Consider the following 144,179-nt stretch of genomic DNA (forward strand, 5'->3'; position numbering starts at 1 on the left):
ATATTGTAGATTTATTAGAATTGAAAAGCCAGAATCTAAGAGAGAAGAGGAATGAAACATAGTCATGGACATGGGGTTTATTAGAAAACATTTATAGTATGGAGAGCAGAACCTGACACAAAGTAGAATGAACAAAAATCCATCTATTTGTGTGAAATTTGAGAGTCAAAACCAACTAAATAAAGCCTCCAGTGCCCCCCTAAAATGAACACAAATTTTTTTCTGCTAAAGCATTAGTAACTTAAAATTCAAATATGTAAAAACATGTATTTACTTAGCCATGTGTCATACCTCGGTTTTGTCTTTATGTGCACGACAGATTATTAGTTGGGAAGAGTGAATCATTAGTTTCTTGTACTATATTAGTGATTTATCTCAACTATAGAATTTACCAGTATTTTACTTGGAATTTAATTCCTCATTCTGCTGCCATTTTCAGGGTGTGAGATCTTAGTTAACTTAGTTTCCTCATCTGTAATCTAAGGTCATGATATCTACTTCATAGAGTAAGAATTCAAAATATAAACCAATTCAAAGGGTTAAGAGACCCAAAGAGACCAACATGTAATGTTCTCTCAGGTGCTAATTCTCACATGCTAATAAAATTATTCATATTCTGAGCTGCCATCTGAATTTTCTTTATCAATTACAATTAAATCCATCAGTTTCTTTCCCTGTTTACCTTGTGTGTACTACCTTACTAGTGCATGACTAGTGCCCTTTCTACTCCCTTTTGTTTTTTTCCAAAATGACAACTGCTTTTCTTCATCATATAAGTGCACATTTACTTTTGGTCCAAGGAAATAATGCTCACTAGAACAACATTTAGTCTGAGTTGTACTTTCAATGAATCTAAGGCATAGCTATCTGTCTGCCACTAAGAAAGTGGATTACTGCAAGGATTTGTATTATTTTAAGAGTCATGTCAGAAGGAGTTATTGATTTATTGTCAACAGAAACAAACTCATGTTGAAAGCACCTGGAAATCAATTTCATCATTCTTAAATACAACTTTTCCAAATGAAATGTGCAACTGATATCAGAGCTCACAAATTAGAAAGTGTGATATATGCATACTAATTTGAGGATACACTCTGTCCTAAATGCTTTCATATTCACCAGTATTATGACACTTGCTTTATAATGTTCTATCCCGTGGATAAAATATAGTGACAAGGAGAATTTTTGGTTCAGCTATATCATGTAATGTGTATACATACACATTCATACACATTTATACGTACATATAAAGATAGACATATATACATGCACAGCCATATGTACTTTATATATATAAAACAAAACTGTATTACTGTATCATATATTACTTCTCTAATTACATTTTGTAAAGTTAGAACCACAAAAATTAAAACAGAGGAATAAATAAATTTTATTACAAAAATAAGGGCTCATCTTCTTTTCTGTTCCCCAGGCCAAGGAATAAGATCTAGCCTAAGTTAAGCTCCCTGTTCTTCAATTTTGCCAATATCATCCAAAAATATATATTTGATTATAATGTAGTCTTTAGAATAATACATTTTACATGTGGCCCTTTGCTTTGGGGAAAATAACATTGGTGAACATGTATGTATTCCCTTCATTTCAAGACTCTCAGAATTAACTGAATCTCTTTTAAGTAAATGTCCTACATTGGCATATGTGTGTTCTTCTCATTATTACAGGTCTTCTGTTATAATTATTTTATGTTATTTTGGGGCACCTGGGTGGCTCAGTGGGTTGAGCCTCTGCCTTCAGCTCAGGTCATGATCCCCGGGTCCTGGGATTGAGCCCCGCATCGGGCTCTCTGCTCAGCGGGGAGCCTGCTTCCCCCTCTCCTTCTCCTGCCTCTCTGCCTACTTGTGATCTCTCTCTCTGTGTCAAATAAATAAATAAAATTTAATATGTATATATATATATAACATAATTATTTTATGTTATTTCATATTTATGTACCTAGAAAGTAATGTAAAAATCCTTATAAATAAATCTAAGTTATAAATCAATACAAAGAACAGATAAGATATATAATTAAGCTCAACTGAGGGTGGTAAATGTTTGCTGATTACCTGGAATAAAGTAATCCCCCAATTCTACTCGCACTCCCCATGAAGTTGTAAGAATTTAAAAAAAAAAAATTTATGAGAAAAAATATTTTAAGCTAAAAATTATTATTAAAATCTCTATTTTGGAGAGCACAATGGCCAACCATACCATTAATATTTTTAGCTACCTTCAAATGATATCTGATGTACCTAACACTCTGTAATTCATTGTGCCATTTATCAAGTTAGGCAAAGTCTCTTCTCTGAAAGAGTACTAAGGTGTAAGCAAGCCTAAAGTATTTAAAATGTAGCTAAGAAGATTTTCATAATTCATAATAAATTTCTTCAACTTCATGCATGTTAGTCACAGTGGATATTGCTAGAATGATCACACTAGCACAGCATGTCCTGTGGGTTTATCTAGCACTAATTACTCAAGTGACCTTCTAGCTCACAAAGTCAAAATGTCACATTAACACTCATATTTCCTTTGATGTGCTTGCCAGACTTAGAAATGCACAGTGCTATAAATTGTGCACAAACGTGCTACACACATACCCCTTTCCCAGTAGCAGAGTGGGGACAATTTTTGGACACATTTGTAAACCTAATAAAAGCATTAACACAAATCTTCCAAATATAAGACAATGAAAGGAAATGAGAACAACACATTTGAAAACATCTCCTTTTCCTAAAGAACAGCTTTTCAGATCATATAACAGAAATAACCCTAAATAGGAGTACAAAGATAAAAAAAAAATGTTAAATCCTAACCCTAGGAAATAAGGGTTGATTTCTGTATAGAGACTGAGACTATAGACTAATGCTTGTTGTGGCACTTTTTTGGGGGGCAAACATGGCTCTGAGCACGGTACCATTTTTAGTGCCAACAGATATCTGCACAGGACATTTTGATGAAAGAACAAAGAATGTATTCTTCAGTTGGAGTGAGTTTGCTATTTCACTCTAATTGTAAGGTGATGACTAAATATATCTCACCCATTACAAGTCAGAATAGCTGAAGAACTCACAGGAAATTTCATTTCAAAGACTTTGTGGAGGCTGGGGAATGGTGAGGTGGGTGAGGAATTTCAGTCATCACGACATTCAAAATGAGACGACATCTCCCTGTGGAACTCTAAGATGTGATGGCTCTAATTTTAATGCAAGTCATTTTAAAGTTAAAGTCTTCATTATTCATTATAACCTTGGAATTTCAAAATGTGAACTTTGTGCTTCTTACTACCCTATTAACCAGAAAAGTACTTGTAGATAGATATTTTTTCCAAATTTAAATCTTTAAAGCTATAAACAGGATACCCCAAATGTTACCCCCAAATATGTGCAGTTCATATTATATAGAGATGATCCAACTATTAAGGCAGGATTTCTTTCTCTTGCTTCTTTTTCTTTTTATTACAGTGGAACAGACTCTATTACCATCAACTATTAGAAAATCACTGCATTAGGGTTTATAAAAGAAAACTGTGGAAAGGTGGAAGAGTCAAAGGGAACAAAGAATCATGTTGAACGCTTTTTTTTTTTTTTTTAAGTGGAATCTCCAGGCCTACCATTTGGCATTCACAGGAAAGATGAGAAATAGTTTTGGGGAAAGAATGACACGTGTCTTTTGGAATTTGGGGGACATATATGACCACAGAGACTGATGCCTGCTTCCTGTATAAAGATTTATGAAAATGGAAGACCAACAAGCAGAGTACCAGGCAGTAAAGCAAATATCATGCACAGCGTAAATGGCCTAGGTCCATGACTATTACAATCTGCCTCATTCTTAAGCTCTAATGCTATTTCAGAAAAATACAGTTTTCTTCAGTCATTCTTATAATCCCATGTGTAGTATCTGAGAAGAGTCAGGGAGCAGATGTAAGACTGATTAGTTGACTGCTGATACTATACATAGTAAGATACCACCCTTCATTTTCCTAAAAGTTCAAATAATAATATTGTATGTGAATGCATATTTTTATAATAAAAGTATGAAATCACCAGCTCTATACATAGTGATTGCCTCTAGGGAGGAAAAGAGAGCTTTGTGAAGAAAAAGTAAGATAGTGATTGCCTCTAGGGAGGAAGAGAGAGCTCTGTGAAGAAAAAGGTAACATACAAGACTTAATGTTTATATCCAATATTTTTATTTTTTAATAAATAGTATCTAGATCAATTACAATACAATGATGGCACTCATTTTGGGTGGTTGCAGAATGAGTGTTTGCAACTTACTCTTGATACATATTGACTTTTAAAAATATAAACTACAGAGTACACTTTCCAGTTATGGAACAAAATGATATAGACTCACATTCCCATTCTTCCACTTGAAATACAAGTTAACACTCTGGGAATAACCCAACAATCACAGAAAACAGAAAGGCAGAAATAATCTAAAAACTAGAAAGAAAATAGTGGACTAACTAGGAATGTTGAGACTTAAAGAATAATACTGTGGCGAGTACCATGAGATTATTAAATCTTCCATATAGAGCGAACTGAGCAGGAGAAGACCTGCAACCATGAATGGTCAACAGGCATAGGCAAAAAAGAGAAAGACAGTGAGAGAAGGAGCAGGAAAGAGTGGGGGTGAGGAAAAAAAGACAGAGAAAGAGAGAGAAGAAAAGAAGAATAGAGGAAGGGGAGAAAAGAGGAAGGGGGCATGAGCAAAGGAACAAATGAAAAGTAAAAGCCACTACTCCTTTCCCAAAATAACAGAGAAGAGGAATTGTGGAGGTGCCTAACTGGAAGATCTACAGCTAGTGTCAGCAGTATCCTGAATCTGCCAGAAGAACAAGGGCTAACATTTTGTCCCAAGATGTTCCCACAACAGTGCAACACTGGAACTGGGCAGAATGACTCAACCCATGCCTCACATTTATAAACAGAAGCCAAGCTTCTCTTATAGAACTGGAGTTGACAGCAGGCCCAGTATCTCCCAGACCTCCACCCACTTGCAAAAAGCAACCTTAAACCAATGTTTCCCTATCCTCTACATTAGAGTAGTGGTCATCCAAACACAGTAATTCCTGTCTTCTACATAGCTGCAAATGATGATTCAGGTCAGGTACAAGAAATCCTCCACTCAATGGTAGAAGGTAATTCTGTCCAGGATCTCCTGAAACTCTACCCAGTAACAGAGAACCACCCAACCCCACAGCTCCTGGTCCTTCACCCAGCGTCAGAAGGCTGTCCAGGTGGGTGATTTCTCCCCAGTACCACTGGCAAAGATAGAGTGGGAAGACCATCGGCACTGGATGGCCAGGGAAAAGGTCAGAGGAAACACTCTCTGTCACAAATTTCTGGACTCTATCAGGACCCTCCTCCAGCCTAAGGACACTATGGACCTCAAAAATACCTTCTTCCCTATAGGTTGCACCAGCAGAAATCTCATCTGAGCTCAAGTGAAACCAGGTGATAATAGCATTGCCAGGGCCCAGTAAGCTAAACTGCCATCGGAACTACAGCTTACAAATTAAGTCAAAACCAATACATTATATAAAAGATTAAAATAGAACTAAGAATTTCCCAATATAATACACAAAATGTCTAAGATACTTGAAAATCACTCATTGCATGAAGAACTGGGAAAATCACAGCACGAATAAGAAAACATAATCAACAAATGTCAACACTAAAATGAATCTGATACTGGAATTAACTAAGAATATTAAAAAAATGCTTCAACAATCATTTGCACATTCTTCTGAAACAAATGAAGGAAAAAAAAAACTCAACAAAGAAAGAAGTTTTTAAAAGATAAATGAATACTATAGGATTGAAAAAAGTACTAATTCAATTTCCAAAACAAAAATACTTTTGGATGGTTTCAATTCTAGAATGGAAATGACAGAAGACTCAAGGAAATTTATGATGATCAATATAAATTACTTAATTTTAGAGAGAGAAAGAAGATAGACTGAAAAGAAAATTAACAGAGGCTCAAGGTTTTACTGAATATAGGAACTAACATTTATACTTTGGTGTCCCAAAAGGAGAGGAGAGACATGAAACTGACAAAAAGTGTGAAGAAACAAGGGCTAAAAATTTCTCAGATTTGATGAAGACCTAAAGACAAAGGCTAGGAGGCTGAGAGAACTACAAACAGGATAAATCTGAAGATGTCTATGCCAATACATCCCTTAATTAAACTTTAGTACTAAAGACAAATAAAAAAATGTTAAAAGCAACCAGAAGGAAATAACACAGTACCCATGGGAACACGTTAACTTAAATGACCTCAGATTTTTCATCTGAAACCAAGCAAACCAGTAGGAAGTGAGACAATATTTTTCAACTGCTGAACAAAGACAATAGCCAGACAAAAATTATTGAAGGTGGCAAAACTATACTTCAGGAGTAAGAGGGAAATAAAGACAATCTCAGAAGGAAAATTAAAATAATTTGTCACTAGCAGTTCTTCCCTTAAAAAAAAAAAAATGGCTTAAGGAATCTGTCTAGTTAGAAAGGTAATGAGAGTTGGAATGGCAAAACACACAAAAAAACTGAAAAGACCAAACAAAAAAACCCCAAACCCAAGCCAAACCAAAACAAACAACCAAAAAAGCAAGCGGAAGATTAGGGACTAGAAGGGTAAATATAATAGGCTATTCCTTTCATGAGTTTCTTAGATCATATTTGATGGTTCTAGCAAATCATTACATATACTGTAGTCTTCAATGTATGTTAAGACAATCTATTGAAACAACTACATTTAAGAAATGGTGAGAGGAAAGGAAACTAAGAGGAAATAAGATTTCAACATTTACTAAAAGTTGGAAAGTGTCAAGAAAAATAGGCTGTGATAAGTTCTGTATTGTATCCCTAGTGCAACCACTAAGGAAACGAAACAAAGTACTCTATTTAGAAATACCATAAGTGTAAAAAGACAGATTCTACAGAAATTCCCAAGTAACCCACAAAAAAGCAAGAAAAGGAAAATAAAATCACGAGAAATAATAAAACAAGCCAAGCAGATAAAAATGTGAGACTTAAATCTAACGTATTTAATAATCACTTTAAATGTAAATGTTCTAAATCTACCAACTAAAAGACAGAAATTGAAAGAGTATATTCAATACTCCACTCAAAGGAATTGATGGAACTACTAGACAAATAATTCACAGTTCTAAGACAGTCACCAAAATCGACCATATTCTGGTTCACAAAACAAATCTCAATGAATTTTTAAAAAATGAAATCACAGAAGGCATGTTACCTAATGACAATTAGATCAATCAGGGAAACAACAGGAAACTTTTGAAGCAATTGGAAATTCACACATCTCTAAACAATCCGTGGATTAAGAAGACTTCTTAAAGATAGTTTAAAAGATACATAGAACTAAGGCCATCTGTGTGACGCAGTTAAGCATCTGCCTTCAGTTCAGGTCGTGATCCCTGGGTCCTGGGATCAAGCCCTAAGTCAGGCTCCCTACTCAGCTGGGAGTCTTCCTCTCTCTCTGCCCCTCCCCTCCCACTGCATGTGCGCTCTCTATGTCACTCAAATAAATAAAATATTTTTTAAAAAGATACATAAAACTAAATATAAACAAAAGTACAGAGAGAGTGCCCAAGAATGCGTGGGGTTGGGGGGCACAGGGAGAGAGAGAATCCCAAGCAGGTGTCCAATCAAGCCTGGAGCCCAACACCTGGCTTGATCTCGGGACTGAGATCATGACCTAAGCTGGTATCGAGAGTCAGATGCTCAACTGACTGAACCACCTAGGTGCCCCTCCTTTTCTTTATCACCTAATCTATTACTAAATTAGCCATTTCTTCCTTTTAAAGATCTCCTAATTAGATTTATTCATTAAAGTTTCCCTGTCTCTTACTCTATTCCTCCTTCAAGTTCAGGTTTTGGTTTTATTACTTTATGTTTGGACTGAATAAAGAAAAATACTAATTATCCTCTTTGATTTCTGCCTTTGTGCTATGCCCCAAAATAGTCATGCAAGTAGCACACTAATCTTAAAATGCTACTCCTCTCCTGTCATTCTACTCAAATGTAAGTAGAGTGCTCCTCCTCTCCCTGGTGATAGTATTAGTTCCAAACCATCCCATCCCATTCCATCACCTAGCATGATCTTATCTCACAAAATACACTTCTTCTGCTCTTTGTATCTGCTCCTCTTGGTACCACATAAGTAGCATTCCTCAACCATTATGCCTTCCCAATTTGCAAATCATAACCAACATTCCCATGAAATTTTCTATTGTATCTTTCATCTATAAAATTATACTTCATATATGAGGTAGTAGTTGGCCTAAAGCTTTCACTTCAGGTCCTTCAGCTTCAAATAGCAGGCTCTCCATTCTATTTAACTACCATTCTCTTAAAAATACAAACTATTATATTACATAACCTTTTGTTCTATGTTAATGCTCTAATCAAAATCTATCTAATTTGGAGGTGCCTAGGTGGCTTAGCCAGCATCTTGCCTTCTGCTCGGGTAATGATCCCAGAGTCCTGGGATTACCCTGCATAGGGATCCCCTGCTTAGTGGGGAATCTGCTTCTCCCTCTCCTTTTGCCCCTCCCCCTGCTTGTGTTTGCTCTCTGTCAAATAAATAAAATCTTTAAAAGAATAAAATCTATCCAATTTTGAAAGTTTGATGTTTCTATTAAAAATTTCTCCCTCTGAATGTGACAGAATACACTCACAGGAATTCAGACTCTCCTACCCTAAACCATTTACTTCTTTTAAGTCTTAGCAAATAGATTAGACATCCATATTTAATGTATTTTTAAATTGCAAAGCCAACACACACACACACACACACACAGAAAATTGACTTTGACAATGATAGACCTATATTGCTTCTTCTAACTTGATAATTTGCTGGGATATAAAGCCCAAAGTACTTAAGCACTTAATTCAAATGTAAAGTGCTTTATGGAATTTCAGCTTACCTCTAGGCAATAATTTCTTTTATATACATCATAGTTTATTAAGAAATGGCTTTTTAAATCAGTACTTTTTCCCCAAATCTAGTGGAATGACAATTTAACTGTTGGTCATTTAAAAATTTTTTAGAAGCAGATTCATAATGTATTTTTATATTTATATTATATTTTTATTGATTTCAGTTAAACTAATTTTTTTCTAATATATGATTCATTTTAATTTCATATAAATGATACTCTATAATCTAGAATGGCTATTTATATTGTCTTACATCTAAAAATATTTTTATACAAGTCAGGATATACATTTATTTTGCCTTGTATAATGCAAAATAGAGTTCTAACTGTTCCATTTTACACAGTATTTTATAAATTCAGTAACATATATAATTCTTACTGCATTTAGCACACCACTTCCAAGCTCATTCTTCTTATGGGTTTTTATTAGAATATTAAAATATTGCTTAGATTAAAGACAGCATTAAAGCTCTGAGCCCTTTTTATGTTTATGAAAAGTTAAAGAACATTTCATAGTGCTAGCAGTTGCCATTTGATTAGAATCTGGCAATTCTATGATCTGATCAAAACCAGAAATATAAAGTAGTAGGTGCTGCCAACCAAACTTAAAATCACACTGTAGATTGTATGGTAAGAACCGTGCTAAGGTGACCTTTTAAAAACTTTATATATTGTCTTGTATTAAATTGATAGGCAAGGTTTTGCCTTTGGTGTAGATTTCCATGTCATTGCATAATGACTAGTAAGAGCTCTAAACCATATTGGATTGTTTTTGTGCCTTGATACTGTCTCCAGCTACGTACATATATAATTACATCATGTTATAAAGTTAAAGGAAATTGTACAGAATTGTGTCATTGCAATATCTTCTATTGCTGAAAGCAAGAATTTTTTTTAAGATTTATTTGAGAGAGAGCATGAGCCAGGGGGTAGGGCACATGGAGAGAGAGAGGCAGACTTCCAGCTGATCAGGGAGGCCCATGCTGGGCTGGATCCCAGGACCTTGAGATCATGACTTGAGCAAAAGGAAGTCATTTAACTGACTGAGTCACCCAGGCGCCCCAAGATTTCTGTTTTTTTTTGTTTTGTTTTGTTTTGTTTTTAATGTAGATCTCAGTCTGGGTGTGACCAAGAAAAAGTTTCATGAAATCAGTCTTCAAAATATAGTTGCTTTGTGTATGTATATATCCATATAAATTTTATCTTAAAAAAAAAAACTATTTCATTACCTTGGTTTCCTATTTTGTAAAACTAGGTGACTAAGCTCATTTTTAAGTATCTTTGTGATTTTATGATTTTATGGTTGTCTGCTTTCGTTGATTTACAGGGCAAAACAAAATGGTTGTTTTTATACTTCAAAGAATGCTTAAGGAATGTTCAGGTATGTTGTAGCTCATGAGCATATTCCAAAACTGGAGGTCCATATACATGCTGATTTATTTAATTACAGTGAAGTTGGAATCTATGTTTCTGTGTTTTTCAACTTATCTTACTAAATCTCTATTTCTCTCATACTACTCCTATTCTTGGAAACTTCTGATCTACAAATTTATATTATCCAATATCTACGTCCCTTGATTGTCTTGACAGAATTATGCTGTGATAGATTTGAGATAGAGTTTTAGAAATGTTATGATAATATAGCCTTTCAGTTCTGAAACTGCCTCTTTTAATAATATCAGCTTAGCTGGGATTAAAGTTTCATAATTTAAATCAATGGTATAATTCAGAATAGACTAAAAGTCAGAGGCATATATGGATTTACTTGATATTCATTGTCATGAATATGTTCTTACAGCTGACTATGCTCTTGTTTTTAAAGAACAAAATGTTGCCTCTAATACTGGTAAGGGCTTGGGGGGGAATCTCAAAACAGGAGGAAGACTAATCTCTCATAATGCTTATAACAAGAAGTCAAAATTTAATTGTTCTATTTTTTTTAAAGATTTTATTTATTTATTTGACAGACAGAGATCACAAGTAGACAGAGAGGCAGGGAGAGAGAGAGGAAGGGAAGCAGGCTCCCTGCTGAGCAGAGAGCTGGATTTTTGGAGGGAGGGGGGCTTGATCCCAGGACTCTGAGATCATGACCTGAGCCAAAAGCAGAGGCTTTAACCCACTGAGCCACCCAGGCATCCCCAAAATTTAATTGTTAAAAGCACTTCCAAGACTGGACATTTCCAATTACTTCAAAGTAAGTAATAAGTTGTAAGTGCTAAGTTTGTGAAAATGACTTTCAGTTTGTTTTACATAATGCAGATTTAGAAGTTACAGTTAAAGTATATGTATCACAAGATGGGTCATCAACACTCTGGGAGTAAGTAAAGAAGAATTCAATAGAGAAATGAACACAAACAAGCACACTTTCTGACCCTAGGCATCTAAAATGTTTACATAATTGTATAAAATTTGTACCAAGTTTGAGAGTTTGCAAAATCATAAAATCATTAGTTAACATTTATCATGCTAACAAATCATATCTCAAAATGAAACTCAGGTTGATAAATTATATGACAAAAAGGAACTAAGTCCTAACTAATTCACTGCTTCTTACCTTTGTGACTCTGAAGACTACTTTTCAGGTAATCCATGTAATTAAATGCTTAAGATAATGCTAAACCAGCAAAACACTCAATTTAAAAAAAAAGTATTGTTCCTTTGATTTTATTTAACATTACAGAATAACTGAATATTTTTGTTAGTAAAGTACAGTGTATGTAAAATACACATCTCATATTCAACTGGATGGATTTTAAAAATTGTGTATGCCCGTATAATCACTAGGCAAACTTGGGGCATAGAACTTTTCCACTACACCCGGTAATTCCCTTCTGCAAGTATCCAGATAATCCAACCTTCACCTAGGGGCAATCACTGTTCTAATTTTGCTCTGAATTCTTTAAAGATTTATTTTTCAGCCCTTTGATTATAATGCACCTAGATTTTTAGTCCTTTGCATTTAATCTTGGAATGTGGTCAATTTGGGATTGTATGTTTTTGTTGTCATTTTTCGGCAGATTTGGAAAGTACTTGCACACCAGTTTTTCAAATATTTTTATGCTACGTTCTATCTTCATTCTGGAAATCCTATGTTTGTTAAATGGTGTGGTAATTTCCAAAACAGTCCCTGATTATGTACTCTTTTTTTGTCAATTTTTTTCTCTCTGTTCCTGAGATTGAGTAATTTCCTTTTAATTATCTTTAATTTGCTGACACTTTTTTCCACCATCTACAATTTACTGTTTTATCCAGTAAGATTTTTCTACTTTATATATTACTCCTTTCACATCTAGAACTTTTTTGACTCTATATGGTTATATTCACCAGTTGAAATTCTTCCTCTGTTTATCCATCATGGCAAATATTTCCTTTAAGTCTTTGAACCTAAGTCTTACAAAGGTTGCTTTAAAATTCTTGCCTGTTATAACTTCCATTGACTGCTTTCTTTTTTCGTTTTCTTTTTTAAGATTTTATTTATTTATTTGACAGAGAGAGAGAATGCACAGCAGGAGGAGCTGCAGGCAGAAGGAGAAGCAGCCTCCCCAGCTGAGCTGGGAGCCCAATGCAGGACTGAGTCAAAAGCAAATGCTTAACCGACTGAGCCACCTAGGCACCCCGCTTTTTTTTTTTTTTTTCTTGACCTGGAATCATATTGTTCCTGTTTCTTCACTTGTCTTGTAATTTTTCATATATACAACACATGGTGATAGATAAACTGTAGACAGTCCAGATTCTGCTATTTTCCTCTGTAAATCTTTTATTTCCATTTTAATAGGTGGTTAATTTGGCTGGATCTAAATTCCTAATTCTGGGTCTTCTGCTCAGAATTTTCCACATTTGAACTATTGCTTTCTATTGTATTTCTTATTATTTTCTTCACTCATGAACAATACAGGGGTCAGCCAAAGTTCTGGATTTAGTTCCTATAAAGATTTTGGGGATACTTCCACTGCAGTATCCTTCCCTAGAGTATCCTCACACCCTTACTTTCCAGACACTCTTAAAATTTTCTACTCTGTTCTCTGACTCCCTAGGTGGACTGAAGCTTTCTCTTTGAATTTCAGATATCGCATACCAAAGAAAGATTATTTTCATACTCCACTGACTTCAGATAGTTGATTTCCTTTTTCTGGTTTTTGCTTTACATATATTTTGTGTAGTGTTACAATTAATATGTGAGGAAAGTTAATATATTTCATAACATGACCTCCCTTACTTTCATTGTTAGATATTTCAATAATCTGGAATTCTGGACTGGTATTTATTTTTCTGTCAGCATTTGAAAAATATGATACCATTGTCTTCTGGCCCCCTTGTTTCTTTCTTTCTTTTTTTTTAAGATTTTATTTATTTATTTGACAGACAGAGATCACAAGTAGGCAGAAAGGCAGGCAGAGAGTGAGAGGGGAAAGCAGGCTCCCCGCTGAGCAGAGAGCCCAATCCCAGGACCCTGGGATCATGACCTGAGCTGAAGGCAGAGGCTTTAACCCACTGAGCCACCCAGGCGCCCCATGGCCCCCTTGTTTCTAATGAAGAAGACAATGATGATACTTATCATGGTTCCTTGGTATGTCATATTTTTCCCATTCTGGCTGCTTTTAATATCATTTTCTTTGTTAGTTTAAGAATTTTGACTTAGTTTAAGAATTTTGACTATGTTTAGGTACATTGAAAAAAGATTGCCGTCAACTGAGAATCCAGCATCTTGGGTTGACAGTGTTAATAAATCTGAAAAATTACTATTATGGGCTAAAATGTATGTCCCCCAAATTCATATTTTATGCCCTAATTCCCAGTACCTCAGATATTATTATATTTGGAGACAGTCATTAGAGAGGGACCTAATCCAATAAGACTGGTACCCCTATAAGAAGACATTAGGACAAATGCACAAAGGAAAAGGCATGGGGAGGCACAAGGAAAGGATGGCCATATTAAAACAAAAGAGAGAAGCCTCAGAAGAAACCAACCCTGCTAACACTTTGATTTTGGACACTTAGTGTCCAGAATTATGACAAAATAAATGTATATTGTTTAAGCAACCCCGTCAGTAGTACTTTGTTAAAGTAGCCCCAGCAAACTAATACAATTACTTTCAAAGATCTGTTTGAAAACCTTGGGTCTATTCTCTTTTCTCTTCTCTGAGGCACAAATTACATACCAGCGTGGTATAATTTGACTGATAGAACATTTACTAAGACTTACTTCTCTGGGCCAGATCTGGACTGTTCCTTCTTTCCTTCCTTCCTTTTCCTTTTTAAAAGCTTGATTTAAATAAATCTACAAATCATATGACTGATTGGGTAAAAGTGTACATTTCAATTTTTTTTTTACTATATTCACAGAGTTGTAAAACCATCACAATAATCTATTTAAAAAATTTTTAAAACCCAAAGAAACCATGCATCCATTTTCAGCTACTCCCCATTACCCTTCTATATCACAACCTCAGGCATCCACAAACATTATTCTCTCTATATATATTCTGGACAGTTTATATAAATAGATTCATAAAATAAGTGGTCTCTTGTGGCTGGCTTCTTCCAATAAGTTTGATGTTTTCAAGACTCATCTATATTGTAGCATTTATTAGTACTTTATTCTTTTTTTTTATTATTTTTAAAAACATTTCATGACTAGGGGCGCCTGGGTGGCTCAGTTAGCTAGCTGAGTGCCCAACTCTTGATTTTGGCTCAGGTCATGATCTCAGGATCTTGGACTGAGCCTAGAGTTGGGCTCTAATAATCCATTATAGCAATACCACTTTATTTTGTATCTATTTATCAGTAATGGACATTGTATTGTTCCACTTTCTGTTATAAATAATACTATGTTGAACTTTCATGTATGAGCTTTTATGTGGACATGTTTTTACTTTTCTTGGGAGGATAATTAAGTGTTAACATGTTGGTTCACATGAAATTCAATGTTTAACCTTTTACGTAACTTCCAAAGACTTTTCTAAAATGGGTATGTAGATGGTTCAGTCAGTTAAGTGTCTGCCTTGGGCTCAGGTGATGATCTCAGGGATCCTGGGATGGAGCCTCATGTCAGGCTCCCTGCACAGTGGGGAGTTGCTTCTCCCTCTGCCCTTCCCCCACTCATGCTCTCTCCCTCCTTTTCTCTCTCTCAAAAAAAATAAATAAAAGATAAATAAAAGTCTCCTATGGTTTATCTCCCTCTCTGTTTTCATCTTATTTTTCCTTCCCTTCCCCTATGTTCATGTTTTATTTCTTAAATTAATCACTTAAATGAATGAAATCATATGGTAATTGTCTTTCTCTTACTTCACATAGCATGTTTTCTTTTTATAACTGAATTTTAAGAGTTCTTCTATGTTCTGGATACAAGTCCTTTATCAGATTTTTGATTTATGAATATTTTTTCCACTTCTGTGGGTTGTTATGATTTTATTGTTAGTATATTTACAGCACAAAATAATTTTGATGATGTCCACTTTTTCTTTTTTCTTTCATTGCTCATCTTTTTGTGTTGTATTTAGAAATGTTTTACTTAATCCCAAATCATAAAAATGTATTCAGCTGCTTTTGTTTAAGTGTTTAATAACTTTAGCTCTTACATTTAGCCCCTTGTTTCATTTTTATTATTATTATTATTATTATTATTATTAATATGTATATGTTTTGGAGGTTCTGCCCTCATTCTTTTACAGGTGTATATCCAGTTGTTCCAATGCCATTTTTATGAATAGAATAAAAAACAACAGCTATTCTTTCCCATTGAATTCCTTGGCATGGGGTTTATTCCTTTTATTGTGGTTTTCATTTCCTGGAATTTTCATTTACATCCTCATTTACATTTGTGTTGATTCCTGCACACACACACATACCCCAATTCTTGCACGGTGTTCTCCTTTTCCAAATAATCCTTTGATATATTTATAATAATTTCTTTAAACATCTGGGCTAATTTGAACATCTGGGCTATCTCCATGTCTGCTCTTACTGTTTGTTTCCTTTGTTAACCATGTGCCAGATATTCTTGCTTCTTCATGTCTCAATACTTTTTATTTATGTTAAATAAAGTGGATAAGTGAACAGCTGAGATCAATGTAAGTAATATTTATTTCCAGAAAATGACCTGCTCCCTCTTGACAGTCTTCAAATAATGGGTGAACAATTAATTTCATTTGTATTTTCTTACTTTGTGCCTTTGTTCATCTTCACATGGATTTATTTTGATATTGGCTTTAGACACGTTGCGAGATTACACATCACTATCCTTTCAGAAGTGTTTGGAAATATGAATACCAACAAGACTCTGGAAATCAGTGTCTCTCTCCTTCTCTCTCTCTCTGCTTTTTGCTTTCTTTTTTAACCCAGTTGACAGCTTTTTGGGTCACAGATGAGTTTTCTTCACTAATCTTATTCCATCTTTTTTACCATAGAACATCCTATCATCTCTTGCTTCTTGTCCCCAGCTATTAGAAACCACTAACTTATGCTTGGTTAGGGACAAAGTTGCAGTGATGGGATTTCTGAGACCTCTACTGCTATGCACACAGCCTTTCCCAGGCCACTGTTTTGGACTTACTCAAGTTTCCACAATTTTCCAATGGTTTCTTTCAGCTCTTCTGCCCAGAACTTTCAGAATATACTCGGGGAATGAATATGGAAGAGTTAGCAGATAGGTGCAGAATTGCTCTGTGATTTGTTGCCTTAGTAAGTAAATGAACTATGATAATGTTCCTTGCCCAGATTCCTTATATGGTTAATAGGTAAAGTCTTTTGCAGCATTATACATCCTAATTAAGTAGAAGTCTAAATAATTCTATATGTTTGAAAGTAAAGGAAGTTTGCTTTCTAATTATACCTTTCAATAAATGCATCTTTTCATTTTTGGTTATCTGTATTTTTAATAAGAATAACTTGTGTATCTTCAGTATGGGTATTAAAATATCAACCAGGGGCACCTGGGTAGCTCAGTGGGTTAAAGCCTCTGCCTTCAGCTCAGGTCGTGATCCCAGGGTCCTGGGATCGAGGCCCTCATCGGGCTCTCTGCTCAGCAGGGAGCCTGCTTCCCCCCTTTCTATCAGCCTGTCTCTCTGCCTACTTGTGATCTGTCTGTCAAATAAATAAATAAATCTTTAAAAAATAAAATAAAAAAATATATCAACCAGTTCACAAGTGAGGGTAATTGGGACCCAAGGATGCTGAGAATATACTTCGCTCTTAATACAGAATTTGTAACAAAGATAGTTTTAAAAATTTAGTTTTTGTCTAAGTTTTGAGATGCCTAAAAAAAGAAAAGCAGGCCTTGGGTAGTGGAGACATTTGGAAATATATTCTAAATCATGATGCAGTTACCCTAAGTGACAAATCATAATAATAAACTTGATTGCAATTGAGTACTTTTCTGAATATTAGAGAAAAATTGAATGACAGACTGTATAGAATCTACATTTTTTACTTCTATAATAGAAACTCATGTTAGTTTAAACATAAATTTTGTTTCCTTCAAAGTTATAGATAACAATTCTAATGTGAATTCAACACTAATACTAAGGAATCCTATTCTACAACCCACTGAATGCTTCAGAATTTGGGGGTAACATAATTGCAGGCATTGTCCTAGTCAAGGTCCCAAAACACCTGAAATAGAAGTGGACTTAACCTGATTATTTGTATTTGTATAAAACTCATTTGACTATTAGCAGACTTTAATTATAGTAGCTAAAGCCATATTATCTTCTTGCCAACAGACAATTTGTTTAAAAAAAAAATGGAGAAAAGCTATTTGAGGAAAATAAGATGTTTTAAAGAATAATTTATCTAAAAAATAATAGAAAATATAAACTATTTTTTCCTATTTTTCTACCTTATCTACTGTCAAAGGGTTCAGAGCAATATCATAAGCATTTGTTCAACTGTTTAAGAATTTTATTCTACCTATTTTTCAGAAATGTTTAGATTCTTATTTTTAATTTTTCCTTATTTTCCATTTTAAAAGACTTTACAAATCTGATATATGACCAGTTTTTCTGTCACAAATTCACAATATTTTAAGCATGTATTTTATCATTATCCATTAATGTAAAGATATGTTTTAACTTATTTTAATGAACATTTTAGCTTTTTAAATTTTTTTAACAAATTCATCTAATTATAATTAAAAGTAAAAGTAAAAAGATAGGTAATACCTTTTTATAAAACTTAAATATCTTCAAAATACAATTTTTTAATTTTTAAAAAAATTTTAAAGTCATTTTAAAAAAAAAGATTTTATTTAATTATTCGTGAGAGACACAGAGAGAGAGAGAGAGAGAGGCAGAGGCAAAGGGAAAAGCAGGTTCCCCAAGGAGCAGGGAGCCTGATGGGGGACTCAATTCCAGGATCCTGGGATCATAACCTGAGCCAATGGCAGATGCTTAATCATCTGAGCCACCCAGGCACCTTCAAATTTTTTTTTTTTAAAGCTTTCCATTTCTATGATGCCAAATAATCAACAATGAAGAAAAATGAACAATGATTAGTTCAACCAAATAGGCAATTCATTATTTAAATTATAAAGTATGTTGTCACTTCCTTTCTATCCAAATTTTTGAAGCTGGCATGAAGTATATACTGAATAAAAATGAAAATGAGGAAAGAAAAAAATGAATATACAACCAAAGACTCAAACTGGGATACACTTTCCCAGAAAACACTAATTCTACTTTAATTATAAAAGTTATGTGCATTAAAGGAGAGTATCATTATTAAGCACAATTAATTAACAAGCTAAACAAAAGAGAGTGGGTAAGAACAGATCTTTGGAAGTGTTTTCTGTCACAAAACTATCTGTGTTTTTCATTGATGTTGAATTGAAACATCTGTCTTGAAAAAGCCTAGTATCTTCTTTCTCATGATTATCATTTGAATTCTCAAAAAGGCCCACTTCTTGAAAATCTTAGAAATAGTATGACTACCAAGAGCAGTTTAGGAGAATATTACAGGATAAATTCCTTACTCTAACATCTACATCCAGGTTTCCAAACACTTTAAAGAGATAAAAGAAGAAATAAAGAAAAATGTCTTTTACATTGTGTATCATTACAAAGTATTCCCATGAAAGTTATTTTTTGTTGCAAATAATGAGTTGGTTTAACCAATGTTTCTAGATCATAATTTAGTCTAACTACAAGGTATATAAGTAAAATGCCTCAATTTTACATACAGTCTCATTTTTCATCTATTTTCTATACTCAGCACAAATAAATTTCATACTGTTAAGTATAAAAAATAGACAAATATGTTCTTGCAAAGTGCTTCATAAATTCATAAATCTTAAATTAGTGCTCAGCTTTTAAAAAGCTCTACTTAGTAAAACAGGCACCTAAGTTTTAAAGTGCTGTTAAGGAATTGATATAAAAACCTGCCTTACAGAATCTTCATCACCAGATTTGTTGACCAAGTAACTGAAGATAATTATTACATAACTGTTTACTTATTTACTGGTAAAACTGGATTCTTCTTAAATACCTGGGGTTGCATACTCAGCTTAGAATGAATATTTGTTCCTTTTGCTTCAGCATTTGAAAATTCAAAATAATCTGAAAGCAGGAAATATCACTCATATTGTATTTAAATGTCTCTAATCATAGTCAGCCCAAACTAAAAAACAAAAACAAACAAAGAACAAAATGGGAATCTAGACAAAGCAGAGCAAATGGGTTGGGAACACAAAAAATGTATTGAAGCTCCAGAATGTACTATTACCCACGTATAATCAACTCTGGAATAAATGAAAAGCAAACCAGAAAGCTACATTTTAGAAACTCCTATCATCCAGATCGCTTTGGCTATCCTAACCCGATCCAAGCCAGTTTCATGAACACCTGACCTATGCACCGCAACAGAAGGACTTGGAAAGGTCCCACATTGCGTTTAAGGCTCTACCTTCACTGTCTTTAAATTCTTAATAACTTAATCTGTGAACTGTGTTTTGTCAGTAAAGGCTGTTGGGACAATGAAACAAGAACATGAACAGAGGAGAAACAGTTAACTGTTGCCACGTGAAAGATAACTTGTAGCTCCTTTTCTCTTCTGTTCTTCCTTAATTCATCAGTGTGCCGGAGGTAGACCGGAGGTAGAGAGTGTTGGTAGAATATACATGAATCAAGTAGTAAAATATAAACTCTTGAGTTAGTTTTATAGAGCATTTCCATGGCTTTGATAAGAAAAAATATATACTTGTATGCATAAGCTATAAAATACAAATTGTGTAATTTGGTTATTCCACATTGTAAGCAAAATGCTCTTATATTTGCATTTAAAATTGGAATTCTACAATAAAAAGATGAAGAGTGAAATTCATGCTAATTATTTAAAATTTCAATTTTACATTACTTTCAATGACTTTAAATAGCAAGTGAAAAGTACCATGATTTTGAAGGATAGAGGCCACAGAAGAAAGGGGAAAAAGCTTCACTTTGTAGTATCATTAACAGTATTTTTCCTGGATTTTAAAACAGGGGGCCCTTATTTTTATTTTGGACTGAGGTCTGCAAATTGTATAGCCAGCCTGTAAAACTTACAGCTTGTGTTGAGAGTTTGGCTAAGTCACTCCATGCTATTACTGTCTCAGTATTCATTTTATTTGGCCAAAAAGCCTGCAGGGAACTTACACTGACACCAGTCCCCTCACTCAAGAGCCTGCCATGTACAGACTGCAAAGTCACAAATGTAAGATTCTGATATGATTCTCTAACAGCTCTTATGATCGACAGTCTCTCCTGCCCCCCCAGGGCCTTTGTCTCTTGCACGCATAAGGAGTTTACCAAAACTCTGCTCTTTCTGGTTTGAAAGGACCAATCCAGCCTTAGCCCAGAAACTCCAGCACTTCACCCACAGACCTCAAATAAGGCATGTGCCCCAGATCCTACCTCTCTGCCTGCAACCTGCCTTGACTTCCCAGAATGGTTCCTCAAAGGGTGTTGTGTACTTCCTCCATGACTTGGGAGTAATAACTTGACTATTTCAGGTTCTCTTCTAGTCTGTTGGGCTGCATTGCTAATTCAACAAAGTCATAACGATTTGTTTTACGGTTTATAATCCACCCCTGTTTATTAATTCATTCTATTTCCAAGGTAAAGCATGTCACCATTCTTTATTTCCATCCTAATGCTATTGTTCTTTAAGAACAATTCCAAGTTTCTATGGATATTTCTGAGCAAGTTTCATTTTACTTCTTTTGGAACTTTTCTCATGGCCCCTGTTCTACTGTACTTAAAAATGTTCCTTTCACCATCCTGGCCTTGTGCTTTCTCTTATTTTTCTAAATATCCTCACAAACTTATTTTCAATTCTCATGACCTCAACTATACTTTGTTCCTCTGTGTATCCTTATCAAACTTATCCTTACTTCAAATTTCTATTCCCTTATTCAACACATTATAGCTTTTCGATTCACATTTAACTCTTTCAGAATCATTATCTCCAATATTTATCTATCTCCTTATTTACCATATTTAAAAAATCCATCTGCATAATGCTATAGGTAACAAAATATTGAAAGTTTAGTTAAATATACTTCCCTCAATAAATACAGATTTATTGAAATTCTTGTCAAAGTACCAGTGGGTATTTTGTGTCAAGATGACTTCAAAATTCATAAGGAAACAAAATGGTCTAAAAGTAGCTAAAGCAATATATTTTTTAAAGATTTATTTTTTATTTGACACAGATAGACGTAGCAAGAGAGGGAACACAAGCAGGGGGAGTGGGAGAGGGAGAGGCAGTCTTCCCACTGAGCAGGGAGCCCGATGCTGCGGGGCTCAATTCCAAGACTCTGGGATCATGACCTAAGCTGAAGGCAGACATTTAACAACTGAGCCACCCAGGTGACCCATAAAGCAATATTGAAAATGGAGAATAGCCATTTGGATGTCTTCATTGGAGAAGTGTCTGTTCATATCTTCTGCCCATTTTTTGATATGATTATCTGTTTTGTGTGTGTTGAGTTTGAGGAGTTCTTTATAGATCCTGGGTATCAACCTTTTGTCTGTACTGTCATTTGCAAATATCTTCTCCCATTCTGTGGGTTGCCTCTTTGTTTTCTTGACTGTTTCCTTTGCTGTGCAGAAGCTTTTGATTTTGATGAAGTCCCAAAAGTTTATTTTCGCTTTTGTTTCCATTGCCTTTGGAGACATATCACTAGCCATCAGGGAGATTCAAATTAAAGCCACATTGAGATATCAACTTACACCAGTTAGAATGGCCCAAATTAGCAAGACAGGAAACAACATGTGTTGGAAGGGATGTGGAGAAAGGGGAACCCTCTTACACTGTTGGTGGGAATGCAAGTTGGTGCAGCCACTTTGGAGAACAGTGTGGAGATTCCTCAAGAAATTAAAAATAGAACTTCCCTATGACCCTGCAATTTCACATCTGGGTATTTACCCCAAAGATACAGATGTAGTGAAAAGAAGGGCCATCTGTACCCCAGTGTTTATAGCAGCAATGGCTACGGTCGCCAAACTGTGGAAAGAACCAAGATGCCCTTCAACGGACAAATGGATAAGGAAGATGTGGTCCATATACACTACAGAGTATTATGCCTCCATCAGAAAGGATGAATACCCAACTTTTGTAGCAACATGGACGGGACTGGAAGAGATTATGCTGAGTGAAATAAGTCAAGCAGAGAGAGTCAATTATCATATGGTTATGATAACATATATATATTGATAGCATAACAAATAGCATGGAGGACAAGGGGAGTTAGAGAGGAGAAGGGAGTTGGGGGAAATTGGAAGTGGAGGTGAACCATGAGAGACTATGGACTCTGAAAAACAATCTGAGGGGTTTGAAGTGGCGGGGGGTGGGAGGTTGGGGGAACCAGGTGGTGGGTATTAGAGAGGGCACAGATTGCATGGAGCACTGGGTGTGGTGCAAAAACAAGGAATACTGTTATGCTGAAAATAAAAATAAATAAATAAATAAATAAGAAAGAAAATGGAGAATAAATCCAAGAAATTTAGACGACCATATATCAAGATTTATCTTAAAGTTAATATAATTAAGACAATGTGAATTTTTGTAAGGATTAACAAAACAGAATATGGAAACTAAATACTTCATTTGTGATAAAAAAATAATAATAATAGCACTGTAATGTCAATATCTTTTCCAAATGGAAAACATTAATTTTGGCCATGAGCTTTACTCCCCACACCACAATTCCAAACTTGATATTAGATCCAAATGAAAACATAATCAATAAAGTTTCTAAAAGAAAGCATTGGAAGACTTACATCATTCTCTTAATTTTCTTACACAAGTGAAACAAGACAATAACCACAAAATGAAGGATACCACTCTATTGAAACTTAGAACATTCAATAAAAGACATCATAAAGAGAGTGAAGATGAGTTTCGATATAACTATATTTGCAATAGAATAAATGACAGAGGACCCTATACTATTTTCTATACTAAAATAGAAACAACTAATACTAATGAAAGAGAGATAGAGAAATAATTTCTCTTTAATGCATGGATGATGGTGGGTGATTCCTTTGACCTACCTCTCACTGCCCCTGTCTTACCTAGTCAGAGTTAAAACTGACACTGACTTAAAAGGAAAGCAGAGAAGGTAGTCACTAGAAATAGATATATGGTAGGAGAGAACTGTAGATAGGTAAATACAGAACAAAAGTAGACAGAGTATATATTGTTAATATTTAGCTATTAATAAAATTGGTAATTATTAATAAATGAAATTATTAATAGTTAAGGCCATTATTTATTCTTATATCATTAATACAGTTTAATTGAAAAAAATAAAATCATTAATAATCTTCAGGTAATTACTTATTCATGTGCATTGCCAAAGTATATCTTTTTTTTTTTTTTTAAGATCTTTGTTTATTTGAGAGAGAGAGTGAGAGAGAGAGCATGAGCAGGAGAGGCAGAGAGAGAGGGAGAAGCAAACATCCCCGTGATTGACTGAATAGGAAACCCGACATGGGACTTGACATTGGGCTTCAAGTGAGGATCCACACAGGGCTCCATACCAGGACCCTGGGATAATGACCTAAGCCAAAGGCAGACACTTAACCAATTGAGCCACCCAGGTGCCCCTGAAGTATATCTTCTAAGAATCAAAAGTTTGAATCTAATTTCTACATGTTAACTAAATCATTTATTGTCTGTTTTTCCAGTCCCCACCTTGTACCTATTTTACTGAATTAGTGGTATTTAATTTCTGATTATAGAATATTGAATATTTATTAGTAAAAACATGTGCATTACTTTTTCTCTTAAACTGAATTTTGAAACTGTCAATATATGAACTATTTTGACACGTTATTCCCAGTGCTTCCTATGTTTACTGAAACAACAACAAAAAAATATTTTAAAGAGAAAATTCATCCAATTACATGCAGTTAAATATCTCGGTATATTCTCTGTATTTTCCATTTTGCAACATTTCCTACTTTCTGCTTCTTTAGTATTTTAATGTCTGATGATTTGATTATTCCTATCCCACTCCATTGGTACTTATTGGTGGATACCAACCACACAACTCTCGACTAAAAATCTTACTGTGCCTTTGTACCTACATTCCTAAAATTAACTGCTTTCATATTATCCTAAGGTCCCTCCAACAACCATCTTTATTTAGAAAGTAATGCATGCAAAGGACTTCACTAGGCATTATTAAAATCTGCATTTAAGTGGCACCTGGGTGTCTCAGTTGTTAGGCATCTGCCTTTGGCTCAAGTCATGATTCCAGGATCCTGGGATCAAGCCCTGTGTCGGGCTCCCTACTCTGCGGGAAGCCTGCTTCTCCCTCCCCTACTCCCCCTGTTTGTGTACCCTCTCTCGCTGTGTCTCTGTCAAATAAATAAATAAAATCTCTAAGGAAAAAAATCTACATTTAGCTGACACTAACCTAGAAGATGACTCATGTTAGTTCACAATAACACAAAGTACTATTCAATTATTTAATTATTTAATATTAAGAGCTTTTCTGGCTGATGTCATAGATTTCATCCATCTCAAATTCCACATTTTGATTTATTCCAGTGAAGAATAATTTTTCCAAATATAACTCCATAGTAATGTACTTTTTGGTCTATTTTCAAGTAGAGACACGTGACTTTAGACTCAACAAAATTCTTTTTTTTTTTTCAACTTTTCATTTCATATACTTTTCAAAAGTTTTTTGGATTATGACTTTTAAAATTGAAATATAATTGACACTTAGCCATTATATTAGTTTCAGGTATACAACATAATGATTTGATATTTGTATGTATTACAAAATGACCACCACAATAAGTTTAGCCAACATCCATCACCACACACAGATTCAATTTTGTTTTTCCTTCCTGTAAGAACTTTTAAAATCGCTCTTAGCAATTTTTAAGTATACAATGGAATATTATTAACTATAGTCACCATGCTGTTCATTATATCCTGGAACTTATTTATTTTACAACTGGAGGTTTTACCTTTGACCTCCTTCACCCATTTCACCAATTCCTCATCCTCTCCTCTGGCACTCACCAAACTGTTCATTATATCTATGAGTTCCTTTTGTTTTGTTTTGCTTCCGTCTGTTTTTGGATTCCACATATAAGCGAGATCATATATTTGCCTTTCTCTTTTTGGATTATTTCACATAGCACAATATCTTCAAGGTACATCCATGATGTCACCTGGCAAGATTTCCTTCTTTTCACAGCTAAATAATATCCCATTGTAGATATATGTCTTTTTTCTTTCTTTTTCTTTCTTTGTTATCTTTTTTTTTTTTTTTAGATTTATTTATTTGTAAGAGAGAGAGAGAGAGAGGGAGGGAGAGAGAGTGCGTACAAGTGGAGGGGGGTGGCAGAGGGAGAGGGAAAAGCAGACTCCCTGCTGAGCAAGGAGCCTGATACAGTACTCCATACCATGACCCAGGCAGATGCTTAACTAAATGAGCCACCCAGAAATCCCTATACCATACTTTCTTTACCCATTCCTTCAATGATGAACATTTAGGATGCTTTCATGTCTTAGGTATTGTAAATAATTCTGTAGTAAATATGGGGGTACAGATATCTTTAATATATGGAACACATTCTTAGGTTTGTCTTTCACTTTACCTACCATCCTGTTTCTTCTGCTTTTTAGGTGATTTTATACTTAGAGAATAATTATTAATAATTAAAAGTTTCTTTAAAAGGAATAAAAATATACAAAGCCTTCTAGGTTCATAAAGAGCATCTTACATGTTACACTTCACTTAATAATCCAGCACGGTTACACAAGTGCAAAACCACTCACCATAAAATTTTATTCTTCCTTAACAATTAATATCAAAATAATGTTTATGGAAAATTGTTCCTTTATTGTCTTCCCTCTGTGCAGTGACTCATCTTTCTGACACTATATTTTACAGTTTTGTTTTTTATAGCCAACAAAAAATTTAGGAGCTTTACAAATCTTCTTAAATTGTAAAAACAAAGGTTATTATGCATATTTATCTATGCAATATACCTTAACACATATGTATATAACATTTATTTAAATCTAATACTTGAATTCATATAAGCTAATAATCTACTATATACTTTACAATTTTATCTAAAATGTTAGTCTAGTGGTCTCTTAAAGAAAATAAAGTTTTCATTGTTTCATTTTGCTGCTAAACTATCTCTTTTATTCTACCATCTGTTACAAATCTCTAGACTATAATGACATTCAATTCTTTAAATTACAAATATTATTTACATGTCCTTCTGGACCTCTTTCTGAGCCTCTTGAGAGCTAGAAAATGAATGTTAGTTGGGTTTTCTTAACTCACAAAACCTCGCACTTAATAAGTCTTCTGCTAAGTTTTGATTAATGAATGAATGAATGCATGAATGGGAATCAGTATCTGTCCTCTGCCTATGGGGTTTATGTAACACTTTTTATGCATTTTAAATTGAAGTAAATTTGTGATAGGGGATTCAAGGAATTATCTTTTAGGAATGGAGTATATATGAAAGTGTAGCAGATACAATGTCGTATTTACCCAGATACATAGCATTCCAGGAATGTTCAACTGATTTTTTATCCTTTAATTCTAGCAAATGTATTCTTGCTCATCTTCTTTTTTTTTTTTTAAACTTAAAATTACATTTCTTTTTTAAATACACAAAAGCAATTCAGGCTATTAGCACTCAACATAGTAGTTATGAGGAGTTGGAGGAGGAGAGTAGCATGAAAGGGATGAGATATAAAGGCATGTTCTGGGATGCCACTAATATTCTGGTTGCTGGTTATAATCATATATTCACTTTGCAAAACAAATCATCATGGAGGAAATACTTATAAACTGGGGAATCTTCTGTAAATACATTTTAATGAAAATTATAACAAAAAATTGTTCACTCTATATCTTTAAAAATACAAATCATTAGATTTTTTTTAAGATTTTATTTATTTATTTGACAGAGATCACAAGTAAGGAGAGAGGCAGGCAGAGAGAGAGGGGGAAGCAGGCTCCCCACAGAGCAGAGAGCCCGACGCAGGGCTCAATCCCAAGACCCTGAGATCATGACCTGAGCTGAAAGCAGAGGCTTAACCCACCGAGCCACCCAGGTGCCCCATTAGATTTTTTTTTTTTAAACTGTTCTCATAATGTTGCTTAGGCATGGAGAAAATGCTACTATACAGAGAAGAACTATTAGTAAATTAACTAATTGACAGTAGTTATTATAATTCCAATTTCTGCCAGAAAAATTTGCTTCCTCAAACTGATGGCTACTGAGCTTATTCCTGATAGCATTTTAAAGATAATGCAATTTCATTTCTCAAGTTGCTCAATCTATAATTAATCCGCAATCAATATTTTCAAATAATTTCAGTTCATTGACAAAAGCTTCCGTTTTTTTTTTTTTATTAATAAATTTTATTTTTTTTTAAACAGGTAATATATTTTTATCCCCAGGGGTAAGGTCTGTGATTCAGGTTTACACATTTCACAGCACTCACCATAGCACATTACCCTCCCCAATGTCCATAACCCCACCGCCCCCTCTGCCAAACCCCCTTCCCCCATCAACCCTCAGTTTGTTTTGTGAGATTAAGAGTCACTTACGGTTTGTCTTCCTCCCAATCCCATCTTGTTTCATTTACTCTTCTCCTACCCCCTTAACCCTCCATGTTGCATCTCCTCTCCCTCATATCAGGGAGATCATATGATAATTGTCTTTCTCTGATTGACTTACTTCGCTAAGCATGATACCCTCAAGTTCCAACCACGTCGTCACAAATGGCAAGATTTCATTTCTTGTGATGGCTGCATAGTATTCCATTGTGTATATATACCACATCTTATTTATCCATTCGTCTGTTGATGGACATCCAGGTTGTTCCATAGTTTGGCTATTGTAGACATTGCTGCTATAAACATTCGGGTGCACGTGCCCCTTCGGATCACTACGTTTGTATCTTTAGGGTAAATACCCAGTAGTGCAATTGCTGGGTCAGAGGGAAGTTCTATTTTCAACATTTTGAGGAACCTCCATGCTGTTTTCCAGAGTGGTTGCACCAGCTTGCATTCCCACCAACAGGGTAGGAGGGTTCCCCTTTCTCCGCATCCTCACCAGCATCTGTCATTTCCTGACTTGTTAATTTTAGCCTTTCTGACTGGTGTGAGGTGGTATCTCATTGTGGTTTTGATTTGTATTTTCCTGATGCCGAGTGATATGGAGCACTTTTTCATGTGTCTGTTGGCCATCTGGATGTCTTCTTTGCAGAAATGTCTATTCATGTCCTCTGCCCATTTCTAGATTGGATTATTTGTTCTTTGGGTGTTGAATTTGCTAAGTTCTTTATAGATTTTGGACACTAGCCCTTTATCTGATATGTCGTTTGCAAATATCTTCTCCCATTCTGGCAGTTGTCTTTTGGTTTTGTTTACTGTTTCTTTTGCTGTGCAAAAGTTTTGATCTTGAAGAAATCCCAATAGTTCATTTTTGCCCTTGCTTCCCTTGCCTTTGGCGATGTTCCTAGAAAGATGTTGCTGCGGCTGAGGTCGAAGAGGTTGCTGCCTGTGTTCTCCTCAAGGATTTTGATGGATTCCTTTCTCACATTGAGGTCCTTCATCCATTTTGAGTCTATTTTCGTGTGTGGTGTAAGGAAATGATCCAATTTCATTTTTCTGCATGTGGCTATCCAATTTTCCCAACACCATTTATTGAAGAGACTGTCTGTTTTCCATTGGACATTCTTTCCTGCTTTGTCAAAGATTAGTTGACCATAGAGTTGAGGGTCTATTTCTGGGCTCTCTATTCTGTTCCATTGATCTATGTGTCTGTTTTTGTGCCAGTACCATGCTGTCTTGGTGATGACAGCTTTGTAATAGAGCTTGAAGTCCGGGATTGTGATGCCACCAACTTTGGCTTTCTTTTTCAATATTCCTTTGGCTATCTGAGGTCTTCTCTGGTTCCATATAAATTTTAGGATTATTTGTTCCATTTCTTTGAAAAAATGGATGGTACTTTGATAGGAATTGCATTAAATGTGTAGATTGCTTTAGGTGGAATAGACATTTTCACAATATTTATTTTTCCAATCCAGGAGCATGGAACATTTTTCCATTTCTTTGTGTCTTCCTCAATTTCTTTCATGAGTACTTTATAGTTTTCTGAGTATAGATTCTTAGCCTCTTTCGTTAGGTTTATTCCTAGGTATCTTATAGTTTTGGGTGCAATTGTAAATGGGATTGACTCCTTAACTTCTCTTTCTTCTGTCTTGTTGTTGATGTACAGAAATGGAACTGATTTCTGTGCATTGATTTTATATCCTGACACTTTACTGAATTCCTGTACAAGTTCAAGCAGTTTTGGAGTGGAGCCTTTTGGGTATTCCACATATCATATCATATCATCTGCAAAGAGTGAGAGTTTGAATTCTTCTTTGCCGATTTGGATGCCTTTAATTTCCTTTTGTTGTCTGATTGCTGAGGCTAGGACTTCTAATACTATGTTGAATAGCAGTGGTGATAATGGACATCCCTGCCGTGTTCCTGATCTTAGCGGAAAAGCTTTCCATTTTTCTCCATTGAGAATGATATTTGCGGTGGGGTTTTCATAGATGGCTTTGATAATATTGAGGTATGTGCCCTCTATCCCTACACTTTGAAGAGTTTTGATCAGGAAGGGATGCTGTACTTTGTCAAATGCTTTTTCAGCATCTATGGAGAGTATCATATGGTTCTTGTTCTTTCTTTTATTAATGTGTTGTATCACATTGATTGATTTGCGGATGTTGAACCAACCTTGCAGCCCTGGAATAAATCCCACTTGGTCGTGGTGAATGATCCTTTTAATGTACTGTTGAATCCTATTGGCTAGTATTTTGGTGAGAATTTTTGCATCTGTGTTCATCAAGGATATTGGCATGTAGTTCTCTTTTTTGATGGGATCCGTGTCCAGTTTTGGGATCAAGGTGATGCTGGCCTCCTAAAATGAGTTTGGAAGTTTTCCTTCCATTTCTACTTTTTGGAACAGTTTCAGGAGAATAGGTATTAATTCTTCTTTAAATGTTTGGTAGAATTCCCCCGGGAAGCCATCTGGCCCTGGGCTTTTGTTTGTTTGGAGGTTTTTGATGACTGTTTCAATATCCTTACTGGTTATGGGTCTGTTCAGGCTTTCTATTTCTTCCTGGTTCAGTTGTGGTAGTTTATATGTCTCTAGGAATGCATCCATTTCTTCCAGATTGTCAAATTTGTTGGCGTAGAGTTGCTCATAGTATGTTCTTATAATTGTCTGTATTTCTTTGGTGTTCGTTGTGATTTCTCCTCTTTCATTTTATTTGGGTCCTTTCTCTTTTCTTTTTGATAAGTCTGGCCAGGGGTTTATTTATCTTATTAATTCTTTCAAAGAACCAGCTCCTAGTTTCGTTGATTTGTTCTATTGTTTTTTTGGTTTCTATTTCACTGATTTCTGCTCTGATCTTTATGATTTCTCTTCTCCTGCTGGGTTTAGGGTTTCTTTCTTGTTCTTTCTCCAGCTCCTTTAGGTGTAGGGTTAGGTTGTGTACCTGAGACCTCTCTTGTTTTTTGAGAAAGGCTTGTACCACTCTATATTTTCCTCTCAGGACTGCCTTTGTTGTGTCCCACAGATTTTGAACCGTTGTGTTTTCATTTTCATTTGTTTCCATGAATTTTTTCAATTCTTCTTTAATTTCCTGGTTGACCCATTCATTCTTTAGAAGGATGCTGTTTAGTCTCCATGTATTTGGGTTCTTTCCAAATTTCCTCTTGTGATTGAGTTCTAGCTTCAGAGCATTGTGGTCTGAAAATATGCAGGGAATGATCCCGATCTTTTGATACAGGTTGAGACCTGATTTAGGACCCAGGATGTGATCTATTCTGGAGAATGTTCCATGGGCACTAGAGAAGAATGTGTATTCTGTTGCTTTGGGATGAAATGTTCTGAATACATCTGTGATGTCCATCTGGTCCAGTGTGTCATTTAAGGCCTTTATTTCCTTGTTGATCTTTTGCTTGGATGATCTGTCCATTTCAGTGAGGGGCGTGTTAAATTCCCCTACTATTATTGTATTATTGTTGATGTGTTTCTTTGATTTTTTTATAATTGTCTTATATAGTTGGCTGCTCCCACGTTAGGGGCATAGATATTTACAATTGTTAGATCTTCTTGTTGGACAGATCCTTTGAGGATGATATAGTGTCCTTCCTCATCTCTTATTATAGTCTTTGGCTTAATATCTAATTGATCTGATATAAGGATTGCCACTCCTGCTTTCTTCTGATGTCCATTAGCATGGTAAATTCTTTTCCACCCCCTCACTTTAAATCTGGAGGTGTCTTCGGGTTTAAAATGAGTTTCTTGTAGGCAACATATAGATGGGTTTTGTTTTTTTATCCATTCTGATACCCTGTGTCTTTTGCTTAGGGCATTTAGCCCATTAACATTCAGGGTAACTATTGAGAGATATGAATTTAGTGCCATTGTATTGCCTGTAATGTGACTGTTAGTGTATATCGTCTCTGCTCCTTTCTGATCTACTACTTTTAGGGTCTCTCTTTGCTTAGAGGACCCCTTTCAATATTTCCTGTAGAGCTGGTTTGGTGTTTGCAAATTCTTTCAGTTTTTGTTTGTCCTGGAAGCTTTTTATCTCTCCTTCTATTTTCAGTGATAGCCTAGCTGGATATAGTATTCTTGGCTGCATGTTTTTCTCGTTTAGTACTCTGAATATATCATGCCAGCTCTTTCTGGCCTGCCAGGTCTCTGGGGATAAGTCCACTGCCAATCTAATATTTTTACCATTGTATGTTACAGACTTCTTTTCCCGGGCTGCTTTCAGGATTTTCTCTTTGTCACTAAGACTTGTAAATTTTACTATTAGGTCGTGGGGTGTGGACCTATTCTTATTGATTTTGAGGGGGGTTCTCTGAATCTCCTGGATTTTGATGCTTGTTCTCTTTGCCATATTGGGGAAATTCTCTCCAATATACCTTCTGCTCCCCTCTCTGTTTCCTCTTCTTCTGGAATCCCAATTATTCTAATGTTGTTTCGTCTTATGTTGTTACTTATCTCTCGAATTCTGCCCTCGTGGTCCAGTAGCTGTTTGTCCCTCTTTTGCTCAGCTTCTTTATTCTCTGTCATTTGGTCTTCTATATCGCTAATTCTCTCTTCTGCCTCATTTATCCTAGCAGTGAGAGCCTCCATTTTTGATTGCACCTCATTAATAGCTTTTTTTATTTCAACTTGGCCTGATTTTAGTTCTTTTATTTCTCCAGAAAGGGCTTTTATATCTCCCGAGAGGGTTTCTCTAATATCTTCCATGCCTTTTTCGAGCCCAGCTAGAACCTTGAGAATCGTCATTCTGAACTCTAGATCTGACATATTACCAATGTCTGTATTGATTAGATTCCTAGCCTTTGGTACTACCTCTTGTTCTTTTTTTTGTGGTGAATTTTTTCACCGTGTCATTTTGTCCAGATAAGAGTATATGAAGGAGCAATTAAAATACTAAAAGGGTGGCAACAACCTCAGGAAAATATGCTTTAACCACATCAGAAGAGTTCCCAAATCGTTGAGGGGGAAGAATGGGGATAAAAAGAGGTTCAGAAAGAAAAAACAAATTAAACAATTAAAAGAAGAAAATGAATAAAGAAAAAATATAAAATATATATATATAAATATTTCCTTTATATGTGTATATATATATATATATATATATTAGAGAAAGTAGATTAAAAATGTTAAAAAAGAAAAGGGTAAAAGTTTTAAAAAATTTAGCAGAAGAAGAGAAAAAAATTGAAAAAGAAAAAAAAAATCAACTGCACGGCTATAGAATCATGGGGAGAAAGCCATGAGTTCCGTGCTTTGCTTTCTCCTCCTCTGGGATTCCGCTGCTCTCCTTGGTATTGAAACTGCACTCCTTGGTAGGTGAACTTCGTCCTGGCTGGATTTCTTGTTGATCTTCTGGAGGAGGGGCCTGTTGTAGCGATTCTCAAGTGTCTTTGCCCCAGGCGGAGTTGCACCGCCCTTACCAGGGGCCGGGCTGAGTAATCCGCTTGGGTTTGCTTTTGGGAGCTTTTGTTCCCTGAGCGCTTTCCGTAGAGTTCCGAAGGATGGGAATGAAGATGGCGGCCTCCCAGTTTCCAGCCAGTGAAGCCGAGAGCCCGGGGCCCCACCCCTCAGTGCACCCTCAGAGAACAGCGCCCAATTACTCCCGTTACCCTGGCCTCTGGCCGCGCTCCGAGCGGACCAAGCCTGCGACCGGTTCAAGGTAACCCCGAGCTGAGAGTCACTCCTCGGCTCTGTCTCTGTAGCCGGCTTCCCCGTTCTAATACCTGTAAGCTCTGCGACACTCAGACACCCCTGATCCTTCTGTGACCCTGCGGGACCTGAGGCCACGCTGACCCCGCTTGGGCTTCACCCCGGTTAAGCCTCTGTAGTGATGTCCCTCAGCAGAACAGACTTTTAAAAGTCCTGATTTTGTGCTCCGTTGCTCTGCCACTTGCCGGGACCCGGCCCCTTCCGGTCGCTTTGGATTCACTTCTCCACCAGTCCTACCTTTCAGAAAGTGGTTGATTTTCTGTTTCTAGAATTGCTGTTCTTCTTCTCTTCGATCTCTCATTGGATTTGTAGGTGTTTGCAATCTTTAGATAAGCTATCTAGCTGATCTCCCGCTACCTGAAGTAGTCTCAGCCTGCTACTTCTCCGCCATCTTGACTCCTCCCCCCCAGCTTCTGTTTTTCTTTAAAATATTTATTTTTTGTTGGTAAGAACACTTAATATTTTACCAAAAATGTACCCTCTTTGCCCTTTTTTTAAATGTACAATGCATTATTGTCGACTATAGGTACAATGCTGTACAGCAGATCTCAAGAGCTTATCTGTCTTAAGCAAGATGTTGTAGTTGTTATAAAAAAAAAACAGCATTGCGGTACCTCAAAAAATTAAAAATAGAGCTACACCACATGATCCATCAATCCTACTTTGGTTATTTACCCAAAAGAATGAAATCAGGATCTTAAAGAGATAAAAGCACTGCCATGTTCACTGTAGCAATATTCATAGTAGCCAAGTAATTAAAGGAACCTAAATGTCCATCAACAGATAAATGGATAAAGTCATATTGACACTGAGTAGAAAAATTTTCCGCCTTAAAATGAAAAAAAATTCTACTTTATGCCACAACATGGATGAACCTTGAAGCTGTTATGCTAAGTGAAATACACTGGTCACAGAAAGACAAGTACTACACAATTCCATTTCAAGAGTATCTAACAGGGCACTGCATGGCTCAGTTGGTCTTGATCTCAGCTCAGATCTTGATCTCAAGGTGGTGAGTTCAAGCCTCACGCTGGGGAACCCACTTCAGAAAAAAAAAAAAAAAAAGAGGTAACTAAAATAGGCAAATTCATAAAATCAAGAGTGGTATGGTCGTTCCCAGAGGGTGGTGGGAAAGGAAAATGGGGTAGTTACAGAGAAATCAGTTTTTAAAAATCTTAATATATTTTACTGTTATTATGTTCTTTATTATTAGTACTAGAATAAATCAAGTTGCTCCTGTTTACTCCCCTTTTAGAAACAATCTAATAATCAATTTTCATTTTGTGTTTCATCATCTTATCAGTAAATGAAAAAATAAATAAAGTTCTAAGTTCTAGTCCTATGTTTGTGTTATTTCAATGATAAATGCATCAGTGTTACTAATTTTAAATGTTCATTTTGGAACTAAACAAGGTAATGCAAACCTAGAGACTATCACTTGTGAAATGAATGTTATTAACAAAGGTTTCTTTGCATAACTATGAACATATAATTGAGAGTATAATTTTACCTATGAAAATTGCTCTCTAAAACTTGTCATAGTTTTACACATATACAGGATAATTACATCATTTCTTTCCAATGAAAGGAGATTGTAAAAATGCAGGAATGAGTTCATTTTGGAAGTTACAATCACTTAAAACAATTTAATCCAAATTATATGGATAAATTTATGCATGAAATGTTCTATGATATGTGAATAAAATGTTTCTTTTGACAGTTCTGGGTACAGATATTGTCCATAAAAGTAAACTCAAACATACACATACACACATAAATACATAACCATAAAGTAAATTCTTTAATGATAGAGAATATATCTAATATTCTAATTTCTTCACATCTTGTTGTACATTGGCTTACCCTACTTTTCTAAAATGACCTTTGATGTCTACAAATTTTCCTTATAGACCCAGTTCCTACCTTTCATTTTCTCAGAATAAATCATCTATTTTTTGGCTTTGCTGCTGTACCTCACACACACTTCTATAATTGTGCAGAAATACAATAATGCCATGTCAAGTGGGACTCATGTATCAGATTCTCCTTGATATTAGAGGCACTAGTAGGAGGTGATAAATCTTACTCTTGCTTATATTTGTAGCACTAAGGACAGAGATTGGCATATACCTGTTCAGCAAGTATTTATTGATTAGATACATGTTCACTCTAATATTTAAAAAATAACATGCAAAAGTTGGTTCTAGTAAAAGTCAAATTCATATCAGGTTATTTTATCAAAACAATGATCTAGTATAAATACCTATACACTAGAATAATACAAATCCAAAGTACACGTGATGCAAATCCTAAGTATGTTATACAAATTTAACCAAATATGGGAAATGGGGTCACCACTCTATTATCACTGATCATCAGTACTGAGAATGGTCAAAATACCACAAAAGGAGAATTCACTCATCTGAAATTAATTTACAAAGTAAGACTCTAAATGCTTATTATGAAACCGCAGAGTTCATTTTCTTTAAATGAAAATAAGTAACTCATTAATTCACCATCTAATTTTTTGTATTCTTTTTTAAAGTAAAAGTAATATATAAGTAACATTTATCCATTGGTAAGAAAGGCACAAAATATAGAAAAGAGTAAAGAACCAATTTTAAAAATCAACTGTATTCCTACAACATAGAGATATACATTGTAATGTAAAAAATTGGTGCATTTCAATTCAAACATTTGTGACTAGGTATATGTGTGTGTTCATGTGTTTTCACAAAAATTGTTGGTATAATGTGAACCCTATGGAAGATAAGTTTTTTGTAGCCTGTTCATTGTGTCTCATTATCAAGTACCTATCTAAAAGTAAAAATAAAAAATAATAATATAAAAATAAAGCTCAATGTAAAATTTTAAAGTATTTAAAAATTCTGTCATTATTAAATTTTAATACCTGCATAATTTATTACATGTATGAACTGTAGTTTAATTAACTGAGTCCTTTAGCTAGATTTAGTGCATACTTTTAAAATATATTTGTTTATAAATTATCCTCTTATTAATAATCTTTGCATTAATCTACACTGAGTTATTTTTTTTTTTTTTTTTAAGATCTTATTTATTTGACAGAGACACAGTGAGAGAGGGAACACAAGCAGGGGGAGTGGGAGAGGGAGAAGCTGGATTCCTCCTGAGCAGGGAGAACAAAGCGAGCTCAATCCCAGGATTCTGGGATCATGACCTGAGCCGAAGGCAGAAGCTTAACAATTGAGCCACCCAGGTGCCCCTCTACCCTGAGATTTCTAAGATAATCTTTTATGTGGCTCAGATTTAAGGCTATTTACATTTTTAAGGATAAGATTTAAGCATATTTACTCCTGCAATTTTAAGAGTCAATGTTTTCACTACACAGATTATGGAAGCTATTGACTAAGAATGTATAGTTATGAGTATCAGAATTCTGCAATGAGATCTGAGTCCAAATATTAAAGAAAAAGTTTTACTGATGTTCCATATATTGTTAATTGGAGACTAAATTAAATATATAGTATGTTTTACAGAGTAACAGTTTGATATTCTTCAGAAGTGCTGGGTATGGGAATTCTTATCAGGCTTCTTTATCACTCAAAAAATAAGATGCAGTTCATTATAGGAAAATCTATTTATTTTTATTTCCTTAAGGCTTAATGTAAATAGTATGAATCACTCTAACAGCAAAAGACATAACAGGAAGTAAGAAAAAATACATTAAATATATAGGAATAGAGCATATTATAGCACTGTGTGAGATACATAATGTTAGTGGGTTTTCTTGTTTGATTTTCTTTTATTTCAGTTTAAGTGCCTCTTTCCTCAGATTTTAGAAACTATTTCCAATAACAGGAAATTGTAAAAACAGAATCTGTAGTTGAAATCTCTCAGTACATAATGACATGAAAAGTACCCTCATTTTGTGATTTCCTGTTAGAGAGATTAACTTTGCTCAAGTTTTCTTAAATCTCAAACTGGCAAATCATAAAATGAATGAGAAAAAGATTTTTGAGGGACTGGTGAGACGTACACTGCTTTTTAATAAAGAAACAGATTGATAATTACATAATTCAGTTGTATCTGTGGTAACTGAAAAACATAACACAGATTACCTATTACTGTGTTCTAAGCATTTTTCATGAGAGATCATAGAACAGAATTTATCTCAGAGGCGTGTCTTTTTATACTACATGCTCACTACACCCATTTCTATATACATATAGAAAACGTGAATGACAAGAGTCCTGACTAACTAAGCACATTGTATGGAAATATAATTATGCTAAAAATGCATTTTTTGTCCAGTTTTAAAATTACTTCTGATATTAAACTATTGGGAAGCAAGGCAAGTAATATAGGTCCAATTGCACAGCTCTTTGACATCATAGAAAATAAGCCTTAAAATTAGATTCCAGCTGAACAAGAACAAGTCACTGGAGTGGAATGAGCATTTTGATGCAAATGGAAAGAGAAAGACTTCCTGTAATAGTGAAAGAAGCAATGAACCTGAGCAAAGAATGACTGACTATGAGAATCCTGTACTCACATATAGAATACACAGCTCCTATCTCTTCTTAGGCTCTGTCCAAACTCATTAGAAAGCTAATTGCAACTGTCTGTTCAAATACTGGAGAACAGCAATTGCTTTTTTCCTCCTTTCCTTCCTATTCCATTCACAGGTAATCTCTCTACTATGTCTGCTTATGATAAGGGAAGAACATGCAAACCTTGAATTCCCTGTAACCACCGGCCTATTCATTGCTAGAATGAACTGGCATCCATTTTAATAAAAGTAGATTTAATTTTTTAAGGCACTGTAATTCTTAGTGGGAGTTAGGGTATATTAACAGTAAAACTGTTAGGAGAGGATTACTTTTCTGTCTGAGAAGCCAAATCAGTGCAAGTCATTTTTAAATAGTCTTGGCATTCACAGAATTAATCCTTTAACATGCTCTATTGTAAAGATTTTTTCTACCTTAGACATTTAAGGGTTATTTTTCACAGAGATTATGACTGGAACTCAATTGTCATCATTATGATAACTGTAGTTTTATTATTAACTTTCTAGCATAATTAACATCATTACCCTACTGAGTTATTTTTTATGTAGCTAAAATATGTGATATGCTAGGTATATTAAACTAACATGTAAACTTAACCTAAATATGTGTTCCTTCATACCAATTAAAAGCGATAGGGTAGAATAATCAATAGTTTTGGAGTTAGAGTCCTGGCTCTGATACCTTCTGTATGATTGCTTGTCAACTTTAAAATGGAAATAAAATGCCAGAAACATAATATTATTTCAAGTTAAATAAGGCATTTCCAACAATGTCAGACACAAAGTGATTTCTTATTTTATATATTTTTATATCTTTACAATTTTGAAGCCTTTTCTCAAACTTCTCTTTCATGTATCAAATTTTTGTTATTTTTACCCCTAGATGACCATGTATATTTATGTTCTCTAGAGAGTTTAGAACACTTTTTGAAGAACTTCTGAAATGTCACCATTCACAGGATTTTTTTCCTACATTAGTTTCCATAATTTATGGTAAACCATATAGAAGGAAAACTACTTTCTCCATTGGACTATAATCTCTGATGGGAATCTTTTAAATAATTTTATCTCCCAAAACAACTCTATATAGATTCCTTGTCATCATGTAGAATATTTTATAACCACCAAAGTTGAAATCAATTGAAAGACTGACATAACCATAAATATGATCTTCAAGGGTTTCTTTAAGTCACTGATCACTTTATAACATTAATTCAGGTTAATAAATAACTTTTCTTATTTACCTACATTTTCATGTACAACTCAATGGTAGTTTGCAAGTTTCAAGACTACTATTATTTACCTTCAACTAATTAGACCATGTTTTGCTTTCTTATTTCTTACTAATCCACAATTATTCAAATAACAAAGGATAAACCAACTTTCAAAGTATATGTTCTAGTCATTTTGTTGTTGCTGTTGTTACAGACATTTTTAAACACCGAATCCTATATTATTTTGGCTTTGCATTAAAAAGGAGACTCCTGATCCTAATCACAAGTCATCTGTATAAAAAAGAAGATTCCTGATCCTGAATATGTCATCATTTCTCAGCTCAACAGAAAATCAAAAATCATCCTAAACACCCCAGAAATTGAACTGAAGACTGAGAGAACAAAGTGCACAACTAAAAGAAGACAAGAGGCCACATCAAAGAAGGTAGGAAGTACAGAGATGTAGTGTAGGGGAGAAATGTATCACCTGTGCTGTGATGGGGAGGGAGCTGTGGTCATGGAGCAGGATGAGAGAGGAGCACACAGAGGAACTCACAAGGAGAACACTTCCCCCATGCCACTGGATTAGAAAATGAGAGGTCCTGAATTTTATGAGTTCTTAAAGGCCAGTGGGCTTGGCTGGGATAAAGCTTAGAGGGCAAGGCACTGCTCCAGAAGAGAAGGCTGGCAAACAAGCCAGGGTCAGACAGCATGGAAACAAAAATCTGAAGAATGTCTGGGGCATAAAGTGGGGAGATTGTTGTTCCTCTTCAGCAGCATCCCTGAGAGGCAGAGCTCATGGAGATACCTTTCCAAGAACAAAGGAGCTGGCCAGTGTCATTTTCCTCTCATACCCCTTAGTGTAAACACAAAGCCATTTACAGAAAGCAACTGAGCACAGACATGGCAGACTAACTTGCTTACACCAAGCCCTACCCCACTGTGCTTTGGTGGGGATGCTCTTCTCAGTTAAGGTTGCTTTAATCACTTTGGGGAATAGGTTAGCCCAGTGATGGGTATTAAGGAGGGGATGTATGGCATGGAGCACTGAGTGCAGATCAGAGCACACATACTTAAAACTTGTCACGTTCAGGCCATGGACCAAACGTTGCCCATGGCAGGCAAGGGGAGCCTCTGCAGATGAGTAACCTGAAGAATAGAGCAGCTAAACACAGCAGCAGAGTGCACGCAGTACACCCCAGAGACACTGCCTGAAGTGCCAAACTCTGGACACTATACAACTTCTTCTTCATAAAGTAATTACTGTCAGGAGCAGAAGACGTAACTGGCCTTTCTGATACAAAGATGAAGGCAGAGATTTAGACAAAATGCCAAGAAGGAGGAATCCTAAATGAAAGAACAAGATAAGGCCACAGCCAGAGATCTATGTGAAACAGACATAAGTAACATGGCTGATGGAGAATTTAAAGCAACAATCATAAGAATACTCACTGGGCTTGAGAAAGGCATAGAAGACATTAGTGAGACCCTTACCACAGAGATAAGAGAGTTTAAAAAGAATCAGTGAAAGATGAAGAATTCAATAAATGAGATTTGAAATGGGCTTGATGCAGTGAACAAGCTGGAAGAAGCAGAGAAACAAATTAGTAACCTAGAAGACAAAATAATGGAAAACAATGACTTTCATTCAAGCTGAGTGAAAGAAAGAAAAATTATGCAACAGAAAAATAGAGTTAGAACAGAACTCCATGACTCTATTGACTGTACGAACATTTAATTATAGGAGTCCCAGGAGATAAAAAGAAAAGGGGGCAGAAATTTTATTTTAAGAAATAATAACAGAAAACTTACCTAATCTGGGGAAGGAAACAGGCATCCATATCCAGGAGGCACAGAGAACTTCCATCAAAATCAACAAGAGCAAGCCAAGACATTTACAATTAAATTTGTAAATTATAGTGATAAAGAAAAAATCTTAAAAGCAGTAAGACAAAAGAAGTCCTTAACTTACAAGGGAATTCCCATATAGCTACCTGGAGATTTCTCAACAGAAACTTGGCAAACCCATGATATATTCAAAATGCTGAATGGGAAGAATCTACAGCCAAGAATACTCTATCCAGCAAGGGTACCATTCAGAATAGAAGGAAAGATAAAAATTTCCAGCCAAAACAAAACAAGACAAAACAAAACAAAACAATAATTAAAGGAGTTTGTGACCATGAAACCAGCCCTATAAGTAATATTAAAGTGGACCCTTTGAGTGCAAAGGAGAGATCAAAGTGACAAAGACAAGAAGAAATCAGAGAAATCTCCAGAAACAATGACAAAACAAATAATAAGATGGCACTAAATACATATCTGTCAATAATTACTTTGAATGTAAGTGGAATGAATGCTCTGACCAAAAGATATAGAATATCAGATTGGATTAAAAAAAACCAACATCCGGGTGCCTAGATGGCTCAGTGGGTTAAGCCTCCGCCTTCAGCTCAGGTCATGATCTCAGGGTCCTGGGATTGAGTCCTGCATTGGGCTCTCTGCTCAGCAGGGAGCCTGCTTCCTTCTCTCTCTCTCTCTTTCTGTCTGCCTACTCATAATCCCTCTCTCTGTCAAATAAATAAAATCTTAAAAAAAAATCCATCTACATGCCGCCTAAAAGAGACTTATTTTATTTTACTTACTTTTAAAGATTTATTTATTTATTTAAGCAACAGAGATACAGAACCCGTGGCAGATGGGCAGAGGAAGAGGGAGAGAGGAAATCCCAAGCAGACTTCCCACTAAGTGCAAAGCCCAGTGTAGGATTTGATCCCATAACCCCAAGATCATGACCTGAGCTGAAACCAAGAGCTGGATGCTCAACAGATAGAGCCACCCAAGCACCCCTAAAAGAGATTCAGTTTAGATATAAAGACACATGAAGATTAAAAGTGAGGGTCCTGGGAAAAAAATTAATAATCTAATTAAAGATGGGCAGAGGACATGAACAGACATTTTTTTCAAAGAAGACATATAGATGGCCAACAGACACATTAAAAGATGTTCAACATCAGTGATCATCAGGGAAATACAAATAAAAAATATGAGAAATCACTTCACATCTGTCAGAATAGCTAAAATCAACAACACAAAAAATAACAGGTTTTGGCAAAGATGTGGAGACAGGGGAACACTCTTGTACTGTTGGTGGGAATGCAAACTGGTGCAGCCACTATGGAAAACAGTACAGAGTATCCTCAAAAGGTTAAAATAGAATTAGTGCTACTATTTTAACTACTAAATGGTTAAAAATAGAATTACTACCCAGCAATTGAACTACAGTTACTCAAAGAATACAAATATACTAATTCAAAGGGATACATGCACCCTGACATTTATAGCAACCTTATCTATAATAGACAAATTATGGAATCACTTCAAGTGTCTGTCAACTTCTGGATGGATAAAGAAGTGAGATATATATATATCTATATCTATATCTATATCTATATCTGATATATATATATCATATATATATATATATATACACATATTGAACTGATTCCATATGTGTATGTATGTATGCATGTATGTATGTATGTATACATATAAATATATATAATGGAATATATATATGTATTTATTTAATGGACTATTACTCAGCTATAATAAAGAATGAAATCTTGTCATTTGCAATGACATGGGTGCAGCTAAAGAGTAGTATGCTAAGCAAAATAAGTTAGAGAAAGACAAATACCATATGATTTCACTCATATGTAGAATTTAAGAAACAAAACATATGAGCAAGAGTAGAGAAAACGAGAGAAAGGTAAGCCAAGAAACATGTTAACTACAGTGAACAAACTAATAGTTACTAGAGGGGAGGTGAATGGGTGAAATAGGTGGTGAGAATTAAGGAGTACACTAGTGATAACCACTGCATGTTGTGTGCAAGTATTGAATCACTATATTGTACATATGAAACTATTATTATACTGTATATCGATGAACTGGATTTAAAGAAAAACTTTAAAAAGTAAATAAAATTAAAAAATCAAAATCCAAAATTTATATTATGTCAGAAAGTGTATTTATAATGATGTTCAATTTTTTAAAAAAAGGTAAAACAGTTAAAAATATACATATTTGATTAATTAGTTAAAAAATAAAATGAACATAGGTTTTAGCAGCAAATAGCACGGTATTGTTCTGGTATCTCAGGGGCCAATCCTGTGACTGTGGCATGCCATAAGCCTCACATAGCATCTTTTCTAACCACTATTGCAGATACAATAGGTTCTGCCTACTTCTATGGGCCAAGCAAGAGCGATGCTTGTACCTTAGCCTGAATGTGCTGTAAAGCCCTTTTCTTCTATAAGCTCCACTCAAGTGGTAATCTTTCATGTTATCCAGTATATGAGTTGAAATAGTATTTAAATATATGGGATATGTTGCCTCCAGAATCTGAAAAAGATTACTGTATATTATATTTACTATACTTCTGTCATCATGGTAGGAAATTCAGGTATAATAAGTTAACTCATACTTTGAAAGGGACATTCTAGTTCATATCTGATCATTGGACCCTTAAAAAATTTTACTGATGCCACAGGCTACTGATTCTTCATAAGGATTATCTTTCACTTCTGAAATATTTATATTGTATCCAGTTCTCCAAGGTGCCAGCCACTTCTTGTTCATCTAACTTAATGAGAATAATATGAAGGAGGTTGAGCAATATAATGTTCTACAGAATATTCAGATAGTTCAGAACTCTTCAGACTACATTATGACATAGAGCTGGATAATTAACATACTTCTGGGATAAAACCATAAATGCACATTTCTGTCCACTCTATGTGATTGCAAAATTTCTCATCCCTTTTTCTGATTTGAATAAAAGAATAATGCATTTGTCAAATCAGTTGTCACATATTATGTGCCTGAGGCACTTTAAATCTACTCTTATCAAGATATGCATCTCACAGGGGCACTTGGGGGGCTCAGTGGGTTAAAGCCTCTGCCTTCGGCTTGGGTCATGATCCCAGAGTCCTGGGATCGAGCCCCACATTGGGCTCTCTGCTCGGTGGCGGGGAGCCGGCTTCCTCCTCTCTCTCTCTCTCTCTGCCTGCTTGTGATCTCTGTCTGTCAAATAAATAAATAAAATCTAAAAACAAAAAAAAGATATGCATCTCACAGAGCAGCTTCAGCTGTGGGGGAGGTGTGGTGAGGGTTTATTTCATTGAGTTTATAGGCTGCTGTCCTACTCCAGTATTCATCTGGTTTTGAAAGACCAAAGTTGTTTATAAAACAAGGACATAATGAGGACACCACCATGCATCATTAGATTTTTAAAGGTGACTCTCATTTCCAGAATCCCCTGAAGATACAGTAATAGTTTTTATTTACTGTAATGACCAGAGGTCGCAGTTTCAGAGGCTTTCACATGCTCTCTTTTAGTATAGTAACTCTTACCTTGCAGGCCATGAATCCAATGTGGGGGGTGGGGGAGTTGTGACAACTACCAAATATGTACATCCCAATTATACTTTTGGGAATGGGTATGTAATCATTGAGTGAATCTGAAGATCTAGTAAATCCAATGTGAACTAGACCTTGTCCAGAACTTCAGATATTAACCAGCTCTAATTTATCCCAACTTTGAGAAGGCCCCTCAGTATCAATGTCGAACCACACCTATGTTTCATAATCCTCAAAACCTTTGGGTACTTTATATTACCCTTGTACAGTTACCTGAGAAATGGTTTAACATCTCTTTAGAAAGGACTGGAAATAATTCTAGCATATACCCACTATGATATTATAAGGTCCTTCTCCTGGGACTCAGTTTCCTTTTGGCCAAATGGGTTTTGAAATTGAAAACTGGCTCAGAACTAGAAACTGGGCAAGGGATCACCATTTCTTATTTTGGGGACTGTTCTAAGGCTTCTGTTTATGCAACCTTGTGTCTTCTGATTACAAAGCTGAATTGTACTTTTTGGGGCTGACTCTCTCTATATATACATATATGTGTGTATATATATATACACACACACATATACACATATATATGTGTGTATATATATGTGTGTGTGTGTATATATATATATATATATATATCTGGTCCCAGGGATTTTCTGATCTTTTAACAATGTCCTTAATGCTTTGCAGTTCTTGATCATTTGACTGTTACTCCATGTCATTTATAGTAATCATATCCATCTGACTTCTTGGGTTAAAAATATGGCCTCTGTAGTGTTAGTGTTTTATCACTGTCATTGCTTTCAGTGAGCCTTGTTTTGTAATGGCCTCTTCCACCTATAATCCTGCCACAGAGAAAAGAACCACAACTAAATTTTTTACCAACATATACTTTATATAATTTGTAAATAAGGAACCCTCTGTGCAATCTGGTGTGTCTTCTAGACTTACATAGTTTATCTATTTCAGAATGGCCACTTCTCAAAGCTTTTAAATTTCTTCATCTACCATCTGCCACAGTGATCCTGGTATTTCAACTTTCCTGACAATGTGCCATCACTTTTTCTATCTTCTAGGATTTATCCAAGCAGCAAGATGAGATTATCTCCTAAATATGGCCAGATATTTCAATCCTGTCTCTTCAGAGAATTATCTCCCCTATTCTACACCTGGGCTCCTTTGATTAAGCAATTTTAGATCCTGCCACACATGTACCCTCCTGCTTCTTCAAGTACATGATGCCAAGGTTTTGTAGCTCCTTTGGAGTATAGTTCCTTTCTTCTGTTATTAGATCCAGTACATTCAAAGCTAGGTTATGCTCCAACTTGACCTTAGTTATAGCCTACGGAATAGTATGGGAAGTAAGAACAAATCCTGGGAGGGACTGAAAAATAATTTTAAAGAAATGCCTAATAAAAATCTATTCTTGATCTCGTTCTTTCCAACACTGGCATAATTAATTTGGCAGAGAATTCATTCTAAAGATATTTGTGAACAAGAAAGGAAAAAGAAAATCATAAATGCTAAAAATAGATTGGATTGCTAAAATAGAAACATTTTCTAAGTTTAGCAAAATGAAAGTTAAGAGGCATCTCATAGCAAAGAAAACAACTAATAGAGGGAAAAGACAACCTATGGCATGGGAAAAAATTTTTATAAACCATATATCTTATAACAGGTGACAAAAACAAAAAACAAACTTAAAAACACACAACTAATAACACAATTAAAAATGGGCTAAAGGACATATCTTCAAAGAAGACATATGAAGGGCCAACAGATATATGAAAAACATATTCAGCAGTAGTAACCATCAGGGAAATGCAAATCAAAACCACAATGCAATATAATCTCCTACCTGACTGGATGTCTATTATTAGAAAAATAAAAAAATAAAAGTAAGTGCTGGTGAGGATGTGGAGAAATTGGAACCCTTGCACATTGTTGACAGAAATTAAAAATCAGTCCATCTTCTACAGAAAATAGTATGAGGAGGTCCCTCAAAAAATTAAAAATAGAACTACCACATGACCCAGTAATCTCACCACTGTGTATTAATCCAAAAGAATTTAAATTAGAATCTGAAAGAAATATTGCCATACCAATGTTCCCTGTAGCGGCATTCACAATAGTCAAGGTACGGAAACAATTTAAATGTCTGTTGGTAGAGGAATAAATAAGGAAAATGTGGTACATGCATACAATGGAATAGTATACAGCCTCAGAAAAGAAGAAAATTCTGCTGTATTCCACTACATAAATAAATCTTAAGGATGGTATACCAAGTAAAATAAGGTGGGTAAAGAAATACTGCATGATTCCATTTATGTAAGGTATTAAATAGTCAAATGTATACAATCAGGGGTAGAATGGTCATTTCTAGGGGGCAGAGAGATGTGAGAAATGATGTTTTTACTCAATGGGCATAAAGTTTCAGTTGAACAAGATAAATAGCTCTAGAGATATGTTACATAACATTGTACCTATGGGCAACAATAATGTGTTTAACATTTGAAAAAAATGAAGAGGATGGATCCCACATTAAGTGTCCTTTCCAAAATAAAATAACAAAAGGAAAGCTAATAGGATCAAGTATTAAATATGAAACTGAATACAAAAAAAACCAGTAAACATGCAAGTGAAATATGGAGGTACATGAATATGTAATAGAGTCAAAATCATACTGTTATTTCCCTATAGAGATACTTATTACATCTGTTATCCAGGAGAACTTGTTTTTCCCTCCTCAGTGAATGGGAAAAATAGATGCCTGATGTTGAAAATGTTGATAAGTCCCCTCCCTTTTAAATTCTGACCTTACCTATTATATGGGAATATTATCTAATATCCTTAAACTCCTAAAATATTAGTTATAAATTGTCACTCAATTACAGCTTCCTGCTCTTGTATAAACTGAATACAGTTTCATTCAAATTACTTACAAGAGAGGACTAAAGTTATATTTCATAACTTATTTATAGCAATAGCTATTGTCTTAGTTTGCTTCAGCTGCTTTAAGAAAATACCTTGGGGGCACTTGGGTGGCTCAGTCAGTTAACCGTCTGCCTTGGGCTCAGGTCATGATCTCAGGGTCTTAAGTTCAAGCCCAGCATTAGGCTCCCTGCCTGCTTAGCAGGGAGTCTGCTTCTCCCTCTCCCTCTGCCCCCCTGCTCATGGACACACACTCTCCCAATAAATCAGTAAATTTTTTAAAGACTTTATTTAAGAGAGAGTGAGTGAGAGACCATGAGTGGGGGAGAAGGGAGAAGAAAGAAGCAGACTCCCCACTGAGCGGGAAACACAACATGGGTCTTGATCCCAGGGCAGGGCTCGATCCCAGGACCCTGGGATCATGACCTGAGTGGAAGACAGACACTTAACCAGCTGAGCCACCAAGGAGCTCCAATAAATAAAATCTTAAAAAAAAAAAGAAAAAAGAAAAAAAAATAAGAGAATATCTTATACTGGGTGACTTAAACAACAGACATTTCTTTTTCACAATTCTGGAGCCTGGGAACAATAAGGTAAAGGTTCTGCCATTTGTGAGGGCCCTCTTTCTGACTCGTAGATGGACACTTTCTCACTGTCTCTCACATGGAAGAAAGAGTGAGCTCTGGTCTCTCTTGGTTTTCTTATAGGGACATAAATCCCATCATGAGCTCTAACCTTACAATCTCTTTAAACCTAATTATCTCTAAGTCCCCACTCTAAATATCATCACATTGAGGATTAAGGGTTGGGGGAACACAGACATTCACAGAGTGACATCAGTATCATGGCTAAATAAGGTATCCATTGTTTGTGTTCTTCATCTTAGCTACAAATAAGTGGCAAGCATCCATAGACAAAAGTGTCCGTGTGAGAGCTGTGGGATTCAGCATCATATGCCAAAGGACCAATCTTGCCCACCTGTATGTCAGATAATAAATACACAGATCTTGGTCCTGGCAGTGGACTCTGTAGTAGCCCAGGAACTGGCCTCAACCCCTCAGTTTAAGACTCCCTGGCAAACACTATCTTAGACAGTTATCCATGGATGAGAGAGCCTTTGTACTAGAAGAGACCCAGAATATCACTGGAGGGAAAAAAAAAAAAAAATAGAAGTTTGTTTGCATTGGAGAGGGCTAAGAAGAATGGTTTGACTTTACCCACATCACCAGTACCCCAAGGTGGCAAAGCTCAGGGCTAAGGATCTCCCTGGCCTGCGATATTTCCTTTGGATGTGTGAGGGAGATTCAGACTTCCCCAACTGTGTGAAATGCTGCCAAAGGGGCTCATTTCTCTCTTATTCCACCAAAAGTACTTAATCACTGGTTATAAGACTGGAGGGCAAGAATGCTAAGACAGTGTCAATTAGGACTTTCAAAAGGTATTAAAGGGATACAGATACTATGAATTGTGTTACAGATTCTATTAAGCATTAGTTAAATCTATACCTATTGATGTTTACTCTCAATGTAAATAGATTGAATTTTCTATTCAAATGGCACAGAGTGGCTGGATATATTAAAAACAAAACAACCACCACCACAAAAAAACAAGACCCAACTATCTGCTGCCTAAAACAGACTCACAACCATTTTAAGGACACACAGTGGGGGTGCCTGGGTGGCCAGTCATTAAGCATCTGCCTTTGGCTCAGGTCATAATCCCAGGGTCCTGGGATCAAGCCCGGCATCAGGCTCCCTGCTTCACAGAAAGCCTCTTTCTCCATCTCCCACTCCACCTGTTTGTATTTCCTCTCTCACTGTGTCTCTCTCTATCAAATAACTAAATAAAATCTTAAGAAAAAAAAAAAAGGACACACATAGGCTCAAAGGTAAGACATGGGAAAATATAATATATCTTAAGCAAGTGGAAGAAAAAAAAAGGAGTAGCTAAACATAACAGGAAAATATTTTTTTTTAAGTTTACTTATTTACTTATTTAAGAGAGAGAGAGCACATGCAGGGGGAGGCACAGAGGGAGAGGGAGAGAGAATATCAAGCAGATTCTGTGCTGAGCAGAGAGCTTGTTTCAGCGCCCAGTCTCATGACACTGAGATCATGACTCCAGAGAAAATCAAGACTTGGATGCTCAACTTGCTGAGGCAATCAGATGCCCCTCAGTAAAAAATAGTTTTTAAGCCAAAAACTGTAGCAAGAGCCTAAGATTTTTTTGTAGAAAGGTAAAGAGGTCAATCCATTAAGGACATGTAATAATATAAATAGGTATCTGGGTAATATCGAAGCACTCAATTATATTAAGCAATACTGACAGATCTGAATGGAGATATACACAACAATATAATAACATTGGGGACTTCAGTACTGCACTTTCAAAAATTGATAGATAATCAAGACAGATAATCAATAAGGAAATGTTGGACTTGAAACATATGTCAGAGTAAATAGGCATAACAGACATATACAGACCATTCCATCTAACAGCAACAGACCACATTCTTCTCAAGTGTACATGGAACATTCCCTCAGGGCAGGTCAAATAATAGGTCACAAAACAAGTCTTAGCAAATATAAAAAACTAAAATCATATCAAGTATCTTTTCTCACCACAATGATATGAAACTAAATATTAATACAGAAGAAAAGAGGGAAAATTCCAAACATGAAAACTGAACAAAGCACTCCTGAAAAACCAATGTATCAAAAAGTAAGTTGAAAAAATATCTTGAAACAAAAATCTAAACAATATACCAAATTCCATGAGATACAGTAAAAGCAGTTCTAGGAGGGAAATTTATAGTAATCAATGACTACTTTAAGAATAAAAGAAATATCTCAAACTAACATTATATCTCAAAAAACTAGAAAAAGAATAAACTAATCCCAAATTTAACAGAAGAAAGGGAATAACAAAGATAAAAGCAAAAATAAATGTAGTTGAGACTAGAGAAAAAAAAGAAAAGATTGATAAAACTATGGGCTTTTTTTTTTTAAAAGATAAACGAAATTGACAAATTTTAACTAGACTAAGAAAAAAAAGAAAGACTTGAATATCATTAGAAATGAAAAAGACGACTTTACAACACAAAAATACAAAAAAAAAATCATAAAAGATTACCATGAACAATAATAGGCTAACAAAATGGATAACCTTAGAAGAAATACTTAAACTGTTGTAAACATATAACTTACCAAGAAATAGATCTGAACAGACAAATAATGAGTAAGAAAATTACTCAATAATCCCAAATCTCCCAACAATGTAAAATCAAGGACTGATTATTTCCTTGGTGAACCCATCCAAATATTTAAAGAATTAACACCAATCCCTCTCAAATTCTTCCAAAGAAAAGAGGAGGAGTGAACTAATAAAAAATTTCAGTAAAGTTGCAAGTTACAAAATCAACATACAGAAAACAGTTGCACATCAACACACAAAAATTAAATATATGTAAAAGAAATAAAGAAAACAATCTCATTTACAGCAGCACCAAAAAATAAAATCCTAAAGATAAATTTAGGCAGGGAGGTAAAAGTTCTATACACTGAAAACTCTAATACCTGGATTAAAGAAATTGAGGAAGACACAAATACATGGAAAGATATTTCATGGACTAGAAGAATTAATCTTTTTAAAATGTCCAAACTACCCAAAGCCATCTATAGATTCAATGTAATCCCTATCAAAACCCACATAGCATTTTTTTACAAAAATAGAATATACAATCTTAAAATTTGTATGGAACAAAAGACTCCAAATAGCCAAAGGAATCCTGAGAAAGAAAAACAAGGCTGGAGGCATCATCCATACTGATATCAATCTGTACCACAAAGCTACAGTAATTAAAACAGTATGATTCTGGCATAAAAATAGACAGAACAGGGACGCCTGGGTGGCTCAGTTGGTTAAGCAGCTGCCTTCGGCTCAGGTCATGATCCCAGCATCCTGGGATCGAGTCCCACATCAGGCTCCTTGCTCTGCAGGGAGCCTGCTTCTCCCTCTGCCTCTGCCTGTGCTCTCTCTCTCTCTCTCTCTCTCATAAATAAATAAAATCTTTAAAAAAAAAATAGAACAGTGGAACAAAAGAGAGCCCAAAATTAAAACCCTATATATACAGTCAACAATTATTTGACAAGGCATCCAAGAATACTCAACAGGGAAATACTAGCCTTTCCAAGAAATGATGCCGGAAAATTTGGATAACCATATGCAGAAAAATGCAACTGGACCCCGATCACAACTTACCCACAAGGCTTAACTTGAAATAGGTTAAAAATGCAAACATAAGAACTAAAACTAGAGAAAAAGCTCCTTGACATTGGTCTCGCTCCAATTTTTTGGATATGACACTAAAAGTACAAGTTAAATAAAAACAAAACAAAACAAAATAAAACAAACAAAACAGATTCAGGGCAAGATGGCAGAAAGACTGAAATATTGTCCAGTCCCAGGAGTTCAGCTAGTTGTCAAACGATGCTGAACAACTATATACTCAACAAGAGATTGAAGAGAAGAAGAGCAGCAATTCTAGGAACAGAAAAGCAACCAATTTCTGGAAGATAGGACCTGCAGATAAATGAATCTGAGGCGATATACAGGAAGAGAGACTGCAGGGGGAGGGACCAGCTCCCAGCAAGGAGTAGAGCAGTGGAGCACAAAATTGGAACTTTAAGAAGTCTATTCCACTGAGGGATGTTGCGCCAGAGGTTAACTAGGGGGTGAAGCCCCAACAGGGACAGTGTGGTCTTAGGACCTGTGGGGTCACAAAAAGACCAGGGGTGTCTGAGTGTGGCAGAGCTCCCAGGTATCAGTGCAGAGAAGCTGGCTGCAGAGATGAGCTGAGGAGGGAGCTTTCAGCTTGGGGTACCTTAAACTGTGATCTGAGGCACAGTTGGGCCACTGTTCTTAGAGCAAGGAACCCAAAAGCAGCAGATCCAGGGATGGTCCCTCCTTCCTCCTCCAGGAGGGGTGGTGCGGAATTGAGTGGAATTGAGCTGCAGGAATCTGCTGGGTTTGGAAACTCCAAATGGGGCTGTGCACCAGAGATAGAAATGCTCAGTGACAGGCTGGGGGAGCTCAGAGTGTGGCCAGAGACCAGGGAAACAGGAGGGATTTACTGCTTTTCTCTGAGGGTGCACTGGGGAGTGGGGCCCCAAGCTCTTGGGTCCTATGGGGCCAAAGATTGAGAGTCTGCCCTTTTAATTCTCTTCCTCCAAAGCTGTACAGAAAGCGTTCAGGGAACAAAAGCTCCAGAGCCATGAACCTAAGCTGATTACTTAGCCTGGCCCCTGGAAAGGGTGGTTCAATTTCACCTTAGGCAAAGACATTTGAGAATCACTGCAACAGGCCCCTCTCCTAGATCAGCAAGAACATCTAGCCGAGACCAAGGTCGTGATCAAGGAGAACTGCAGAACTCCAGAGGTAGGGGAATGCAGCACATAGAATTCATGGCTTTTCTCTCATGATTCTATAGTCTTTCAAAGTTAATTTTTTAAAATTCTATTTCTTAATTTTTCTCTTTCCTATTTTAACCTTCTTTAACTATTTTATATTATCAATATCTTTTAAAAAAATCTTTAAAAATTTTCATTGTTAAAGTCACATTCTATGCCTTTATTATGTTTAACCTTATTTTTTTGTATACATATAGATTTTCTTTCTTTGAAATTTTGGGATATAGTTTCTTCTAAAAGATCCAAATATACTTTAAATCTAGTGCATGGCTTTGTTCTAGCATACAGCCTAATCACATTCTTTCCTCCTTTTCCTTTTTTCAACCAACTTCTTATCTTATCAATTCCTTTTTAGAACTTTTTTAAAATTTTCATCTTACAGTCATATTCCATCCCTTCATTGTGCTTACCCTTATTTTTGTATATATATAAGTTTTCCTTAAAATTTTGGGAGGCAGTTTCTTCTAACAGACAAAAATACACCCAAAATGAAGTGTGTGGCTCTGTTCTATTTATCAGTCTAATATATATATATATGTATATATTTGTATATACATATATATATATATATATATATATATTTGTTTTTGTTTTTGTTTTTTCTCCTTTCTTCTGCTCCCAGTCTCAGGTCTCATCCAATTTGGTTAGTGTATATTTTTCTGGGGTTGTTGCTGCTACCTTTTAGTATTTTGTTCTCTTATTCATCTATTCTTCTCTGGATAAAATGACAAGGTGGAAAAAAACTCATCACAAAAAAAAAAAAAAAAAAAAAAAGAACAAGAGGCAGTACCAATGGCTAGGGACCTAATCAATACAGATATAAGTAAGGTGTCAGAGCTGGAGTTCAGAATGACAATTATTAAGGTGCTAGATGGCTTTAAAAAAGCATGGAAGATAGTAGAGGATCTCTTTCTGGAGAAATAAAATCCATTTCTAGGGAAATAAAAGAACTAAAATCTAACAAAGTTGAAATTTTAAAAAAGTCCATTAATTAGGTGCAATAAAAAATGGAGGTTCTTACTGCTAGCCTAAATAAGGCAAAAGAGAGAATTAGTGGTATAGAAGATCAAATGACAGATCATAAAGAAGCTGAGAAAAAGAGATAAACAACTACTGGACCACGAGTGTTGAATTCGAGAAATAAGTGATATAAAATGAAAAAATATTAGAATAATTGGGAAAGAGAAAAAGAAGAAAGAAGAAGGGGGTGTAGAAGATTGGAGCAAATTAGAGCAGAGATTTTCCCTAATTCGGTGAAGGGAACAAGCAACAAAATCTAGGAAGCACAGAGAAACCCCTCAAAATCAATAAAAATAGGTCAACACCCCATCAGCTAATAGTAAAACTACAAGGATCAGTGACAAAGAGAAAATCCTGAAAGCACCTGGGGACAAGAGGTCTGTAATATTAGAAATATCAGATTGGAATATCTAGATAGAATATCTAGATAAAAATATTAGATTGGCAGCAGACCTATCCACAGAGACCTGGCATGCCAAAAAGGACTAGCACGTTATATTCAGAACACTAAATGAGAAAAATATGCAGCCAAGAATACTATATCCAGCTAGGCTATCATTGAAAATAGAAGGAGAGATAAAAATCTTCCAGGAAAACAAAAACTAAAAGAAATTTCAAACAACAAACCAGCCCTACAGGAAATATTGAAAGGGGTCCTCTAAGTAAAGAGAGCCTGAAAGTAACAAACCAGAAAGGAACAGAGACAATATACAGCAACAGTCACGTTACAGGCAATACAATAGCACTAAATTCATATTTTTCAATAGTTACCCTGAATATAAATGGGCTAAATGCCCCATCAAAAGACACAGGGTATCAGAAAGGATTAAAAGAAAAAAAAAAAAAGACCCATCAATATGTTGTTTGCAACAAATTCATTTGAAACCCAAAGACACCTACAGATCTAAAGTGCAGGGTTGGAAAACAGTTTACCAAGCTAAAGAACATCAAAAGAAAGCTGGGATGGCAATCCTTATATCAAATAAATTAGCTTTTAAGCCAAAGATTATCATAAGAGATGAGGAAGGACATGATATCAGACTTAAAGGGTCTGTCCAACAAGAAGATCTAACAATGTTATATATCTATGCCCACAACATGGGAGCAGCCAATTATATAAAACCTATTAATAATAAAATCAAAGAAACACATCAAAAATAATATGAACACCCCCCTCACTGAAATGGACAGATCATCCAAGCAAAAGATCAACAAGGAAATAAAGGCTTTAAATGACACAGTGGACCAGATGGACTTCACAGATATATCCAGAACATTCTATCCCGGGGCGCCTGGGTGCCTCAGTGGGTTAAAGCCTCTGCCTTTGGCTCAGGTCATGATCCCAGAGTCCTGGGATCAAGCCCCACATAGAGCTCTCTGCTCAGCAGGGGGCCTACTTCCCCCTCTCTCTCTGCCTGCCTCTCTACCTACTTGTGATCTCTGTCAAATAAATAAATAAAACCTTAAAAAAAAAAAAAGAATATTCTATCCCAAAGCAACAGAATACACATTCTCCTCTAATGCTCACAGAATATTCTCCAGAATAGATCACATCCTGGGTCACAAATCAGGTCTTAACCAGTACCAAAAGAATTAGTTCACTCCCTGCATATTTTGAGACCACAATGTTCTAAAGCTAGAACTCAATCACAAGAGGAAATTTGGAAAGAATTCAAATACATGGAGGCTAAAGAGCATCCTGCTAAAGAATGAATGGGTCGGGGCGCCTGGGTGGCTCAGTGGGTTAAGCCACTGCCTTCGGCTCAGGTCATGATCTCAGGTTCCTGGGATCGAGTCCCACATCGGGCTCTCTGCTCAGCAGGGAGCCTGCTTCCCTCTCTCTCTCTCTCTCTCTGCCTCTCTGTCTACTTGTGATCTCTCTCTGTCAAATAAATAAATAAAATCTTAAAAAAAAAAAAAAGAGTGAATGGGTCAACCAAGAAATTTAAGAATTTAAAAAATTGATGGAAACAAATGAAAATGAAAACACAACAACTCAAAATCTTTGGGACTTAGCAAAGGTGGTCCTGAGAGGAAAGTATATAGCAATACAAGCCTTTCTCAAGAAACAAGAAAGATCTCAAGAAAACAACCTTACCCTACACATAAAAAAGACCTAGAGAAAGAACAGCAAAGAAAGCCTAAACCCAGCAGGAGAAGAGAAATAATAAAGATCAGAGAAGAAATCAATGAAATAGAAACCAAAAGAACAGAACACATCAACAAAACTAGGAGATGGTTCTTTGAAAGAATTAATAAGATTGATAAACCCCTGGCCAGACTATCAAAAAGAAAAGAGAAAAGATGCAAATTAATAAAATCATGAATGGAAGAGGAGAGATCACAACCAACACCAAAGAAATACAAACAATTATAAGAACATATTATGACCAAGTACATGCCAGGAAATTGGACAATCTGGAAGAAATGGACGCATTCCTAAGGACATATAAACAACCAAAACTGAACCAAGAAGAAATAGAAAACCTGAACAGACCTATAATCAGTAAGGAGATTGAAAGAGCCATCAAAAATCTCCAAACAAACAAAAGCCCAGAGCCAGAGGGCTTCCCAGGGGAATTCTACCAAACATTTGAAGAAGAATTAATTCCTATTCTCCTGAAACTGTTCCAAAAAATAGAAATGGAAGGAAAACTTCAAAACTCATTTTATGAGGCCAGCATTACCTTGATCCCAAAACGAGACAAAAACCCCATGAAAAAGGAGAATTACAGACCATTATCCTTGATGAACACAGATGTGAAAATTCTCACCAAAATACTAGCCAATAGGCTCCAACAGTACATTAAAAGGATTATTCACCACAACCAAGTGGGATTTATTCCAGGGCTGCAAGGTTGGTTCAACATCCACAAATCAGTCAATGCGATATAATACATTAATAATAGAAAGAACAAGAACCATATGATACTCTCAGTAGATGCTGAAAAAGCATTTGACAAAGTACAGCATCCTTTCTTAATCAAAACTCTTCACAGCGTAGACATAGAGGGTACATAACTCAATATCATTGGAAGCCATCTATAAAAACCCCACAGTGAGTATCATTCTCAATGGGGAAAAACTGAGAGCTTTCCCTAAGGTCTGGAACATGGCAGGGCTGTCTGCTATCACAACTGCTATTCAACATAGTACTAGAAGTCCTAGCCTCAGCAATCAGACAACAAAAGAAATAAAAGGCACCTGAATTGGCAAATAAGTCAAACTCTCACTCTTTGCTGATGATATGATACTTTACGTGGAAAACCCAAAAGACTTCACTCCAAGATTGCTAGAAGTCATACAGGAATTCGGTAAAGTGTCAGGATATAAAATCAATGCACAGAAATCAGTTCCATTTCTATACACCAACAGCAAGACAGAAGAAAGAGAAATTAAGGAGTCAATCCCATTTATAATTGCACCAAAACCATAAGATATCTAGGAATAAAACTAACCAAAGAGGCAAAGAATTTGTACTCAGAAAACTACAGAATATTCTTGAAAGAAATTTAGGAACACACAAGGAAATGGAGAAATTTTCCATGCTCATGGGTTGGAAGAACAAATATTGTGAAAATGTCTATGCTACCTAAAACAATCTACACATTTAGTGCAGTCCCTATTAAAATACCATCAATTTTTTTCAAAGAAATGGAACAAATAACCCTAAAATTTAAATGGAACCAGAAAAGACCCCAAGGAATATTGAAAAAGAAAACCAAAGTTGGTGGCATCACAATTCCAGACTTCAAGCTCTATTACAAAGCTGTAATCTTTAAGACAGTATGGTAGTGGCACAAACACAAACACATAGATCAATGGAACAGAATAAAGAGCCCAGAAATAGACCCTCAACTCTATGGTCAAGTAATCTTCCACAGAGCAGGAAAGAATGTCAGAAGGAAAAAAGTCTCTTCAACAAAGAGAAAATGGAACTGGACCATTTCCCTATAGCACACACAAAAATACTCAAAATGGATGAAAGAATCCATCAAAATCCTTGAGGAGAACACAAGCAGCAACCCCTTCGACCTCAGTCACAGCAACTTCTTCCCAGAAACATCACCAAAGGCAAGGGAAGCCAGGGCAAAAGAGAACTATTGGGACCTCATCAAGATCAAAAGCTTTTCACAGCAAAGGAAACAGTCAGCAAAACCAAAAGACAACTGAAAGAATGGGAGAAGATATTTGCAAACAACATATCAGATAAAGGGCTAGTGTCCAAAAGCTATAAAGAGCTTAGCAAACTCAACACCCAGAGAACAAAGAATCCAATTAAGAAATGGGCATAGGACATGAACAGACATTTCTGCAAAGAAGACACCTAGATGGCCAACAGACACATGGAAAAGTGCACCACATCACTCGGCATCAGAGAAATACAAATTAAAACCACGATGAGATACCACTTCACAACAGTCAGAATGGCTAAATTAACAAATCAGGAAATGACAGATGTTGGAGAGGATGCAGAAAAACGGTAACCCTTGTACACTGTTGGTGGGAATGCAAGGTGATGCAGCCACTGTGAAGAATAGCATGGAGGTTCCTCAAAAAGTTGAAAATAGAGCTACCCTATGACCCAGCAATTGCACTACTGGGTGTTTACCCTAAAGATACAAATGTAGTGATCTGAAGGGGCACATGCACCTGAATGTTTATAGCAGCAATGTTCACATAGCCAAACCATGGAAAGAAACTAGATGTCCATCAACTGACGAATGGATAAAGAAGAGGTGGTATAGAAGATGGCAGAGAAGTAGCAGGCTGAGACTACATGAGGTGGCAGGAGATCAGCTAGATAGCTTATCAATCCATTGTGAACACCTACAAATCCAACAGGAGACCGAAGAGAAAAGCAACAATTCTAGAAACAGAAAATCGACCACTTTCTGAAAGGTGGGACGGTAGAGAAGTGAATCCAAAGCGATGGGGAGATAGACTGCAGGGGGAGGGGCCGTCTCCTGGCAAGCGGTGGAGCAACGGAGCACAAAATCAGGACTTTTAAAAGTCTGCTCCACTGACGGACATCATTCCAAAGGCTAAACTGGGGTGAAGCCCACACAGGGTCAGCATGGCCCCAGGTCTCACAGGGTCACAGAAGAATCGGGGGTGTCTCAGTGTTGCAGAGCTTGCAGGTATTAGACCGGGGAAGCCGGCTACAGAGACAGAGCCGAGGAGTGAGCTCTCAGCTCGAGGTTACCTTGAACTGGTCACAGGCTGGGTGAGCTCGGAGTGCAGCTAGAGGCCAGGGAGATGGGAGTGATTGAGCAATTTTCTCTGAGGGTGCACTGAGGAGTGGGGCCCTGAACTCTCAGCTCCTCCAGGCCGGAGATGGGGAGGCCGCCATTTTCATTCCCATCCTCCGGAACTCTATGGAAAGTGTTCAGGGAACAAAAGCTCCTGAAAGCGAACCGAGCGATTACTTAGCCTGGCTCCTGGTAAGGGCGGTACAATTCCGCTTCTGGCAAAGACACTTTAGAATCACTACAACAGTCCCCTCCCCCAGAGGATCAACAAGAAATCCAGCCAGACCAAGTTCACTTACCAAGGAGAACAGTGGAATTCCAGAGGAGGAGAAAGCAAAGCATGGAATTCATGGCTTTCTCCTCATGATTCTTTAGTCTGGCAGTTAATTTAATTTTTTTTTCTTCTTCTAAATTTCTTTTAACTTTTACCCTTTCCTCTTTTAACATTTTTTAACTAGTTTATCTTAACAATACATTTCAAAAAAAAAAATAATAATAATCTTTTTTGAACCTTCATTATTATAGTCATATTTTATCTGTCATTGTACCTAACTTTATTTTTTTATACACATAGGTTTTTTTCTTCTAAAAAATTTGGGGTACAACTTCTTCTAATAGATCAAAATATACCCTAAATCTAGCTCTGGGTCGGTTCTAGTCTCCAGCCTGAGCAAAATCTCTCCACTTTCTTTTTCTTTATTTTCTCAACCAACTTACTATATCAACTCCTTTTTTAGAAATTAAAATTTTTTTTTTCCTCTTTATAGGCATATTCCATCCCTTCATTTTGTTTACCCATATATATGTTTTTTCATTCTTTAAAATTTTGGGAGGTAGTTTCTTCTAAGAGACCAAAATACTCCCAATATTGAGTGGGTGACCCTGTTCTAGTCACCAGTCTAATATATTTCTTTTCTTTTTTAAATTTTTTAAAATTTGATTTCTTTTTTAATTTTTTTTTTCCTGAACTTCTTTTTGCCCCCTTTCTACCCCCCCATGATTTGGGGTCTCTTCTGATTTGGTTAAAACACATTTTCCTAGGGTCTTTGCGACCCTTTTATTTTATTTTATTTGCTCCTTCATATACTCTTATCTGGACAAAATGACAAGGTGGAAAAACTCACCACAAAAGAAAAAAAAAAAAAGAACAAGAGGAAATACTGACAAATTTGACAATCTGAAAGAAATGGATGCATTCCTAGAGACATATAAACTACTAAAACTGAACCAAGAAGAAAAAGAAAACCTGAACAGACCTATAACCAGTAAGGAGATTGAAAAAGTCATCAAAAATCTCCAAACAAACAAAAGCCCAGGGCCAGACGGCTTCCCGGGGGAATTCTACCAAACATTTAAAGAAGAATTAATACCTATTCTCCTGAAACTGTTCCAAAAAGTAGAAATGGAAGGAAAACTTCCAAACTCATTTTATGAGGCCAGCATCACCTTGATCCCAAAACCAGACAAGGATCCCATCAAAAAAGAGAATTACAGACCAATATCCTTGATGAACACAGATGTGAAAATTCTCACCGAAATACTAGCCAATAGGATCCAACAGTACATTAAAAGGATTATTCACCACAACCAAGTGGGATTTATTCCAGGGCTGCAAGGTTGGTTCAGCATCTGCAAATCAATCAATGTGGTACAATACATTAATAAAGGAAAGAACAAGAACCATATGATACTCTCAATAGATGCTGAAAAAGCATTTGACAAAGTACAGCATCCCTTCCTGATCAAAACTCTTCAAAATGTAGGGATAGAGGACACATACATCAATATTATCAAAGCCATCTATGAAAAACCCACCGTGAATATCATTCTCAATGGAGAAAAACGGAAAGCTTTTCCCCTAAGGTCAGGAACACAGCAGGGATGTCCATTATCACCACTGCTATTCAACATAGTACTAGAAGTCCTAGCCTCAGCAATCACAACAAAAAGAAATTAAAGGCATCCAAATCAGCAAAGAAGAAGTCAAACTATCACTCTTTGCAGATGATGTGATACTATATGTGGAAAACCGAAAAGGCTCCACTCCAAAAGTGCTAGAACTTGTACAGGAATTCAGTAAAGTGTCAGGATATAAAATCAATGCACAGAAATCAGTTCCATTTCTGTACGCCAACAAGACAGAAGAAAGAGAAATTAAGGAGTCAATCCCATTTACAATTGCACCCAAAACCATAAGATACCTAGGAATAAACGTAACCAACGAGGCAAAGAATCTATACTCAGAAAACTATAAAGTACTCATGAAAGAAGTTGAGAAAGACACAAGGAAATGGAAAAATGTTCCATGCTCTTGGATTGCAAAAATAAATATTGTGTAAAAAATGTCTATGCTATCTAAAGCAATCTACACATTTAATGCAATCCCTACTAAAATACCATCAATTTTTTTTCAAAGAAATGGAACAAATAATCCTAAAATTTATATGGAACCAGAAAAGACCTTGAATAGCCAAAGGAATATTGAAAAAGAAAGCCAAAGTTGGTGGCATCACAATCCCGGACTTCAAGCTTTATTACAAAGCTGTCATCATCAAGACAGTATGGTACTGGCACTAAAACAGACACATAGATTGATGGAACAGAATAGAGAGCCCAGAAATAGACCCTCAAATCTATGGCCAACTAATCTTCGACAAAGCAGGAAAGAATGTCCAAAGGAAAAAAGACAGTCTCTTCAACAAATGGTGTTGGGAAAATTGGACATCCACATGCAGGGAAATGAAATTGGACCATTTCCTTACACCACACATGAAAATAGACTCAAAATGGATGAAGGACCTCAATGTGAGAAAGGAATCCATCAAAATCTTTGAGGAGAACACAAGCAGCAACCTCTTTGACCTCAGCCACAGCGACTTCTTCCTGGGAACATCGCCAATGGCAAGGGAAGCCAGGGCAAAAATGAACTATTGGGATTTCTTCAAGATCAAAAGCTTTTGCACAGCAAAGGAAAACAGTTAACAAAACCAAAAGACAACTGACAGAATGGGAGAAGATATTCGCAAACGACATATCAGATAAAGGGCTAGTATCCAAAAGCTATAAAGAGCTTAGCAAACTCAACACCCAGAGAACAAAGAATCCAATCAAGAAATGAGCAGAAGACATGAACAGACATTTCTGCAAAGAAGACATCCAGATGGCCAACAGACACATGAAAAAGTGCTCCACATCACTCGGCATCAGAGAAATACAAATCAAAACCACAATGAGATACCACCTCATACCAGTCAGAATGGCTAAAATTAACAAGTCAGGAAATGATAGATGCTGGCGAGGATGGGGAGAAAGGGGAACCCTCGTACACTGTTGGTGGGAAAGCAATCTGGTGCAACCACTCTGGGAAACAGCATGGAGGCTCCTCAAAAAGTTGAAAATAGATCTAGCTATCTTATGACCCAGCAATTGCACTACTGGGTATTTACCCTAAAGATACAAATGTAGTGATCCGAAGGGGTATGTGCACCCGAATGTTTATAGCAGCAATGTCCACAATAGCCAAACTATGGAAAGAACCTAGATGTCCATCAACAGATGAATGGATAAAGAAGAGGTGGTATATATATACAATGGTATACTATACAGCCATCAAAAGAAATGAAATCTTAGGGGCGCCTGGGTGGCTCAGTGGGTTAAAGCCTCTGCCTTCAGCTCAGGTCATGATCCCAGAGTCCTGGGATCGAGCCCCGGATCGGGCTCTCTGCTTGGCGGGGAGCCTGCTTCCTCCTCTCTCTCTGCCTGCCTCTCTGCCTACTTGTGATCTCTGTCTGTCAAATAAATAAATAAAATCTTTAAAAAAAAAAAAAAAAAAAAGAAATGAAATCTTGTCATTTGCTACAACGTGGATGGAACCCGAGGGTATTATGCTTAGCGAAATAAGTCAATTGGAGAAAGACAACTATCATATGATCTCCCTGATATGAGGAAGTGGAGATGCAACATGGGAGGTTTGGGGGATAGGAAAAGAATAAATAAAACAAGATGGAATTGGGAGGGAGACAAACCATAAGTGACTCTTAATCTCACAAAACAAACTGAGGGTTGCTGGGGGGAGAGGGGTCAGGAGAGGGGGGTGGGGTTATGGACATTGGGGAGGATATGTGCTATGGTGAGTGCTGTGAAGTGTGTAAACCTGGTGATTCACAGACCTGTACCCCTGGGGATAAAAATACATTATATGTTAATTTAAAAATAAATAGAAATAAATTAATTAAAAAAAAGGAAAAGGTGGTATATATGTGTGTGTGTGTGTGTGTGTGTGAATGTGTGTATACATATACACACATATACATACATACAATGGAATACTATGCAGCCATGAGAAACAAAATCTTGTCATTTGCAGGTGACATGGATGGAGCAAGAGGCTATTATGTTAAGCATAATAAGTGAATCAGAGAAAAACAATTATTATATGATCTCTCTCTCTGATATGAGGAATTTGAGAGGCAGGGCGGGGGTTTTTGTGGGGAAGGGAGAGATAAAATGAAACAAAATAGGTCCAGGAGGGAGACAAACCACAGATATTCTTAATCTCAGGAAACAAACAGAGGGTTGCTGGCAAGTGGGGGAAGAGGGATACGGTGGCTGGGTTATGGTCGTTGGGGAGGGTATGTGCTATGGTGAGTGCTGCGAATTGTGTGGGACTCACGCTTCACAGACTTTTACCCCTGAAACAAATAATACATTAGGTCAATAAATAAATAAATAAATAAATAAATTCTACATCAAATTAAAAGGCTCCACATAGCAACAGGCAATCTATGAAATGAAAGACAATACACAGAATGGAAGAAATATTTGCTCATCATTTTCCTGATAAAGGGTTAATATCCAAAATATATAAAGAATTCATATAACTCAATTGCAAAGACAATGATTAAAATAATGTGGAGGGTAAGTGAAGACATTTTTCCAAAGAAGGCATACAAACACCCAACATTTACATGAACAGATACTCAAAATCACTAATCATCAGGGAATTGTAAATCAAAACCACAAAGAGATATCATTTCAGTTAGAATGGCTATCAAAAAAGAACAAAAAAAAGGGGCACCTGGGTGGTTCAGTCGTTCAAGCATCTGCATTCGGCTCAGGTCATGATCCCAGGGTCCTGGGATCAAATACTGCACTAGGCTTCCCGCTCAACAGAGAGCCTGCTTCTTCCTCTCTGTCTGCCACTCCCCTTCCCTCTCTGCTTGTGTGGTCTCCCCATCTCTCTCTGTCAAATAAATAAATAAAACCTTAAAATAGAGAAAAAAAAAAAAAGACAAGGGGTAAGTGTGAGGTAGATGTGAAGAAAAGGGAAACCTTGTGCATTGGTGGGGAGGTGAATTGGTGTAGCCACTATGGAAAATAGTAGGGAGGTTTCTCAAAATAAAAACAGACTACCATATGATCTAGCAGTCCTACTTCTGGGCATATACCCAAAGGACATAAAATCACTATCTCAAAGAGATTTCACATTCCAATGTTTATTGCAGCATTATTCACAATAGCCGATTTATGGAAACAACCAAAGTATTCTACAGATAAATGGATAAAGAAGATGATCTATATATTGACATCATTCAGTCGTAACAGGAAGGAAATCTTGCCATTTGCAACAACACGGATGGAACTTGAGCACATTATGATAAATGAAATAAATCAGACAGAGGACTAATACTGTATAACTCACATATATGTGGAATTCAAAAAGATGAACTCATAGAATGAGAAGGCAGGAATGAGGTTTGCTGGGGTTGGGAGTGGGGGAAATGTTGGTCAAAGGGTATAAATTTCAAGTTATAAGATAGATAGGTTCTGGGACATAATATACAGCATGGTAATTATAGTTAACGATACTGTATTCTATTTATGAAAGTTGTTAAGAGAGGAGATCTTAAATGTTATCACCACAAGAAAGAAATAGTAATTCTATGAGGTCATGGAAATATTAACAAATATTACTCTGGTAATTATCTCACACTATCAAATCAATGTGCTGTACAACTTACACAATATTATATGTGAATTATATATCAATAAATCTGTAAAAAATATTAATGCTACACTGAAATATTAAGGACGCAAATAACAGCTGATGACTAGAGACAATTTCACCATAGTACTATCCATCCAAATATGTTATATCGAAATCCTATGGTATTTTTAATATAAAATTTGCACATTACCATACTGAGGGCTCTAGAATATTTGGAAGGCACACGCTGTATCTAATGCTTTATTGGGATCTTATGTTTTCCATCCTAATTTGTCACAGTTCTGTATTTACTTCAAATCCTAAGAAGAATGCAATATAGCCCATAAAGAGGGCATGCATACACAGGGAATTTTGCGCAAACATCTACTTATCTCCTTAAAATATTCAACTCAGATTAAAAAAAAAAAAAGTAACAAAATGTCAGGACCAAAAGATGCCCTAGGCTGTGGTTCAAACAGAAGAATAAAAGTAGTAGTATGTCCAGATTCCTGCTGAAAGATTTGTTATTTTCTTCCATTGAAACATAATCTGTCCATAAGTCATTGCAGAGGCAAGCTGCAAAACTTTACTCTTCAGTCTTTTTTTTTTTTAAAGCAGGACTTTGCAGAATTGATTTATACTCATATTTTACCTATCACTATGTCAAGACAGTTTAGCAGGAATCTCCATTAGTAACTGGTTATTTTAATGCAACACTGAATATGCTGATATGTATTTTAAATACGCCTTTAAAATGCCTATTCAAGAACTAAAGCCTCTAATATCATTTACTACTTTACTGTTGTGATTTTATTATACAAAATAACATAAAATACAAAAGTATTTCTAACTGCTATATTAGGAGATGAATCTTTTTGGTGTAGGGTTTATTTCTCTCATGTTATTCAATTAAAACAATGCACATTATTTTATCTATCTGCTACATTACACTTTAGAACTCAGAAGATAGTTTTAACAGTCTATTGTGCACATCTGCTGTCCCTGATATTTTGACATTCATATGCAGTGTATTTATTCATATGTCTTTGCTTTGTTGCTCAAAAAATTACTTTTATACTTTAGCGTTCTGCATCATGACTCTCAAGTGGCCTTGGACAAGCATGGGTAAATCACTGCATTGGCACCATCATAAAGATAAGTGTTTTCTACGCTCACAGTGAAAGATCCTATCAAAACAATTACCTACCTGTGTTCTGAAAGAGAGAAAGAAACATGATGATGGAATCTGAGAAGTCGGTGCCATGTTAATCCCTGTCAGTTTTCCTATGGGAGGAATAGGGGTGAGGTGCTCATAGCATTTTTCTTTTTGTCAGACTGTCTCTTCACACACATTTCAGCTTCATCACTTACTAGCTATGTCCTTCTGTAAGTTAATCAATATCCTTGAGTCTCAGATTTTCAATAAAAATACTCTATCACTCCTTTTATCTCATGTTGTCTGGCCAAAATAAATAAATACATACATAAACACATACATACGTAAATAATTTTAAAAAATTATGTGTTTATTATGTGTTTATTTACACTAGGCAGTTTTATACGAGTGGATAAAATTGCATGTCGGAATAGATATGTAGAAGCTAAGTATTCATGATCATTAACCTAGCTTGCCTATAAATTCCACTGTGCTTTTTTGGCCCCTGAATTACAAAATGCAATGGCCATTACACTCTTATTTACCTTTCCTCAAATCTCCATGCATCCATCTGGATCCCCACTATGTGCTTTTCTTACTGGTAGAGGATTATCAAACACTGTATTTTCTATAGATATCTGGAGCTGTTAGACATAAACTCCCTCAATTATCAGACATGTAAGTACAGTGACACCTGCACTAAGATTATCCTATTTGTTTAAACACAGGAGTGTTTATCAGTTAAATAAAGGTTTGTAAATTTTATTATTTTCTGAGTAAGTTTGTTTTCTTAATATACTTACTGTTTCTATTCTCTATTTCATTATATTTTTTGTTTCAATTTTATTATTTCCTTCTTTCCATTTGTTGTGGGTATAGTTTGCTTTTATTTTTCTAGTTTCTTAACGTGGACTTTCAGGTTTTTTGGGTTTTAGTTTTTGTTTTTTCTTTGAGCTGAAAGATAATTAATATATAATATCCTATTAGTTTCAGGTGTGCATTACAATGATTGAATATTATTATACATTGTGACATGATCCCCATGATAATTAAAGTTGCCATCTGTCATCAAAGCTTTTACAATATTATTGACCGTATTCCCTATGTATTATATCACCATCATTTATTTATTTCATAACTGGAAGTTTGTGGCTCCTAATCCCCTTCGCTCATTTTGTCTACCCTTCCGAACCGTTCTCCTCCAGTAACCCAACAGTTTCTACTCTGTGGCTATAAGTCTGTTTCTGTTTTGTTTTTTTGTGGTTTTTTAGATTCCACACATAAGTGAAATCATATTGTATTTGTCTTTCCCTGATTTCATCTGCCATAATACCTTCTAGATTGACCATGTTGTCACAAGTGACAGGACTTTGAAATATTCCATTATTTATATATACCACATGTTCTTTATCTATTCCTTCATCAAGAGATATTAAGATGCTTCCGTATCTTAGCTATTGTATATAGTGCTACAATAAACATAGGGGTGTATATATATCTCTTCATTTTGGTGCTTTTGGTTTTTTTTTTCAGATAAATACTCAGACATGGAAGTATTGGATCATATAATAGTTCATATGACTGTTGTCTTCAACATCTACAAAATTGTGCATTTTTTCAAATTCCTTTCTGTTATTTTCTAACTCCCTTGCACTGAGGTGTAAGAACATACTTTGTATGATTTCAATCATTTTAGACTTGAAATGTGCTTTATATGGTCTATCCTGAAAAAAGTTCCATATATATTTGACAAGAATATTTATCCTGCAGATCTGAGGATTTTCTATAATGTGCATCTGTTATCTCTAATTGTGTTACAGTATTATTGTGTTATTGTGTATACTAAAGGTCACCCGATTCTTTCTTCTGTTAGCTCAAATCTGTTGAGCACTCAGTGAATCTTTTCATTTTAGTTACTGTACTTTCCAACTTGATAATTTCTATTTGGTTTTCTCATAATTTCTGTATCCTTATTGTTATGTTTTATTTGTTGATATCATTCTCATATTTTCTAATGGCTCTTTAGAAATGGTTTCCATAATTCTAAACATATTTAAAATAGGCAACTTAATTTTTTTTTATTAAGTCCAGTATTTGGGCTGACTTTGGAACAGTTTCTACCGACTGCTTCTCTTTGCTGTGTAGAGCCATAATTTGTTTCTTTATATATTACATATCTTTTGTATTTAAAATTTGAAATTTTAAATAATACAATGTGACAAGTCTGGAAATCAGATCCTCCCTTCTCCATATGGTTTGTTGTTATTGCTTTTTATTTAAGTATTTGCTTGCCTGAACTACTTCTGTAAACCCTAAATTCTTTGTTAGCAATAGCTACTGGTCATAGCTCAGTTAGCTTAGTAGTCAGATAATGATTTCAGAGATTACCATAAATATCTCAAATTAATAAGTCTTCTAGCATTTGCCAAGAGACTGCATGTGCACTTTAAGGTATACCTTCATTGTTCAGGAAGGCAGTTTATGGCAGTTTATTATTTTCTTTCTTTCTTTCTTTCTTTCTTTCTTTCTTTCTTTCTTTCTTTCTTTCTTTCTTTCTTTCTTTCTTTCTTCTTTCTTTTTTTCAGATTTCATTTTGACCCCATAAAGACTCAAAGTGAGCTACAGGTGAGAGCCAAGAAAGTCAGCTTTCTTCTGGATACACGCATTTGTGGACATGTACAGTCTTATACATGCATGTAGTTTTCTAGATTCCCAGGAATATGTTGGAGCCTTTCAAAATCTCTTATGGACATCTCCTTCCCTAGTTTTTTCCTTTTGAATGAGCATCAGTCTGACATTTTCCCCAATTTTTTTTTAAGATTTTATTTATTTATTTGACAGACAGAGATTACAAGTAGGCAGGGAGGCAGGCAGAGAGAGAGAGGAGGAAGCAGGCTTCCCGCTGCGCAGAGAGCCCTACGCGGGGCTCGATCCCAGGACTCTGGGATCATGACCTGAGCCGAAAGCAGAGGATTTAACCCACTGAGCCACCCAGGCGCCCCCCCCCCAATTTTTATTACTGTCTGAGGCAGCTGCAACGTTAACCAATTACTGCTGATTGTTTATGAAAATGCATCCAACAAGGTAAAAGCTATTTGTTAGCTCAAGAATGTCTCTGATTGAGATAAAATAAAGACAAGCCTGGTGAGTAGGATTTTTCAGGGAGTTTTATACAGGTCTAGTAATGACTACTCTCTGGACATGGGGCTTTGGAGGAGATTAAATTCTGTTTTGTTATCTCCTAGGCTTCTAGGCTGCTGGTGTACAGCATCATTTCTGGCTGTTGGTTTTCAAAGCTATCCCAGAGCTAAAGAAAAAAGGGCTAAAATAGAAAAAGTTACAATGCCACAAATCCCACCTCTCTTAACGAATTTAACCATTCCTTTGAGTAAAAGCTCCCAGGATTGTTGCAAGTTTTGATTGACTTCCTAAGTTCTGAAAATGTTGGTTATGACAATTTTTGACAATGTATTGAGTGCTTTTATTGAGAATAGGAGTTTTGGAGGTCCTTACTCCATCATGTCCACTAATGTCTGTATGTCCATCTTTTGTACCTTTATATATAGTGTTCACTTAGTTTTTTTGGTTTTGTTTTTAGTTCCATTTTCTTTCTTCTTCAGGGACACAAGTTTTATATTTTAGTTTGTAATCTTCCATATCTATTATCTACACTATAATTATTGTATATGTCTCTCCCATTTAAAGTCTTATAATTTCTTGACTTTATTTGTAGTCTTATTTGCTTTATTATTCCTAATTTCCCATTTAATGCTTAACATTTAAATTTTTGTATAAATACTTATATTTTTGCCTCTGCTTCTTTTAATCTCTGTCTCTTTTTTCAGAATCTCTTTTTGAGGTTATATACTCTTTGAAAAAAAAAACAACCTGGAATTTCTTTGAAATTTTAGAATGAATTATCTTGAACTCTACTCCTATTTCATTGAAAATCATCTTGGGAAAAACATTTTTATTTCCCATTTGCAAGAGTTTGTTCCTGCCTTTTCCCCCACAATATCAATGTATAAGTTTCTTAAAAGTTGTTTTATCATTGTTACTCATTTTTTGAACGGGGAAGTTTTCTGAAAATTATTATGATGAAGAATGAGAGAAAAAATTACAGTTTCATTCACATTTGTTGTACCCAACTATATCTCACCAAATATTATTTCCTTTGCCCTATGAGCTCGCCTTCATTCAATTTTTAGCTTTTAATATTCAGTGTGGTTTTGGAAAAGTTTCTTATAACCAGAAGCAGTTGATGTTATCTGGCCTTTCCTGACTCCTCTACTCTTTCTTGACTTGAAAAATCTGGAAGTCTAAGCCAGAGATTATTAAACATGTTATAATCTCCCATTCATAATCACAAAGTCATATAGATCTAGGTCTCTGCATTGAGGATTGTCCATGCTCCTTGATCTCTTTGTTTTGGTCAATAAGTTTTGGAGATATAAGTCTCTCTCCAGATAGATAAATAGATAGATAGATAGATATTTCTTTCTTTCTTTCCTTTTTTTTTCTCTCTTTCTTTCTCTCTTTTAGTGGAAGAAAGGAGCAGAGGGAGAGAGAGAGAATCTTAAGCAGGCTTCCTGCCCAGTGCAGGGCCCAATATGGGGCTGAATCTCACAACCCTTAGATCAAGACCTGAGTTGAAATCAAGAATCAGACATGTAACCGAATGAGCCACCCAGGGGTCCTGGATATGTATGTTTGGTAACATTTAATTAAATCATAATTGGCTCAGTTGGTTAAGTGTCTGCCTTCGGCTCAGGTCATGATCCTGGGGTCCTGGGACCGAGCCCTGAGTCAGGTCCTTGCTCAGGAAAGGGAGCTTGGTTCTCCTTCTCCCTTCGTCCTTCTCTCCTTTTCATTCTCTCTCCAATAAATAAAATCTCTTTAAAAAAATGACTTTACTGCTTAATATCTGAAAACGTAGTGTTTTATCTCAATATTTCCGTCATTTTTGATCCATCTATTCCAGTATATGGCACATACAAATAACATTTTATGATTATGGATGACAGCTCCTTTCCTCTATATTAAAACATGAAAATATTCCTCTCTCCCTTTCTTCCTATCTCTTTGTTTCCCTCCTTCCTTCCTTCTTTCTTTACTTCATTTATTTGTGGCCAAAGGTAAGTTTCAAATAAGAGGCTTAAGGAAATAATATCAATATTAACTTTTCTTAAACAAGAAGACTTCTTTAATAATAATGAAATAATATTAAAGAAAAGGGAAAAAAATAACTTTCTGTATATCAGTTATCTTTACCAAACTCCTAAAACCTTAATATTAAGACTGCCATTAAATATTGCCACTTCTGTTACTTCTCATCTTCTCACTCTTCAATACACCCCCACACTCAACAGCATCCCACTGAAATAGATCTCCTTAAATTTGATTGTTTTCTATATAAATATGAATATATATACACATATATGTGTGTGTGTGTGTGTGTGTGTGTGTGTATATATATATATATATATATATATACACACACACATAATTTCACTTGACACATCAGCAGCATTAAAAAATTGATTTTTCGGGGCACCTGGGTGGCTCAGTGGGTTGGGCCTCTGCCTTCAGCTCAGGTCATGATCTCAGTGTCCTGGGATTGAGCCCCGCATGGGGCTCTCTGCTCAGAGGGGAGCCTGCTTCCTCCTCTCTCTGCCTGCCTCTCTGCCTACTTGTGATCTCTGTCTGTCAAATAAATAAATAAAACCTAAAAAAAAATTTATTTTTCCTTTCTCTTGAAATGTCATCTTTATTAGACTTCAAGGGAGAATTTTTATAGTTTATTTTTTCTATTTCACTATGCCTTCTTCTCAGTGTTTTTACTTTGTCATATTTCTCTTACTTTAGGTCATCTTAACAATTCAGATCAAGGTCTTTTTCTCTTATTCTAAGCACTTTTCTTAACCAATTTAAACCACATCCATTTTTTAGGAAAATCATTTATATAATGACACATAACATATTTATATCCCCATTTCAAACTTCTCTGAGGTCTACATCTCTGATATCCTGACTACTCACTTCTCCACGGGTACCTCAAGTTTAGTATGACCCAACAAACTCAGTATCTGCCTATTTAGGTGTGTCTGGGTGGCTCAGTCAGTGAGGCAGCTGCCTTTGGCTCAGGTCATGATCCCAGGGTCCTGGGATCGAGTCTCACATTGGGCTCCCTGCTCAGCAGAGACCCAGCTTCTCCCTGTCCCTCTGCCTGCTGCTCTGCCTACTTGTATTCTCTATCTCTCTGTCAAATAAATAAATAAAATCTTTTAAAAAAAGGAAGAAAAATTTATTGTTCCTACTGGTACACTCTGAACGGGTAGTACATTTGTGAACATAATTTCACTAGTGAGAAACCAAGGAAAACAAGAAAGCCTTAAATGTGATATTTTCTTGAGTCTCAATAGACATCCACCCATTAATGTCATTTACCTATAATTCCTATATATTTGAATTTCTAAAAACTGTAGCATATATTTGGAAAAGTGCATAATGAATGTGAGTGGGTTAATATTCCCAAATTGACCAAATTGCTGTTGAATTTTGTCAACTGTTTTTGTGTACATCTATTGAAATGTGTATAAATTTTTTTCTTCATATAATGAAAAACAATTCATTCTTGAATGTTGAATTCATCATGTGTTCCTAGAGTAATCCTGACTGTATCATAATATATGAACCTTCTTATAAATTTCTGGAATTGATTTACTAATACTTAATTAAAGATATTTACATTTATGTTCATGAAGGATACTGGTCTGCAGGTATTTTTTTGCTTATATTTTCATCTCATTTTGGTATCAAGACAACAAACATATAATGATTCATAGAAGTATTCTTTTCTATTGTCTAGAAATTTCTGTGTAGAATTTTTTTTCCTCAAATGCTGGATAGCATACAACAATGAAACAATCTGGGCAGTGGTCTTCTTTATGGAAATGTCTTAAGTTAGATATTTAAATTTAAAAATATATATAGTAGTAAATGTGTTATCAGGTTTTTTCTTTGGTGAGAGGTGTGTCTTTTAAGGAATTTTCCCATATACGTTATCAAATTTACTGGTATAAAGTCATTTATAATATTACTTTTTTTAAATATCTCTATGATTGATAGTTATAAGTCATCTTTATTTTCTGATATTGGAAACTCTTTTTCTTATTTTATAAATTAACAAATTATAACTGCTCCAAGATTTTAAACTTAATTTTTCATAATCTTCTCATATTTTCATGTTTGCTGATTTTTTGTTATTGCTCTGATATTGAAATGATTTGAAATTTATATCTGTGAATACAATGATTCGCTGTTATTCCTTCACCATTCTTAATAAAATAGGTGGCTAAGTTATAAAACATGATGTATTTTTTCATACTCTATCTTCTCTACATTGATTTGAGTAGCGGTACTCATCATATACTACATTTGCACACATTCAAGTGTGTGTTTCAAGATATATGAAGCTAGTTCATTGACCTATGAATCCATTTTTATTTCATTGCCATATGATCTAAATCATTATATTTGAATATATTTCTCTTATTGATATTCCTTCCTTTTTTTCTTATTTTTCTTATTCCTTCAAATTGTCTTTGCATTTCTTTGTCTTTTCTTTTGCTTCCTAAATTAATTTTAGAATTAGATTGTCAATTTTGCACTAGGAAAAATTCCTGTTATGATTCTAACTAGGTTTGAATTGAAAAAAAAAGATTGAGAATTATTGACATTGCTTTAATTAGTTTTTTCATTTTTAAAAATATTTTGTCTATTTAATAAAGAGAGAGAGGTAGCAAGAGAGAGAACAAGCACAGAGGAGAGGGAGAAGTAGTCTCCCCACCGAGCAGGGAGCCAGATGGTGGGCTCAATCCCAGGACCCTGAGATCATGACCTGAGCCAAAGTTAGGCACCTAACCCACTGAGCCACCCAGGAACCCCAAATGATTTTTTTCGGTTAAATCGCTTGGATATCTCTAAAGAATAGTTAGTTTTTCTATATTAGAGGCAGTGTTCTCTCTCATATTCTATTACAGCTTATCTTGCTTTGTATTGATGGGTCTTAATACACTTACTAGGAATAGATCATTATATTTAATAGTAGCAGTTATACTGGTTATAGTTTTCATAATTTTACCAAATATCTTGATTTTTAGATTTGATTCTTAGAAGTCTGATTTTAGATTCCATGCTTTTAACAATACTGGTTGTTGTAAACAATGTTGTGAGGGCAAAATGAATCAGTTATTAAATTACCAAGTGTTGTTTTAAGAAGCAAATTGTACCCTGTAGGATCATCGGGTAGAGTAGCCGGTAACCACATTTGCCTATTGAGCAATTAAAGTATAGTCGCTGTGATGGAGGAACAGAATTATTAATTTTAGTTTACATAAAATAAATTTAAAAACTGAAGAAATATAAATTTTTTATTAATCAAGTAGTTTACTATTTTGCTAGAAATGCATTTCTTTTTAATTGCTGAATCATGTGAGATATCATTGTCCTATTATTGTCGACCTGCATCATTTCCATCATTACATATAAATATATCACAAAATTAGTCAATGTGAACAAGTTCAGTTCACATGATTTTTTTCTATACAATGGTATATCACTCTAATGTGTTGGTTTGAGTATTTTATGAACATAGAGTAAGTTATAATGATACCTTTATAGATTATAATTGGCTATATTACATGGAAATACATATTACATTAGTTACAATATGTTTAAGTTATTTTTTTAACAAAATAGACCAACTGTAGGATGCAGGGCAAGTGCTGCTGATGAAGCTATTAAAACTGTATGAAACTGTAAAAGATAAGAAGAGAAAAAAATGGAAGTAGGCAGTTATGAACTTTGGTACAGATGACAAGTGAAATTGGCTGTAATAGAGCGAAACAAGAGCTTTATGATTATCACTTAAAATTTGTAAATGCCTAACAGAGGGAAAATACTGAGACTTTACCAAATATATAGCAAATTTGATAAAAGCTTACTCCCAACAGATAAAAAGCATTGGCAAACTTATCTAAAATCAAAATTAAATATTCAACACATAATTTTAAACTAATTGTTAACAGGATCTATACCTGCAACTTTTGCCAGCTACAAAATGGTTTGAATTCTTGCATAAAAATGAAAACATTCCTAGATGGTGTATCAGTCATGGTTCAACAAAATAAAGAGGATATATATATATATATATATATATAGAGAGAGAGAGAGAGAGAGAGAGACTATAGATATACAGTGTGCTTGTGTGTATAGACAGATATATACATACATAGATACATAGATACAGAGAGAGAATAAGAATAGAAGACCAAGAGATTGATTGAGAGATAAAAGAAAAAAGGAAAAGAACTTCCTTATGTAACTGTGAGAGCTGTCTGAACAAGTCCAAATCCAAACAGCAGATCAATCAAGAGGGAAAGACCAGCAGACTGGAACTTAGAGACAGTTACTGGTCCAGGTAAAAGCTGATGTCTACAGGTAGAATTTCTTTCTGTCTCTTTATCTGTTCTTCTCTGTCTCTCTTAGGGAAACTTCAAACATTTTTTAAGGTCTTCAAACTAATTGATTCAGGTCCAGAAAGATTAACCAGGATAACTTCCCTTAAAGTTAACTGATCAGTGACATTAATTACATCACATCTGCAAAATGTCTCCACAGCAACAACCAGATTCATGTTTGTTTGAATAGCTGGGGACTTAGCTTACCTAACCTGTGACATATAAAAAGACCATCATCTCTACAAATACAGAGATGGTAAAAAAAAAAAAATGCTATTTCAGTTATGAAAGTTTTGTTAGAAAAGTAGGCTAACTTTTTAAAAGTAAAATATCTTCAATAAGCCACCAAACTATGCTTCACAGAATGAAAGTTTTCTAATAGTTTCAAAATCCAACAAATTCCCAATATGAAAAAGAGTAAGTTTTTTTCCCCCCACAAAAAAAGGCAAATAAAAAACCACAAATTCCCGGGGCGCCTTGGTGGCTCAGTGGGTTAAAGCCTCTACCTTTGGCTCAGGTCATGATCCCAGGGTTCTGGGATCGAGTCCTGCATCCGGCTCTCTGCTCAGCAGGGAGCCTGCTTCCTCCTCTCTCTCTGCCTGCCTCTCTGCCTACTTGTGATCTCTGTCTGTCAAATAAATAAATAAAATCTTTAAAAAAAAAACAACACATTCCCACCCTGAAGAAATTTGTAATCTTGTAAAGAAAGATAAAGAATGAAACACAGACACACAGACACCCAAACACACACAAATTTAAGAGAACTGAAAGTCATGTCTCCTGACAATGAAGTACTCTTTGAAAAGTAGTAACTTAAAAGAAAACCCGATCCCTCACAAATATGCCTTTGTTTTTAAAACTCAGATTTTTTTAAAGAGGTTGGTCTGTTCTCTCAAGAACAGTTTGGTTACAAAACAAACAGCCTAATTAAGCCCTCACTATATGTATGCTTTACTAATGTGGTACCATTTCATAAAAGCAGATGCCTTTCTGAAGAAAGAAAACACAATTAAGGACAGACCTTCTAACTGAAAGGCATAAAACTATGGAGACAATATTGTACTTGCAAAAACAAAATTGTACTTGTAAATACACATGGGGCCATAAAATGAGGTTTTAACACAGTGGGGATTAAGTAGGAGCACAGTATGAATTGGCACTCTCCTTGTTTGTTTCTAAAAATGCCTGCTAGTATGTCAAAATGTCATTAGACGTGATGTTTCAAGGGTTGCATTCTTACAAATGACTGACCCCAAAGATTAAATATAACTCCTCTTTTTAAAATGTCTTACATATTTTAGGAAAAAAATACATTATATATGTAAAGGTTGTATGAAGCCAATGAAGAATTTAAAACAACATATTGACAAAGTGAAAATTTGATAATAAAACACTCCTTTTAATACTCTTAATAACCTCCCTACTCCCTGGGTGTCTGATAATTTCCCCCTTAGTTTTCTTTTTACTTAAATAATTTATGAATGTTTCTCTACATCACATTGTGTAATTTACCTTGTTTTGAACATTTTATGTCAAATCATATTAGACATATTCTTTTTACTCAAATTTATATTTATGAGATTCATTTAATGTTCTCACAGGTAGCTGTTATTTCATTCAGTCTCTTTACTTATAGTATTCCATTGTACAATCACATCACAGTTTATTAATTTTGTCAATGTTGAACATTAAGATTTGCTGATGAATTTCATTGGCATTCCTTGCCACTTCAGTTTAAATACGGTGATTTAATGGTTTTTTAATCTAACTTATTTTTGCTTTCTCTGTATTTCCAGCTATAATTAATAAGGTTATTTTCTCAGACTCATGTTTTTTGTAAATTAATAAATAATTGTACCATATGGCAGTTATAAAAAATGAGATGTGTGGTTCAAAATACGATATACCTAGTAGCTCAGACCCAGTTAACTCATAACTTCTCACTAGGAAAAAAAAATGCTTAAAATAATGCTGAAATCTAGATTCACAAATTAATAGCAAAATCTAGGGGAAACTCCAAAAGCAAGATGGAGAACATTCTATGAATGTTCAATTTTTAAAATACCCTAAATTTGATTCATGAATAAGGTGATCTGGAATAAGAAAATTCATGTTTTCTTAAATTCTTTCCCTCTTAGAGAGAAAGAACAAGTGATTGTATCCATGTAACAATGGAGTGTCCAATATTTGTATCTATGCAAATCTGACCAGTCCAGTGGCTGAAACAATACTTGTTTTTCCTGTTTTGCATACACAGATACTCACATAATGTAGTTCATTTAAAAATTCTATTAAGCATAAATTGCAATATAGTATTAATTAGAAATTAGTGAATTTCTTAAAATTAATTATCTCCACAGATACCTATATCTTATATATATGAAGAGATTTCTTGTCTTTCAAGGTAGTACTGATAACTATCTCCCCAAGGAACAGATAACCTATCACAGAAATGAAAATCTTAAAACACCACCAACAATTGAAATATCAGGTGGTGGAGGATCCACTTCTAGGATGAGGAGGTCCATGGACCCAAATTCTAGTGAAAAAGATGTACTTGGCGCAAAAATTACTTTAAAAAAAAAACAAAATCTAGAAAATTGTCCTAGAGGCAGATAACAAATGAATAAACATTTATTCAAGATAATCTAGTAAATCTTGTTAAGAACAGTGAGATCTGTGGCACTGGAGCTATGAGTTGCCCCCACTTACCCTCTCCCCTACCAACCAGGGGAACAGAAGCTCCATTCCAAGCGAAGATTGCCAAGAAGATGGGCTTACAATCTCCCCAGCAACAATCTGTGCTATGGTAGCTCCCTGGGAGGGACCAGTTTTAACATTTCTCATTACCCTTCATTCTGGGTTACAGAATCTACATTCCAGGTAATTAAAATTTGAGAGGTAGGAATTAGTTCAAAATAGGATATACCAAATAGCTCACACTCAGTTAACTCATAACTTCTCACCAGAAAAAAAAATACTTAAAATAATGCTGAAATCTAGATTTCATCTATCATTCATGCATAATGTGATGCTTTACTTCAGGCATAGAAAGCCAAGAATACTGAGGCCTTGATTGCCCTCAACTTAGTTCATTCATAGGGCAGAGGTCCCAAGTTTTGGAAAAGCAATCTAAGAAGACCAGAGGCTACTACTCACACCAGCATCCTGATTATCAAGTAGAGATGTCTGTATGAGAGAAGCAAACCACCACTGACATACCCAACTCCAGAGCCGTGACTCCAAGAGATTTGGCCCAGGGAGAGAGGCAAACTGACTTCAAGTAGAACAAATTGTAGGAAATCTAAATCTAAAAGTACCTTCAGAAACAATGGAGATGCTGGTGGTTAAGTAATTAATAAGATGCTGTTAGTTCAATGAAAGCAAGGAGCTAAATTAGGCTATCAGTTTACCAGGGAGACTACCCAAACAGATAGCAAAAAGAGCTATACAGAAAATACATACATACATACACACATACATATGTGTGTATGTGTGTATGTATATACATGTGTGCAAAAGTAAATATATATAAAATCACACACACAAAATATTATTCAGCCATATAAAAGAAAGAATTCTGATTTTTTGACAACATGGATGGACTATAGGCACATTATGCTAAGTGAAGTAAGTCAGACAAAGACAAACACTGTATGTTCTCACACTGGGATCTGAAAAAACTAAACCCATGGAAATAAAGTGTAGAAGATGGTTGCCAGAGGCTAGGGATTGGGGAAATGGGAGATATTGGTTAAAAGGTACAAAATTCTAGCTATAAGATGAATAGATTATGGGTATCTAATGTACAGCATAGTGACTATAATTAACAGTACTGTACTACATATTTGAAAGTTGTTGAGAGTAGATCTTAAATGTTATTACCACACACACACACACACACACACAGATGATAATACGTGAAGTGACTAACCTTATTGTGATAATCACGTCCCAGTATATTCATGTATAAAATCATCATAGTGTACGCCTTAAGCTTACATATGTTATGTACCAATATCTCAATAAAAGTGGGAGAGGAAAAAAGAGCTATCCTAAAGTCAGAGACTGGATTCAAAAACTTCCAAGAAATCTGAATTAATTGGTTAAGACTGTTAAAAAAAAAATAAATAAAACGATCGGCTGAATTCAGTGGAATTAAGTAGCTAAGTACCATGCCAATAGAGGCATAGTGTTTAACAGAAAGATAAAGAAAACACATCAAAACTGATAAAATCACTGGAATCCCAGTGACTGTATGTAGGTCAAGCCTGGATCCTCTAAAGACAGACATCGAAAGCCTCAAAATTCCAGGCATGTAGACTTAACATAAAAAGTCCAGCCAAGTCACTAGGCAAATAAATAAGCAAACAATAAAACAACAACAACAAAACACTGGAGTGTGTGTTTCAGTATCCAGAGTTGCCTCAGTACATAATCTTATATGTCCAATTTTCAGAAAAGAAAAATATGAGACATGTAAGGGAACAGGAAGTGATGATCTATATAGGAAAAAACAAAACAGAACAGGAGCAAGAAATGCCTGGAAAAAGGCCCCGATGCTACACATAATAGACAAATACCCAAATCAACTATTCTAAATACATTAAAAAATTATAGGAAAGCATGCTTAAAGAAGGACATAAAGGTATGACAATGACAGTATCTCATAAAATAGTAAATATAAAGAGAGAGACATTATTTTTAAAATGGAAATTAGAAGTTGGAAAAAGTACACTATATAAAATGCAAGTTCAACTAGAGGAGATAAAAGGTTGATTTAAACTGGCAAAAAAAGCAATCAGCAAACCTGATGACAGATCAATAGAGATTACCCAATCCAAGGAGAAAACAGAAAAAGAATGAGGAAAAACAAACAGTGCTCCAGAGAAATGTTTGACATTGTAAATATACCTACATACTGGAAATACCAAAAAGGGAAGGGTAAAAGAAAATGTGTGCAAAAATAATGGTTGAGGGTCACCTGAGTGGCACAATTGATTGAGTGTCTGACTCTTGGTTTCAGCTTTGGTCATAATCTCAGGGTCATTAGCTCAAGCCCCATGCTGGAATCCACACTGAGCAGGGAGTCTCCTTCTACCTCTGACCCTCCTGCTCATACATGCTCTCTCTCTCACTCTCTCTCAAATAAATAAATACTTAAAAAAATAATAATGCCTGAAATCTTCCCCAATTTGATGAAAAATATTAATCTACCCATCAAAGATGGTCAACAAACCCTGAGTAGAATAAATGCCAAGAGATACTTGCTGGGCACACCACAGTAAAAATGTTGAAAATCAAAATCAAAGTGAAAATTGTGAAACTAGCAAGAGGAAAACAACTCTTCTAGCACAAGAGGACCTGAGTAAGATTAAGATCTGACTTCTCTTCAGGAACAACAAAAGTAAGAAAAGCTGCTGAAAATTTTAAAAAACTTGTCATTTATAAACCATGTTCAACAAAACCATCTTTCAAAACTGAAAATAAAGCAAAACACACCACATAAACAAACAAACAAACAAAAAAACGGATAAAATTTGTTGCTAACAGACCTACTTGCTAAAAATATTAAAATAAATACTTAGGAGTGAAAGTTCATGACCTCAGACAGTAACTTGAAACAATATACACACAAGAAGAAAGTTCACCAAAAAGAGTAATTATGTAATAATGAAGGACAATATAAATGCCTATTTTTTTCTTACTTCTTCTCTGACATGAGTTAAACACACATACACACATGTATAAACAAACAAAAGCAAAATCAGTCCTATAAGCACAGAGAACACACTGATAGTTACCAGATGGGAGAGGGGTGGGGAAGTGGGCAAAATGGGTGAAAGGGAAAGGGAAGTACAGGCTTCAAGTTATGGAATGAATAAATCACACGAATAAAAGGCACAAAATAAGGAATATAGTCAATGATATTGTAATAGTGATGTAGCAGAATAAATGAAAGATACACACAAATAAATAATAAATTAAAAAGTAACTGCAGGGGAGGAGTCAAGATGGTGGAGGAGTAGCAGGCTGAGATGACATCAGATCGCAGGATTTCAGTTAGATAGTTATCAAACCTTTTCAAACACCTAAAAATCCAACAGGAGATTGAAGAGAAGAGCAGCAATTATAGAAACAGAAAATCAACAACTTTCTGAAAGGTAGAACCTGCAGAGAAGTGAATCCAAAGTGAAAGGAAGATAGACTGTGGGGGGGAGGGGCCAGCTCCCGGCAAGCCGTGGAGCAATGGAGCACAAAAACAGAACTTTTAAAAGTCTGCTCCACTGAGGGACATCACTCCAGAGGCTAAGCGGGGGTGGAGCCCTTGCAGGGACAGTGTGGACTCAGGGCCCATGGGGTCACAGAAGGATCAGGGGTGTCTGAGTGTAGTAGAACTTGCAGGCATTAGAGTGGAGAAGCCAGCTATAGAGACAGAGCCAAGGAGGGAACTCTCAGATCGGGGTTACCTTAGACTGTGATCCATGGCACATTCAGACCACAGCTCTTTGAGCAGGGACCCCACAAGTGGCAGATCAGGGAGACTCATCTTCTCTGGAGGCAGGAATCTGCTGAGTTTGGAGGGTCCAAACAAGACCATGTGACAAAGACAGAAATGCTTGGTCACAGGCCAGGTGAGCTCAGAGTGCAGCTGGAGACCAGGGAGATAGGAGTGTTTGAGTGCTTTTCTCTGAGGGCACACTGAGGAGTGGGGACCCCGAGCGCTCAGCTCCTCTGGGCCAGAGATTGGGAGGCCACATTTTCATTCATGACCTCCAAAGCTCTACAGAAAGCATTCAGGGAACAAAAGCTCAGAGAGCAAACCTGAGCAGATTACTTAACCAGACCCCTGGCAAGGGGGGTGCAATTCCACTTTGAGCAAAGACACATGAGAATCACTACAACAGGCCCCCCACCCCAGAAGATCAGCAAGAACATCCAGCCAAGACCAAGCTCACTAATCAAGGAGAACAGCGGAATTCCAGAAGAGGGGAAAGCAAAGCATGGAATTCATGGCTTTCTCCCCATAATTCTTCAGTCTTGCAAAGTTAATTAAAATTTTTTAATTTTCTTTTTTCTTTTTTTTTAACTTTTACTCTTCCTCTTCTAACATTTTTTAACTAGTCTATTGTAACAATACTTTTGTAAAAAAAAAATGTTTTTGAACCTCCATTATTATAGTCCTATTTTATCCTTCATTGTATCTAACATTATTCTTTGTATACATATAGGGTATTTTCTTCTAAAAAATTTTGGGTTACAACTTCTAATAGATCAAAATATACCCTAAATATAGCACAGGGTTTTGTTCTAGTCTACAGGCTGAGCAAATTCTCTCTACTTTCTTTTTCTTTCTTTTCCCAACCAACTTAAGTCCTTTTTAAGAATTTTTTTAAAATTTTCATCTTTACAGTCATATTCCATTCCTTCATCGTTTATACTTATTTGTGTGTGTGTGAGTGTGTGTGTGTGTGTATTTTTTTTTCATTCTTTAAAATTTTGGGAGGTAGTTTCTTCTAAGAAACAAAAATACACCAAAAATCAAGTGGGTGGCTCTGTTCTATTCGCAAGTATATATATATATATATATAATTTTGAACTTCTTTTTACCCCCTTTCCTCTCCCCATGATTTGGGGTCTCTTCTGATTTGGTTAACACATATTTTTATGGAGTCCAAGAACCCTTTTAGTATTGTATTCTCTCATTCATATATTATTATCTGGATAAAATGACAAGGCTGAAAAACTCACCACAAAAAAAAAAACAAAACCCAAAAACAAAAAACCAACAACAACAACAACAAAAAACAAGAGGCAGAACCAAAGGCTAGGGACCTAATCAATACAGACATTGGTAATATGTCAGATCTAGAGCTCAGAATGATGATTCTCAAGATGCTAGCTGGGCTCAAAAAAGGCATGGAAGATATTAGAGAAATGCTGTCTGGAAAAATAAAAGCCCTTTCTGGAGAAATAAAAGAACCAAAATCTAACCAAGCTGAAATAAAAAAAGCTATTAATGAGGTGCAATCAAAAATGGAAGTTCTTACTTCTAGGATATAAAAAACCAAATGTCAGAGAATAAAGAAACTGTGAAAAAGAGAGACAAACAACTACTGGACCACAAGGGGAGAATTCAAGAGATAAGTGATACCATAAGACAAAACAATATTAGAATAATTGGGATTCCAGAAGAAGAAAGAGAGAGAGGGTAGAAGGTGTACTGGAGCAAATTATTATAGAGAATTTCCCTAATATGGCAAGGGAACAACCATCAAAATCCAGGAGGCACAGACAACCCCCGTTCAAAATCAATAAGAATAGGTCGACAGCCCATCATCTAATAGTAAAACTTACAAGTCTTAGTGACAAAGAGAAAATCCTGAAAGCAGCTCAGGAAACAAAAAGTCTATAACATACAATGTTAAAAATATTAGATTGGGAGCAGGCTTATCCACAGAGACCTGGCAGGCCAGAAAGAACTGGCGTGATACATTTAGAGCACTAAATGAGAAAAATATGCAGCCAAGAATACTATATCCATTTAGGCTATAACTGAAAATAGAAGGAGAGATAAAAACTTCCAGGACAAACAAAAATGAGAAGAATTTGCAAACAACAAACCAGCTCTACAAGAATTATTGAAAAGGGTGCTCTAAGCAAAGAGAGAGCCTAAAAGTAGTAGACCAGAAAGGAATGGAGACAATATACAGTAACACTCACCTTATAGGCAATACAATGACACTAAATTCATATCTCTCAATAGTTACCCTGAATGTAAATGGACTATATGCCCCAGTCAAAAGACACAGGTTATCAGAATGGAGAAAAAACAAACAAACAAACAAACAAACAAACAAACAAACAAACATCAATATGCTGTCTATAGGAAACTCATTTTAGACCCAGGACACCTCCAAATTTACAGTGAGGGGGCAGAAAACAATTTACCATGCTAATGGATATTAAAAAAAAAAAAAGCTGGGGTGGCAATCCTTATATCAGATCAATTAGATTTAAGCCAAAGACTATAATAAGAGATCAGGAAGGACACTATATAATACTCAAAGTTCTGTCCAACAAGAATATCTAACAATTTTAAATATCTTTGCACCTAACATGGGAACAGCCAACTATATAAACCAATTAATAATAAAATCAAAGAAACACATCGACAATAATACAATAATAGTAGGGGAATTTAACACTCCCTCACTGAAGTGGACAGATCATCCAAGCAAAAGATCAACAAGGAAATAAAGGCCTTAAACAAAACAACGGACCAGGTGGACATCACAGATATATTCAGAACATTCCATCCCAGAGCAATAGAATACATATTCTTCTCTAGTGCACATGGAACATTCTCCAGAATAAATCACATCCTGTGTCACAAATCAGGTCTCAACTGGTATCATAAGATAGGGATCATTCCCTGCATATTTTCAGACCACAATGATCTGAAGCTAGAACTCAATCACAAGAGGAAAGTTAGAAAGAACCCAAATACATGGACACTAAAGAGCATCCTACTAAATAATGAATGGGTCAACCAGGAAATTAAAGAAGAATTGAAAAAAATTCATGCAAACAAATGATAGTGAAAACACAACTGTTCAAATCTGTGGGACACAGCCAAGGCAGTCCTGAGAGGGAAATATATAGCAATACAAGCCTTTCTTAAGAAACAGAAAAGGTCTCAAATACACAACCTAACCCTACATGTAAAAAAGACCTGGAGAAAGAACAGCAAAGAAAGCCTAAACCCAGCAGGAGAAGAGAAACAATAAAGATCAGAGAAGAAATCAATAAAATAGAAACCAAAAGAACAGTAGAACAGATCAACAAAACTAGGAGATGGTTCTTTGAAAGAATTAATAAGACTGATAAACCCCGGCCAGACTTATCAAAAGGAAAAGAGAAAGGACTCAAATTAATAAAATCATGAATGGAAGAGGAGAGATCACAACCAGCACCAAGAAATACAAACAATTATAAGAACATATTATCAGCAACTATACAACAGCAAATTTGATAATCTGGAAGAAATGGATGCATCCCTAGAGATATATAAATTACCAAAACTGAACCAGGAATAAACAGAGAACCTGAACAGACCCATAACCAGTAAGGAGATTGAAACAGTCATCAAAAATCTCCCAAGAAACAAGAGCCCAGGGCTAGATGGCTTCCCTGGGGAATTCTACCAAACATTTAAAGAAGAACTAATTCCTATTCTCCTGAAACTGTTCCAAAAAATAGAAATGGAAGGAAAACTTCCAAACTCATTTTATGAGGCCAGCATCACCTTGATCCCAAAATCAGACAAGGACCCCATCAAAAAAGAGAATTACAGACCAATATCCTTGATGAACACAGATGTGAAAATTCTCACCAAAATACTAGCCAATAGGCTCCAACAGTACATTAAAAGGATTATTCACCATGACTAAGTGGGATTTATTCCAGGGCTGCAGGGTTGGTTCAACAATCGCAAATCAATCAATGTGATACAATACATTAATCAAAAAAAGAATAAGAACCATATGATACTCTCAGTAGATGCTGAAAAAGCATTTGACAAAGTACAGCATCCTTTCTTGATCAAAAGTCTTCACAGTATAGACATAGAGTGTACATAACTCAATATCATCGAAGCCATCTATAAAAAACCTGCGGTGAGTATCATTCTCAATGGGGAAAAACTGAGAGCTTTCCCTAGGGTCTGGAACATGGCAGGGCTGTCCGCTATCACAACTGCTATTCAACATAGTACTAGAAGTCCTAGCCTCAGCAATCAGACAACAAAAGAAATAAAAGGCACCCGAATTGGCAAAGAAGTCAAACTCTCACTCTTTGCCGATGATATGATACTTTATGTGGAAAACCCAAAAGGCTCCACTCCAAATCTGTAAGAACTCATACAGGAATTCCGTAAAGTGTCAGGGTATAAAATCAATGCACAGAAATCAGTTCCATTTCTACACACCAACAGCAAGACAGAAGAAAGAGAAATTAAGGAGTCAATCCGATTTATAATTGCACAAAAACTATAAGATACCTAGGAATAAAACTAACCAAAGAGGCAAAGAGTTTGTACTCAGAAAACTACAGAATATTCTTGAAAGAAATTGAGGATGACACAAAGAAATGGAGAAATTTTCCATGCTCATTGGTTGAAAGAACAAATATTGTGAAAATGTCTACCCTACCTAAAGCAATCTACATGTTTAATGCAATCCCTATCAAAATACCATCAATATTTTTTCAATAAAATGGAACAAATAATCCTAAAATTTATATGGAACCAGAAAAGAGCCTGAATAGCCAGAAGAATGTTGAAAAAGAAAGCCAAAGTTGATGGCATCACAATTCCAGACTTCAAGTTCTATTACAAAGCTGTCATCATCAAGACAGTACGGTACTGGCACAAAACAGACACACAGATCAAGGGAACAGAATAGAGAGCCCAGAAATAGACCCTCAACTCTATGGCCAAGTATTTGTCGACAAAGCAGGAAAGAATGTCCAATGGATAAAGGACAGTCTCTGCAACAAATGGTGTTGGGAAAACTGGACAGCCACATGCAGGAAAATGGAACTGGACCATTTCCTTACCACCACACACAAAAATAAACTCAAAATGGGTGAAGGACCTCAATGTGAGAAAGGAATCCATCAAAATTCTTAAGAACACAGGCAGCAATCTCTTTGACCTCAGCCACAGCAACTTCTTCCCAGAAACATCACCAAAGGCAAGGGAAGCAAGGGCAAAAATGAACTATTGGGACTTCATCAAGATCAAAAGCTTTGCACAGCAAAGGAAACAGTCAAGAAAACCAAAAGACAACTGACAGAATGGGAGAAGATACTTGCAAATGACATATCAGATAAAGGGCTAGTATCCAAAATCTATAAAGAACTTATTAAACTCAACACCCAAAGAACAAAGAATCCAATCAAGAAATGGGCATAGGACATGAACAGACATTTCTGCAAAGAAGACATCCAGATAGCCAACAGACACATGAAAAAGTGCTCCACATCTCTCGGCATCAGGGAAATACAAATTAAAACCACAGTGAGATACCACCTCACACCAGTCAGAATGGCTAAAATTAAAAAGTTAGGAAACGACAGATGCTGGTAAGAATATAGAGAAAGGGGAACCCTCCTACACCGCTGCTGGGAATGCAAGCTGGTACAACCCCTCTGGAAAACAGCATGGGCATTCCTCAAAGAGTTGAAAATACACCTACCCTATGACCTAGCAATCGCACTACCGCGTGTTTATGCTAAAGATACAAATGCAGTGATCCGAAGGGGTATGTGCACCCAAATGTTTATAGAAGCAATGTCCATAATAGCCAAACTACGGAAAGAACCTTGACATCTATCAACAGATGAATGGATAAAGATGATGTGATATATATATATATACATATATATATATATATATATATATACATATATATGTCTATATATACATATCTATATAGACATATATATGTATATATAGACATATATATCTATATATACATATATATATAATGGAATACTATGCAGTCATCAAAAGAAATGAAATCTTGCCTTTGCAATAACATGGGTGGAACTAGAGGGTATTATGCTGAGCAAAATAAGTCAACCAGAGAAAGACAATTATCATATGATCTCCCTGATATGAAGAATTTGGGAGGCAATGTGGGGGGTTTGGGGGTAGGGAAGGAAAAAATGAAACAAGATGGATCAGGAGGGAGACAAACCATAAGAGACTCTTAATCTCATAAAACAAACTGAGGCTTGCGGGGGGGAGGGGATTAGGGAGAGGGTGGTTGGGTTATGGACATTGGGGAGGGTATGTGCTATGGTGAATGCTGTAAGGTATGTAAACCTAGCGATTCACAGACCTGTACCCCTGGGGCTAATAATACATTACATGTTAATAAAAATAAATTTTTTTAAAAAAGTAATTGCATAATATCATGTATAATAATTATATGTTATATTATGTATAATGCAATTATATGTAATATAACATATATATTATATAATATATATATTATATATAATACGATTATATATAACATATAACAGAAATGTTATATGTTTGATAATAATATCACAAAGGATATGGGTAGGGCAAAGTCATCTTGGAATTAGAAAATATCAAAAGATAATAACTTAAATCAATAGGAATATATTAAAAACCTAGTAAATAAAATTATGTACTTGTTTCCTTTTTTCTCTCAGCTTTTTAAAAAAGACATATTACATAAACTAATATAAAAAAGTATGCTTTTATTTTTAGCATACAGGTGTACAATGTGTATTACATTACTCACATAAAAACAGGGAAGAGGCAAAATAGCTATGTAAGAATAATACTTCTCTATCTAGATGGAATTAAGTTAGTATAAATCTGAATAAAATCGATTATAAAGTAAGATGTATATGCTAAGCCATTGAACAATCACAGAGAAAACAGCTTAAAAAACAGACTGAAGGGTGCTTGGGTGGCTCAGTCAATTGAGCTCTGACTCTAGGTCTTGGCTTAGGTCATGGTTATGACCATGGTTATGTAACCCATGTTGGGTTCCACGCTCAGTAGGGAGCCTGCTTGAGATTCTCTCCCTCTCCTGCTCCTCATCCATCTCTAAAAATAAATAAATCTTTAAAACAAATAGACTGAATAATATCCTTCACAAAGTCAAAGGTTACACTAGAAAATATTTAGTTAATGGAAAACAAAGGCGTAAAGGAGGAACAGAGACATATGGAAAACAAAATTAAAATGGCAGACATCAATCCAATATCAGTAGGATTATTAAACGTGGATGGTTTAAACAATACAATCAAAATGCAGAGTTTGTCATAGAGGTTTAAAAACACGACCCAACTCAATTTAGTCTGCAGGAGACACAATTTAAATGGAATGTTATAAACAATAAAGAATGGGGAAAAATATAACATGCAAACAGCAAACATAAGAAAAGATCAAATGGTTCTACTACTAGACAAAACAGACTTTAAGACCAAAAATGCTAGTAGTAATTGCAATACTCTTCAAATAATGGATAGAGCAACCAGTCAGAAGATCAAAACGGAAACAGAGGACTTAAAACATATCACAAGACAAGTAGACCTAACAAAAATCCACAAAACACACTGCCTGAAACAGCAGAGTACACATTCTTCTCCTGTATGTAAAGGAACATTCTATAGTATAAACCATAAGCCAGGCCATTAAATAATACTTAATTTGTAAGTATTAAAATCATGAAATTATTTTCTGTGAACAATAAGTGAATTTAGAAATCAATAAAGAAACTTCGGAATTTACAAATATGTAGAAATTAAACTACATTCTTTATATAATCATAAAGTAAATTAAAATATGTTGAGATGAACAAAAATAAAGACATAGGATGCAACTAAGGATGAATGCAGTGTTTTATAGCTATAAATGTTTAAGAACAAAGAAATAGCTCGTCAATAATTTAAAAAATTGGAAAAAGAAAACCAAACTCTATCTAAAACAAGCAGAATGAAGTTAATCATAAATAGTAAAACAGAAATTAAGGAAACTGAGAATATCAAAACAATAGAATCAAGAAAACTAAAATTTATTTGTAATATTAACAAAATTGACAGAACTTTTAGATTAATCAAGGAAAAATAATATTCAAATTTGTATAATCAGGAGTAAAATAGCAATATGTTGATCTTACATATATAAAAATGACTATATGAGACTACTTTGAAGAACTGTAAGTTAATAGATAACTTGGATGAAATAGATAAGTTCCTAGAAAACAAAGACTACCAAAATCAATTCAAGAAGAAATAAAAATATGAATAGACCTATACCAGGTACAAATACAGGATTAGTAGTGAACCTATTATTCACACACACATAGACACACACACACAGAGCCAGCTCCAGAGAGCTCAATGGCAAACTTTATCAAATATTTGAAGAATAATCAATAGTTCTCCATACACTGTTCCATAAAAGTTAGAAGAGGGGGAAAAAACAAGCAAACAAATAAACCAAACACTTGCCAACTTATTCTGTGAGGACAGTGTTAGCCAGATAATAAGCCAGAGAAATATATCTCAAAAAAAGAAAGCTACAAAGCTCTCATGTAAATACTTCACAAAAATCCTCAGTAAGGGGGCACCTGGGTGGCTCAGTGGGTTAAGCCTCTACCTTGGGCTCAGGTCATGGTCTCAGGGTCCTGAGATGGAGCCCTACATCGGGCTCTCTGCTCAGCAGGGAGCCTGCTTCCCCCACTGCCCCCAGCCTGCTGCTCTGCTTACTTGTGATCTCTCTCTGTGTCAAATTAGTGAATAAAAAAGAAATTCCTCAGTAAGATTCCAGCAAACTAAATCCAGTGACATATAAAAAGCAATATATGCCACAATCAAGTGGCATTTATCAAGAATAAAAGGCTGACTTAACATCCAAGTATCAAAGTAATATATAATGTAATATACTATATGTAATATGCTATGTATAATACACTATACTACAATATAATGTAATATATTACTAGATATACTATATGTATATCTATATGTTATAGGACTAGAAAAGTGGATAATGTAATATACTATATGACTAGAATAAAAGGTAAAAATCACAAGATCATCTCAATATATTGTAGCTCAATAAACTGTTCTCATGCTTAAAGATAACTACTATAGTATTATCATAATGTTTCAGAGAACAGGAGGCAGAATTCAGCATATGGCCCTTCTTTCAAGAATGCTACATGAAATATACATATTATTATTCTGCCTATTTAATTTGACTAACTAATTGTACAACCTGAAATTATTGCAATACATTTGATAAATTGGGTCTTTTATCTGGGGCAGCAAATTTAGGAGGCAATTAACAGTCTAAGCCACAGAAAATTAAGGTTCCTTCAGAAAAGAACATGATTATTCACAAAAAGTAAATAAACTGAAAAGAAAATGGGACTATAGGGAGAAAGAAAATTGATATTAAAGATAACAGCTGATATGCAAGAAAGAAAATCTCAGACAAAAATCAAGAAGCTGCAGTCACACTAATCAGACTATTGAGGTTGAATTCCAATAATCAATCAAAGTTCTATTATCAGAATAAAATTAGAAGTTAACTCAGAAATTTTCAAAGTAAGGCCAGATGAATTTCAATTACCTTACTCTGCATAATGGCTTCCTTGTCCAAGAAAACTGATATAAATATAAAGCAAATATGATTATAAATGTGTAGGCATTTACAGTCCTGATACATTTATGTGTTTAGAATTAAAAGACAGGGGGAAAGAATGTGATCTATCTCTATATCTACCTCTCTTTCTCTCTATATTAGAGAAGAAAAACATTTAATTAGAAAGAGAAACATTTACTGTTTGGACCACAGTGAACTGGTATCAGATCATGGCCTATATGGAATATCAAAAAACAAATAGAATCCAAAAGTTGCTAATTGTGAGGTAATTTATCTGTCTTCCTAGATTTAACATTCAGCAAGCTAAATACTATATACTCCAGCCTGCACTCCCCAGGGACTCTAAAAACCATGGATATAGAGGAATAGAGGCTAAATATTTATTTAAGTTCAAATGATCAAATAGCTTTGCATGCATGAACTAAATGAACCTTCTTCTATCAGGTTAGAACAAATATCCTCTCCATATATTCCATGAGGCAATTGGAGAACAAAGAAACCAAGTAAATTCCCTAAAATCTTACAGCTCCTGCTTGGAAATGATGGAGCCAGGACCCAACTTGGAGTGGCTTCCAGAGTTTTCTCTCAAATATTTTGCTAATAGCCTACTCTGGTAATCTGAACATTTAGGGAAATTCGGCTGTTTTTTGTTACGGAAGCCAAGGAGAAGAATAACTTGAAGAAAGGAAGGATTAAGAGTTTAAAATATTGCACAAAGATACAAGAGTGAAATATTTCCATGTAAGTGGACAAGGCAGTATAATGAAGCTGGGTAATTTTATATCACATTTTATATCATTTTATATCACATTTATATCACACAGCAATTAATTATGTGAAGGAAGACATTTTGATTTCAATCAATCCTCCTGAAAATGAGAAGAGAGAAAGACTGACAGAAAAAGCTCCAGGGCATGAGTGAGATACTGAGGTAGGATTGTGCAAAGTATTTTTTTTAACATGGCTGAAATGTCATCATTTTAAAATACTGATGGTATGAAGCTTTCAGTGGATGGGACAGGGTGAAATTATTGGTAAGAAACTTAGGGTGCACGATATACAGTCTTAAATCCAGTTAAAGGATTGTTATGCTTATTTTGCCTAAAATTACTGCCCAGTCAAGTGAGATATATACCCATATACTAATTTAGTGAATAATACTGAATATATATATGGAATTAATATATATGCATATATAACAGAATATATATATGTATATATAATAAATCTCCCAATACACAATCTCCCAATACACATATATGTATGTTGTATACCATTTTTAATCTGGATATTTCTCTCTTAGAAACCTTTACAATTTTATCTGGAGATTAGTAAATTTAGGACTACCATCACCTTTTTCCTATGTTGGGTCTAGTTTGTCACATACCTGATGTGACTGCATGCTTTATTTCCCCCCTCACTCTGCTAGATCAAATCTCATATTAGCTACTAAGAAATGATTGAATGGAAGGACATTTTTGAACTCATGTGTTGGAAGCTATCCAATTTTGCCCTGAAATTAGATAAAGTTTGGGGCCTAGAATAGGAATTCTAGAGTAAAAATAATTTTCCTTAGAACTTAAGTAGCATAATCCAAATCGTCAATTTTAAAGAATTGCTACTCAGAGAACTAACATGGCTGCAGTTCTGTCCCACTGAATGTGTTTATGTGTATTCTCCAGGACATTTTAGACTCTTTTTCCTGTATTCCTAAAAGTCATAAAGAATCTCAACTTTTTTAAGGAAAACAATCAACCCTTTTAAGAAATTTTTGCATCCTATAAAATTTTTCCCTCATATTACTCATTTATTTGTTTCCTACTATCTGCTTTTTCTCTCCTTTTGAAATCATTAGAAAAATGTTAGAATAAAAACTTTATTATCAACTTATTTGATTCCTTTTCACCTAATTGTTTGTCTTTTTGTTTTGTGTGTTTCTTTCAGAAAGAATTCTTTCATTTTATTCTGTAGCATGCAATCATTATTATATTTAATTTGGCTAATATACTTTCCAAAAGATAGATATTACCTCTTAGCAAGTCTTTTTATTTTAATGGGTGATATCTGATGTCTTTGAAGATATGGATTTTATTTGATTTGTTATGTTTATAGAAGTTTTCATTTGCACACAGTTTAATAAGAAAAAATAGTTCTGAATAATGATATACAACATCAACAATCTCCAAACTAGAACATTCTACTGTCACTTTAACTAAACAAGAGCCACATTTCCCAGAACTCCCTGCCTTGTATTATTCCAAGTAAAATGTGATCAAAATAACTAGTTTGAGATTTGGAAGACAGACAAAAAGCAAGAGATGGTGCTCCCTGAATGTTCACATTGTTGCATCTGTTAACAGATGAAGAAATGCCCAACAGATTCACACTTGTTGTTGATCACCACTATGTGTATAGATCTTCTTGCCAGTATATTAGCCTGTTCTCTTGCCAGTATATCAGTGTTCTCTTGCCAGTCACAAGACATTTAGTTGTAGATCCTCAGAGGAAAAAATTTCCCCGAGACTGCTCTTCCAATTCCCCCTTTCTGGCTCTCCTTTGTGATTAAAATTTTCTGGCCTTCTCAAATTGGTAGATTTCTGGTGTCTTTAATCTTCCAGTTCCACCTTTAAGAACTTCACATGTTACGTAGCTCTTCTCACAGATGTATAGGACTAATTCTTATATTTAATAATTTATTTCATAACTCATAATAGAGTCTGTGATAAAATACCTACATACTGGGTATCCTTGTTTTGTACCAAACTTCACAAGGCAAGTAAATAATATTTCAACATGAGTGTAATATAGGTGTTTCTTAAATACCATTTATCAGACTAACAGTGTTTCCTATTTCTAGTCTGCTAAGTGTCTTTTAATAAATTATAGTTTAATCAAATAAACTTCTTTTGAGGTAATTAACATGTTTTCTATATCTTATTTTTAATGAATAATCACATTGGTTTTTGAATAAACAAAACTTGCATTTTTGGAATAAATCTTATATTTTTTTGTGACAATTCAGTTTGCTTAGTATTTTGTTTATGAGTTTTTATATTCATGTTCATGAGGTAAATTTCCTTTAATTTTCATATATGTATAATATTCTTAGGCTAGTATCAGTTATACTGGTCTCAAAATTTAAGATTAGTATTTTTTTAAATTTTTTAATTTTTATAGAGTGGGGGGAGAGAGAGAGGATCCACATGCATGAGTCGGGGAAGGGACAGAGGGAGAGAAGGAAGAGCAGCAGACTCCCTGCTGAGTGCAAAGCCAGACATGGGGTTTGATCTCACAACCCTGAGATAATGACCTGAGCTTAAATCAAGAGTTGGACTTAACTGACTGAGTCACATAGGTGCCCCTTAAGATTAGTTTATCTTTTTCCTATGTTTTTCTAGTTCTTCTTCAGGGGGACTTGTTTTAATTAAAAATTTAACAACTATGAAATTACCTATACCTTTTATTTCTTCTTCTGTCTTCTTTGATAAATGTTTCTTCAAAAAAGTATCTATTTTTTCTGGATTTTTTTTAATGTAGTGACATAAATTTATTTAATTCTCTTATCTTTTGTTAGTGTGGGAAGGTCTTAAAATAGTGCCTTATTCTTGGTTTTGGAAGTTATATTCTCATATTTTTAAATCAACCTGACTGAAGATTTATTGATTTATTATTCTTTTAATAACAACTTTTGATTGTTGATTTTATTTATCTTATGTGTGTTCCCTATTTTATTTTAACTTATATTTTGTTAAATTTTCTTCTGCTTTCTTTGGTCTTAATAGCTATCGTTATTCTACCTTATTGATACAATAGCTTCAAAATTATATTTTTATATATTTTTTTCTTTTCTAATATACACAATTAAAGCTATGAATTTCTCTCAAGTCATTAACTTAGATGTATCCTCCACTTTTTTTTTTAAGGATACATTTTTAGAGCAGTTTTAGGTTCACAACAAAACAGGTGAAAATAAAGATATTTCTCATATATCCTTACCCCCATGTATGCATAGCTTCACACTTATCAACAAACTCCACCACTGTGATACATTTGTTATAATTGATGAACATCATAATCACTAAAGTCCACAGTTTACATTATGGATCAATCTTGATGCTGTACATTCTGTGGGTTTGCATAAACATACAATAACATGTATTATCATGATGATACCATACAGACTAATCCTCATGGATTTTCATGACTTGATAATTCATTTTTTTGTGCTAATTTCCATTTCCCAGATATACCACAGTTTATTTATCCACTCACTTACTGGTAGGCATTGTGGTGGCTTCCACGTCTGGCAATAATGAATAAAGTTTCTATAAATATGTATGTACAAGTTTTTGTGTGGGCATAAGTTTTCAACTCCATTAGGTAACCAAAAAGCATGATTGCTCCATTGTATGGTAATAGTATATAGTGCTGTAAGGAACTGCCAAACTGTCTTCCGAAGTGGCAACATCATTTTGTATAATTTCTGATACATAGAAATGTATCATCATACATTTCTATCAGCAATGAATGAAAGTTCTTTTGGCTCCACAATCTCTCCAGCATTTGGTGCTATCAGTATGCCACCAAATTTCAGCCATTATAATGGGTATACAGTGGGATCTTGTTGCTTTAAACATTTTTTTTTCTATTGCATTAATACTGTCAAAATTTTTTCTATGAAAACTATTCCTTGAAACAAAATTCTTCATTGAAATATGGTTTTGGATACTGGATAAACATTGGAGAGGATCTGTATAAGAGTTGTAGATATGGGAAAACTGCTGTATTCCTCTACCTATTCTTTTCCTTTATGGTGTCAAGTTTTGAAAAGATAAAGGGAGAATAAAAGAATGAGTTACTACAGGGTCTGTGACAACACAATGAAACACCTACAAAACCTTGAAAAAGAAGGATCATACAACTACTCCAGAGGGACTTGCAGAATGATCTTAAATAGTTCTCATTCTCAATTAATGCTTTGAGAATCAGAAGGGAAAAATAAGCAAATAACTAAAAATGAGTCACTAAAATTAAAGTAAAACATAAATAAAGCTGCCTCTTTACTTAATTTTACTGGATGTAGTGTACATAATACAGATAGTATTATCTCTGATTTCAGTGAAATTACAGACTCAGTCATCAGGCAATTGCTAATTACAAACAGATTATAAAATACAGGAAGATACAAAATGTAATCCTTCACAACTATTGTGATTTAAAAATAGGATACAGACATATAGAGGCACATGTTATGGTTACAAAGGGTTGTAAAGGGATTCAAAGGGATAAGCTTGATATTTTATTGATCTGATATGGGTGATACAATTTATAACCTATTTAAAGAAATCTTGGCCAGTTTTTATTCTGTTGAAACTGAATGCCATTAAGAAATAGTTGAAGTGTCCCAACATGATCCTATTGAAAAATCAGAATTAGTAATATAAATGGATATTATTTATTAGTGCAAGAGGACACAGTGAGATATAAATAACAATTATGTTTCAGAATATAGTATATTTTTCACAAACATAAAATAGGGATTACACTAGAATAAGCTTAGAATAAGATTACACTAGAATAAGATTAAAAAGGAATGCATTATTTGTAACAGAAGACTAAATGTTATAATATTCGATATTATTAGGTATGGATTTAGCATACTTTTTGTGTTTATATTCAGGTTCACTACAAAAAAGTTTTAAATACAGCCAAAAGATATCTCTCTAGTAAGTATATTAATATTGAAGATGTATGGTTTCTTGCACATAACTTTTTAAATATTTTAACAGAGAAATAAAAGAGATGTTGATTTAAATTTACTTTGAATTTCCTATATTTTTCTCGCCATATTTTATCGCTTGCAACTTAATGTTATAGGATGTCTATGTATGAGACATAAATCGCTTGCAAATAGTGAAACTGAATCACTCACTCCTAAATAATTTATTTGAATAAAGTAAAATATGCTTCTGTAGCCAACTAACTTGTATATACTTGTACAAAGTAGGGATTATTTTTAATCACAATTGTAACAGGCTGATGTCAGAATATTGCCAGTTTTAATTTTTTCTAGTTATAGTTTTCCCTAAAATTAAAAATGTATATATAAAAAGTCTCTCCAAATATAACATAATACATGATACTGAAGCATGGTATATCAACTTTAAAAGAGTAAAAAATGTTCTTTGTTCTTCCTTCATATTGGAGATATTAAAACAATTGCCAAAAGTATATGTTACAAAGAGGAGGCATGGCACAAATGAAGAAAAACACATAGGAGAATAAACAAATGAGTTTTCTCTCAGCCAAGTGCCAAATTCCGGTTACTGACTGACTTTTCTCCATGGAGTGATTCATGGACCTGTGCCACTTTATGTGTAGGAACTAATCTCCATCTATATCTCTATCAAGTCACCAGAAAGGAAAATGAGAAAATGGAGGAGTCCTATTTGTTTATTAAAAGTGCCATCCCTTGGTGGGGGGTGCACCTGGGTGGCTCAGTGGGTTAAGCCTCTCCCTTTGGCTCAGGTCATGATCTTGCAGTTCTGGGATTGAGCCCCGCATCGAGCTTCCTGCTCAGTGGGGAGCCTGCTTCCTCCCCTCTCTCTGCCCACCTCTCTGCTTACTTGTGATCTCTCTCTGTCAAATAAATAAATAAATAAAATCTTTAAAAAAAATAAAAAAATAAAAGTGCAATCACAAATTGATAAGCCCTCCACATATCCATGCTGTCTTCAGTATATCCACAGAGAGGAGTCCAGAAAGAGTTCAAAGTATCTGCACAACCCTAGTTAAAGAGGGACCTTAAAACTGCCTTAAATTTATCTTCCCAACCCACTCATAAGATACATCAGAAAAGGCTGAAACACTAATTGACTCAAAAAGTTGGATCACAAACTCTAATCAGTTGTTAATTGACAACTAAGCACTGTAAACTAAGACCACCAAAATAACCCTTGGCCACCTCTAAAACTCCAAAATTTAAAAATTAAAATGAGGTTAAAGGCAACAGCAACCACAAACTGATAAGAGACATCAGTGGCCATACACTACAGAGGAGAGAGACTGGGAAGATTTAGACAAGAAAAGTTACTAAAAGCACAAACAAATCAAGAAACATAAAAACAATGAAATAAACATAGAGAAAAGAACCCAGAATTAAATGTTTAGTTTTAAACAACTAGAAGGAATATAAAATATCCAGGGAAACAGAAAAGTGTGACCAGTACTCTGAAAATACAACAGTCAAAAACACTGCCACTGAGAATCCTAGATGTTGTATTCAGCAGATAAATACTTAGTAAGCATTAGGCATTAGGATTTTTCTCTATACACTCAAATTAATACAAATCTAAATTAAGGAGGGCACATTTTGCATGAAGCACTGGGTGTGGTGCATAAATAATGAATTTTGGAACACTGAAAAAAATGAAATTAAATTTAAAAAACAAAACAAAACAAAACAAACAAAAAACAAATCTAAACATTATTTTTCATCCCCTAAATATTATTTGTGATAGTAACTTGCCTATCCCTACATTTAGATAGGTAAAATTTTAACATGGAAATTTAGAATATATACAATATATTCAAATATTTTCTAACTCTTGGATATTTAGATTATTAAAGTTTTAAGAAAGCATTCTACAAACAAAATTCTTGTAATACATATTTAAATATCTACTATTATTTTAGTCACAATACCAAGCACACAATAAAAATTAAACTCACAAGCAGGAAACTGAGATGCATAATTAAGAAAAAAATCAATATACATACTTATGACAATTTGGATGCTAAACATTTGGGTTGTATTTTTCCTCCAATTTTTGAATATTATTAATAAAGCTACAGTGAACATTCTTACATTGGGCTAATAGCATAAAAGTACCATTACAGAGTGGATGTTTGTGCCTCCTCAAAATTCCTATATTGAAACCTAAACCCTGATTATGATGGTACTTAGAGGTGGAGCCACTGAGAACTGGTTAGATTTAGAGGAGGTCATGGGAATGGAGCCTGGATTATGGGATAATTGACCTTATAAGAAGTTTAAGGGACCAGAGCTCTCTCTTTCCTTAGATGACAGGTGCCTACAAACCAGGAAGAGACCCTCACCAGAACCCAACATACTGCCACTTTGATCTGACTTCCCAGTCTCCAGAACTGTGAAAAATAAATGTCTATCTCCTGAGCCATCCAGTCTATGGTATTTTCGTTATGGCATACAAAATTAATGAAAACAAATATATTTTGAGGTGGTAAAATTATCTATACCTTGACACTAGATTTAGTGACCCAGATGCATACTTTTGTATTTATTTACTTATTTATCTATCTATTTACTTATTTATGGTGGGTGAGAGGGAGAGAGAATCTTAACCTAGCTCAGCATGCAGCCCAACATAGGGTTTTATCTTATGATCCTGAGATCATGACTTGAGCCAAAAATCAAGAGTCTAATACCTAACTGGCTGAGCCACCCAGGTGCCCCTAGGTAATCAACCCACATACTTTAAATATTTCATTTTATTTTATATATTATATTACTTAAATGTTAATCTGAGAATTTTTAAAATTCAAGAATAAAATATTTATGACATTTTAAAAAAGTTAATTTAAAAACTTTATTCAAAGCAGAAAAAGACCAGTAATTAAATAGAAAATTGGACAAATAATTGAAAAGAAAAATGTTTAAACCTATAAAAATGTTTAACCTTTTTTTACTCACAAGTCTAGTAAAGAAGAAATCATCTGTAACATCACTGAAGAGAGACTATGATGCTCACCCTTGCATTTGTAATACAAATAAAATTGCTTCAACCACTAAGTAGGGGAATTTGGCAATATTATTGAAATATAAAATGCATATGCCCTTTCTTTACCAGCAAAAGAACTGTTAAAATTCATGCCCTCAACCCTCTTACTTAAAAATGGAGGAGCAGCTAAGAGAGAAAAGTTAAGTCATATATATAAAATATTTTTATAAACACTTATACATATTTTTCATATAACTATAACATGTAGTTATAGAAGAATTGAGAAGCAAGATAAAAGAATTAAGAACCCTAGGGAGTGGGGTGCCTGGGTGGCTCAGTGGGTTAAAGCCTCTGCCTTCGGCTCAGGTCATGGTCTCAGGGTCCTGGGATTGAGCCCCGTATGGGGCTCTCTGTTCAGTGGGGAGTCTACTTCCCCAACCCCTCTCTGTCTACTTGTGATCTCTGTCTGTCAAATAAACAAATAAAATCTTAAAAAAAAAAAAAAAAAGAATCCTAGGGAGTGGGGCAGCTGCTTGAGATAAAATGGTGAAAGAAGTCCTTTTCTGAGAAAAAGACTTTTAAGCAGTGATAAAAATGAAGTCAGGAATGAGTTTCTAGGTTGATGGGACTAGAATGTCATAAGGATTGAATGAGCTTAAGTAATTCAAGAACCAATACAGAGTTCAAGGTGTTGAATACCATAAAGCAAGATGAAAAGGGATAGTAGATGAAATTAGACATATTATCTGTGGATTAGGCCCTGTTGGGCCTAACAGAACCTGGTAAGGATTATATTTTTTTTAACTTTTTTTTTTTAAGATTTTATTTATTTACTTGACAGAGAGAGAGATCACAAGTAGACAGAGAGGCAGGCAGAGAGAGAGAGAGGGAAGCAGGCTCCCTGCCAAGCAGAGAGCCCAATATGGGGCCCGATTACAGGACCCTGAGACCACGACCCAAGCCAAAGGCAGAGGCCCAACCTACTGAGCCACCCAAAACATTATGGAGGACGTTGAGTGAGAGAGTGATTTTAAGTGGATCTCTCCAGCTTGTGGAGAAAAGATTAAAGGAAGCCTAGACTGGAGGCAATAAGATGGGTTAGAAGGTTACTGCATTATTCTCATCTAACAAATACTTTGGTTTAGGATGGGCTGCCTCTAATAGAAGAGGTGAAATGTGGTTGAATTTAGAATATAAGTGCACTGATATAAGTGCACAGATCTGATATAGTGATAGACTGAATATGATTCTTATTTATTCATTCTGGGCATCTCAGGTTACTTCCACAGTTTGGCTATAGTGGACATTGCTGCTATGAGCATTGCGGTGCATGTGCCCCTTCTTTTCACTACATCTGAATCTTTGGGGTAAATACTTAGTAGTGCAATTTTTGGGTCATAGGGTAGTTCTAGTTTTAACATCTTGAGGAACCTCCATACTGTTTTCCAGAGCTGCTGTATCAACTTGCATTCCCATCATCGCCATGGATGGACCTGGAGGGGATTATGCTAAGTGAAATAAGTCAAGCAGAGAAAGACAATTATCATCTGATTTCACTCATATGTGGAACATAAGCAATAGCACAGAGGACCATAGTGGAAGGGGGGGTTAGAATTTCCATGTATGGATTTTGGGGCAACACTTCAGTCCCAAGTCTCATTGATAGATGCATAGGCATATTGTTTGGGGATATATGCCCTTAGCTAGCAGATTCAGTAAAATGTTTTCTTTATCTCATAAATGTGGTTACATATTTTTATTTTGATGTATTTTCAAGACATTTTTATTTCCTTCCCTTTGCCCAGAAAACTCAAGGGCTGGGTGTGTATATGTGTGTGTAAGTGTGTGTGTGTAGGAATAGTTATATTATACTTTTACTAACATAGAATACTGCTAAAATAAGAAAAAATAAATTAACAGAGATAAGATCCACTGCATTTATATCTTTTATCTGTCTTACTCATAATTCTGTGAATTTTAAAAGTTCATTAACATATATTCTTCTATATACATACTATATATACACACATTTACATATATTGTAAAGAAGCACAAGTTTAAAAATGTGGAAGAGAGAAACAAACCAAGATCGAAGCTTATGCCATTCTTCCTAATGAAATAATCCTTGGTGTCTAGTATGTAGTGAATAAATATTTCTAAAAATTAAAAGTTATGCCTAAATAAAAGAGATTGAAATTAGTATGCTGTTTCGTAAGCACTTTTCAGAGCTTCTATTGAATGTGAAGCATTAATCTATTATACATTTCTTTGAAATCAAGGTTAATGTATTTACAGTTCATGTATTTGTAGTACAGAACTCTAATTTGAAGTGCAAACTTTTAACAAAATACTTTTCTTCCACTTTACATATCATGCCATGCTTCAGCCACTAGATCCTACATCCCAGATCTTTTGGCATTGAATTATAAGGAAAAGAGGAGAAAAAATACACTACTGATCAGAAAAAGCAGGGTCACAGCAACTACCTTGTTAGTGTCAACTTTTAATTTTCTCATTTGTAAGGAAATTCAGTTCATCAGTAGATGGGTTTTTCGGGCACAGGCCTCTTACGCTCTGCAATGCTGTTCCAAGGGGCTCGCAAAATAATCAGCCCCTTTGAAATCATTTGGCTAGAGCTAAAAAAGTCCTAGCTCCAATTATATTAATGAAGCAGTAAAGGCAACTACTCATTTGGGAGCTGCACTAAACTGTTCAATGGTTGCTTGTACTGTCAGCATTTCTCTACATGTCAGTAGCTCAGAATTCTATAGATAAAACAGTTCATCTTGGTTAGTCTTCATATGTAATAATATGCCTAGGGTTAATAAATCTGTATGATTTTATTAGTTTATCAATGAAATTCAAACTTATGTATTTAATGATTGTCCAAAATACATCAAAGGAGAGTTTTTGAATTATAAAATGTGGACCATTGTAGCCTTGTTGAATTATGAAGTTTTATATGAGTCTAATGACATTCCTGGTGGTTGATGTGCATTAGCTGTGCTTTGTACTTCTGTAACCCACCACCATCTCCCTTAATTCTTCTGTATATCACCTATTTATTATCAGCTATTTTGGCCATTGTGTTTGTCTTATCTGGAAGAGAGGGATTAATTCTTTTGATGAAAGATTTTATTACTGCTCTGATTTTAGCAATGAAATTAAATACAGAAATAAATTATTTTTCATGAACTTGCAAAAACTGACCACTCCATTGGATTTCTCTAGGCCTAGGGTTCAGAGTTAATCTCATTCTTTCACACATTCATATTTCACAACATTTTCTCTACTATGTTATTTCAACATTATGGAGGATTTCTTTTTTGGGTGAGTTATTAGGGAAATGTATGTCTTCTTCATTAAATTTATCTGCAGGGGCATTGAACACTTTCACTTCAATTAACTGTTCAACTCAGTGCTCTCCATAGGACATCATCATGATGGCTCTGATTGATAACTGTACCAGAGTAAATTATGAAAGCTCTATGAAGGAGGTAGAGCATAGTACTTATACTGCTCCACTATAGCTAACAAGTATAGGTCTTATATTTTTTATAGTATAGCACCCTAAAAATTCATTTAATGTTTGACCCTTTCTGGTTAAAAATCAAATTTTTTTCAGCAAGTTTATATATATGGTATGTGTGTGTGTGCATGTGTGTGTGTATCTATATACACACACATACATATCAGATTGATATATATCATTATATATATATATATATATACATATATATATATATATAAATACAAAGTGGTGATCTGCTAATTCAACATATCTGTGAATTCCTGCCTCCCTTTTAGTCATTTGTTTCCATTTTAAAAGCATTGCAATAAAAGAAGAAAGCAGAACAAATATGGGTGATTTTAGACTCCAAATATCAATATGTTATATGTTGTCATATACATTACAGAAGCAATGAAACATGGATGTAAAGATAAATGATCATTACAGAAGCAATGAAACATGGATATAAAGATAAATGATCTCTTAAAGATGAAAGATAAATGATAATGATAAATAAAAGGTCCTTATAAATCAAAAAGAAATAAAATATAAGAATATTTAAGTTAAATAGTAATTTTCTCAGAAATAGGTATTCAAAAGGTATTACTTTTAATTTTGATGTGATGGGAATTATGCCTTCAATACACCTGAACTATACATATACATATATACATACACACACACACATACACACACACACCCTACATTAATTTCATATATATACAAAATTGATATTTATATATACACATATATAATATACATACATATATAATATACATATGTATGCACATATATACACATACATATATAATATATATATAATTTATACACACACACACACACACACACACACACATAAACATGTTCAATTTAGGAAGTTCATAAAATACTGGAAAGTTTAACAGTTGCTCAAAATAACCATAATAGGACCAACTCATAATGATACCACCACAGGCAAGATCATTAACAAATTTCAGGTATTTTTGAATTTTTTGTAGAACTGACCCTCTATAAATGGTCCTAAGCATAACCTTTGGGATCTGTTCAGCTCTTATACTTATTGACTGTCTTATATTGGATGAGTCATTTGACCACTGAACATTTAAAGCTGGATTTTTATCAGAAAAATGGAGAAGCTAAGTGTGGTAATATGTACTAACCTATGAGGCCATACGTGTCAAACTTAGCTGTTGTAGCTATGATACCGAAGGGGATGATAACAAAGATGATGATGATGATGATGATGACGATGATGATGAATTCTGCTCCAAAATAGCAAAGTTGGGAAAAAAAAAATCTCATAAATCAACAAAACTATTCCTATAGGCATAAATCAAATTCCCAGAATATCTATATAATAACTATTTTATTCAGCTGAAGTCTTTGGAAATGAGTTAGAATAAATTAAAATATACTGTCAAGTGGGGTTAAGAAAAAATAAACAAATAAACAAATAGATGTTGGAAATAAATCCTAAGATTGCTCTTCTGAAAGCCCAAGACATTTGGATGTGAAATTCATCTTGTACTCTACTGCTCCTATTCTGTTCTTATAAATACAGTGGATCCCCTCTTCGCTAGGAAAAGCCTGCTAAAGGTTTTAGTTGTATTTATTGCTTAGCCAGAAATAATTTAAGGTCTACATTTAGTGTGGAAGGCAGGATACCAAGTCTAGGCCAGTGTTGTTGGTGAAAGAAGGAGAAGGCAAGGACAAAGGGGAAGAAAGAAGAGATGGTAAAGAAAAGGGGTTTAGAGGAAGAAGGGAAAAGGAGATAGAGAGCATGTTGAGAAGAAAAGGGGAAGAAATAATAATAAAATAGCAGTAATAATTCTGTGTATGAAAGAACTTCACATCTTCTATTAATATCCAATTAATATTTCACTAACAAAATTCAATTTCTTACAAAAATTTGTTTATACAAGTGGATATTTATGTCAGTTGTACATGTGACTTAAAGCAGCATCTTGGAGTGCAATGGTTTTCACTAGAATTCCACAAAATTCTATCACTGCAGATGTGCAGCATGACTTCACATGGGTTTATGGGATGCTATGAAAATCTGAATGACAGTGGGTTCTTTATTACTGCTCTAACGTGCAGAAGTTTGTTAATTCCTTTGTATACGTTCAACTTGGAAAAAAAAACACAGTTGGTGGAGAGAAAAAAATCAAAAATCATGGAAAGAAGGAAAATTAGAATTTTTAAAGAAACATAAAAGCTCATCATTTTTAAAACCATAGCATCACTGAAGTCATATAATATATGATGTGGCCCCTTCATGTGCTATTGACATCAGTTGAGGAAGGTATAATAAGTTGAATTAGGTATAATACTCACTTTTGTGGAGGTAGAATTAAATATGAATCCATATGATATCAGGTAACCCTTTTTCCAGAAATGTACATATTTTTTAATTTTTTTTAATTTAAAAAACTGTCATGCATAGTTATTATTGCTATACATGTCTTGAATGTATAAGGATGAGCGAATTTTTTTCATAGCCAAATAGTTGTACCGCCTACCAAACAAACAAACAAACAAACGTAAATTCCAATTCTTAAAAATTAGGGGCGCCTGAGTGGTTCAGTGGTTTAAAGCCTCTGCCTTCAGCTCAGGTCATGATCCTGGGATAGAGCCCCACATCGGGCTCTCTGCTCAGCAGGGAGCCTGCTTCCCCTTCTCTCTGCCTACTTGTGATCTCTGTCAAACAAATAAAAAATCTTAAAAAAAAAAATTACACAGCTGGGTATGCTGGCCCAGTATTAACCTCAGGGAACTCACTTCTTCAATGTTTCAGAGCATCACCAATTCCAGCATTGATATCAAACTGCCTGCTTTTTTGCCAGGACATTGTGTTTTCTCATTCCCCCAAACCATGCAGAAATAGTTCTCTGTAACCAGAATGCTACCTTCCTAAGAAAGCAACTTTCTAAATGCAGCTTGAATTAATGCCCCAGGCTGAGTTGTATACTTTTTCCCTTGTTTTTTATTAGAATCCTCATAATAGTTGTATAACTAGTCACATTTTACTATAATTATCTGATAGCTATAAGAGACTACTGTCTTTATCTTGGTATTTTTTCTGTGAAGACACCTGGCGCTTATTATGCAATCTTAATGTTTTTGTGTGACCCCTGATACTTTCAGCTTTAATATAACCTTTTTCATATAATTTATTTTACCACTAGATTGGACTCAGAAAGGGAGATAATTTAGTTATACCTAGGGCAGTTTGGGATCCTGCATTCCTGTACTGTATTTGAAGAGGTATTTCAAAGTAATTACAGATTCCAAGGTTGAGTGAGTACATTCTGAAATTGTTAATGTAACACTTTAAGTCCTAAACTGTTCCCACCTCATAGGTTTTATCACAGAAAGGAGTTTGCAAAGTGTGATTGCTTAGTTTTAGTCAACATGGCTAGGCTACAGTATCCAGCTATTTAAATCAAACGCTAATCTAGGTGCTGCTGTGATAGCATTTTGTCGCTGTAGTTAACGCTACAATCAATTGATTTTAAGTAGTCTACCTTTCATAAAGTGGGTGGACCTAATCCAATCAGTTGAAAGGCCCTAGAGCAAAAACTAAAGGTTTTCCAAAGAAGAAGTTCTGCCTCAACACTTCAGGCACAAATCCTGTCTTGCTTTCAAATCAGGAGGTTCTAGTCTGCAGGCTGGCCCGCCGCAGATTTTGAACTTGCTTGCCCCCACAATCACATGAACCAATTTAAGTGAAAAAAATACACACACATACACACACACACACACACACACACACACAGAGCTGACCCTTGAACAACAGGGGTTTAAACTGGGTGTGTCCACTTATACAAAGATTTTCAATAAATATGGTACCGTAATGTAAATGTATTTTACTCTCCTGCTTTTCTTAATAACATTTACTTTTTCTGGCTTATTTTAAGAATACAGTATATAATACATAAAAAATATGTGTTAATCAACTTTATGCTATTGATAAAGCTTCTGGTCAAGAGTAGTAGGAGTAGTTTCATTTCGGGGCAGTCAAAAGTTATATGTGGATTTTTGACTGTCAGGACTCCTAACCCCCACACTGTTCAAGTGTCAATGGTAGGTATGCATGTATGTATGTATCTATGTGTATGTATATATATATATATTTTTTTTTTTTGCCCTCTCTAGAGAACACTGATACTCACAGAATAATGAGTTCAAAGAATAAAACAAACAAAAAAAACCAGGTAGTATAATAAATGTTAATGTTTTCAGCTTCAGTGCAAAGTGGAAAAAATGTAAAATTAATGTTCCAATAATAACACTTAATACTCAAAATATATACTTTTAATACATAATGCTTTCGTTAATTCCATGTGATGCTTATATATAAAAAATGTAAATGTGAATTTAGGTAACAAATGACCACTTTATATTCACATTAAGCATGAAAACAAAGAACATAGAGCAAACATAACATTTCTCAATTTTAAATCTTGCAATATTTAGGCTGCTAGATATAATATCTGGTGGAAATAATTTAACACATTGCACTATGCTTTACATTTAGATGTCATGAAGTAAACCTTGCAAATGAAATGCAGACAAAAAACATTATGCTCTAAAATTATTTAAATCAACAATATAGCATTTTTAAAAAGATTTTATTTATTTATTTGACAGAGAGAGATCACAAGTAGGCAAAGAGGCAGGCAGAGAGAGAGGAGGAAGCAGGCTCCCTGCTGAGCAGAGAGCCCAATGCGAGGCTTGATTCCAGGACCCTGAGATCATGACCTGAACTGAAGGCAGAAGCTCAAACCCACTGAGCCACCCAGCCGCCCCAACAATATAGCATTTTTTAACTGTTTATTACACTGTCTATTATTCAGAACCTCTTGGCTTCTTTGCTCGAAGGAGACAGAAAGGGAGGGATGGAAGAGGAGAAGGGGAAGCGGCGGGGGAGAGGTACATGATGGGAGGCAAAAAGGAAGAGGGGGAGAGGAGGAGAAGAGAAATGTATTTTTCTTTGGTTAACATAGAGATTATTTTCAATAGCTAAGTGTCCTTGGGGATTGAGTCACGTATTTATAAAAAAAAATTTTTACATTTTCCCCACCCACTTTTGACAGTGCTCTTATATATATATTTTTTAATTCACATTGCATTCCCAAAACTGTAATGCATTTATTTCTATGATTGTTTTTGACAGACCCTGGCATGTTACTCAATTATCTGTACATAACTGATGACTTTCACACAAATGCTAAGCCTAAAGATTCAAAAACAAATCCTGGCCAAGGTATGAAATGTGTCAGAATTCTTAGACTCATAGTAGGTTTACTTCAGGTTTGGAATGGGGAATATTTGTGTAGAGAGCCCTCTGAGTACCCATGCTGCTCAGTCTTTAGCTTGCTCCAATTCTTCACATATTGACCCAAACCAAAAAACAAGGCTTCTGCCAATTTTTTTTGTATATAGTTTCAGTTTTTCGCTAGGTGGAAATTCCTGTCAGAAACTCAGATGCCTGGAATGGTGTACTTGGTGAGTAATACATTACCTGCCAAGCTTAACTCTTCCTCTAGGAAACTGTTATTTCTGTCCCATTTTCCAGTTTAACTGATCTTCCCCATGCTTTCAATGGGTTGATTTTTTTTTATATTAATTGGGTAGCTAACTATATTCTTCGAGGATTTGAGAAACTAACAACTTAGACCAGCCAATCTTATCCAGTATCATCTTTCTTATTCCTCCTCACATCTTGCTGTTGGGGCTCTAGCATGCCAGAAGCCTAGATCAAACTGAATAATAAAATTATGCTTTCAAATACTTCAGAGATTGTAAGCATAATAGAATATACACTATCAAGTTAAAATTATATAGACAATGATAATTTCAGGAAAGGCTTCCTATCTCTCAAAAGAGAAATGGTAACTCTGCATTACTTAACTAACTAGAATATTTATCTTCAAGGTTAGTATCTATTGAATATTGACTTAAATAACTGTCACTTATATCACTAGTTAATAAAAGCCTAGTAAAATGCCAAGGATGTATGAAAAAGACCTTGCAAAAATTGATTTTTTAAAAAGATTTTATTTATTTATTTGACAGAGAGATAGAGGGAGAGCACAAGTAGGCACAGCAGCAGGCAGAGAGAGAGGGAAAAGCAGGCTCCCCACCAAGCAGGGAGCTTGATGTGGAGATCGATTCCAGGACTTTGTGATCATGATCTGAGCCAAAGACAGTCACTCAACAGACTGAGCCACCCAGGCATCCCTAAAAATGGATTGTTTTTAAAAACACAAGAAAATTAGATAATGTCAGTTTCATTGTTTCTGAGGAACTTATAAGTGAGGAAACAGAATAGTCAAGGTGAAAGAATATATAGCCAGTTTTGAAGAAATTTTGTAGTTTTGTACATAAAATTAATAATCCATAAGAATAGGAATTTCTCTGTATCTGCTAGCTAAATAGTTTTTCTCAATTTTTAAACTTTTGTCAAAGTATGTGGAAGGTAAATGGTCATGGTTTTCTAAACCAGCCACTTTATCTAACAGATGGACAGACAGCCATCAACTAGAGATTATACCTCATTGGAAAGTTTCAAAATACAATGCCTGGTTAAAACCTTTGTGCCAGATTAATTTTCTACCTTGGTATGATAAGTCAATATTGATGGCCATATTATAGTTTGTCAACCACTCTACACAGTTAGGTGTTTTTTAATGTGTATTATGAATATAAATGACTAAATAACCTTTGCTAGACAAGAAACATTGTGATGAACAGTAGTGAAGAATTTATAATTCTTTTCACAAACATCACTACCACTTCAACTTTTTATGATTAGATTGAACTTATTATAAGATAGCACATGAAAAAATAAATTATAAATTATAGATTGAGATATGTGTTCTACACACTCCATAGTCAGCATTCTCTTTTTTCACATGGAATCCTATACAAGGAAATGGCTTGTCTAGAATGTAGGTTCCTATTCATATGCTTTGTATTAATGAAGATACTGGTTTGCTTATTTCACCAGAGGCTAAACAGAAATCGGACCTAGTAATGCAGTCCAGAAAGATTAAAAGGTAATGCAAGGTCCCACAAAGGCTCAGGTCCTCTCTCTTAACTACAGGGTGTCCAGCACTCATAGTAGGTACTCTACATATTTTCAGTGAGTGAATGAATGATTGAATAAATGACATAATCTATGTATTTGCTCTTCCTCTCAAATAAACCCGCTCTCTCTCTACACACACACACACACACACACACACACACACGCACACACACACAAATGGTAAAACAGGATAGACTTAAATTTAAATAAAGACTACCAAGCTCTGGCAATGATATAACACAATGAATTAATGACATCATTTTTTATTTTACCCAGTTCTTAGTTTATTAGGTAAATAGCTGCAAAGCACTAGAACTTGTAGTGCCTGAGAGTCTCTTTTTTCCTAGAATACACTGTGGGATGTAATTCTTGTTGTAGATGACATGACTCGTATCTATCTACCTGTTAAGGAATATGCTTCCAAAAGAAAGGATTTTATAAAATGCCTTTTATCAGAATCAAGGATTTATACAATCTGTTTTTCTTCAGATATAAGCAGGGAAATATGGAAATAATAGGAACTGCCTAGTCAGTTTTTAAAAAACAAAAACAAAACAAGTTATCATCTCTGAATCACTAGACCAATAAGTAATGTTTCAATTTTTATAGACATAACACTCCTTTAAAAATGGACATGATAGGGGTACCTCGGTGTTGTAGTCAGTTAAGTGTCCAACTCTTAGTTTCAGCTCAGGTCATGATCTCAGAGTTGTAAGATTAAGCCCCACAATGGGCTCTATGTTCTGCATGGGGTCTGAGATTCTCTCTCTCTCTCTCTCTCCCTCAAATAGATAAATAAATATTTAAATAAAAAATACCCCCAAATAAATAAATCTTTAAAAAAAATGGACATGATACTCCATACTATTCTAGCCTTCTTGTTATCATACGTAAAAATCATGTTTACACCTCTTATATGTATTTATATTACACATAAAGTATGTCTTTACTTCTTATAATATATGAAAGTATTAAGGTATTAAGGTAGGTACTATGGAAAGTATTAAGGTTTTAACCTGCAGATGACTCAAAAATACAAAATATAAAAATATTTTTATATTTACAGGAACACTTATTAAATCAAAGACCTTCATCTCCATCTTCATCTAATAGGAAAAGAGATTTTATATAAACTTTATAGATTTCCAGACTGCTAAATAATGAATATCTTATTCAGTTTCGCTTGATGACTTTTGGGCTTAACTACAGAAGATCTACAATCTGTATTTCTAGTGTGACTTTGGATAAAGTCCATTAACAGTAATTTAGTAAACAAAGAAAGAACCTCTGTGGGTTCAGAACGTGTTAAAGTAGGCATTAAATGATGCTCCTCAAATTAAATGTGAATTATGGAATACATTAATTACCAAATAACTCTAAGAGTTATGTCAGAAATCTCCTGAGAAATTCTCAGGTTTGATTTTTACTGAAGTCATCAGGTTATAAGAAAGGGTCATGTTTTAGGAAATACTGTGGATAATCAAAAATTATTTTCAGAGAAACTGAACACTCTAAACAGGTATGTTAAAAATTATAATTCTTTCTCCTTTATTCATTATTAATGCTTTAAATCAGTGGTTCTTAATGAGGGATAATTTTGTCCTTTCTCCTCCCCTTTCCCACCAAGGAGACAGTTGGCCACATTTTAGAGATATTTTGTCATGACTTGAGAATTGCTACTGACATCTAGTGGGCAGAGGTCAGGGATGCTCCTAAACTTCTACAAGGCAAAAAATAACCTCTAACAGCAAAAATGATCTGGCCCCAAATTCCAAGAGCACAGAAGTTGTTATTTAATAAGGTGTTGAAACTACATGTTAAGGGGAACCTGGGTGGCTCAGTGGGTTAAGCCTCTGCCTTGGGCTCAGGTCATGATCCCAGGGTCCTGGGATCGAGCCCTGCATCAGGCTCTCTGCTCAGCGGGAAGCCTGCTTCCTCCTCTCTCTCTCTCTCTGCCAGCCTCTCTGCCTACTTGTGATCTCTCCCTATCAAGTAAATAAATAAAATCCTTAAAAAAAAAAAAAGAAACTACGTGTTAAGATTTCACTACTATTCGTGGGTAAATAATCCCACACCTTGACACGTAAAGCTGAATCTGAAGATCATTCAGGATAAAGAAAAAAAAAAAATCTTAAAAGCTAAGGAAAAAGAGACAAATTAGCTAAAAGGGAACAGCAGTAAGATTAACAGAATTCTCATCAGAAGACATGGATGCTAGAGAAAATATTCAAAATGTACATCGAAATAAAAACAGAAATCTGTTAAACTAGAATTCTATGTCAAGAAAACATTGCAGACATAAAATTGTTATAAGGGGTCACCACTCACATTTCTTCACCGAAAATCAAGTTAATAAATTATATTCTTAGGTAAGAAGAGCAAACTCAGAGGAATGTTAGAATGCCAAGGGAAGAAACTGATAAATAGCTAGACAAACTGCATCAATAACTGATTATAAAATTTAAAAAACCAAACCTGATGTTTTGTGTTAAAAAGTGGAAAATGGACTCCTATAATTCATTGTTATAAAACATACATATCACAATTAAAGCATTATATGCATATATATATGAATATATTTCCTAAAAAAAGACTGAGGTTTAATATATTTACTCAGTTATGTCTTGACTTAGATATGTTTAACATTTTTAAGGCAGCAGTTTTCAAATTAAACATGGCAGCTTGGATATATAGAGTTACTAATGCTGTCTCACAAACCACCCCAAAAAATGGCAGTAGAGCAATAAAAGGACATGAGCCCATAAGGATAAAGCAAATTTAAAAAAAAAAAGAAAGAAAAAGATGGTATAAGTATTTTTGAATCTGGAAAGATTAGAAATGTAAATTTATAGTGAAATTCTGAAAAAAACCTAGTAGCAAATAGTGGCATCCATTAGTAGGACTTTGCATGTCCTGTAACCAGAGAAATATTCAGGAATTGGAAGCATTATATATATTTAAAAAAATGGGGGCCCATTGTAGCTGAAAATAAGATTAGTTGTACATTTTTACAAGAAAACTTTATTTTTTCCCTATCTTCTTCCAGTCCTCAAAACAGCAGAATAAACTTTAGTCTCATGAGAGTATTAACCGAGGGAGCTGCAGTTATGGACACTAGGTCTAGTGTGAGATCAGGGGTGATGTTTTGCATTTAATATTAAAGCAACAGTCATTCTCCCAGCCCTTGACTCTGCAAATACTGTCTGGAAACTTATAACCTTAACCTCAATGCAAGCCTACTGAAGATACACTATCATTCAATACATAGTATTAAAAGGTTTCTCTCTGTGGAAATTGATCTGCATAAATGAAAACATCTGACATTGGGGGCTGATAAAAAGCCTAACTTACTCACAGTGAGGCTTACCATGTACCATTTAGCCCATCCCTAAAGAAAGCACACCCACATACAAATTTTGTGTTTATTCTTCAATCTCAATGCTAAGCCATAGTTTAAAAATGCCAAATATTTAAAAAAAAGTCTGACATTAAAAGCAGGGACTATGAGAAATAAAAGGATAAAAGGAATTTAAGGTAAAAGGAAAATTCAAGTAATAGAATACATTTTAAAACAGTAATAACTCAGGGAAAATGGTTACATACATTAAAAAAAATATAATGAAATAAGGGACTAGATAATGAAAAGAGGCCTTGGAACTTATATATAATTCCAAATATAATGACAAAGAACATAATAAGAATATAATGACAAAACATAATTTTCATAGACATTTGAAAAATAGTGTTTTCAGAAACTCACAGAAAAATGAAAAGGAAAAATCTATTAAAAAGTAAGGAAAAAATATTTTATAAGGGTAGATTCAGTCCAGGAAGGCCAATATACAAAGAAGAGTAGTTCTAGAACTTAAATAGAAAATATTATAAAAGATAAACGGCCAACATAATGTGGTAGTCATTATGTGATATTAATCTAAAGATACAAATATGTGGAGAGAATGAAGAGAAGAAAAATACAAAGGGTGGTGACAGGCTGAAAAAGAGCTAAATCTTTATCTTCTAAATTAAATTAAGATGTGATAGATTATATATAAAGTAAAAATATCAAGAAGTAGCACAACACAGAAGGAATAGGTAATTCATTTCATAAAGTTTACACTAATGAAAACTAGAAAGTATTATGGTATATAAATTAAAGTATTATACAATGGAGTCAACAAAATAAGTTATATATATTATCATATAAATACCATGGAAATACTGAATGGATAAAATTTCATAATAATGTCATATCAGTTTCATTTGTCTGCAAGTAAAAATAAAAACTTCCCAAATCATCTCAATAATAATAGAATTTGTCATTTCATTTTTAAGGAACTTTAGAACTTGTTCAAGATTTTTTTTTTAAGATTTTTATTTATGATATGAGAGAGAGAGAGATCGAGAGAGATTGAGAGAATGAGTTGGGGAGGGGCAGAGAGAGAAGCAGACTCCCTGCAGAGAGCCTGACATGGGATTTGATCCATGGGATCCTGGGATCATGATCTGAGCTGAAGGCACACACTTAACCAACTGAGCCACCCAGATGCCCAAGGTTTTTTAAGTCAGTAATTCAGTGATATTGGTAGATCCCAATTCTTTCCACCTCTCTTGTTTGTTAGTTCTAAGAAATGGTTTCACTTTTAGGCTAGTAACAGATTGAATATGGAAATCTCAGGCATTATGACAGATTTGACAGAATTAGGTGACAAGAAAGACTATCTTCATGTTTTTCTTAGTAGAGAAAAACACTTTCTGAAAGGTCACCCAGGAAACTCTCGATCTTTTGGTTCCAATTAAATCACATGCTAAAGTGAAATGGAAAGATTCAGAGCTGATCCAAAAAAGATGACCATGAAGGGAAAGTAGTGCACAATGAGCTTGAGAAAACAAAATAAATGTCAGTGAGTATATATATGTGTGTGTGTGTATACACATATATATACATGTTTGTGAAAAGTCATACAGGTACATATATCTGTATCATAAAAATGCATGGCATATGCATTTTTATGTAAACTACAGTATAGTTTATGTAAACTACAGTATAGTTTACAAAGAGAAGGGAAGATAATAGGCTGTCAAAGAGGACACAAGGTGGACCTCAGTTGTGTGTGTTGCACTTCATTGATTTAAAAAGATTTTCTAAATCTGAAATAGATATAAAAAATGTTAAGATATATTAAATATCATCTATACATAAGGAGCAATCTTCTATGCACTTTATCTATGGTCGATATAGTAAAAGGTCATGGGGAAATATGAAGGAATGTCTGTATACTAGAATACTTAGAGGATTAAAAAAGTACACAGGAAAAACATTATATAAAATAATACCATTACATAAAGATAGCGGGAATAATAATTTATCACATCCTAAAATTTGAAAATTCCAAAGTAATGATCATTTGTTATACCACATAAGTATATAACTTTTAATCATTAAGATGATTCCAGTTTCAGAGGCACCTGGGTGGCTCAGTCTATCGAGCCTCTGACTTTTTGGCTTCGGCTCAGGTCATGATCTCAGAATCCTGGGATCAATCCCTGCAATGCTGCTTGAAAAATTCTCTCCCTCTGCCCCTTCCCCAACTCATATGCACACCTTCTTTCTCTCTCAAATAAATAAGTAAATTTTTAGAAAAAAGATGACTGCAGTTCAGTACTTTTTAAAAGATTTTATTTATTTATTAGACAGAAGGAGAGAGATCACAAGTAGGCAGAGCAGCAGGCAGAGAGTGAGGGGGAAGCAGGCTCCCCGCTGAGCAGAGAGCCCGATGCGGGGCTCGATCCCAGGACCTTGAGATCATGACCTGGGCGGAAGGCAGAGGCTTAACCTACTGAGCCACCCAGGAGTCCCTATAGTTCAGTAATTAATAAGAATATAAATGAACTAGTCCCACTGGAATGTAAATCAGTATGGCTATTGTGAAAACAGTACGGAGGTTCCTCAAAAAAACTAAAATCAGAACTACTATATGATATAAAAATTTCAAACTAAAAGAAATTAAATTAGTACCTCAAAGAGATATCTGTGTTCCCATGTTCATTGCAACATTATTCACAATACCTAATATATGAAAACAATCTAAAAATAGAGTAGCTAGAACTATTATATTATGTGACAAATTTGTTACAAACATCTCAATCTCCTCAAAATAAAATTTTTATACAAAACACAAACTTCACATTTACCTCGTGAGAACTAGCTATTTCAAAGACTGTGTAAAAAAACCTGACAACTCTTCTTCTCCCCAAAACAACAGTTTAACAAAATTCTTTAACAAAAATGTCAAGAATAACCATTGAAATCACCTATGTTAAAGATGCATTGTGTAAAGTCAAAAGCTACCATATTAAGACCATATACCCCTAGTGGTGCAGAATGTGTGCACCTGTGCAAGGCCATACACTATCAGAAGTGACAAGAGTGAAAATGTGTAAGCTACTAGTCCTTGACTAAAAGTGGAACAGAATGGTTAACTTCCTAAATCATGACCAAATGGAATTTATCCCAGGAATGCAAGGTTGGGTTAATATCAGAAAATGAATTAAAGTTACATTTCATATCAAAAGAGTACAGAACAAAAACTCCAAAATCATCTCACTGGTTGAATACACATCTGACAAAAGCCAATATTTATTTACAATAAAAATTATCAATAAACTAGGAATAGAAAAATGAAAATATAACACATAAAAATGAGAAAAGATTAGAGCTTACATCATATCTAGTGTGAGACACTAAATATCTTATTCTTAAAATCAGGATAAAGGCAAGAATATCTACTCTCATCATTTTTATTCAGCATCATACTGAAGGACCTAGGAAAACAAAGAAAATAAGGTAAGTTATGAAAATAAGTGGAACCTGAATTGGAAAAGAATAAAAACTGATTTTAACCCCAAATTATGTGATTTTGTAGAAGAGTACCAAAAATAGTGAATTAATCCATTCTAGTCCATCTATGGTAGTAGAGGCAGGTCTCCAACCATAAATGTTTTACTAGAGAAAATGGCATCTAAGCCTAACATTAAACTATAAGTAATACTTTCAGTTTAAGAGGTTTTGGGAAGAGAATTCATTGAGAGAGGGAGAGAGAGAGAGAGAAGATTGAGAACATGGTACGTGTGAGAAATCCCAAGCTCTTCCATGTTGCCAACGTGAACAGTGTAAGGTAAGAATGATTAGAAAGGCCGACTGAAGCTAAACAAGGAGTGGATATTTATTTACCTTTGTACCGTGGTTGATGGAAATTACCACAGTTCTCTAAAACATGTGGTGTCATTTGTATTAAAAAAATTCACTTGGGTGATTTTTTGGAGGATAAATTTGATAACGACATTACTGGTAACACAAAGACAAGGTAGCTAGATGACACAGCACTGCACACGATGAATGGTGGGGACGTCAATCATGGCTTTAATAACAGAGATGGAAAAGAGGAAATATTTCTTCAGACACGTAGAATGTAGTAAAAGCTGAGCTTTGTGATTAATGGGTTTGGATAGATGAGAAAAAGACGAGACATTGAGGCTTCAAGGTTGGGTGACAAGGTCAAGATTGTCTCACTACAGAAGAAAAACATTGGTTTGGAAAAGGACGGATCAAGATGACACCTTCATTTGATATATGTTAAGCTTAAAATGCCTGTTAGTTAAGGTACCAATGTATAGTAGAGAGTTTTAAATATCTTAATAAATCTATGAGTAATGTTGTTCTGGAAATAAAATTCTAAGGATGTAAACACCAAACACATGGTAACTGATACCCTGAAATGAAATCAGAAGTGAGAAGAACAGAACCAAATATAAAATATTAAGGAGTAATTACATACAAGAGCATGCAATAGTGCATAGAGACCAATGCATGAAGAGTGAGAGGAGGAGTCAATGGATAGAGAGAAGGGGAGAAGCTGAAGGAGGTGGAGGAGAAGAATAAGGAGGAGAAATGTTTAAATATATGTAAGGATAATGAGAATACAGAATTTTAAGAAGGTAAAAATGGTAAATCAGCCAATATGGCAAAGAACAAACGAGATTCATTCCACATAACAGTAGAAAGTTTACTGCTCAACTTAGTAAGAAGCATTTAAACAGAATAAGCCATGTGACAGTAGTTTTAAGACTGAGACTCAAAAAAGAGGAATTGTTCAGAATGAGATACCAGCACAAGTGATTTAATTTAACAATCAACTACCTACAACTAATAATCAAAAAGGGATAATCCAAGTAGTAGCCACTGGGCAGATAAGCAAGAGATTTCACAGCTACCTGTGATGTATTTCTTCCTTGAGAACCAGTTAACTCTTGTTATCACTGCTGCATTTTTGCAATTAATAGAGGAAATGGCATTACAGAAGATGAAATAAGAAGGCTGTAAGGAGAAAAGTATTCTGAATGTGAGACAGATATTAATGGATATAAAAAATATATAAATCAGTTGTGAGTAAAGATCTAATATGTTTTTTAAGTGTTTCTGATCTTCCAAAAATTATTTTGTTATATTTTCTTGTTAGTCACAGATAATAATTCCTACATAAATGAGCATAGTTCAATTTGAGTTTCATTTTTATGGGAAAAAGGTGTTTAATATGAAAATTTTCTTAAATAACAAAATGAACCATTTTTTTTTCTAACTCAAACATGTATATAAATATGTCGATGTTAATACTCTCTGTGAATAAAGCAATTTGGTGACAGTAATCATTTAAGGCAGTCTAAATTATGCATAGAATTTTCTTTAATCTGTTCATCTATAAGATAAATAAATGTAACTAATTTAAAGTATAATTACATTAGAATTTGGGTTATTATGATTCTGTTAATATGTTGGTTTACTATGGATAAAATATCAACTGCATGAAAAATTGTTATTTCTTTTTGTGTGTTGACACTCAAGAGAGTCGATGGAAAAACAAAAACTTTTACTAAAAAGAAGGTCCTTATTCATATTTCCATATAGTGTAATTTATTTTGTAAAACAACAATGATAAAAAATAATTGCATAGCTCCCACCCAAGTAAATAATCACAGTGGTTTCCCAAAGGAAAAAAAAAAAAAAAAATCTAAAACAGCTTGGCTCTACATCCTTTTATTGTTTTTTTTTTTTAACATGTTGGTGAATATATTATATAATATTTTGAATTTTCCAGGTAATTATTTTCACTCTAACATTTATGTTACTTTGTAAACTTTCACTTCAGGAAATAAGAGTTATCATTAAGTGAAAAGAAAAAAATTTTGATAGGATTTCTTCTTTTTTTTTTTTTTTTAAGATTTATTTATTTATTTATTTATTTATTTGACAGACAGAGATCACAAGTAGGCAGAGAGGCAGGCAGAGAGGCAGGGGGAAGCAGGCTCCCCGCCGAGCAGAGAGCCCAATGCAGGGCTCGATCCCAGGACCCTGGGATCATGACCTGAGCTGAAGGCAGAGGCTTTAACCCACTGAGCCACCCAGGCGCCCCTTGATAAGGATTTCTGAGGGGTGACAATTATTTTTCTTTTTATTTAATCAATAATCTCTCCCTACTGAAGATACCCATGATCAGAAAAGAACAAAACTCCCCAACAGCAATGCAGTATGTGGTATGTGGGCTATTTTCCTATTAGCAAATCTTATAAAATGTATCCTTTTATTTGCCTGTCTAAACTATTATGCCTGTATCTAATAGATTAGAATAATGACTTTTCCACAGAATTGCTAGGTCACAATGCAAGGACTCCTGAACTAGGAAGGGACATGAAATTGTTGTAGGCCAGTTAAGGATTATGTAATTCTTTAAACTTGTGCAAAGTTCACTGCCTATCACAAAACTCCACTTTGCATATTATGTATGTAACCTGGCATTCCTCAGACCTCAGTAGGTCTAGTCATGCCCTTTGGAGAGCCATGTTGTGACAGCTGGAAGGTAATTAGTTGGGGTATAGAATAAGCTGCTGTAACAACGACAACAACAACAAAATCATAGAAAACAATGGACAAAATTTAAAGAGAATCTTTTTTTCTCACATAGTAGTCCTAAGCTAGGAGGGGATTCCAAGGTTTGCAACACAATTTGGCCATCATCGACATGCGGTTCTATCCTTGCATCTAAGACACTGCCCCAGTTTTTGCAATTCCCACCAAGAGGAAGAAAAGAACAATGCAGGGCAGGAAGCAAATTCTTTTTGAAATTATGTTTAAAGCAACAGTTCATACCAAAATAATGGTGTATGGCCTAGCAAAATTTCAAAATTAATTTTTCTTTCTTCCCTTCCAAAAATGGATCCATTTTTTCCAGGAAGTTACAGTTGTTGGGTTGCAGTTGAAAGAGAAGAGTGAAAGTGTTTCTTCTGCTTGCTAACTAGTCTGTCCTTGTTGCATAGATTTCTTTATCCTCAGTACAAAGTCTGGCTTCTGTCTGACTTTTGCATCTCTCCCACAGCCACTCTCTAGGGTCTAGGGGCTTCCTAATCTGTCCCACCCAGTCCAAGATAGACAACTTCTGCCTGCAAGTTATGCCAGGCCCCTGTTCTTGCTGGCATTATCCTTTAAAGCGCCTTAAAGGAATCGGACCTTGAAGATCAAGCTCAGATTTAGTTACTGTGCTCCTCCACAATTCTGTAGTGGAAGTAGAGCAGACTGCAGTGTCCCATCTTTTCCTATATTGGGTTCATTCCGCAAATTTCAAGGGCTTCCTTCAAATCTGCTCAAATAACTCTCCCTTACCTAGCCTTCAGGCAGAGATACCACACTTATTAGTTGCACCCCAGTCTACTTCCCTGGTAAAATGGCACAGGGGAAGTGGGCTGCACAAGGCCTAAAACCAGGCGGCGGGTTTTGGGGGCAGAGATTTTCTAACGGTTTCCCCAGAGACTGGTGTAAAAAGCAGGCTAGCTCCCTTTGACCCTGAACTCCTTTGCTGCAGAGGAAAGCCAGAGAGAGGCCCAGTCAATACATGGAACTACACTAGGACCCCTCCTACTTGTCCACAGTCAGTGCTGACACTGGGACTACAAAGGAGGCTCCCTTAGCCAGATGAAAAGGTGTGAATGGGACACTACAGAGAGGCATGCCTGTGGGCTTGGTTTTGAAAGATAAGTAAATCTGGGGGGAGGAATCTCTTTTCCATAAACCCCAAACTGGTCAGGATCCATACTCCATTCTCAGGGGCAATTAATCTTCCAGCCATAACCTACCTTCTCAATTAGAATATTGTTTTGAAATATTTGAATCACTGAGAGTTCAAAAGTTTCTCTTTTTTCAGTCATTCTTATTTCTTCAGTTGCTTATTCTTGGTTTTACTTTTGCCTTCTATTCAAATTTGTTTAACTTTAATTGGATTCTGCTTTTTCTCCTTAACATAAATACCTTTTTTCTAACTTTGATTCCTTACTGTTTTTCCCACCCACATGCTTTCCCATAGCATCAGTTTTCTTTTTAAAGATCTCCATTAACCTTTGTTAACTCATGTTACTAAGTGTTAATCATCAACAATTTGAAACAAGGAATCTAAGAAGCACAGACTGAGGGAACAGAGGAATTGGGCAGGTTTCTCCAATTCTTATGATGATGTCTATCATTCACAATCATCAGTGTGGATACTATATGCCAAGACAATAGGTTCTCAAATTAATAATACATACACTTTATGAAAACAAACACTTTAAGAATATTTAGAGCAAAATCACAAATCCATCTTACCACTCACTGGTGTGTTTGAGTGTCTCCATAGATTGTAAAGAACATGGGGCCAGGTACTGTATCTTATTTACCTTTATGCTTAAGAAAGTGTCTGGTATATGGTACATGGAGAAGGTTAACTATCTGGTATCAGGTTATGTGTTTCTTTAATTTTATTTTACCCCCCCCCTTTCTTGTCAACAAAATTAAAGCAGCAGTAAGTATATAAACAGTAGCTTTAAGTAAAGGATAATAAAAAAAAGAACCCCTTGCTTTTGAACCTTTTTAAATTCTCTGAAAAGTGTTAGAAGAACAAAATCTTAAAAGCCACATAATATTTTATTTGCCAGAACCAGTTCTTTAAGAAGTATAGGGAAAACTATGAAAATCTCAGGCCTTCAAAAGGAATATGTAAGTAGCTGGAAGGTTTGGAAGAAGAAGAAGAAAAAAAAAAGGCCTTCAAAATTTATGAAAGAACAATTTAGAGTGTTCTCCACAGCTAGATATTATCTAGGAGCAGAGATTATAAGTAGTTAATGCCAAGGGACAAAGGAAGACCTGCCCATACACTTCAAGATGACTTAGAACTGAGTGGAGTCTAGCAAGGAAAGAGTCCAACCATGGATGGCCCTTTAAATCATCCCTGATCTAATGCTACATTGCAGGCCTCCTGGAAACCCACATATCACCTCGTAGGATGAGCACGGGTTGTAGAGAGATGTAAATACTGACTCCTTTAACAGGGACAGTAAAGAGAGTGAATATAGACTAACAGTGCTGAAGTTAGGAAAATTATTCCAGGAGCCAAGTTAGTTTCAGTTACAGGAAATTAGGATTGAATAGGTTTACACATAAAATTTATGGTCTTATAATCTTTCAGCTACTATAAAACAAAAATGATGTTTAAATGACTGGATAATTTCTAACAAACTTAACTTTGACTCAAGGTTTGACCTTCTATATCTGACACATTCCATCTTCCAAATGCAAATCTCATTTTCATTCACAGGCTCCAGCCTTCTTTCCCAACATCTAATTGCTATCAGTATTAACATTTCTGTAGGTTAAAGCCCCTTCACTATTTGTCAACCCATTATTAAAATTTTGTTCCAGTTTTCCTTGCACATCTGCATCACCAAGATACATTCATATGCAAGCGATAGAAGCCTAATGAACACAGGCATAACTGATATAGATTTGGGTTTTTTTGTATATACTTAATAAGAGGTCTGAAGGTTGATTATGTCAGGGTTAGCTTATCACTTAATACTACTGCCAAGAAACTAGGCTCTTTTCAGATTCTAAGTGGACCATGCACAGCTGTTGAGTTTTTAATCATTAAATTTTTCTACTCATGATCACAAGGTAGCCGATGTAAGTTCAGACACTACTCAGGTACAAGGAAGAAAAAGTAAAAGGAATGGTGCCAGTGAAGAAATCTCTAGCATGTGTGTGTTAAAATTGGGCAAAGGCTATCCCTGAACTCTCCTATCAGCTTCTTAAGCTTCATTGGCCATAAGTAGGTGTAAAAAAAAAAAAAAAAAAAAAAAATGGTCCCCAGCCCTCAGGATGTCGAGGAAAAACCTATGTTCATGAGGACTGCTACATTAGTTTTGTTTGTTTGCTTTTTTAAGATTTATTTATTTTAGTTGAGAGAGAGAGAGCACGAGTGGGAGGGGCAGAGAGTCTTAAGTAGACTCTGTGCTGAGCGCAGGAGCCTGATGCGGGGCCCATCTCAAGACTCTGAGATCACCACCTGAGTCAAAACCAAGAGTCAGACGCTTTAACCAAACGGCACCACCCAGGTGCCACGCTACATTAGTTTTGGACGGAATCAGAGTTCAATAAGCTCAGATGGCAACAAAATATGGATTCCTCTTGTTTGTGACAAATTCTAAAGATCATGTCTCTAGTTTTTCCAATAGAAACTTATATTCATTTTCTTCATTCTTAATATGTCTCCAATTTCAAATAACATTCCAAATGAACTTGTATAATATCTTTGTTGTTAATGCATGCTGAGACGTGTTTCTTATCTTTCCAGAATTCAACATGGTAGCCTAAGGAAAGTAACTATATGAAACCAGTTGGAATAAGATCATCTCCTTCCCAAACTACCACTATTTCGTTCAGAAGTAAATTCTACCAGATCGTACCACTTATCAACACAATACCTCTGGTTTCTGGAGGTGCATTAAAACCTTACAATTCAAATGCATATGAAAATACATGATTCAGGGGCACCTGGGTGGCTCAGTGGGTTAAAGCCTCTGCCTTCAGCTCAGGTCCTGATCCCAGGGTCCTGGGATCAAGCCCGCATCAGGCTCTCTGCTCAGCACGGAGCCTGCTTCCTCCTCTCTGCCTGCCTCTCTGCCTACTTGTGATCCCTGTCTGTCAAATAAATAAATAAATAAAAATCTTTAAAAAAAAAAAAAAAGAAAGAAAATACATGATTCAGATGGTTGCTTACAATTTCAATGAGTTCTGCCTTCTGAAAACTTTTCATCAACACACCCCTTTCTCTTGCACTGATAAATGCCTTTAAAATTCTGGAAACATAATTTTCTGTATTGGTTCAAAATATCAATATACAAATTATTTTTGTTTCACATCTTGAAAAACCAGTGCACCGAAGTTATCTAAGATGTATTGTAAATTTAAATGTGTGAAATATCAGATTACACATGTTCATTAAATGTCATAGTGTTAAGTAAACCAGAGAATTTTACCATTTTTATATACGTATTGAGAATAAAGATAACATATCATCTTAATTTTTTTAATCAATTACCTTTACCAAGTTTTGCTGACAAAGGAAGAAAGATAATCAGATAGTGAATGGTCCAGAGATATTCTTTACCACTTCATATTTTTTTTCTAAGATCAGTCCATACCCAAATATATGTGGGAAAGAGATGAAGCAACCTGGATTGTAACATGGAGAACTTACATGTAAGTGACTGTTTTATTGTTGTACAATTTTTTTAAAGATTTTATTTATTTATTTGACAGACAGAGATCACAAGTAGGCAGAGAGGCAGGCAGAGAGAGATGAGGAAGCAGGCTCCCCACTGAGCAGTGAGTCCGATATGGGACTCGATCCCAGGACCCTGAGACCATGACCTGAGCTGAAGGCAGAGGCTTAACCCACTGAGCTACCCAGGTGCCCCATTGTCGTACAATTTTTAAAGTGAACAATTTTTAAATAGATCATTTTACTCTCATAGAAGATTAGAGTCCGGATCATTATAATGATTAGTGAGTTGTAAAGCTCAAATGCCACAGTCAACAACTCAATGTTAGTTAATTGTCTGTCCGTCAAAGCTTATCATTTATTTTCTTAATATCTACAGCTTCTGTTCTTTAGGCAAAATGTAACAGTCACAGCACTTTATTCTTGTGCTTATGTGTTTCATACCTACATGTTTAGATTTGGTTCCAGAACCTCAAATAATTGCCTCCATTCTGAAATGCTATTTTGCAGGAAATTTTAAAATGCTCATAAATATTACTCGCTTCCACATACTACTTTGATTACAAATTGTTTTATGCTTTATCTACCTTCCTCAGTTCTTACCTTGCCATCTTTTATTTATTTATAGCAATTCTGAAAAGCCAAACCACCGGATGTCCCACCTTGACTTTGATTATGCTTTCAGTTCACAAATTAATCAGACAAAAATAGAGGGACCCATTTCACCAGTAAAGTCATTCAAGATATTCAAGGAATGCTTGCTTTATCTCAGCCTTGGATTCTGGTCTCTCAACTAAAAAAGATACAAAAGCAACTGTGAATGGAAGTTCATTTCAATTGACAATGTAAAACTAAGGCTCTCTCCGAAGATCCCCCAGAAGCATGTAGCGCCATGAGGTAGAAATCTTCCCCAGAACCTTGGACCGAGCAGATGAAATCATGAGGTCATAATTTTCCATTCAAAATGTCAGAATAAGACACCATAGGATTCTCTTTCCTATTCCCAATTGTCACTGTTTTTACTACTTTGTATATCTTTTGTCTCTATCCTCCTTGTAAGTACAATCTTCTATGATACACTATATTATCTCCTCTTCCTCGCTCTTTCCCCATCTCCTTCTCCTCCTCCTCACTCAAGTAGTCTTTTAAAAATAGTCATCCCTCATCCCACCAAGGACCTGAGAAATTATGGCATTCTTTCACTCAACATGTCTCACAATGTTATAATACAACTTCCAATTGATACTTATATACTCTTTTTCCTTTGGAAGCCTTAGCTTCCCCCACACTGCTAAACATGTCTCCAATCTAAGGGCATTCTTTGTGTTAACATTAGGGAAATTTGCTTTTCTCTGTAAATTTCAAAAGGAATATTCTTCAACTTCAATACTTTTCAGAAGAACAATCTATGCTTCTACTTTACCATAACCAAAGGTCACTTCAATGAGCCTAAGTTTTGCTAATTTTTTGCCAATATCTACTCTGTGATTATAGGAGGCAAGAGTGTACATTCCTTGCCTTGTTCTATGCATCTAATAAAAGATCCCAGTGATCCTGAGCACAATTTTACCTGGTACATTTGGAATTGTCCTGTAACAAAAACCTGATAATTCTTCTCTCCTCAGTTGTAGGGGACAATGTCTACATCAAAATAACTCATATGAACTCAATACAAATCTGTGAGCAGTTATTCTCATGAGCATACATAGCCCCTAATAAAACATATTTTTTTTGTGGCAATTGTGCCTTTAAGTATCTGCCTATTAACTGGCCTGGGACCTGCTATCCAGTTAATCTAATCAGTCCTTATCTAATCTTTATAAAAACTGACTTCTTTTCTTAACTATTTTTTTATCTTTAAATTTTCCTGACACTAAATGATCCCAAAGGTCAAAGACGGTGTTGCATCTACAAGTTTAGGTGCCAAATCCTAGTTCCAAAAGGAGGGTGTGGCCTTCTTGCTTTTACTAGGTTCTCAAGAAGCTTTAGATTGAGAGTCTAATATGTTGAAAGTAAACCTATTAAGAGTTAACTATCAAAGCAATTCATGTATGAGCAACTTTTGTGACTGAAGCTCAGGAAAATAACCAGGGCTATGGAAATCACCAAAACCAACATCATTGCTAGAGAACTATAGCAACTCTAGTGAGTGGTTCTCTAAAATGGAGTGGCATTGGATATGGTTCTGGCTTTTCATGGTGATACAGGTAGTGGTTAGAAGTGATATATATTCTCTGCAACTTCTCTGATGTCTATGCCATCACCAAAAATATTCAGACTGTAAACCAGGAAATTTACTGGCTCTCCACTGTTGTCTTCATTCTACCATCTGAAAACATTTCAGGTCCAACCTCCTAGAATATTCTCAACTAGCTCCCTTCAAATCTCAAATCTTGTTTTTATTCCTTTATTCAACCACTAATAATTAAGTAGTCCTTTGAGGCCAACAAGAACATGAAGGTCAGTCCAACTCTAAAGTTTTGCAAATCTTAATTTCACAATGACTTGGATTCTAACAATAACAGTGTTTAAGGACAGGCTTTGTTTTAAACAAGGGGTAGGAGGCTGTTCTCAATTACCTCCAACTTATCTATTGACCTGACTTGGTCAAACTTTAGTCAGGCCTTTCTCCTCCCCTAAGGTCCCTGAACTTGGGCTCACCACCAAGATTAAGTAAGCACTAAGGTGCAGAACATCTCCCCTTAACAGCTCATTCCAAGAATGAACCAACTTTCAGAAAAAATATTTCCTGTTGAGGCATCCTGCTTTTCCTACCTGTTCACTCCACCACCTATCATTTTCCCCCACAAAGTTTATGCTACGCCTACTTTCCCTTTTCTATAAAAGTCTTTTCCTCTTTGATTTTGAGACACTCTGTAGATCCTGGAATGGAAGTATTCTCCCTATGGCAATTTTTTTTTTTTTAATAAAGTTTCTCTTTACCTAAGTCAGGATTTATTTTTAAATCACACCCAAGCTTGGAAGAGGTTCTGCACCTCGGATGTTGATTTCAACCTTCAAGACACTGATCAGACAACTGTGATTGTACTCCTGACACACGAAAATATAAGATAATAAGTGTGTATTGTTTCAAGCCACTAAGCTTGTAGCAATTTGCTACATAACAATACAAAACCAATAAATGTAGAAATGCACAACATTAGCTGGAGTACCAGTATAGAATTTAACCCCGTTTTTTTTAAATAGAAAAACTACCTTAAGCATTTAATATGCTCCACGTAATTATTTTCTTCTGTGCTTTATGTTAACTAGAAAAATTCCTTATTCTAATTTACTATATTTAATATAATGGTCTATACTGAGTCAAATCAAATTTACATTAAAGAAACTTCAAAAATGAATTTTAACATTTACAATAAACTCTTCTGGGAGATGCCTTGAGAGTGATATTTCATGACTAAGATATTTCCCATCTACACATCTGAGAAACTATTACAATATTTACTTAAAACTGATATTGTGTACATTATTTGGATACAGAAGTACTTCCCATAGTACATCTACAAATGAAAAAAAGTCTTCTGTTGGTTGAGCAGTAATATTCAGTTAAAGTAAATATTAGCCAGACATGATCTCCAATTCATTTTCATTAGTAGAGTCTTTTCAGGCAGATTAGGAAATTGGGAGATCACTTGGTAGAGACAATAATGTGGCGACATAGTACAAAGCTGGTTCTGACATTTAGTAAATATTTTTGTGAGACAACAAAGCTGAATTTTAGAGATTTAGTTTTGACTTGGTAATAAGGAGATGCTTATTTTTACCAGTTGCACAGTGGTTCTCACAGACCATTTTTGAAAGTTTGTTTAATCTCATCCAGATGTACCTGAAGATATTCTTCAAATTGTAATTTTAGAAAAAATATATTTGAATACTTGAACCAGAAGCCCATTTTATAGATATTCTGTGACTTGCTGAACTGATACAGAATCCTAGATTCCCTTGATCCCTTGCAGGAATTGTTAAAGACATTCAAGGGACTAGCCAGTCATCCACTAGGACATAGCCAGGGTCTTCACGCCAGCTGAGTGTAGCTCAGAGGAGCACAATAAGCTGAAATAATAATAATAATAGGGGCGCCTGGGTGGCTCAGTGGGTTAAAGCCTCTGCCTTCGGCTCAGGCTCAGGTCATGATCCCAGGGTCCTGGGATCGATCCCCACGCCTGCTTCCTCCTCTCTCTGAATGCCTCTCTGCCTACTTGTAATCTCTGTCTGTCAAATAAATAAATAAAATCTTTAAAATAATAATAATAATAATGAGGTTTTTCAATTGTATCCCAACAATGAGAGGACTGAGAATATGAATGTTTCAGCATGTTCTTCTGTATTTGCTACAAGAAATTTAAGGTTAGTCAAGGATGTGTTGTTTTGTTAAGACAACAAATACATAACGCTCTCTCTAGTGTGCTGTGGATTAAGTTTGTAGATGGACAGTAAGGAAGCTACTGTAATTTGTGCCTCAAGACACAAACAGTAAAGTTGATATTAAAAGGGTGGCAAACTTGGTTAACTACACACACAGTTTTTAAACATGCCCACCATAAAATTTTTTAAAGGAAATATACATTTGAAATTTTTTTAGTGACAGAAATTATAAACCACACATGAACTTTAAATATCTGGGAGCTTGACCTCATAGAAAACAAAAAGAAAAGCCAAGGTTCTAGAATTAATTCACCATATTTTGAATTTTTAATATAAATGATATAAACCTTATATTTTAGGAATGGCATAAGGTAAAAAATAAAAGGACAGCTGCTCATAACAATGTCTTCTTTCCCAAGTCATCAGTAATAAGAAATTAAATAAATTTAGGCAAACGAATAGACAAGCCTCTGTCACTGACTGTCACTGCTTAAAAGAAATAGGACTTATAAAGTATTTTATGAATTTTCTAATTCATCACGATATCAAGTATTAATTTAGATGTCGAAATAGTGATGCATCCACACTCTAGTATCTAAGCTGGCTCTCATATTGAGACAAGAATAGAACAATACAAATAATATTTATTTAATGTTTGTCGGGTATATTACAGGCATTTTAAATATGCTTTCTTTTTTAGTCTTCTAAACAACCTTATGAGGCAGGTACTGTTATTATGCCTATTTTACAATTAGGGTAACTTAGGCTGAGAGAGATAAAGATTAATTTACCAAAGATTCACAACCAGGTGTAGAAGTCTTCCCCTACTCTATCCGTTCTCACAAATGTCAGCTGAGATTAGGCAAAGTGCTGTAAAATGGAGAACCGAACAACAGTTTATTCTCTGATCCTTGGGTCCCTTCTTGCTCCCTCATTAGCATCCATCCCATGTCCTGTCAGGTTCCATGTAACACCAGGTGCCAACCAACACTCACATAAAGGGATTTGAGAGGCATTCTTCGTTTCATTAAAACTCACTCACTGAAGTGTGTTTCTCAGAGAATGTGTAGTTTTAGTGCTTTTCCTATAATTATCTCATGAGAGTGGCCTATTTTTTGAAGTTCTGTGTGACCACCCTTCTATAGGGAAGTTGTGAGGAGAGAGGAGATTGGAGGCAGACTGTTTCTTAGCTGCTTATGATGGCACTTCTGAGAGCACAGCTGCCCTTTGCTTCCGCCTTTGCTCGGCAGCCTGGGTCTCTCTCCTCTAATTTCAAACTTGCAGGTACTGCCTACGATGATCAGGCTGCTGTAGAATAAGAAGGGTTCACACACACAGGTCCCAGAACTTCTGCTGCCTCCACACTGCTAAGATCCAGGCTATAAAACATTTGTTGCACAAAGCTATCACCTCACGGATGTCGATCTGTGAGAGGAACTGTAAGAAACGTTACTAAGGCCATAAAATGCGAGGACAGAGCCAAGTCTTAAAGGGGCTGCCCTTAGAGGTGACACTTAGAGGTGGTTTCAAAACTAGTTTCTCTGGTCACCTAATCACCAGATTTTAGGCACACTCCTCCTTGACAATCTATAAAAATTTATTTATGAATTTTGCATTTAAAGTAGTCTCTTATGTTCATTTAAATCTTAAAAACAAATGGAATTTAAGGAGATAAAAAAATTATAATTTATTCCAGAATCCCTATGCACTTTTTGTTTATGTCAAAATGAGCACCTGATACACTCTGAAGATCATCATTCCAGAAGTCTCAAAGGGTCTGATTTTTCTCATAAACTCGATTTTAACCTCTCTTGATTTATTTCCTTTCTGGTACTGCTGATTTCCTCCTGCTTTATCTGAAATGTTGTCTGTCTCTTTAGAGTCACTTGGGATCGTCCACTTGGCTTTACCTTCAGTTTCACGTTATTTGTGGAATTATTTTAGATTCCTGTTTTGCTTCACCTGGACATGCTTGAAAGAACTCCAGGCTCTGAAGTCAAAAATTTGAAATTTGAAATTATCAAAATGTAAGTGTATGACAATAATGTAGATGTAAAGTTGAGAATGCTTTATTCATTCTCTGATTATATAAATATTTGAGGACCCACTATGAGCCAGACAATATCCTAATCAATGAGGGTCAGCAGTAAAAAGAAATGAAAAAGCAAAATCTGTACTCCTACAGAGCTCACATCCTATTGGGCAGAGAGAAAAACAAATAGATAAACACATTCACACAAATATGCAAACTGGCAGTAAGTTGTATGAAAGTACAGACACTTTTGTATGCTTACTTAGGGAATAAATTCTGGAAACAGACTGCCAGGTTTTAAAGCCTGGCACCCTTCCCTTCACTTAGTAGCTTAGCTGTGTGACAATGGACATGTTAATAAGTCTCCGCATGTCTAGTCCCTAGTTTGTAAGCATAAATAATAATATCTCAATGTTGTTGTGGGTATTCAATAAATCAACATTTGTAAAACACTTAGAACAGTGCTTTATGGGCTAGCTATATTGCAATGTGTGTTAGCTACAATTATAAATAAAAGAAATAGAAAGCATATTAAGAGAATGGTGTGAAGCCTGGAGAAATGTTATTTTACATAGGTTGGTCACGGAAAAATCCTTAGGATAATGAGGTCATACTGTTCTTGATCAAAAATATGTATAATGATTTTTTTTATGTATAAGATCATGTTAGTGCCCTGGTTTCTAAAACAGTAGTAATTTCTCCCTGTTTTAGTCTTAAAATTTCGTTCTCAGTTTGAACAATAAATTGTGGATTCATTCTATTGTACATAATGGAGAACTAACACCATGCAAAAACACAAAGCTATATAATCATTTGGGAAGTTACAAATATTGATTTTGTGTTAATGGATAAAATATATGCACTAAGTTGCCACTTGGAATAATAATACCTATCTTACTACTTAATACTTCAGATAAATCTGAGTATCATTTCTTTTTTTAAAGAATTTTATTTATTTGATAGAGAGAGAGAGAGCGTGCACAAGCAGGGGGAGCAGCAGGCAGCTCTCCTCACTGAGCAGAAAGCAAGATGTAGGACTTGATCTAGGACCCCTGGGATCATGACCTGAGCCAAAGGCAGATGCTTAACAACTCAGCCATCCAGGTGTCCCTGATTTATTTCTTTTTTAAAAACATGAAGCATCTTAATAAATTCTTTCTGTAATGATTACATACAGGACAAATCATACAGATCTTCCCACAAAGAAATTTATCATCTGACAAGTAGCATGTATCACCTATCATATAATAAGAAAACACATTTGTGAATAAACCACAATAGACAACGATAGAGAAATCTAAGTAGAGAAAGTAAGCTCATTTTGGAAATGTACAGAATGAGAACACTGGTGTTCTGCTGTGGACCAGACTTAAACCTGTCCCAGCATCAGCATATGCTATGAACTTCCCAGATTTGGGTTATGGAGCTGTATTTCATTAAAGTAGGTTAGGTACATACATGAATAGTCTCCAGATTTGGCTGCTCAAGTTGTATGTTTTTCCACCTCCAATAATCACAAAATTGGAGGTGGCATTAGTCTCTACCTGGTACCCTTTTTCTTTTGTTCTTCTAATACCACTAATACCCTTTCACAGACCTTGAACAGGAACACTAAGTGGGACCTAATTACTTGTGCCCAAAATAATACACCTTTCCTCTATTCCTGAACGGTTAAGACTAATCAAACTGTCATTCAGCATTATCTTCATTTCGGATAGGTGATGTCTTTGGAGTTTTTTACTTGGAATCCGGCTCACTGTCACAAGCCATGAAAAACAACCGATTTTTAATTTAACACAAGAACCGCAGTCTAATGTATTCTCCAATATATCAGTTTTCAGAAACCCATGATTTCCACTCCGTTACACAAGGAATTTTTAAAACATGAAATTCTTGTTACATAAGCTTACAAACATTTTATGTTGAAAAATATCTGATAACATGAATCAATAATTAAAGAAAAACTGAAAAGGTACAAATCCTCAGTGTCCCCATGTAGGGAGCTTCTGTTTTAAATGGCCCTTACCTTAGCTAGTTAGCTGGGATCCAGATCTCAAGACTCTCAGTAGGGGTCCCCTTTCCACTCTTCCAGCTCAGGCTGATGATGTTTCTTCCAAAACATGACAAGGAAAGCGAAGCAAAACACTGCTTTTTGTTGGTTCCTTAGAACCAAAGAGCTTATCTGTGGTCTCTTTTAACCACAAAATAACCAGTGCAGGCCGCAGGGCCCACCTGTGCTGTGAGGGCCCTGGGGAAGAAGGAAGGGCCTGTGGGCACCACAGAGGGAACCGGAAGCCCATCAGGCAACGCCCGCCCAGGTGCAGCTCCTGTGGAGAGTGAGGGGTAGAGTTTATTTGAAGCACTACCGAGCTGGAAGTTCCAGGAGTCATCTATTAAGAGGTGGCAGAGAACTTCGTACAGTTTGAGGTGAAGTAGGAAAAATCCATTGTATAACCTCTAGGATTCCAACAAGATTTGCAAGATTTCCAGCTTGTACGAAGACAGTCCTCAGCAGATGTACAATAGGTCAGGAACAGTTACAGGAATAAGAGTATGTGACCAAGCAAGTGGAGCTTCTGAGGCACCATAAATAGTATGTAAAGCATTATGAGCAATTAGATGTTATAGCAAGGGAAATGGAGAGAAACATCCCAGGCATTATAACTAAAGATTCTAAATCTAGTTGAAACAACTGATGCCTAAAGACCAATGTGGATAATCTCCAGAACCAGTTGGAGCAACTGAAAATTTTTGGCCAGGGAGGTCAGAACCAGGAGAGGTGTGACCAGTAGAAATCAGAGCGAGCATAGCTTCTCACGTCTGCCTCAGCATCAAGACCCACAGGGAAAGGCAAAATGAAAACCACCACATACCACTGGGCAAATAAATCTTTCTCTTTACGTAGTATTCTTATAGAAGACAAAAGAACATCTAAGAGAACTGGGTATCTGCAAAGATATCATAAAGTCTTGAAGATCAAAAAATCTGGATGAAAGTCATTATGAAAAAAAGCAAAAAGATTTTTCAGAGTTGAGATTGGTTGGGTCAATGAGATACCATTCTTCTGAGAGTATGTAAGTGTGTAATAAAGACAACAAAAGCATGAAGGTCAAAGATGACGGCAATGGCCTAAAAATTGGTAAATTTTACATGTTATCAAATTTGGGGTCAACAAAAGGGATTCTGATAAATCCTACTAGTAATGTAACATGGCTTTATGTAACACACTGAAGCTGATTTTTGTTGTTGTTGTTGTTGGTCTAGTGAAAATTCTGTAAACAGTACTCAGGAGACTTGCTAAATAAACTATAGCACCAAAAGGACATAATGAGGGGCACCTGGATGGCTCTGTCAGTTAAGCATCTGCCTTTGCCTCGGGTCATGATCCCAGGGTCCTGGGATTGAGCTCCCGGTTGGGCTCCCTGCTGAGTGGGGAGTCCGCTTCTCCCTCTGCCTGCTTTTCCTCCTGCTTGTGCTCTCTCTCTCTCTCTCTCTGACAAATAAATAAATATTTTTTAAAAAAGAACATAATGATATCATAAGGCAAAATACACTAAACCAAGTCACCAGTATTACGGTATATTTAAAAGCACATAGGAAAGCTAATACACATAAAGAACACCACAGAAATCTGAAGACAACTTCATTGTCTTAAAGTTATCTCAAAAATATCCAAAATCACGTCATTAAAAAAATTCTCAGTCCTTAAATTAAGATTATCTAAGGGAAAAATATGGAGTTGTCCCAACAATTTATAACTACCCTATAATTAACACCAACTTTTTATTAGTCAAGTAACCAAAGATGATTGGTAAAAAGTTACTTTAAGACTAGCAGTGGGCATATATGCTGAAACATTAATTATAATATCTAATACTACATCAAAAACCAATTCTCACTCTGTTTCAGGGATTGTGAAAGTTTTTTACATGAACAATCTCATTGAATCTTTACAATAATTCTAAAAGAAAAAAATAAGGAACAAAATGATGATGTCATTTTGTGAGATCATGTGTTACATGATCTAGGATTGCAAAGACTGCATCTCAAATGCTTTCAGAGGCCACAAAATGAACATATAAAGAACTGAGTTTGTGATGATAGAGAGGATGAGGTGGAGAGCTAACTGAAGTTGACACATATTCAAAAGTATGTGTTTATGTAACAATTCTGGAAAAAATATTTCTAAGCTAAAATGGGTTTTATCTCTGTAGACAGAAGATTTTTAATTCCTCAAATAGGTGAGAATATGGGCCACTTTACAACATTCTAACATGGTTGTTGTTAACATTAGAACATTCCATCTTAAATCAATCAATTTATTACTATAAATTGTAGTGAGGACTTTCATACAGAGGGAAGGTTAATTTGATCTAGAAATGTTTCTCAAAAATTTAAAAAATATTTCATCTTCTATTTATCTTATTATTGATATTTATATGTTGACTTTATTTCATGATTTAAACTGTGAGATATTTTAGAACAAATGTTGTCTTTTGTCTCTGCATTTCTTTCTTTAAAAAAAAAAATTTAGATAGCCAACATATAGTCAGCACTAGGTTCAGAGGAAGGGTTGAACAGTTGTGTATAACACTCAGTGCTGATGACATCACAGGACATGACATCATATGTCCTCCTTTATGCCCATCACCTAATTACCCCATCCCCCTACCCACCTCCCCTCCAGCAATCCTCAGTTGTTTCCTATAGTTAAGAGTCTCTCTTAGGTTTTTCTCTCTCTCTGATGACTTTCCAAGGTTTTCCCTCCTTCCCCTATGATCCTCTGCATTGTTTCTTATATTCCACATATGAGAGAAACCATATAATAATTCTCTTTCTCTTATTGACTTATTTCACCTAGCATAATACCCTCCAGTTCCATCCATGTCCTTGCAAGTGGTAAGATTTCACTTTGATGGTTGCATAATACTCTATTGTGTGTGTGTGTATGTGTATATATATACACCCCATCTTCTTTATCCATTCATCTGTTGATGGACATCTCAGTCTCTTTCCATAGTTTGGCTATTGTGGACATGGCTGCTATGAACACTGAGGTGGAGGTATGCTTTCGGGCATAACATATTTTTATCTTTGGGGTAAATACACGGTAGTGTAATTGCTGGGTCATAGGGTGGCTCTATTTTTAACTTCTTGAGGAAACTCTATACTGTTTTCCAGAGTGGCTGCACCAACTTGCATTCCCAGCAGCAGTGTAAGAGGGCTCCCCTTTCTCCGCATCCTCACCAACATTTGTTGTTTCCTGTCTTACTAGTTTTAGCCATTCTGACTGGTGTGAGGTGGTATCTCATTGTGGTTTTGATTTGCATTTCCCTGATGCCTAGTGATGTGGAGCATTTTTTCATAAGTCTGTTGGCCATTTGTATGTCTTCGTTGGAGAGGTGTCTGTTCATGTCTTCTGCCCCTTTCTTGGCTAGATTGTTTTTTGGGTGTTGAGTTTGATGTTCTTTATAGATCTTGAATACTAGCCCTTTATCAGATACATCATTTGAAAATATCTTCTTCCATTCCATAAGTTGTCTTTTAGTTTTGCTGACTATTTCCTTTGCTGTGCAGAAAATTTTTATCTTGATGAAGTCCCAATAGTCCATTTTTGCTTTTGTTTCCCTTGCTTTGGAGACATGTCTAATAAGAAGTTGCTGCAACCAAGGTGGAAGAGGTTACTGCCTATGTTCTTCACTAGGATTTTGATGGATTCCTATCTCACATTGAGGTCTTTCACCCATTTTGATTTTTTCTTTGTGTATGGTATAAGAAAATGGTCTAGTTTTATTCTACATGTTACTGTCCAATTTCTTAATTTCTTTCACTAGTTACCAGTTATGGTTTTCACTTAAGATATTTGTGATTCCCAAGAAATGCTTTAGAAAAATAGAGAGGAATGTTTTTAGTTACCACAAGCATTATAGATACTTAATGGGATTAACTAGGTGAAGATAACTTCACTAGATATATTTTGATACATGGATCACTTATAAGTAATCAATAATTGTTGATTACTTATACATCCTCTACATCTGCTCCAACCTTCCAGCATCACTACAGAAAATCAGGTGAAAAAAACCACTATAATTTTTGAGGTAAAACACAAATCTCTTTTACATTTTTCCCAGTTATAAGTTGAACTTTCAGAAATGCATTTATCATATAATTCAAGGAGATTTTGATTTTGTTTTGTTTCAATCTTACTAGAAATGATTACTCTAGCTAGTTTAAGGTATGTAACCTTAAGTAAATCTGCAGAGTCCCTTTTGAGATATAATATAACATACTCACAGTTTCCAGGGACACCTTTGGTGAGCCATCAACATGGTCACCTTTGGTGGGTCATTCTGCTACCACATTGGTCTAGCTGTGGTTTGATAGCTGATTCTAACTTCAGGCCTTTATCTATTTCCTCTCTGCCTTTTTACTCATTCTCTGCCACACAAAGTCCAGAGCTGAGTAAGAACTGGAAAATATGCTGGAATGCCCATTACCAAGATCTTAATGTCCTATTCTTTCTTAAGTGTACAACCTGATATTTGTGTTATGGTCAATGTCTTTAATATCTTTACAGTTATTCTCTGTTCTTTCTAAGGTAGTTACTAAGTTAAAATGAGAACATACTTATATGTTGATTTGCTGAATAGCCCTCAAAATTATCTTTGCCCATTAGAATCCTATGTCACATATATATGATTTTTTAGGGGTAAAATTATTTAAAAAAAAACGATATTTTTTTAAAAACTAGATATTCAGATTAAAAAAAAAGTGATGGATCTGAAATGCTATTAGGCAAGTTAATTGTATTTTCTGTCAATGAAGTAAGTGTAACAGTAACATGAAGCTATATATAAAATTTACCCTAATAAGTCATTATTCCAGGGACATGTTGAATATTTTCAATAGTAATTTTTAATTAATGCTCATTTGTGCAGTAAAATTATTATAATGAATAAGACAAAAAATTACATTGCTTGTAAGCAATGTAAATGAGGTTAAATATTTTTTAAAACTTGGAGAAATAAATTATTTTGAATGTTTAAATATGATTTATATTCCTTGGAAATTATGTTTTCATTATTATTTTTTAAATATTTATTTATTTATTTTAGAGGGAGACAGAGAGAGAGAGAGAGAAAGAAAGAATGAGCAGGAGGGGCAGAGGGAAAAGGAGAGAGAATCTCAAGAAGACTCTATGCTCAGTGCAGAGCCCACCATAGGGCTCAGTCCCAGGACCCTGAGATCATGACCTGAGGAGAATCAAGAGTTGGATGCCTAACTGACTGTGCCACCCAGGCACCCCTATGTTTTCATTAGTTTAGTGTAAGCCGCTAGTCACAGAATTTCTCTCAACTTCTGGCAATTACATCTATATCATCTAAAGTACGTGGATGTCTTAATTTTAAAAGATCAAGAAATACTAAATAAGTCAAGGAATAAATCAAGAAATAATTTTTAAAAGTTTGCATTTTCTTTGTATTCTATCATAAACTTTAAGTTCTAAGAAAAACATTTTCTTTCTTAAATAAAATATTATTTATAGTATAATTGTAATGGCATTCATGAAAAATAATTAACATTTGTTAGTCATCTGCTATGGTCAAGTCATGAATTAGATGTTTCATAGAAGCAATTACTTTTAATCATCCCAACAATTTTATTGGGCAGACAATTTATAATCACTATTATATTACTTGGGAAATTTTGTCTTGTAATGATTAATAGAAGTCCAAGGTTTTGGAGCTGATAAGAAGACCCAGGTCCGTTTGAAAACTACCAACTGTGCTCTTCATCTCTAAGCAATGCTATCTTAAAATATAAATTTGCCTATCTGTAGAAATGTAGACAGAACAGTGATGCACTGACTAAAAATGTAACTAATTAAAAATGTAATAAAAAAGTCAGTTATAATTCTTACCAAGCAGGCTGGGACTATTGATAAAGTTCGGTAGGAGTGGAGTAGGTTGCCCGATGGGGGTCATAAGGGCCTATGACCAGTCCATGGTCATCACTAGATTTGGGTATTGATCATCTTTGGAATTTCATAGGGCAATGTGGAATCAACCTTATTGAGAAACATAATTTCAGATCACTGTATGGTAGAAGGGAACTGCTGTTACTGAAAAACAGCTCCCACACTTATTTTTAAGTCTTTTCTTTTGAACAGTTATGCTATTTCCGGGGAAGTAAGATTTTTGTTTTTGGCTCTGAAAAACCTGTCATGTGCTGTACACATTGAATAAGTGGCATATTTTATTCTATTCCCATGTTCAGTTTGTGTGTAGAGGATACATGTGTCATGTGAATGAAATGAACTATATAAATAACTTTGTTCCATATGATATTAAAGTGAACTACAAGGCTGAAGTGAACTTTAACAAGGTAATCTTTTCAAAAAGGAGTACAGACTATCCTGATTCTATGTTTTATTAGTATTAATACAAGGATTTACGAGGAAGCCAAAAGGGATAAGAAAAATGCAAGCTTTCCTTATTCATTTTGTGGCTAGTATATTTTTTTTCCTTACTAAGTTGGTTATGTTCTATATATTGCAGTTTAGAATTATAATGATTTTGATCCAGGTCAGATGAAGCATGATTCTAGAAAATGCCAATCAGCAATAGATGATAATTAAAAAACAACTTACTTTACTCTTTTGTTAGGTTAAAAAGTATTTACACTCAAATTCACTCATTCTTTATGGGTTTTTGTAGTCGGATATATATATATATACAGCATGTGTACCATCTATTATTATTTCAAATGAAAAAAGTCTATAATTACAGGCCTGGTTCCAACCTGCTTTCCTTTCAATGCACTGATCATCTTTGACTTGAAGCCAACACAGTGCCTTACAAATATTTTGGTCAAAACTTCCAAAATATACATTTAAAAAATTTTAACATTAACATACAGTATGCAGTATATTAATGTTATATATCAATACTACTTTTCATCTCCCCAGACCTCTTGCCCTGAATTTCAATTGAGAGGTTCTGAAAGAACCTTAAAATCAGTATTGTGTAAGTAATTTTTTATTTTCTGTTTTCCAACTCCAAGCCTTGATCCTTGTAGTTCTGTTAATTGAACCACCATTCTCCAGTTCTCCCAGGCTAAAAACGTGCTATTGTCATTGATTAGCAATTGATTAGATCATAGCCCTTTCTTCTGATAGCTAACTAGCCAATAGATCTTGCTGACTGAGTCTGCCTTCCGCATACCGTTTGGAGTCATCTCGTTCTTTCTATTCCCCTTGCCACAACCAACATTCATGCCACTTTTACCTCTCACTCTGCATAGCTCCTTAAACTCACATCCTTTGAAACACACACACACACACACACACACACACACACACACCCCTCTATCAAACTATAATTAGAATTGAATAATTCCATTTGGGCTTTATGTATGCTATAATATTTGGAAAATTACTTAAACCCTCGAAATTCTTTTTTTTTTAGCTAGTAAATGGAAATAATAATATCTAACCCCCAAAAAAGAAAAAAAAATCTAACCCAAAAAGCTAATATGAAAATTAATTTTTTTATAAACTTGTTAGTTTTATGGAAATATGACCATAATTGGAAATATTATTCCTTCACTGTTTTGTCTTTAGTCTATTCTTTATTCAATCAACCAATTATTTATTTAGTCATTTTATTTATCTCTTCAACAAATAGCCATTTGTCTGAGAGGCAATAAGTGAAGTCCTGGAAGTGCGAATTTGGTTTATGTGAATTTGAAATTACACTGGTAAGTCTCTTATTCCTCACAACAGATTAAAGGCAGTTCAATTCCAGAGCCCACAAGCATATGATTACTTTCTCTCTCTTTCTGATTTGGTCTCTGGCCTTAAGGAGTGCATTTCACACCAGGGTAACAACTGTATGTTAGTTCTATAATGTTTAAAATACCATTACCGAAGTATTCACAGTATTTTTCAGTACATAGGATATATTTAAATCAGAATAAAAGTTAGGGAAAGACTTTTAACGGAGGCGACACTGGAGCTGATACCTAACAGACGCATATAAATTGGTCAAACTAGTAAAGGGTAGGTAGAAGACAGATAAAAGTATAGGTAAGGGTATACATATAGGGCATAGCAAGTCCTTAATTACAGAATGAGGCTATATTAAGAGAGACTTGTACTGTAGAGATTATTGAAATCTAATCATGAAGATGATATAGATCATTTTAAGTGTGTGCAGGGGACAGAATTATTTCTAATTTGAGATGAATATATGCCATGTATGAATAGGTACTGTAAGCTTTTTTTTTAGAAAGCAGCTTGTCTTAGTTTGTGTTCCTGGGAAACAGTCTCTGAGACAATGATTTGCCTAAAGGATGTTTACTTCGAGCACTCTGGGCAACAACATCTATGAGGAAGTGAGTGAGTGGACTAGTTGTTGCATGTGGCTATCTCTGGGGAGAGGATTTAACTGTGGGTAAGGCTGTGAAAGACAATTCCCCGAGAAGAACTCAGCTGTGTGCCATAAACACATATCCTTTCTGACGGTTGGGGTAAGTCTCAGTACTTAGGTGAGATCTCTGTGGAAAAGTACAGCATTGGCATGCCTGATGGCTCAGTTGGTTTACGTCTGCCTTAAACCGCTGTTCCTTTCCTTTCCTTAAGTCTGACTTCAGCTCAGGTCATGTTCCCAGGGTCCTGGGATCAAGTCCTGCATTAGGCTCCTTGCTCAGTGGGAAGCCTGCTTCTCCCTCTGCCTTCTGCCCCCCCTGCTTGTGTTCTCCCTCTCTCTGTGACAAATAAATAAATCTTTAAAAAAGAGAGAGAAAAATACAGCATCTACAAGATTCTATTGCCCACTTAGGACCCACTTACTGCATATAATACAGTCATCCACCTGGGAACAACTCTTGCAAGATTCTTGTTGCTTTCTTTCTCTGGGTAAACTCAAAAAAGAAAGGGTAGGAGGATAACTCAGGGTCCCTGCCCCTGCCTCTAGTCTTGTTGCCTTCGTTGGTACCAGTCATCTTCCCCCATTATTCTAGATCTTCTTCATTAGAAGTTCCTTTTATCCTTAGTCAGTATCTATGCTAGATTATATAAGACCAGATGACTATGCCAGTGGTATGACTCAGACAAAGATCCTCAGAACTGTCACTTTGTCCTTGCAAGACTGTAACTGCTGCGCTTGTCCACCTAATGTCCAAAGAGAATAGGTAAGTAACAAGACTCACTCCCCATGAATCACCTTGTCACTAAGGAT

The sequence above is a fragment of the Lontra canadensis genome, unplaced genomic scaffold, assembly GCF_010015895.1.
Source record: "Lontra canadensis isolate GAN:19392208 unplaced genomic scaffold, GSC_riverotter_1.0 scaffold19, whole genome shotgun sequence".
Classification (NCBI taxonomy): Eukaryota; Metazoa; Chordata; class Mammalia; order Carnivora; family Mustelidae; genus Lontra; species Lontra canadensis.